The 137,524-nt window shown below is 36.0% G+C and overlaps 4 protein-coding genes and 1 long non-coding RNA gene across 5 annotated transcripts; 1 reads left to right on the top strand and 4 right to left on the bottom strand.

Annotated features, from left to right (window-relative positions):
* Nucleotides 1–4,094: 4,094 nt before the first annotated feature.
* Nucleotides 4,095–75,115, bottom strand: LOC117315406 (titin-like). Its single transcript, XM_033869590.1, has 3 exons — nucleotides 71,875–75,115; nucleotides 18,076–18,334; nucleotides 4,095–11,671 (listed from the first exon to the last, which is right to left on the bottom strand). Exons 1-3 carry the CDS (start codon nucleotides 74,818–74,820, stop codon nucleotides 11,481–11,483), a joined length of 3,396 nt encoding a protein of 1,131 aa, XP_033725481.1. The 5' UTR covers nucleotides 74,821–75,115; the 3' UTR covers nucleotides 4,095–11,480.
* Nucleotides 75,116–75,370: 255 nt separating this feature from the next.
* LOC117315416 (coiled-coil domain-containing protein 105-like) lies at nucleotides 75,371–96,332 on the top strand. Its single transcript, XM_033869602.1, has 6 exons — nucleotides 75,371–75,893; nucleotides 86,262–86,366; nucleotides 86,986–87,369; nucleotides 87,854–87,949; nucleotides 89,403–89,516; nucleotides 94,047–96,332. Exons 1-6 carry the CDS (start codon nucleotides 75,519–75,521, stop codon nucleotides 94,230–94,232), a joined length of 1,260 nt encoding a protein of 419 aa, XP_033725493.1. The 5' UTR covers nucleotides 75,371–75,518; the 3' UTR covers nucleotides 94,233–96,332.
* A 2,645-nt stretch (nucleotides 96,333–98,977) lies between these two features.
* LOC117315425 (ras-related protein Rab-14) lies at nucleotides 98,978–116,856 on the bottom strand. The gene is made up of 9 exons (XM_033869614.1): nucleotides 116,779–116,856; nucleotides 114,865–114,985; nucleotides 114,578–114,623; nucleotides 113,386–113,517; nucleotides 112,803–112,869; nucleotides 107,306–107,393; nucleotides 107,062–107,092; nucleotides 106,000–106,068; nucleotides 98,978–105,304 (listed from the first exon to the last, which is right to left on the bottom strand). The coding sequence occupies exons 2-9, from the start codon at nucleotides 114,968–114,970 to the stop codon at nucleotides 105,199–105,201; spliced, it is 645 nt and encodes a 214-aa protein (XP_033725505.1). The 5' UTR covers nucleotides 114,971–114,985; nucleotides 116,779–116,856; the 3' UTR covers nucleotides 98,978–105,198.
* A 9,144-nt stretch (nucleotides 116,857–126,000) lies between these two features.
* LOC117340795 lies at nucleotides 126,001–132,964 on the bottom strand. Its single transcript, XM_033902568.1, has 6 exons — nucleotides 132,961–132,964; nucleotides 132,626–132,802; nucleotides 131,884–132,015; nucleotides 129,616–129,735; nucleotides 127,871–127,994; nucleotides 126,001–126,249 (listed from the first exon to the last, which is right to left on the bottom strand). The coding sequence occupies exons 1-6, from the start codon at nucleotides 132,962–132,964 to the stop codon at nucleotides 126,024–126,026; spliced, it is 783 nt and encodes a 260-aa protein (XP_033758459.1). The 3' UTR covers nucleotides 126,001–126,023.
* A 62-nt stretch (nucleotides 132,965–133,026) lies between these two features.
* Nucleotides 133,027–134,639, bottom strand: LOC117315435. The gene is made up of 3 exons (XR_004529699.1): nucleotides 134,332–134,639; nucleotides 133,591–133,843; nucleotides 133,027–133,137 (listed from the first exon to the last, which is right to left on the bottom strand). It is a non-coding gene; the product is annotated as an uncharacterized LOC117315435 (long non-coding RNA).
* Nucleotides 134,640–137,524: the final 2,885 nt, after the last annotated feature.

Here is a 137,524-nt window from a genome sequence, read left to right on the forward strand (position 1 = left end):
AATCCCTCCATGATCAGTCATCCCAGCCCTAATGTAATCCCTCCATGATCAGTCATCCCAGCCCTAATGTAATCCCTCCATGATCAGCCATCCCAGCCCTAATGTAATCCCTCCATGATAAGTCATCCCAGCCCTAATGTAATCCCTCCATGATAAGCCATCCCAGCCCTAATGTAATCATCCATGATAAGTCATCACAGCCCTAATGTAATCCCTCCATGATCAGCCATCCCAGCCCTAATGTAATCCTCCATGATCAGCCATCCCAGCCCTAATGTAATCCTCCATGATCAGTCATCCCAGCCCTAATGTAATCCCTCCATGATCAGCCATCCCAGTCCTAATGTAATCCCTCCATGATCAGTCATCCCAGCCCTAATGTAATCCCTCCATGATCAGCCATCCCAGCCCTAATGTAATCCCTCCATGATAAGTCATACCAGCCCTAATGTAATCCCTCCATGATCAGTCATCCCAGCCCTAATGTAATCCCTCCATGATAAGTCATCCCAGCCCTAATGTAATCCCTCCATGATAAGTCATCCCAGCCCTAATGTAATCCCTCCATGATAAGTCATCCCAGCCCTAATGTAATCCTCCATGATCAGCCATCCCAGCCCTAATGTAATCCCTCCATGATCAGCCATCCCAGCCCTTATGTAATCCCTCCATGATAAGTCATCCCAGCCCTAATGTAATCCCTCCATGATAAGTCATCCCAGCCCTAATGTAATCCATCCATGATCAGTCATCTCAGCCCTAATGTAACCCCTCCATGATCAGCCATCCCAGCCCTAATGTAATCCCTCCATGATAAGTTATCCCAGCCCTAATGTAATCCTCCATGATCAGCCATCCCAGCCCTAATGTAATCCCTCCGTGATCAGTCATCCCAGCCCTAATGTAATCCCTCCATGATAAGCCATCCCAGCCCTAATGTAATCCCTCCATGATCAGCCATCCCAGCCCCAATGTAATCCCTCCATGATCAGCAATCCCAGCCCTAATGTAATCCCTCCATGATCAGCCATCCCAGCCCTAATGTAATCCCTCCATGATCAGCCATCCCAGTCCTAATGTAATCCCTCCATGATCAGTCATCCCAGCCCTAATATAATCCCTCCATGATCAGTCATCCCAGCCCTAATATAATCCCTCCATGATCAGTCATCCCAGCCCTAATGTAATCCCTCCATGATCAGCCATCCCAGCCCTAATATAATCCCTCCATGATCAGCCATCCCAGCCCTAATGTAATCCCTCCATGATCAGCCATCCCAGCCCTAATGTAATCCCTCCATGATAAGTCATCCCAGCCCTAATGTAATCCCTCCATGATAAGTCATCCCAGCCCTAATGTATCCCTCCATGATCAGTCATCCCAGCCCTAATGTAATCCCTCCATGATCAGTCATCCCAGCCCTAATGTAATCCCTCCATGATAAGTCATCCCAGTCCTAATGTAATCCCTCCATGATCAGCCATCCTCGCCCTAATGTAATCCCTCCATGATCAGCCATCCCAGCCCTAATGTAATCCCTCCATGATAAGTCATTCCAGCCCTAATGTAGTCCCTCCATGATCAGTCATCCCAGTCCTAATGTAATCCCTCCATGATAAGTCATCCCAGACTTAATGTAATCCCTCTATGATCAGTCATCCTCGCCCTAATGTAATCCCTACATGATCAGCTATCCCAGCCCTAATGTAATCCCTCCATGATAAGTCATCCCAGCCCTAATGTAATCCTCCATGATCAGTCATCACAGCCCTAATGTAATCCATCCATGATAAGTCATCCCAACCCTAATGTAATCCCCAATGATCAGCCTTCCCGGGTCGTATCATTACCAGCCAGGTGTTACGTAATCCTATCATTACCAGCCAGGTGTTATGTAATCCTATCATTACCAGCCAGGTGTTACGTAATCCTATCATTACCAGCCAGGTGTTACGTAATCCTATCATTACCAGCCAGGTGTTACGTAATCCTATCATTACCAGCCAGGTGTTACGTAATCCTATCATTACCAGCCAGGTGTTACGTAATCCTATCATTACCAGCTAGTCATCTCTGTGATTTTCAAACAGAGCAGAAAGTTTTATGTGTTTTCACACAGAGAATATTCATTTTCCGAAATCATTTAAAACAAGAGATCCAAGAGGGATCTTGGCACCCATTAATGAATGATCTGATTACGATGGAGTCTTCATATGAAATCTAAGAGATATCTTAGGAAAGAATTCTCTGTGAATTAGAAATAGTAATGCTAAAATTCTAGCTGTCAGCAATTTTGCTTTTTGGATCAGACTTAAAATCAAAGGTTCAAAACTAGGGACCAAGGAAAACCTTGAGCGTGGAGCACGAGATCTAGGAGATATCACAGATGAACTTGTTGTGATATTTTAATACAAAACTTTAACTTCAGCTAAGGCATTTCTGGTAAGTATTAACAAAAACAAAAAAAAAAAAAAAAATAAAATAGCTCCTGCTCCTATTATATCAACAAGGTGTAACAATCGAAAAGTCGGAAGTTGGGGGAGAGCTTCGATTCACTTTGGATTTAAATTCAATTCGACTAAAACACAAACCTCAGTGTAGTACCTTGGTTTAGAATCCATAAATATCAATGAATGTTAATCTTTTATCATATGAAAACGACTGAAAGAAAATGGATCAAAAGCTGTCATAATGGCCAACGATGCATCGACTGTGGAACGGAAGCAGTTTGTGTATTTTAGAGCGGTATGCAAGGGGCAACCTGATTGGTTGACAGCTCTGTAAACTTTTAACTATAATTGTCGACCAATCCATTGCCTACTTCTGCCCCACAGTCGACACATCGTCTGATCTTCAAGTATTACACCTTGTTGTTATAGTAAGAGTAGGGACTAATATTTTTGTTCTATAAATAATAACCAGAAGCAGACGCCTGTGACTTCAGCTATTTTGTTTTCAGGATCAAGCTCAAAATAAAGCTAGTACACGGAGAGGTCAGCAAGAGCCCAATCATGTGGCAAGTGAGCAAAATATACATCATACACATCCAACTCCATATCTGTTGGGCAAACAGAAATGGAAATACAATAATGTACCTGTATAAAACTCTTTTGTTAGATTTGATTTGTTTCATTTTAATCCTAAATAAGTCTCCCACTAAGAACCAGGTTCATATTCAGAAGTCCACTTTGTACAACATGATCTTTTCCACCAAAGGTCCTTTAATTTTGACCCAGTGACTTTGATCTTTGGACAGTTGATTTCTTGTTCCAACCAACTTGCTGAATAAGGTTTTAACAAAATATTTATAAATAAAAAGATACAAACCTGGACCTTGACCTTTCATCTAGTAACCTTGACCTTTAGTCAGCTGACTCCTTGTTCAATTCTGACTAACTTTGCTTCAAAATGTTATTACAAAATGTACACCAGTAAAAAAATATAGAATGTGACCTTGACTTTTGACCCAATGACATTGACCTTTAGTCAGCTGACTCCTTGATCAATTCTGACTAATTTTGCTTTGTTATGTTGTAACAAAGTGTTCATCAGTCAAAATGTAAGAAATGTGACCTTGACTTTTGACCCAATGACCTTGACCTTTAGTCACAGACTTCTTGTTTAATCCTGAATAACTAGGGAAACCTGCTTGTGGGGTTTGAGAAAAATCCCAGAAAAGATATAGTGATAACAAAACTTGAATTCTCAAAATCCAAGATGGCTGCCTCTCGGAAATTTTGTTTCCAGATCAGACTCAAAATCAAAGGACCAAGGAAAACCTATATGTGAAGTTGAAAAATATCCCTCCAGCAGTTTCCAGGAAACAGCGATAACAAACTTCAATTATCAAAATCCAAGATGGCCACCTAGAAGCCATTTTGTTTTCTGGATCAGGCTCAAAATCAAACGGCACATCTAGGGACAAAAGGGAACCCATTTATTGAATTTGGGGAAAATCCTTCTAAAACTTCTCCAGGAAAAGTGATAACAAGGATTGCTTGGGGAAAATTGACAACTGACTGACCACGGATGAAGGTTGATTTGAACGGCCAACATCCGATGATGGGTGAAAAAAATAAAAATAAAACCAGAATTTGTATGAAGTATATGTGCAATATGCATACCTTTATTAGACAAATGCATGATACAGCCAAAAATGTGAAGAACTTTATCCCATAGAGACTGAACTTCTTACAATATGTTACAATGACAGAGAGAAAACACACAAAAGATAGACCAATCTGAGAATCTCTCACCAGTAGTAAGGGATTGTATGACCGGTTGATGAGCATTTAACCAATCATAACATTTAAATGTCTAGCTGATACACATTGATGATTCAATTAATTGTTAATGTACTCTTACAAACAGTTGCAGACAGTAATTCATAAATGGGAAGTAATTTAATTTATTAGCAAGAAATTCAATTTAATCCTAAAATCCTTGCTAGTCAAATACAAGTATATCAACACCAAAAAAAATTTTTAAAAAAAAGATAACACATCAATTTGGTTTATTTCAACAATAAACTATAATGTAATTAAAAGATATTTTTGGAAAAGAAAAATACAAAAAAATGTGTTAAGGAAAACATCAAAAAGCAATCTTTGGAAAAGCTGACTGTGTTACAATATAAATGAAAGCTCCAGGAATAGCGTCTTAAAACAGTTTTGGAATGTAACAACTAACAATCTTTAACAACGGTAAACAAGGCGGGGCATTACATGCCATTCACTTTGGAATAGGACTTTTTCTCACAATTTGGAATCAAAACATTTTATAAAAAACAACAATTGATTGAGTTTTTTTACTGATGATATTCACATCATTCTAACTTGTGTTATGACAGGGACGACAATTCACTTCAACATGACAAGTCTGCTGACAACAATCTGTTGTAAGGGAAGTAACTCTAACTAAACAAGGGATACATGAGTATGATTTGGTTTTACATTATGCTACAGATATATCATGTTACATAACCTGATCATTTAAACCTTTAGACAATCAAAATTGAAGCCCACTGAAAAATGACAAATGTATAACTCTGGTGTTTTGAATAATCTCCATCCGTTCATGTCAAAAGTGTTAATAATGCAGTTTTGGATGTAGTAAGAACAAGAAGCAAAAGGGCTTTAATTGTCATCTGACTGCTTTGTACTACTGTAGTATACATACTCAGTAGCGAGTATAGTGGTACTGTTGGCTATGGCTGACATGGCTGACATCTTGGATTTGGGACCGACCCGAAAAATAACAACACTTGGCCAGGACCATCTCAGGATTGTTTCAGGTAAGTAAGTGCTGAGTCCCACTAGTGGAACTTGAGAAGAAGTTAAAAATAGGTGTTGTTCAGGAAAACCATGAGTATGCAATGATGTTACAAAATAGCCACCTCGCCTGCCATGTCAAAGTTTTTTCATGATGCTTAAAAATAACAAAGTTTGGTTTGCTCCTTCTCCTGAACATCCCCACCAATTGCCAGTTCTATGATACTGGTGGAACTGGAGAAGAAGTTAAAAATGTGTTTTTTTCAAGATGGAGGCCATCTTGAATCGATCTGGAAAATAACAGGACCATCTCAGGATCATTTCAGGAATGTTAGGGCTCAGTCCCACTAGTCAGTAGATAGAAGTTTGAAATGTGAAAAGATTACCAACAGCACACAGCAGACGACAACAGATGAAGCATGATGACTAAAGAAGGTATATATTACCTTCGGGTGTCACAGAGACTTAAGGGTGTATGTAATCTTACTGTGACACAAAGACTTAAGGCTAATGTTACCTTAAACTGTGACAGCCTTAGGGGTGTATGTTACCTTACCATGACAGCCTTAAGGGAGTAGGTTACCTTACCATGACAGCCTTAGGGGTGTATGTTACCTTACGGTGACATGATTATATAAGTTACACTGTATCATACTGGGACAAAGACACTTAAGTATGTATATCACCTTACTCTGACACTGAGATTTAATCGGAATTTTTCATTAAAATTTCACAAATTTCAAGAACCTTTATCTATGCAATAAATTTCAACCATAAAACAGAACGAATTTTGTCAAGGTTCATCCATCTGTTATATGCAAATACATTTAGCATGATGTCAACGTGCAGTAAAGATCTACTGTAGGCAGATTTGGTATGTATGGCAAAGAATCCCTCTAACCATCATCAAATTGTTTTAAGGGAGGTAATGTTAGTACAAAGATCAATGTGTAAAGTAACATTTCTTATCTCATTTTTGTAGCAACAAATCAACAGGAAATTAACAAATCTTTACCTCTAAAACAATGATGTATATGAGGATTCTGGAGACCAGGACTGTAGAGACACACAAGTAATATAGGATGAGACATCACTTCCAAGGATTTCTATAGAACACTCGGATGTCAGTAAACTTCCCACATTACATCACTCTTTTTCACTTCTTAATTATCTCCGTTAAAATCTCAGGGTTTTCCAAAATATAATACAAAACATTTTACACATTATATATCTATACTAATGAATACATTCATACTTCAAATCAGAGTCATTTATTTCATTTCGTTACCATTAATTAATTTTTTATAATGTTATTGTGAGTAAAATCAAACAGTATCACATTTAATTTGCTTATAAAGTATGTATACATAACTGATTAAATCCTAGTATAGTTATGTAAAAGGCTACTAGATATAGTGAGACAGTAAACAATACATGAATATTCATTAAGTACTTGTAGCAATATGTATAACTGAAGTTATCTCCCTTCTGTAATAAAGTCTTTAGATGCTTTACTAAAACCTTATACTAAGGCTTACAAAATCTCAAAACATTCTACTATGGTCATTTTATTTTTTTCTAAAAATAAACGAAGTATTTTTAACTTTGAATAGAAAAGATCTAGAAATGAAAATGAATTAACTTGTTAACTATGTAAAGAAAAACAATACATACTATCAATGCATTTTAGATGCGATTCCTCTGTGTCCTAGGCTTAGTTATACCCAGCCCAGAACAAGGATGTTATACCCCATCATTCAATCAATCTATGTAATTTCTGTACACTGTTCTCAATGTAAGTTGTATGGACCGCTCTCAATGTAAGTTGAATAGAAGTAATGATTACAAATGAAGAACCAGCCACAGGTCTAGGTAATATTCACTGGGTTGTTAGATTTGTCAAGCAAACACCGTTAGAGGTTATTAAGCATGAATAACTTGCACTGAAACTACTAAATAGAAATGATAGGTAAGATTAGAATCAGTAGAATTGAGGCTACCACAAAACAACTAAAGCAAATCTGAATGAATCACTGGTTAAATATATCAAAACTTGAAAAACCTAATGCAATGGTTTGCTAAATATTGTGTCTGCTGTCAGTTGTATAAATATTTAAAGACTTTGTGAGTGATATTACCACTAGTGCTAGCTGTGGTCTAAATGGAACCAGCCACTTGAGCATAGGAGAGTTTTATCCTAATCAGTCTTGTAACTTCAACAATATATTCTTACTCAACACTTTCCTGTGTGGCATGATGATTTGTTTGTCAACAAGAAAGTGTTCAATATCCTACTCAGTAAAGGTGAGCCGATTCTTATTGATACCGTTTTATTGTATTGACGAGCTGAAAGGCTCATAGCAATAAGGAATGGCCAGAACTCTGTAGTAATTGTAAACCTCAGCAAAAGGAAACAGATATACTACATTCCAAATGGGATATTTTTTATATCAATACCAGCTAAATAATACACCTACAGACATATGATACTGCCTAGATCTATGGATGTTAATGGACTATCTTACACTCCATGAGAAAAAAACATTTAAGTTGAATGTGGGACTGGTGTTGTAATGAGACAAGTTAGTCAGAGCCATACAAATTTGACCACAAGGATAAAAAAAGAGAAAAAAATGCTGCTGGGTGTAACTAAACAGGGAGAGGAACCTGTGAACCAACAATACAATTTCTATTTCCTGATTTGAGTCTAAAGATTTTAATCAAAAAGGAAATAAAACCTAGGAATACAAGGTTAATTTGATATTTGTTTATAAATGATTACTACAGTTTCAACAAATTCCTAGCCAAAGTTATATAAAATATCATAATACCAAGGGAATATATAGGGTATGAGGATGTTTTTATATAATGACCGTTGGACCAGTTAAGAGATATAAATAAACAACACTAAAATACATACTATATCAAACAGTCATCAATCACTCTGCTTTGGGTCTTTATGATCCCCTTTATGACAATAACTCCAACTGATCTAATCATGTACGTGTAATGTGGTGTAGATGTATCGTGGATTTTCTCAGGTTGGCTCCCCTTAATAGTGATATTAGTGATCTAATAGTCATGACAGCAAAGAGAAATCTAACTGCACAAATTCTATTATTTTCATTGTTACAGTTATTTAAACAAACAAATATTATAATATGTTAACAAATTTGGTTAGTCATAAACTGAAATTAAGAAATTAAAAATACCATTTTTATTTTGAAATATGTTTTTCACTTTCTAAGTTTTCTCCTATTTCTGATTATATAGATGATTTATTTCCAAAATCTGAACAATCCATTTTAAAATGAACTATTACAGTTATGCAATGAAGGATGTGAAACAATGTGGAGTTGACATAATCACCTACTATCCCTTTTAGAGATAAAAGTATCAGCAAAAATGTACATATTTAACAAATATACAAAAAATAGCTATGAACAGTAAGCATATATTTACAAAAAATCTTTATAACAGATGTAAATTAAATAAAAAAAATACAACTTCAATTCAGAGGGAATTACATCATTAACAAATATGATGAGAATTTGCTATATTCATTGATGCTATACACATTTACAATCCTGGCAATCATACATAATCATATACATGTGTAATATACACAAATACAAAACAAGAAATAGCATTAATAATCTACCTATACACAAATATATATACAAAGAAAACAATATTTGCACTAAACATATGGTCCCCTTATCCCGGAATCATTAATGTACTCAATCCACATGTGTGATAACACTATTGCATTGATCATCAAAGTCTTGAAAAACATTTTATATGCCTAATTACCATAATTCTTAACTTTGATAGAATATAGAAAGTTTTGAAAACAAATTTTCTTTCTCTTAATTTCTGAAAATTTACAAAACCATTAGGCATTCAAGTTTAAATGATAGTTTTGTATCCAAATACATTTGTTCAGTTATAAATTTTGATGCATTTGCTGATGAATAAGTGATCTTAAAGAATTAGATTTATATCATGATCAGCAGGTATTTCTATCATCACATCAACACTTGGTCAAAAATAAAGCAGACAATAATACCTGTACTTTAAAACAAAAAGGTAAAATCATCTTAACCAGTGAAAATTCGAGCACAAAAATGGTACACAGCTTCCAGCTATCCACACTGAACAGCCACAAACGAACACAGTGTTGGATTTAATTAGTTTAATTATAAAGTAAATCATAGCTGAAACTTGTTTGCTTGCTATCACAAATCAACACCATGAATGTATACTAATTAACAACTATGTACTACATGGATGAATTTCTACTTTCGCTTTCCATATACATATACTAGTAATTGGCACATGACATTCTCACAAAAATGTGAAGCATTTATCATGGACTATGTGAAAGCTAATATGTGATGCTAGTTCAAATGGTGTTGATTCCCTCATACATCAGAGACAGTAATACATTACAGAATGGTAAAATGTCAGTTTATATTGTACAAAATAATGTACTGGATATTTCCATAAAAACAAAAAATATGAGAAATAAATAAGCTACTGGCTTGATTCTATAAGGAACATATATTTCAGGTTGAAAACATATTTACAAACATTACTTCCCAGATCCACATCGATGATTTCCGGAGACCAGCTCCTACTACATATCTAAACAAGACCATTTCAATATAGACATCTAACCTATCTGCCTCTAGGCCTAATGTTAATTAAATGTTTATAGATAGTTACCAAACTGGGTTCATTTACCAATGTTAGCCTCCGTCAAGTCTGTCCTGTCTTCTGAGTATTTGGTCAACAATGGGAAAATTTGCCTCCTTTTATTTAGTATCAATTTTTTCTGGTATTGATTTCTCATCTCAAAAAACATAAATTTGAGTTTAAACTTGAGTTTTTGGGTTTACTTAAAGTTGGAAACATAATTTTGACAGTCTATTTTTCCTTGTTTGAATGCAATTAATAAGAAATCTCAAATTTATAAGAATCTCTTCCCTGCCCCCAGTAGAAACATTATTTATGATTTTCAAATAATATAAATTGGTGAAATGGTAAACATTGTTCAAAAAAATATATTCTCATCTGAAGTTTTATTCAAAGTATCAGATCCTCCTTTTTATTGTGTCAAGGGTCCACTGAACATTTTAACAAACGAGACTGTTAACTTCAAATCCAAAGAGGACATTTTAAGCAACTGACCCCATAGACATCAGGCTAAAACTCCTCGAGACCCCATAGTCATCAGGCTAAAAATCCTCGGTAAGTATATCAAGTGTTACAATGTCATATACTTTTTAATGCTACACATTTATGCACACACTCAAACTTCATACATCTATAATATTGAGGGGAGAATTGTGTTAAGTACAAGACTATTCATCGGCTGTTTAACAAGGAGGATCTCTCCCTCATTGATATCGATGAAATACTGGTACACATAAAATAACCACACTGATTAATCCTCCACAGTAGGTACTATCTTTAAAAAAACATCAATATGAACATGTTCTTCAATTGAAACTAGAGGAAAACACCATTTCAATTTAGTGCTTCAAAAGCACAATGTTACTGCCAAAGTAAGCAATCCGGAATGATTGTTGTGCAGTATAATCTTAGTGTATCATGACATGTCTACGTTTCTGCATTGTATGCTTTCTGAAACATTAAAAATGATAACAAATCTTGGAATGCTACCTGAATGTAACATGTTCCTCTTGTCAATAATTCCTATTGAGGTGTTGATACAGCCCTTCCTTGCTGTGATCTATATCATACATACACAGGCACTGTAGCAAATGATATTGTCACTAATTATATTTTGAGGTGCCCTTGAACTTACGTTTCAATTTGGTGGAAGACAGGTATGGTAATAAACACAGTGTTCTAGAATACACTCTCCAGTACAACATTTAATCTGATCAATAAAATCACAGAACATCCCTCATGATCCATGGTGTCTGAAGTAACCAAATTCCACTGTACAGTCCTGAACAGTCTATATGTTCATAACAGGAACTTGTTATCTTCTGTGTCGCGATGATGCTACTAACTACCAGTAAAACACTTATAGGCGACAGACAAGTACTTCCATTGGATCAGTGACACTAATACAACATCCTAAAATGTAAACCTACAGAAATCTACGGAATGGAGCTTAAACAACAGACTGTCTGAGGTGTATTTGTGATCTGTAGGGGTGTGAGCAGAGAGAGGAACTAGAACAGCAGATCAGCACTGCTATTGTCTGTCCAGTTAAATGTTTCATCCTCAGCAATAGGTAAAACATCCATTTCCTCGGAATTATCTACCGGATCAGGGTCAGGGGAGGCAACTGGAGGCTCTTCACCCATTGACATCCCAAACTCAAAGTCTACAGACATCTTCGACTTGTAGCCACCGAAGCTACCTGTAAAATAAACCATTCCAATATTAGGAAAACCATGCAATAACCTATGGATACATACATATTATAAAGTTAAACTCACATCGTCATCTTACTTAATCGATACACTTATAATATACGTAATTACATTTCCGTTTATAACAAGACTTGATTTTGTGTTCTAACATTTTGTATTGTTTAATTCTTTCAAATTACTAAAAGTCAGTGTCACATACATATGCATACAATGGTTTATTTACAGTACACAAAATATAAGTGAGTGATTGAATAACTTATAGATCATGTGAGTGGATAGCTTATAGATCATGTGATTGAATAACTTATAGATCATGTGAGTAAATAACTTATATATCATGTGAGTGGATAGCTTATAGATCATGTGAGTGGACAGCTTATAGATCATGTGATTGAATAACTTATAGATCATGTGAGTAAATAACTTATATATCATGTGAGAGGATAACTTATATATCATGTGAGTGGATAACTTATAGATCATGTGAGTGGATAACTTATAGATCATGTCAGTGGATAACTTATATATCATGTGAGTGGATAACTTATAGATCATGTGCGTGGATAACTTATATATCATGTGAGTGGATAACTTATAGATCATGTGAGTGGATAACTTATATATCATGTGAGTGGATAACTTATATATCATGTGAGTGGATAACTTATATATCATGTGAGAGGATAACTTATAGATCATGTGAGTAAATAACTTATATATCATGTGAGTGGATAACTTATATATCATGTGGGTGAATAACTTATAGATCATGTGAGTGAATAACTTATAGATCATGTGAGTGGATAACTTATAGATCATGTGGGTGAATAACTTATAGATCATGTGAGTAAATAACTTATATATCATGTGAGTGGATAACTTATAGATCATGTGGGTGCATAACTTATAGATCATGTGAGTGAATAACTTATAGATCATGTGAGTGGATAACTTATAGATCATGTGGGTGAATAACTTATAGATCATGTGAGTAAATAACTTATATATCATGCGAGTGGATAACTTATAGATCATGTGAGTGGATAACTTATAGATCATGTGAGAGGATAACTTATAGATCATGTGAGTGGATAACTTATAGATCATGTGAGTGGATAACTTATAGATCATGTGAGTGGATAACTTATAGATCATGTGAGTGGATAACTTATATATCATGTGAGTGGATAACTTATAGATCATGTGGGTGAATAACTTATAGATCATGTGAGTGGATAACTTATATATCATGTGAGAGGATAACTTATAGATCATGTGGGTGGATAACTTATATATCATGTGGGTGGATAACTTATAGATCATGTCAGTGGATAACTTATAGATCATGTGAGAGGATAACTTATAGATCATGTGAGTGGATAACTTATAGATCATGTGAGTGGATAACTTATAGATCATGTGAGTGGATAACTTATAGATCATGTGATTGAATAACTTATAGATCATGTGAGTCAGTGGATAACTTATATATCATGTGAGTGGATAACTTATATATCATGTGAGAGGATAACTTATAGATCATGTCAGTGGATAACTTATAGATCATGTGAGAGGATAACTTATAGATCATGTGAGTGGATAACTTATAGATCATGTGAGTGGATAACTTATAGATCATGTGAGAGGATAACTTATAGATCATGTGAGTGGATAACTTATAGATCATGTGAGTGGATAACTTATATATCATGTGAGTTGATAACTTATAGATCATGTGAGTGGATAACTTATAGATCATGTGAGTGGATAACTTATACAAATGTAGATCATGATTTGGCTTCAACATATCTAACATTATGAAACAAGGTAATTTTTCAGTGTGATAAAACGATCTGCATGTATTGTAATCTAGAGTACTATGAGAATAAAGTGTATCTCATAAACTGAGATGTTATAATGTATATCTCATAAACTGAGATGGTTATACTGTATAGCTCATAAACTGAGATGTTATACTGTATATCTCATAAACTGAGATGTTATAATGTATATCTCATAAACTGAGATGTTATAATGTATATCTCATAAACTGAGATGTTATACTGTATATCTCATAAACTGAGATGTTATAATGTATATCTCATAAACTGAGATGTTATAATGTATATCTCATAAACTGAGATGTTATAATGTATATCTCATAAACTGAGATGTTATAATGTATATCTCATAAACTGAGATGTTATACTGTATCTCATAAACTGAGATGTTATACTGTATCTCATAAACTGAGATGTTATACTGTATCTCATAAACTGAGATGTTATAATGTATATCTCATAAACTGAGATGTTATACTGTATATCTCATAAACTGAGATGTTATACTGTATCTCATAAACTGAGATGTTATACTGTATATCTCATAAACTGAGATGTTATACTGTATCTCATAAACTGAGATGTTATACTGTATATCTCATAAACTGAGATGTTATACTGTATCTCATAAACTGAGATGTTATACTGTATATCTCATAAACTGAGATGTTATACTGTATCTCATAAACTGAGATGTTATACTGTATCTCATAAACTGAGATGTTATAATGTATATCTCATAAACTGAGATGTTATACTGTATATCTCATAAACTGAGATGTTATACTGTATCTCATAAACTGAGATGTTATACTGTATATCTCATAAACTGAGATGTTATACTGTATCTCATAAACTGAGATGTTATACTGTATCTCATAAACTGAGATGTTATAATGTATATCTCATAAACTGAGATGTTATACTGTATATCTCATAAACTGAGATGTTATACTGTATATCTCATAAACTGAGATGTTATACTGTATATCTCATAAACTGAGATGTTATAATGTATATCTCATAAACTGAGATGTTATAATGTATATCTCATAAACTGAGATGTTATAATGTATATCTCATAAACTGAGATGTTATAATGTATATCTCATAAACTGAGATGTTATAATGTATCTCATAAACTGAGATGTTATACTGTATCTCATAAACTGAGATGTTATACTGTATATCTCATAAACTGAGATGTTATACTGTATATCTCATAAACTGAGATGTTATACTGTATATCTCATAAACTGAGATGTTATACTGTATATCTCATAAACTGAGATGTTATAATGTATATCTCATAAACTGAGATGTTATAATGTATATCTCATAAACTGAGATGTTATAATGTATATCTCATAAACTGAGATGTTATAATGTATATCTCATAAACTGAGATGTTATAATGTGTCTCATAAACTGAGATGTTATAATGTATATCTCATAAACTGAGATGTTATAATGTATATCTCATAAACTGAGATGTTATAATGTATATCTCATAAACTGAGATGTTATAATGTGTCTCATAAACTGAGATGTTATAATCAGTTCTATCCCCGTGTTACAGTGTCTAGACCACCTAAGTCCCTATAACAATGTTGTCTGTTGTTTTGCAGATTTGGTCGATCATCCTCGTGGCTAAACATGACACATCAAGAGGAGTATGACCCCACACAGGCGGACCAGCTCATAATTACACACTTAGCCTTTTCTTTAAATGGATGTTATTTCCTTGTTGTAAAAGTCATTGAAATATGGGGATCTCTTACAGAAAAGACAACCAGTGGCATGATTCATTATCAATTACAGTTAACCGTCTAGTTCAAAGGTTTTCAAAGCTGTCTGGTAGATGTTTGTACAAGGAGATGTTATTTGATAGAATAAGATTCTAAAGTGAAACTCAGGATGTAAAATACTGAAGAATTGCAAATGATAAACCATGGTTTGTTACAGGTAAAATTGATTGGACTCCCTATCATATTAAACATGATGCATATAAAATAGTCTAAAAGTGTTCACTAGTTTTGGTAGCTGATGAGGTAGAAGAGCTAGCGATGAAGTCCCATCAGGCCAATGTCTATTGGAAATCACATGAGTTTGTCAGTTTAAAACTGATCTTAGGAAGTGATTTACACATCAGAAAGCATATAAGCCATTTTGCAGGTGGCTCCTACAGGTTTTCATGATTTTAGATTGTTGAAATGCATTAAAAATTCAGTATGTATAACATGACCATTGGCATTCAACTAAATTGCATTTTGACATTTCATCCCAGGCAGTAGGCTAACCTGGAGCCTTTTGTTTCTTTATGTGGTATAGAATGGGTCTACTTTCAAATCAAGGGTTTAATTTTTCTCCAAGACAATTTACTGGCAGATTTATATTTTCCTGAAGCTCAGGCATGGTTTTCATGGCTGCCTTATGCAGTGGTACCCTGGCTCCCACATTTAATATTACTGGTACCCTGGGTCCCACATTTAATAGTACTGGTACCCTGGGTCCCACATTTAATAGTACTGGTACCCTGGGTTCCACATTTAATATTACTGGTACCCTGGGTCCCACATTTAATAGTACTGGTACCCTGGGTCCCACATTTAATAGTACTGGTACCCTGGGTCCCACATTTAATAGTACTGGTACCCTGGGTTCCACATTTAATAGTATTGGTACCCTGGGGCCACATTTAATAGTACTGGTACCCTGGGTCCCACATTTAATAGTACTGGTATCCTGGTTCCCATATTTAACAGTACCGGTACCCTGGGTCCCACATTTAATAGTACTGGTACCCTGGGTCCCACAATTAACAGTACTGGTACCCTGGGTCCCACATTTAATAGTACTAGTACCCTGGGTCCCACATTTAATAGTACTAGTACCCTGGGTTCCACATTTAATAGTATTGGTACTCTGGGTCCCAGATTTAATAGTACTGGTACCCTGGGTCCCACATTTAATAGTACTGGTACCCTGGGTTCCACATTTAATAGTATTGGTACCCTGGGGCCACATTTAATAGTACTGGTACCCTGGGTCCCACATTTAATAGTACTGGTATCCTGGTTCCCATATTTAACAGTACCGGTACCCTGGGTCCCACATTTAATAGTACTGGTACCCTGGGTCCCACAATTAACAGTACTGGTACCCTGGGTCCCACATTTAATAGTACTAGTACCCTGGGTCCCACATTTAATAGTACTAGTACCCTGGGTTCCACATTTAATAGTATTGGTACTCTGGGTCCCAGATTTAATAGTACTGGTACCCTGGGTCCCACATTTAATAGTACTGGTACGCTGGGTCCCACATTTAATATCATTGGTACCCTGGGTCCCACATTTAATATCATTGGTACCCTGGGTCCCACATTTAATAGTATTGGTACCCTGGGGCCACATTTAATATTACTGGTACCCTGGGTCCCACATTTAATAGTACTGGTACCCTGGGTTCCACATTTAATAGTACTGGTACCCTGGGTCCCACATTTAATAGTACTGGTACCCTGGGTCCCACATTTAATAGTATTGGTACCCTGGGTCCACATTTAATAGTATTGGTACCCTGGGTCCCACATTTAATAGTACTGGTACCCTGGGTCCCACATTTAATAGTACTGGTACCTTGGGTCCCACATTCAATATTACTGGTACCCTGGGTCCCACATTTAATAGTACTGGTACCCTGGGTCCCACATTTAATATCATTGGTAACCTGGGTCCAACATTTAATAGTACTGGTACCCTGGGTCCCACATTTAATAGTACTGGTACCCTGGGTCCCACATTTAATAGTACTGGTACCCTGGGTACCATATTTAATAGTACTGGTACTCTGGGTCATATATTAATTGCAGGTTCTTTGTGATCATGACTATATATATAAACTCTGATTAGCCAAAAGGTGTTCTAACTTTCCTTCCTATATAGTACAACCATGGGAAAATGATTCAATTTAAACACAAATATATAGGCCAATAAGTAGTGGCCTAAGAGAATTAATCAAAGAGACCATATCGACCATACTGTCACATTTACACTGAGGAAAGTATCCGCTCTATAAATCCCAGACATGATTAATTTAAACCCAAACCCCCAGTCTACTCTATCACCCAATCAGTCAACTGGAACCTGATATGTATGGATACTTTCTAGGACACTTGGTGAATAATTGGTGCAACCAGTCTGTAAAGTAAGCATAATCTGGTTAACTGTACATACCGAAGGATGCATGGCGTTACTTATCATGGTACAGTGAACATGATTTCAGAAAATAAAAGCCACAAGTGAAGTTCTTTGATTATTTACTATTCAAATCAGAATGGGGATAATCCTGTAAGATTTCTGTGATTGATATGTCAGGATTATTCCTTCATCTATTTACAGAGGAAAGCAAAATGTAATTCTAAATGAGTTGGGATGGAAGAGGTCATGGGTATTGTTCTAAGACCTTAGTAAATTGCTTGCTTTCCTTTCAGGAGCATGCTACAGTAGTGTGACATAAGAGGAGAGGATATTCAGTACATGTTTTACCTCCCCCTGACAGTGGTGTGTTACTTCGAATAGAACTGTCAGCCATGCCTCCACTACGAGGGGTCTCAGGCACATCATCTGATGACTCATCCGCGTATTCAAAGTCTTCTAGTTTGATGACTGTTTTCTCTTCTTCTTCTGCTTGTTTCTTTACTTCTTCCTCTTCCTTTGGGTGAATGACGAGGTAGTCGTGCAGTGCTGCATTCTCAGACTGGTACTCGTGTGTGGCAGTGGCTTGGTCATTAAATGAAATTTTTAACTGAAATGACAAAACACATGTCAAGGTCAAAAGACGAGAAACTTCATTATTTCATTACAAACAAACGTCTGACACCTGCATTATATTACCCCGTTCTATAATTTCTGATATATTTGGTCCAAATGATTGTATATAGCAGCTTTGTAGTACATTAAGCATGTTTAACGATGACATACACTTTAGGATGATTACACAATGGTTAGCAATGTTACGATGATTCAAAGTCTACATTTTTTGGGTTTGTAATTATGTAGATCAAAATTTCCCAAACAATGTATTATGTACCCTGATGTTTAGTTGTTGTTGTGGACCATTTATATCTGTCGGTGACAGTAGTGTTCAAGTCATTAATTGGCTCTCAATCTTAATATGCTTTGTCAGAGTAACACTTAATTACACATACTTTGAGTAACATCTTCATGTAGAAATTCTTTAAAATAATTAGCTATTTTAATAATCAGCATTGATTTAATTTAAAGTTTGATTTATTTGTGTTAATTATTTTAAATGACTACCCCTAATTGGTGTATAACCTTGGTGGCCACTTCAACCTTCACAATCAGCACCAACATAATCATTGGTGACCTTGAGACCTAAAAATGACCACTGACAAGAATATATTAACATGCAGGAATGATGAGTAGTTGGACCCAACTAGTACTAGCTGAGTTCCCCGAGACATAAAACAGTTGTACCATTGACAGTTTTATAGGCTAGCTGACAGCTGACCCTAATCAGCTGATGTCCATGTGGTCAGTTATCAGGTATAGACACTAGATTCACCTGGCTGTAATGGACTGAGGAGCTGTACATCAGTAATATGTTACGACACCATCTGTTTGTGTTATCAACCGATTACATACGGTTGTACACTACACTATATATATAGGACACACCTACATGAATCATAATGTACACACTCAAACACCAGTAATCATGTACACATTCAAACAACTGTAGCTTAAGGCATTTTTCTTAATTGAATTTGCTTTTATTCACAGGAGAAAAAAAAACTCCTAGCAGTATGATAATAAAGACACATGTACACATGTCTACAAAAATACCTGTAAAATCAGAGGAGGCATGAGTCAAAACAATATTTAAAATGATTGAAAAATCTGTATAAACCCAACCAAATCAAATATTATCAGCATGCACATATATGTTTTAAGTAATTTGTTTAAAAAAAAAATTTCTATCTCAAATATTTTTTCTGTTGATTTAAGACTTTATAATCACTTTCATTTGATTATTTCAAAAGTTTCTGGCAATTATATGACATCACTAAAACTCCATGCCATGTTACTGCAGACAGTTTATAATCAATTGATGATTGGTTCTTTTTCAGCCACCAGGAAATATAATTAATTTGATCTATGATGTAATGCATGTATCAACCCCAGCACAATACATGTACACACACTGCTTGTTTATGGCCTCTATGCACTATTTACAACACCAAAGTGATAATAGTAATTTATGATACACATTTGAATTCTAACATGGTAATACACCCATATTACATAATTTTAAACCCCACCACCACCATTTGTTTCCTCTGTTTATTGATCAAATAAAGGATCTGATGTAATGTCACAAATCCCCTTAAAGTCAGCATTAAACTTCAGTTAAGTAGTAAAATCTGAGGAACCAATAGGTTCATCTCGAACAGACTGCTCCAGTCAGTTTAATCTACAATTAGTACGTTATTTACACATGTAGAAACTAGATATGTATCCCGATAGGAAACACAAAGCACTCTTAAAGTCTGTGATGTAAATTGAGTGTGGTCCCACTGTGTTAATGTCTAAGAATTAAGATAAAAGGAAGAGTTTTACTTATTTCAGGACAAACAAAATGAATAACTTTGGAGACCTTAATAAAGGCACAGCATTGGACAATATTGATAAGGACTTTTCAAAGTAAATTTATAAATCATAAACTATACTATATGTGATCATTACAGGTGATATCATGTATTACAGTTGATATGTATTACAGGTGCTTTATAGGTGTTTATGTATTATAGGTATTTATGCATGATAGGTGATATCATGTATTACAGGTGATATCATGTATTACAGTTGATATGTATTACAGGTGCTTTATAGGTATTTATGTATTATAGGTATTTATGTATTACAGGTGATTTCATGTATTATAGGTGATATCATATATTACATGTGATATCATGTAATACAGGTGATACCATGTAATACAGGTATTTATGTATTACAGGTGAAAACTAGAAAATGTCTGTAAGACATAAATGCCACTTGACACCTCATAACCTCAGCAGTTCCTGTGATTAGCTATAGTTACATTACATCGGGACGGGAAGGGACGCAACGAACGGACACAGGTAACACTATATGCCCCCCTCCCCCCATTTCATGGCGGAGACATACAAATGAAAATGAATATTCTCCTGTATTCTACATGATTGTCAAAGTCGAGATCATTGGCACTCCTTAGAGCTGACGCAGTTTGAACAATGAGAAAGGTAACGCCCCCATCCCTAGCCAAGCTAAGAATTGCATTCGTATGTAAATGTAACACCATCTATTTTGTCACAAGCCATTCAATTTACATTAGAATGTACTGATTAAGAAAAAAACAGAAACAGTACTAGTAGTTTAGCCTACATTTATAATCCACTTCATGAACTCTATGACAAACAATAGCTCATCATATATACATCTTAACATGCACAGAGAGATTTTAGATTACTCATACCTGATTAAAATGTGAATACATTATATTGTTACCTGAGCACTAACGGTTTTTACCTTCTTCTTAAGCTTTCCTGATTCAAATTTACAAATCATAGACTTAACATGATTTCTGCGTGGGACAACTCGTTCATCCACAAAAAGGTGAAGTGTCGAGGGTTGCCCTAAGACCTGTCGGCCTGAGTTAGATTGCCAGATGAGGTGGCACTGTCCTCTTCGCGTAGTACTCATAAACTCCGTCATGATTTTCACATTTACATACATCCATGCTCTCAACGAAACTTCCTGCGGGATCAAACTGTTCATTTGATGACAACACGAGATACCAGAATAACTTTACCTTTGTACCACTAATGCATCTCAGGGCTATTTCTTTTTAAATATCCCAGAAAAGACAGTTACATGACTGTATTGTTTGAATCTTACAAACCACAACATTCAAAGGTTTTTCTTGTTGGTCTAACAGTTACCATGACCTTGCCATTTCTCCTTAAGTACCAAGTCACATGAGATGTATAGTACATATTTCCATGCAATCACAGGAAGAACTCAGAAGGAAATTAAATACACCAAATTAACACCACAGAATCAACACTTATATTCAGCAAATATTCCATCATGTCTGTTATCTTCTTCAAGTAGAAAAATATCCTCAATTTCACGAAACAAGTCACAATAATTTCCTGATAAAATTTGAATCATACCAGGTAATTGTCTTCTTCATGTGTCTTACAATGTATAAACAGTTCTGTAAATGTATCAAGCCCACATCATTTTTGGAATGACAACTGAAGCGTCTGGCTTCCTTGCAGAGTTGGATGACGAATGCAGTTTTTGGGTGCCGAGATGTTTACCCTGGGTCACAGGATCAGCTGACTTCCGTAATGAGTGGGTATCTATGTTCAGTCCCATCACCCCTGGTATGACTGATTATATACTACGGTGACGAAACAGACTGCCTGTCAGTGCTAAAAGGATTCAGGTATAGATAGCTTAAATAATACTTGTGTTTTTACATGTTTCCATGTGAAAAGCAGGAGTGAAAATGATGACATAGCTACAGACATTTTCCTTGTTAAGATACTTTTCAGAAAATCTTCCTAAATGAAACATAAATGAAAATGAAACATAAATGAACTAGAACTGTCGCCAGGATGGCAGACTAATACCCCCGAAATCTGCATGAGTCAATGGACATTACTGAAACTGTTATTTAGAGGCTAACTAACATAACCTGTGCACACCCCTATTTCTGAAATTAAGAATGGCTGGAATATCTTTTGTTCATAATAAAGAGAATTTAGTCACTGACCAGTTACCATGGCAACAAAAATTTGGAATTCAAACAGCTGCATGCACATCTGCACATGTTTCATAGCTAACATTCCCGTAACTGCACATGTCCCCTAACATTCCCGTAACTGCACGTTCCCCAACATTTCCATAAAGTTTTGAGAAAATCGGTTCACAAGTTTAGGAGGAGTTGTCCGGACAAGAAAAACCTATGAATAGGAACCAGTAACCATGGCAACCAAAATTTTGGAATTTTGTGCATGCACATGCACATCTGGACCTGGACATGTTCCCTTCTATTTGTGTGAATTGTCATTGGAGTCGGCCCATTGGTTTATAAGGAGGAGTTGTCCGGACAAGATTTGTCAGACAGACGGACAACCTGATTCCAGTATACCCCCCCCCCCCCCCCCCCCCTCTAACTTCGTTGCGGGGGTATAAATTAAGACATTTTGAAGAGACCTAAAGGATTATAATGAATTAAGATGCAAAGAGCTCCGTGTCCTAAAAATCAATAGGAGTTTAAGTTATGAAAGGCACTTCTTTAGCATAAATTTAAACAACACTATACAAAATACTTGTGTCTAATGTCTGTGATAGTGTGGAGGAAAGATATTTGTTACCACAAATAACACACCTGAAATAATGATTCAAACATATTTCAGTTAATATTGTGACAATTTAGTACTTGAGTGGTGTTAAAAAGAACTTGAAAACCTGATATTTACATGATCTTAATGGAGTATTCCTGATCATTAAATGCTTTCTAACATCTTGGGTAGGGGGTCAGGAGTCAACATCCTGGGGAGGGGGTGGAGTCTAACATCCTGGGTAGGGGGTGGAGTCTAACATCCTGGGTAGGGGGTGGAGTCTAACATCCTGGGTAGGGGGTGGAGTCTAACATCCTGGGTAGGGGGTGGAGTCAACATCCTGGGTAGGGGGTGGAGTCTAACATCCTGGGTAGGGGGTGGAGTCTAACATCCTGGGTAGGGGGTGGAGTCTAACATCCTGGGTAGAGGGTGGAGTCAACATCCTGGGTAGGGGGTGGAGTCTAACATCCTGGGTAGGGGGTGGAGTCTAACATCCTGGGTAGGGGGTGGAGTCTAACATCCTGGGTAGGGGGTGGAGTCTAACATCCTGGGTAGGGGGTGGAGTCTAACATCCTGGGTAGGGGGTGGAGTCTAACATCCTGGGTAGGGGGTGGAGTCAACATCCTGGGTAGGGGGTGGAGTCAACATCCTGGGTAGGGGGTGGAGTCTACATCCTGGGTAGGGGGTGGAGTCTAACATCCCGGGTAGGGGGTGGAGTCTAACATCCTGGGTAGGGGGTGGAGTCTAACATCCTGGGTAGGGGGTGGAGTCTAACATCCTGGGTAGGGGGTGGAGTCTAACATCCTGGGGAGGGGGTGGAGTCTAACATCCTGGGGAGGGGGTGGAGTCAACATCCTGGGTAGGGGGTGGAGTCTAACATCCTGGGTAGGGGTTGGAGTCTAACATTGTGGGTAGGGGGTGGAGTCTAACATCCTGGGTAGGCGGTAGAGTCTAACATCCTGGCTAGGGGGTGGAGTTTAACATCCTGGGTACGGGGTGGAGTCTAACATCCTGGGTAGGGGGTGGAGTCTAACATCCCGGGTAGGGGGTGGAGTCTAACATCCTGGGTAGGGGGTGGAGTCTAACATCCTGGGTAGGGGGGTTGAGTCTAACATCCTGGGTAGGGGGTGGAGTCAACATCCTGGGTAGGGGGTGGAGTCTAACATCCTGGGTAGGGGGTGGAGTCTAACATCCTGGGTAGGGGGTGGAGTCTAACATCCTGGGTAGGGGGTGGAGTCAACATCCTTGGTAGGGGGTGGAGTCTAACATCCCGGGTAGGGGGTGGAGTCTAAGGTAGGTAGGGGGTAGGGAAGTACTATAATGGAGCCTGCTGTATGTAATACCTGATTGTAATTATGTAGCTTTTTTGTTTGTTTCCTATTTACTTACTGAAGGGGCCAGCCCTGTGAACTGGACAAAAAAGTACAATGGAGATCTGCCTACACATGCATATTAAATACAGCACATCAATGCACAGTAGAGCGCTTTTTGTCCAAAGCATACACCACAAATTGCTGGAGACACTTTGGACATAAAGCACCTGTCGTAGGGCCACCTTAGTGACAGCTATATCATGTAGCTGTCATGGAGCTTTACCTGCTGATAAGTGTGGCTCTAAGATCAGGAACATAAATATATCATTAACACCCATCAATACTTCCACCAGCCTTTGTTTATATGTCCTAGAGTCTTGTTGTACAAAGATAGGCAAATTAATAGTCGACACAATACTGTACATTATGAGAGTTTCTATTGTAACACGTTGGGGACACTTCATTAGGTGGTCAATTACAGGCATGGTTTATGTACCGGTGTCATATAAGATAAGTATCCCCCATAGGATTTGTATCCGGATACTAAAACTGGCCATAGGATTTGTATCCCCCCCATAGGAAAAGTATCCCCCCTATTCATATGAAACCTTATCTGTATACGGGTGTTCAATACAATGAATTTATATACTAGAAAGTATTAATGAACTCTTTTTTTTGATAATTGGAGGATTAAAGGAGTTTTTAAGATATTGGGAGAATGGACTGCAGGGGTGTATATATTTTATATACAGACTGTATCTATTTAATCATGAAATGTCAATTCAAGTGACAGCAAATATGATATATACAGTTTGCAGTGGTTCCCTGTTCACTTTTATATATGTGTTCCTCGATCTCTGCATACCTGGTGACTCTTACACCTAGGTTTATATATAATGATTGTCATCAAAGACAATTAGGGAGGGGGTGGTGAGCAGTCATGCATGGGGTCAGGGTGTGATGTACACACAATCAGCAGGATGGCAATGGACTTGACAGGTGTGAATTTAATGTGGATGATGTGTGTTGTGACAAGCATTAATTAAAAAAGGCTTGAAATTATAAATATTAGGATTTTGTTTTGTTTAAAGAAAATACCTCATGAAGTTTTATGCTTATTTTTTTATTTAAACATTACTATTATTAAATTGTCCATATTTCTTTGTATTAATTATTATTATATATAATCTATAAATACAAGTTATTACCTAGTATTGTGTGATATAAATGAATATTTAATAATGGTTTTGATTTATTAACGGTATATACATACCATTTTTTCCAATTTCCAGAAAGACATGGATTTTTACATCAATAATTTTTTTTTAAATTGAGTTTTTGCTGGTTCGTTTAAATATGGTTTTCTCCATTCACAACTTGACAAGATCAATTGGATACATAATACTAACAAAACAAAAATAATCTATCTTTTAACATAACTTCCTTTAACATAAATATGCAGATTTCTATAGCCATAGGATTTGTATCCCCCCCTCCTTTGTTAAATAAGCTAATTTCTATAACCATAGGATTTGTATCTCCCCAACTTTGTTAATTAAGTTAATTTCTATAGCCATAGGATTTGTATCCCCCCCCCCCCCCTCCTTTGTTAATTAAGCTAATTTCTATAACCGTAGAATTTGTATCTCCCCTACTTTTTGTCATTTAAGCTGATTTCTATACCATAGGATTTGTATCCCCCCTACTTTGTCATTTAATCTGATTTCTATAGCCATAGGATTTGTATCCCCCCTACTTTATGTCAGTTAAACTGATTTCTATGGCTGTAGGAATTGTATCCCCTCTACTTTATGTCAGTTAAGCTTATTTCTATAGCCATAGGATTTGTATCCCCCCTTCTTTATGTCAGTTAAGCTTATTTCTATAGCCATAGGAATTGTATCCCCCCTACTTTATGTCAGTTAAGCTTATTTCTATAGCCATATGATTTGTATCTCCCCAACTTTGTTAATTAAGTTAATTTCTATAGCCATAGGATTTGTATCCCCCCCCCCCCCCCCCCCCCCCCCCCTCCTTTGTTAATTAAGCTAATTTCTATAACCGTAGAATTTGTATCTCCCCTACTTTTTGTCATTTAAGCTGATTTCTATACCATAGGATTTGTATCCCCCCTACTTTGTCATTTAATCTGATTTCTATAGCCGTAGGATTTGTATCCCCCTACTTTGTCAGTTAAACTGATTTCTATAGCCATAGGATTTGTATCCCCCCTACTTTATGTCAGTTAATCTGATTTCTATATATAGCTGTAGGAATTGTATCCCCTCTACTTTATGTCAGTTATAAGCTTATTTCTATAGCCATAGGATTTGTATCCCCCCTACTTTATGTCAGTTAATCTGATTTCTATATATAGCTGTAGGAATTGTATCCCCTCTACTTTATGTCAGTTAAGCTTATTTCTATAGCCATAGGAATTGTATCCCCCCTACTTTATGTCAGTTAAGCTTATTTCTATAGCCATATGATTTGTATCCCCCTACTTTATGTCATTTAATCTGATTTCTGAAGCCATATGATTTGTATCCCCCCTACTTTATGTCATTATAATCTGATTTCTATAGCCGTAGGAATTGTATCCCCCCTACTTTATGTAATTTAATCTGATTTCTATAGCCATAGGATTTGTATCCCCCCCCCCCCCCTCCTTTGTTAATTAAGCTAATTTCTATAACCGTAGAATTTGTATCTCCCCTACTTTTTGTCATTTAAGCTGATTTCTATACCATAGGATTTGTATCCCCCCTACTTTGTCATTTAATCTGATTTCTATAGCCGTAGGATTTGTATCCCCCTACTTTGTCAGTTAATCTGATTTCTATAGCCATAGGATTTGTATCCCCCCTACTTTATGTCAGTTAATCTGATTTCTATATATAGCTGTAGGAATTGTATCCCCTCTACTTTATGTCAGTTATAAGCTTATTTCTATAGCCATAGGATTTGTATCCCCCCTACTTTATGTCAGTTAATCTGATTTCTATATATAGCTGTAGGATTTGTATCCCCCCTTCTTTATGTCAGTTAAGCTTATTTCTATAGCCATAGGAATTGTATCCCCCCTACTTTATGTCAGTTAAGCTTATTTCTATAGCCATATGATTTGTATCCCCCTACTTTATGTCATTTAATCTGATTTCTGAAGCCATATGATTTGTATCCCCCCTACTTTATGTCATTATAATCTGATTTCTATAGCCGTAGGAATTGTATCCCCCCTACTTTATGTAATTTAATCTGATTTCTATAGCCATAGGATTTGTATCCCCCCTATTTTATGTCAGTTAAACTGATTTCTATAGCCATAGGATTTGTATCCCCCCCTACTTTATGTCAGTTAAGCTTATTTCTATAGCCATAGGAATTGTATCCCCCCTACTTTATGTCAGTTAAGCTTATTTCTATAGCCATATGATTTGTATCTCCCCAACTTTGTTAATTAAGTTAATTTCTATAGCCATAGGATTTGTATCCCCCCCCCCCCCCCCTCCTTTGTTAATTAAGCTAATTTCTATAACCGTAGAATTTGTATCTCCCCTACTTTTTGTCATTTAAGCTGATTTCTATAGCCATAGGATTTGTATCCCCCCTGCTTTGTCATTTAATCTGATTTCTATAGCCGTAGGATTTGTATCCCCCTACTTTGTCAGTTAAACTGATTTCTATAGCCATAGGATTTGTATCCCCCCCCCCCCCCCCCCCCCCCTCCTTTGTTAATTAAGCTAATTTCTATAACCGTAGAATTTGTATCTCCCCTACTTTTTGTCATTTAAGCTGATTTCTATACCATAGGATTTGTATCCCCCCTACTTTGTCATTTAATCTGATTTCTATAGCCGTAGGATTTGTATCCCCCTACTTTGTCAGTTAAACTGATTTCTATAGCCATAGGATTTGTATCCCCCCTACTTTATGTCAGTTAATCTGATTTCTATATATAGCTGTAGGAATTGTATCCCCTCTACTTTATGTCAGTTATAAGCTTATTTCTATAGCCATAGGATTTGTATCCCCCCTACTTTATGTCAGTTAATCTGATTTCTATATATAGCTGTAGGATTTGTATCCCCCCTTCTTTATGTCAGTTAAGCTTATTTCTATAGCCATAGGAATTGTATCCCCCCTACTTTATGTCAGTTAAGCTTATTTCTATAGCCATATGATTTGTATCCCCCTACTTTATGTCATTTAATCTGATTTCTGAAGCCATATGATTTGTATCCCCCCTACTTTATGTCATTATAATCTGATTTCTATAGCCGTAGGAATTGTATCCCCCCTACTTTATGTAATTTAATCTGATTTCTATAGCCATAGGATTTGTATCCCCCCTACTTTATGTCATTATAATCTGATTTCTATAGCCGTAGGATTTGTATCCCCCCTATTTTATGTCAGTTAAACTGATTTCTATAGCCATAGGATTTGTATCCCCCCCCTACTTTATGTCATTTAATCTGATTTCTGTAGCTGTAGGAATTGTATCCCCCCTACTTTATGTCATTAAATCTGATTTCTATAGCCATAGCATTTGTATCCCCCTATTTTATGTCAGTAAGCTTATTTCTATAGCCGTAAGGATTTGTGTCCCCCCTATTTTATGTCAGTTAAACTTATTTCTACAGCCATAGGATTTGTATCCCTCCTTTTTTATGTCAGTTAATCTGATTTCTTTAGCCATAGCATTTGTATCCCCCCCAACTTTGTCATATAAGTTGATTTCTATAGCCATAGGATTTGTATCCCCCTATTTTATGTCAGTTAAACTGATTTCTATAGCCATAGGATTTGTATCCCCCCTACTTTGTCATTTAATCTGATTTCTATAGCCATAGGATTTGTATCCACAATACTTTGTCATTTAATCTGATTTCTTTAGCCATAGCATTTGTATCCCCCCTACTTTATGTCATTTAATCTGATTTTTAGCTCACCTGGTCCAAAGGACCAAGGTGAGCTTAGGCCATACCGTTGCGTCCGTCCGTCGGTCGTCCGTCCGCCGTCTGTCGTCCGTCGTCCGTCCGTCCGTCAACAATTGACTTCTTCTTCATAACCGACTGATCAGAATTTGACCAAATTTTGTCAGAAGCATCCCTATGGGATGTGGACTCAAAATTGTACAAATGGTGGGGCTGACCCCCCAGGGGTCTGAGGGGCGGGGCCAAAAGGGGTCAATTTGGCTCTATTAATATAAACGACTTCTTCTCTGAAACCATGCAAAGGATATCGCTCCTATTTGCCTGGTAGCATCACTATGGTATGAGGATTCAAAATTGTACAAATGGTGGGGCTGACCCCCTGGGGGCCTGAGGGGCGGGGCCAAAATGGGTCAATATACCTATATTGATATTAACGACTTCTCTGAAACCAAGCAATGGATCTTGCTCATATTTGCCTGGTAGCATCACTATGGGGTGGGGATTCAAAATTGTACAAATGATGGGGCTGACCCCCTGGGGGCCTGAGGGGCGGGGCCAAATGTGTTCAATTGGGCTATATTGATATAAACGACTTCTCTGAAACTGAGCAATGGATATTGCTCATATTTGCCTGATACCATCACTATTGGGTGGGGATTCAAAATTGTACAAATTATTGGACTGACCCCCCAGGGGCCTGATGGGCGGGGCCAAATGTGGTCAATTGGGCTATATTGATATAAACGACTTCTTCTCTGAAACCGAGCAATGGATATTGCTCATATTTGCCTGGAAGCATCACTATTGGGTGGGGATTCAAAATTGTACAAATGGTGAGGCTGACCCCACGGGGGCCTGAGGGGCGGGGCCAAGAGGGGTCAATTTGGCTAAATTGATATGAACAACTTCTCTTCTGAAACCAAGCAATAGATATTGCTCATATTTTACTGAGCATACCTTTGGGGTCAGGATTCAAAATTGTACAAATAGTGGGGCCGACCTCCCTTTGGGCTGAGAGGCGGGGCTGAGAGGCGGGGCCAAAAGGGGTCATTTTGGCAGATTTGACATAAACAACTTTTTCTCTGAAACTAAGCAATGGATATCTCTAATATTTGACTGGTAGCATTCCCTTGGGTTAAGGATTCAAAATTGAACAAATGACGGGGCCAACCCCCTTGGGGCTGAGGGGCGGGGCCAAAAGGGGTCAATTTGGTAAAATTGATATAAACAACTTCTCTGAAACTAATCAATGGATATCACTCACATTTGTATGGTAGCATGGTCATGGGGTGGGGATTCAAAATTGTACAAATTTTAGGGTTAACCCAACCAGGGGGCTGAGGGGTGGGGCCAAAAGGGGTCAATTTGGCTAAATTGATATGAACAACTTCTTCTCTGAAACAGCTCATATTTGACAGGTAGCATTATTTTGGGTAAGGATTCAAAATTTTATAAAGGAAGGAACTGACCCCCCGGGTGCAGAGGGCGGGGTCAAAAGGGGTCAATGGGCTTAAACAACTTCTTTTCTGAAACTAAGCAATGGATATCACTCACATTTGTGTGGTAGCATCCCTAAGGGGTTGCGCCAAAAGTCATTTTTTGGCATAAAAACCTCACGTACCCATATAAAATGCCTATGATATATTGACATAGCAATACCAGTGAACAATATACTTAATCATCATTCTTGTTTCATATATCATAAAATCCAGGTGAGCGATACAGGCCCTCTGGGCCTCTTGTTATAGCCATAGGATTTGTGTCATCCCATACTTTATGTTGGACAAGAGGCCCAAGGGGCCTAAACAGTCAACTGAGTTTTGAAGTAATCAAGTAATCTAATTGACAATTTGTGGCCCCACCCATCAGGCCAGGGGGTCAGTAAGGGTCAACATGTGCATACTATCGAGCTGTCATCCTACGCTGAAAATTTGAACAAAGTTAGAATGAATTCCAATAGAAATCAAACAAATAAAAGTAAAATTTGTGATTTCCTTATACAAGAGGCCCAATGGGCCTGTTTCACTCATCTGGCTCTACAGCAAGTTTGTTGAGGTCCATTTCTACAGATACTATACTGATAACCAATTTATTCAAATATCAGAGTAAGGTAGGTTTATTCATTTCAATAAATTTCTAGTCCTTCATTCTAGCATACTATTGGCCTAATATCGGGTCTTGGTGACTCTTGGCTATAGCAGGATTTGAAAATATTTCACCCCTGTGACCTTGAATGTAGGTCAATGTAATTTATTTGAATAAACTTGGTAACCCTTCACAACAGCATGCTACAGGCCCAATATCAAGTCCTGGGCCTCTTGGTTATTGAGAAGAAGTCGTTTGAAGATTATAGCCTATTTGACCAATGTGACCTTGAATAAAGGTCAAGGTAATTTATTTGAACAAACTTGGTAGCCCTTCACCCCAGCATGCTACAGGCCCAATATATCAAGTCCCTGGGCCTCTTGGTTATTGAGAAGAAGTTGTTTGAAGATTATAGCCTATTTGACCCATGTGACCTTGAATGGAACTGTTTATCAGAGGCTAACTAAGATAACCCAGTAATATAGTGACCAGTTGCCATAGCAACCATAATTTTGAGGAAAAGAACGTGAGATGCACATCTACACATGGTCCTCTATATTTGTGTGAAATTTCATTGAAATCTGCCCTTCGGTTTAGGAGTTGTCCGGACAAACTTAAAGTTATGGTTTTTATCGGAAAACCTGTTTATAGTGATCAGTTGCCATAGCAACCATAATTTTGAGAAAAGGAAATTGGCATGTACATCAACACATGATCATTAATATTTGTGTGAAGTTTCATTGGAATCGGCCCATCGTTTTAGGAGGAGTTGTCCGGACAAAATGTAAATGTGTCTACAGACAGACGGACAACCTGATTCCAGTATACCCCCTAACTTTGTTGCGGGGGTGTAATGTAATTAGGTGATTTCAGTATAGAATTATACATAGAATATTGGCAATATGAGCACTGTAAATCACTTACATTTCGCGTGGGATTAATTTTCGCGTTTATTCGCGAGGAGAGTCAAACGCAAATTCAAATCCCTCGCAGATATTTATATAAGAATGGCAAGAATAAGTGGTGACCATTTTGAATCTACCGTAGTCTTTAGTTGGTGAGCAGACATCGCCATTAAAGTATATATATATTAAAAAACACCAAAATTTCACACACAAAAAACCTGCTGATTTAGTTAATCTAAGCGCAGCGGGTCCGGTCCCGGAGTAAATCAGATTTAATGACATAAAGTAGGGGGGATACAATTCCTATGGCTATAGAAATCAACTTATATGACAGAAAGTAGGGGGATACAATTCCTATGGCTATAGAAATCAACTTATATAACAGAAAGTAGGGGGATACAATTCCTATGGCTATAGAAATCAGCCTAAATGACATAAAGTAGGGGGGATACAATTCCTACGGCCATAGAAATCAACTTAAATGACATAAATTAGGGGGGATACAAATCCTATGGCTATAGAAATCAACTTATATGACAAAGTTGGGGGGATACAATTCCTATGGCTATAGAAATCAGCCTAAATGACATAAAGTAGGGGGGATACAATTCCTACGGCCATAGAAATCAACTTAAATGACATAAATTAGGGGGGATACAAATCCTATGGCTATAGAAATTAACTTATATGACAAAGTTGGGGGGATACAATTCCTATGGCTACAGAAATCAGCTTAACTGACATAAAGTAGGGGGGATACAAATCCTACGGCTATAGAAATAAGCTTAACTGACATAAATTAGGGGGGATACAAATCATATGGCTATAGAAATCAACTTATATGACATAAAGTTGGGGGGGATACAATTCCTACGGCTATATATATACAGAAATCAGCTGATATGACATGAAATATGGGGGGGGATACAAATCCTACGGCTATAGAAATCAGTCTAAATGACATAAAGTAGGGGGGATACAAATCCTACGGCTATAGAAATAAGCTTAACTGACATAAAGTAGGGGGGGGGATACAATTCCTATGGCTATAGAAATAAGCTTAACTGACATAAAGTAGGGGGGATACAATTCCTACGGCCATAGAAATCAACTTAAATGACATAAATTAGGGGGGATACAAATCCTGTGGCTATAGAAATCAACTTATATGACAAAGTTGGGGGGATACAATTCCTATGGCTACAGAAATCAGCTTAACTGACATAAAGTTGGGGGGGATACAATTCCTATGGCTATAGAAATCAGTTTAACTGACATAAAGTAGGGGGGATACAAATCCTACGGCTATAGAAATAAGCTTAACTGACATAAAGTAGGGGGGATACAATTCCTATGGCTATAGAAATAAGCTTAACTGACATAAAGTTGGGGTGATACAAATCCTAATAAAATATTGATTAGGTTGAATATTAACTGTATGTATTCAGACACACTTATTCATTCACATACATGTTTATAAAATCTTTGTTCTAATTAACTGATGATTGTCTGATTGAAAAGAATAAATCATTCCTGTTGAAGAAGACAGAAATCAGCTGTTAATGCAGTTTTTGATGATTTCTGTTCCTATCACCGACTTTTCAAGTATTTTTTTCTAGATAAATTCAACAGTCAGCACAATTTAACAAATAATATGGCTATAGAAATCAGCCAAAATGACATAAAGTATGGGGGATACAAATCCTACGGCTATAGAAATCAACTTATATGACATAAAGTAGGGGGGGTACAATTCCTATGGCTATAGAAATCAGATTAAATGACATAAAGTTTGGGGGATACAATTCCTATGGGTATAATATATAGAAATCAACTTATATGACATAAAGTAGGGGGATACAAATCCTATGGGTATAGAATGAATAAAGTGTGCAATGTATGTTTAACTTTGATTCATTATTACATATGATGAAATTGGTGAGTGTGATCCTAACGAACGAAGTAATACTTAAAGAAAAAGAAAAACTTGATAACAGGTCTTTATCACTTTCATTGCATCTTAAAGTAATGATCACTTTAGTGATTTAAAATCACACATCTTTATACAGCACATAGATCATAATTCATTTCCTCTTTTCAGTGGGACCCAGAAGAAAATCTGTGATTTAGTTGATGAATTCTAAGTTGATGTTGGTTGTTTCAGATTCTTTTTAAGGATGACTTAATGATATATTCTTTTACCCCACTCCAACATCTACATAGGTGAACAGGTGATAGGTAATACTGATTAAAACAACACTCTGTCAACTATGACATATATTCCCTGGGGCCATCTAACAGGTTTACCTTTCCCCAGGTGACACGTACAGGGCAGACTTTATAATCAGTAAGTTTCAATTATTACTGCTTCAGTGACTATATCAGGGTTGATCAACAATTCAAATGATTTTTAACAGTTTTGAAATAATTCATCAATTTTATTGAATATAGTTAAAGAGAAAAAAAATTATGAAATTATATGACAATACTTTATTTTTCAACCTTTTAAAGCAGTTAAACGGTAAAAAAAAAACATTTTCAAAATTCTTACATTGTTACCTTATGATAAATTTTAGGGGGGGATACAATTCCTATGGGGGGGATACTTATCCTATGGCCATTTATTGTATCCGGATACTTATCCTATGGCCATATATTGTACCCGGATACTAATCCTATGGCCTGTTTTAGTATCCGGGTACTTATCCTATGGGGGATACAAATCCCACATGACACCGGTAACTTTCACTGAGAAAAATGTACAGGTAACTTTCAATGAGAGAAATGTACTGAAACTTTCAATGAGAGAAATGTACAGGTAACTTTCAATGAGAGAAATGTAACGGTAACTTTCACTGAGATAAATGTACAGGTAACTTTCAATGAGAGAAATGTACCATAACTTTCTGATCAAAATGTTGTCAAAGAAATCTTAACATAAAGGAAGATCTCAGGACCAGAGTAAAATACTGAAATAAATAGAGAACAGCAACTTTCAGAATTTCAAATTAAAATACTGTTCAGGAAAATAAAAAAAATTACAATCCCATGGTTTATAAATAAATTTCACTTCTTCATTAACAGGGAGAGCTTTGAAGTTTCTTTATTCCATTTCTTAGAAAGAGCTTTGAAAATTTCTAAATTATACTTCTTCAATAAAAGGAAGAGCTTTGAAAATTTCTAAATTATACTTCTTCAATAAAAGGAAGAGCTTTGAAAGTTTCTTAATTCTATTCCTTAAATAACAGAAAGAGTTTTGAAGTTTCTTCATTCTACTCCTTCAATAACAGGAATAAACTTCGTTGAAGGTTCCCTCAATAACATGAAGAGATTTGGACTTGAGTGTGCTGCTATATACTAGATCACCAGCAAGACTTTCCAGTGTGTCTTCTATCTTGTCATGTTTGTGGTGTGTAAGAAAAAAAATCAATTTTTGTCCTGATGATACAGACAAGTAGGATGTACCACCACTTTGATAAAAGCATACAGTAGTAGTGCAGTGCCTAAAACATCAACAAGGAAGTAAACTGCCTACAGTTTTCGGTCACTATGTACAGTCCACAATGAATTTTTGTATAAGCAATCTATAAAATAATTCACTAATCTCTATAATAGAATTCTTTGGAATTCATGTTTAGTTCATGAACTTTAAACATAACATTTCTTTTTACATTCATGAATTGTTCAGAAAAAATGTATCATGAAGAGTTCATGATCACTCTGAACAGCTTATATCACTGAATCAATACAGAAGATAAATCCTTGAACATAAACAGAACCGCCCTGTTCACTGACACACACGTACAGATCACACTTTAGGAGCATTGGGGAATTGGTGAGCCTTGTATGTTTATAAGGCTACCTAGTCATTTAAATTTCTCAATGTAAAATCCGTGGCTTTCTTTTCACATATTCTCAAATATCTAGAACTACTTTTCCTTTTCTAAAAATTTATAATATTTTGTAAACAAAACTATTTTGTAAAAAAAAACCCCATAAAATATCTTAAAAAACAAATATTACTGTGATTGTAATTTCAGTTACACTGAACATTCACTCAAATCAGTATTCCAATAACTGAACTTTAATTTGTATATTACAGAACAAGTAAGTTTTATTGATATTTACAGCTTCTAAAGGACATATTATATCCTGGAGTCTATAACACTTCCTCCATGAGCTATCACCAGGCTCAGCAAGTTAATTAATTCATTTTTGACAGACAGAAAGGACATGTGACTATCAGAACACTTCCTCCGTAGGTGTGAGCTATCAATACTGACAGAAAGGACATGTGACTATCAGAACACTTCCTCCATAGGTGTGAGCTATCAATAGAGACAGAAAGGACATGTGACTATCAGAACACTTCCTCCGTAGGTGTGAGCTATCAATACAGACAGAAAGGACATGTGACTATCAGAACACTTCCTCCATAAGTGTGAGCTATCAATAGAGACAGAAAGGACATGTGACTATCAGAACACTTCCTCCGTAGGTGTGAGCTATCAATAGAGACAGAAAGGACATGTGACTATCAGAACACTTCCTCCGTAGGTGTGAGCTCTCAATAGAGACAAAAAGGACATGTGACTATCAGAACACTTCCTCCGTAGGTGTGAGCTATCAATACAGACAGAAAGGACATGTGACTATCAGAACACTTCCTCCGTAGGTGTGAGCTATCAATAGAGACAGAAAGGACATGTGACTATCAGAACACTTCCTCCGTAGGTGTGAGCTATCAATAGAGACAGAAAGGACATGTGACTATCAGAACACTTCCTCCGTAGGTGTGAGCTCTCAATAGAGACAAAAAGGACATGTGACTATCAGAACACTTCCTCCATAAGTGTGAGCTCTCAATAGAGACAGAAAGGACATGTGACTATCAGAACACTTCCTCCATAAGTGTGAGCTATCAATAGAGTCAGAAAGGACATGTGACTATCAGAACACTTCCTCCGTAGGTGTGAGCTATCAATAGAGTCAGAAAGGACATGTGACTATCAGAACACTTCCTCCGTAGGTGTGAGCTATCAATAGAGACAGAAAGGACATGTGACTATCAGAACACTTCCTCCGTAGGTGTGAGCTCTCAATAGAGACAAAAAGGACATGTGACTATCAGAACACTTCCTCCATAAGTGTGAGCTATCAATAGAGTCAGAAAGGACATGTGACTATCAGAACACTTCCTCCGTAGGTGTGAGCTATCAATAGAGTCAGAAAGGACATGTGACAATCAGAACACTTCCTCCGTAGGTGTGAGCTCTCAATAGAGACAGAAAGGACATGTGACTATCAGAACACTTCCTCCGTAGGTGTGAGCTATCAATAGAGACAGAAAGGACATGTGACTATCAGAACACTTCCTCCGTAGGTGTGAGCTATCAATAGAGACAAAAAGGACATGTGACTATCAGAACACTTCCTCCATAAGTGTGAGCTATCAATAGAGACAGAAAGGACATGTGACAATCAGAACACTTCCTCCATAAGTGTGAGCTCTCAATAGAGACAGAAAGGACATGTGACAATCAGAACACTTCCTCCATAAGTGTGAGCTATCAATAGAGTCAGAAAGGACATGTGACTATCAGAACACTTCCTCCATAAGTGTGAGCTATCAATAGAGACAGAAAGGACATGTGACTATCAGAACACTTCCTCCATAGGTGTGAGCTATCAATAGAGACAGAAAGGACATGTGACTATCAGAACACTTCCTCCGTAGGTGTGAGCTCTCAATAGAGTCAGAAAGGACATGTGACTATCAGAACACTTCCTCCGTAGGTGTGAGCTCTCAATAGAGACAGAAAGGACATGTGACTATAGCCATCAGAACACTTCCTCCATAAGTGTGAGCTATCAATAGAGACAGAAAGGACATGTGACTATCAGAACACTTCCTCCATAGGTGTGAGCTATCAATAGAGACAGAAAGGACATGTGACTATCAGAACACTTCCTCCGTAGGTGTGAGCTATCAATACAGACAGAAAGGACATGTGACTATCAGAACACTTCCTCCGTAGGTGTGAGCTATCAATAGAGACAGAAAGGACATGTGACTATCAGAACACTTCCTCCGTAGGTGTGAGCTATCAATACAGACAGAAAGGACATGTGACTATCAGAACACTTCCTCCGTGAGCTATCAACTGGCTCAGCAAGTTAATTCATTTTTGAAATTAACACTATCTGCGTTTTTTTCCCTTAAAAATGTCTAAGATAAGTAAAAGCCTACATTATTGTTTAAATTCTATTGAATATGTTAGTTCAAAGAGTGCTTTTCTAGAAGTAGCGATAACCATCTTCAAATCTCAAAATTCAAGATGGCCACCTTTCGTTGATTTTGTTTTTCTGATCAAAAATCTAAATTGAATTGGCACAACTAGGGACCAAGGGAAATCTACACATTAAGCTTGAGGAATATCCCTCCAGTACTTAGAAAAAAAAAAAAAAAAAAAAATAGCCATAGCAAGAATTGGTTACGGATGGACAGATGACGGATGCAGTGTGACCATCTGATGAGGGTGGGCTAAAAAGTGAAGGGACAAGCATCCAATTGTCAGAAATTATAATATGTAAATTATGATATGTTAATTATGATATGTAAATTATGATATGTAAATTATGATATGTTAATTACAATATGTAAATTATGATATGTTAATTATGATATGTAAATTATGATATGTAAATTTCTTTGCAGCTATTATGAAGTAATTAGAAGACTTCAAATTAAATGTAAGTGCTATTTATGACTGCTGTAAAGGGAGGTAATCATTGCATTGTCTACAATATGGACAGTACAGATTTTAAAACAACACAGGAATAACGGAAATATCTTAAATCTGAAGATAGAGAACAAACACATGTGGTACAGATTACTTAAACATGAATTAAAGTGAGGATTTGTAAGTAGTATAAAATCACCAGCATGATTGTCCTTAAATGGTTCAGATCGAGGTACCAGATGTACAGCACTACACCTTTACGGTGTTATGTTGGGGCTGTGGTCTGGTTGAGAACAAGATAACTGGGGTATTTATTATAAGCAGGGTAAACAGTAGTATATTTACACTATACTTGCCTAATCCCTATACTAACTATACAAGGCTCAGGTAGGGAATACATACATCATTCATAGAAACACTGACTTCATACATTTATATGTACAATGAATGCTGTACGTATGTCCTAGTGTCTCTGAATAGCCATTTAAAGATACACTAACCTCATTTTCGTCTTCCATTCGTTACCCATATAATCACTACTGTATTTGTGGGTACTGGCCAGATATCAAATCACTACTGTATTTGTGGGTGCCAGATATCAAATCACTACTGTATTTGTGGGTACAGGCCAGATATCAAATCACTACTGTATTTGTGGGTGCCAGATATCAAATCACTACTGTATTTGTGGGTACAGGCCAGATATCAAATCACTACTGTATTTGTGGGTACTGGCCAGATATCAAATCACTACTGTATTTGTGGGTACAGGCCAGATATCAAATCACTACTGTATTTGTGGGTACAGGCCAGATATCAAATCACTACTGTATTTGTGGGTACAGGCCAGATATCAAATCACTACTGTATTTGTGGGTACAGGCCAGATATCAAATCACTACTGTATTTGTGGGTACAGGCCAGATATCAAATCATACAACACTAAGTGCTGCCTTAACCAGAAGAGAAACCATGTTTGATTATTGGAAAATAACATTTAATGAGCGATAAACAATTATAATAAAAATATCCATGCTTAATAAAAAGTCTATGAAATTTATGTAATGTGGATATATAATGTTACATTTTTTTTATAATATTTCATAATAATACTACATACTATGCAACACGCAATATAATGTTAAATATTATATAGCATTTAATATAATATTACATATCATATAACATTTTATGCCTTAGGCCCTTATTTAGATAACTTTTAAATATATAACGAATTATTTCTGATCAATAAGCTGGTTCTTCGCTTTTGAAGTGTTTACTTTTAGTTCAAATACTTCGTTATTCTAACATGCTTTATTGCTATTATGCTCATTTGTAAGGCACCATATAGCTTCAAGCTCATAATTCATCTCAACATGAATTACACTGAAAATATTTTCTGATCATAATGTATCATGACCAGCCAAGCCATTGTGATTCTGATCATAATGTATCATGACCAGCCAAGCCATTGTGATTCTGATCATAATGTATCATGACCAGCCAAGACATTGTGATTCTGATCATAATGTATCATGACCAGCCAAGACATTGTGATTCTGATCATAATGTATCATGACCAGCCAAGCCATTGTGATTCTGATCATAATGTATCATGACCAGCCAAGCCATTGTGATTCTGATCATAATGTATCATGACCAGCCAAGACATTGTGATTCTGATCATAATGTATCATGACCAGCCAAGACATTGTGATTCTGATCATAATGTATCATGACCAGCCAAGACATTGTGATTCTGATCATAATGTATCATGACCAGCCAAGCCATTGTGATTCTGATCATAATGTATCATGACCAGCCAAGCCATTGTGATTCTGATCATAATGTATCATGACCAGCCAAGACATTGTGATTCTGATCATAATGTTTCATGACCAGCCAAGCCATTGTGATTCTGATCATAATGTATCATGACCAGCCAAGCCATTGTGATTCTGATCATAATGTATCATGACCAGCCAAGACATTGTGATTCTGATCATAATGTTTCATGACCAGCCAAGCCATTGTGATTCTTGCATGCCATATTTGTACGATGACGATGACACGATTTAAACATTGAAGTGAATGTCAGCATGTATCTTTATGTCTAATTGTTTTACAATTTACCCCAGAATACCTAGTTTTAGATTACTATCTATATCCAATGTATTACACTAGAGTGAGGTCTCATTCAACATAGAAATCATCATATACTGGTACCTGGCCAATATACCTGGGATATACAGCCATACCTGGTTACAATGTCACATTCCATCTACTTGTTATCAACAAGAATGTATACAGGTGTGTACATATACATTATGTATACAGGTTTCGATTAACAACAGTATGTTGTCAATATATAATTCCATACCATTTTTAACTCTAATTTTCAGCTGAAAGTTGATTAATTTTTTATAATAAGCAATTGTTATCCTCAATGATTCCACCTAATAAAGTAAAAACATCATCAATAAAGATATGATATTCTTTTTCTCGTGACATCACAGTTATATCCAGATTGCACATTTTCCTTCCTTAATACCTTTTTGTCAATAAGTCGAGATAAATCAATATTCAATATGACTAATAAATCTCGTGGGCTTAAACCATATTTATCCTGATAAATGTCCTCCTTGATCACGATAGTTTACACAAATAACAATTTTGATATGATATACATGTAATACATTAGTTAAAATTACTACTATTTCCAATTATGATAGAATGTTTTCGTCTGGCCATATTGGGAATTGTCTGCATCACTGATGTTATACTGAGTAAACAAACTGTATTTGTTCTGATCTAACAGAGAGACACATAAAGTCAATGTCCATACAACAACAGGTGTTATTACCACTGTATATTACCATGACAATGGCAGATATAACCCTGTTTTATTCTCCCGGTCCATTGTACTCCCGGACCAAGTATCCCACCTATGTATTCACACAAGTCATCCACCACAACAAAATTATTCATGCAAAAAAGATGCGACATCTTGTAAAATTGTACAAAATGATTGAAAATCTCAGCAGCTTTGTATGTACGTCACAGAAGTAATTCAATGAATCAGTCTGATGTCTGTAGCTTAATTTTTCATTTCAAAATATTTTATTCAATAAATCATTTGAATTAATTTAAATACAATATTTCATAATAGAGATATATATACAAATTGGATTGGACAACAGGCTTAGCCTATACAGGTCCTTTCCATACTTCCGTTAACATAAATATTATTAATAATTTTAGTGGTATAGTTGTAAATATAATTATGTAGAGACAAAGTAAAATGGAATGCTTATTATCAATTTATGGAAAAGAAAGATCACAACTGAAGCTTAATTTGCTCTGACAAAAAGTAATTCAGTGTTTTGTTGTTTTTGTAACCAAAAAACAAAACAAAAATTACAGATAATTTTAAAGATAATTTCTGGGCATATTAGAATGTACAGTATTAACTAAACAGGCTCTGGGAATGTTGATGTGCACAAGGATATAGTGATTAGTTATAGTTATAAGTAGTCTGAACATTACCTGCATGTATCTATAAGTACCGTAATTATCATACAAAATATGTCCAGGGGTCAACACAGCAACTTTGACTCGAGCTAGCTATAGGGGTAGGTCGATGATAAAGCTATAGGGGTAGGCCGATGATAAAGCTATGGGGTAGGCCGATGATAAAGTTATAGGGGTAGGCCGATGATAAAGCTATGGGGTAGGCCGAGGATAAAGCTATAGGGGTAGGCTGATGATAAAGCTATAGGGGTAGGCCGATGATAAAGCTATAGGGGTAGGCCGATGATAAAGCTATAGGTGTAGGCCGATGATAAAGCTATAGGGGTAGGCCGATGATAAAGTTATAGGGGTAGGCCGATGATAAAGCTATAGGGGTAGGCCGATGATAAAGCTATAGGGGTAGGCCGATGATTAAGCTATTGGGGTAGGCCGATGATTAAACTATAGGGGTAGGCCGATGATAAAGCTATAAGGGTAGGCCGATGATAAAGCTATAGGGGTAGGCCGATGATAAAGCTATAGGGGTAGCTAGGCCGATGATAAAGCGATAGGTGAAGGCCATTACTAAGTTTTAGGGTAGGCCGATGATAAAGTTATAGGGGTAGGCCGAGGATAAAGCTATAGGGGTAGGCCGATGATAAAGCTATAGGGGTAGGCCCATGATAAAGCTATAGGGGTAGGCCGATGATAAAGCTATAGGTGAAGGCCATTACTAAGTTATAGGGTAGGCCGATGATAAAGCTATGGGGTAGGCCGAGGATAAAGCTATAGGGGTAGGCTGATGATAAAGCTATAGGGGTAGGCCAATGATAAAGCTATAGGGGTAGGCCGATGATAAAGTTATAGGGGTAGGCCGAGGATAAAGTTATAGGGGTAGGCCGATGATAAAGCTATAGGGGTAGGCCGAGGATAAAGTTATAGGGGTAGGCCGAGGATAAAGTTATAGGGGTAGGCCGATGATAAAGTTATAGGGGTAGGCCGATGATCAAGCTATAGGGGTAGGCCCATTACGAAACTAGGGTTAGGCCAACATCACAAAACTAAGGGTAGGACCATTTCAAAACTAGGGTTAGGCCAACATCACAAAACTAAGGGTAGGCCCATTTCAAAACTAGGGTAAGGCCAACATCACAAAACTAAGGGTAGGCCCATTACGAAACTAGGGTTAGGCCAACATCACAAAACTAAGGGTAGGCCCATTACGAAACTAGGGTTAGGCCAACATCACAAAACTAAGGGTAGGCCCATTACGAAACTAGGGTTAGGCCAACATCACAAAACTAAGGGTAGGCCCATTACGAAACTAGGGTTAGGCCAACATCACAAAACTAAGGGTAGGCCCATTACGAAACTAGGGTTAGGGCCATATCACAAAACTAAGGGTAGGCCCATTACGAAACTAGGGTTAGGCCAACATCACAAAACTAGGGTTAGGCCAACATCACAAAACTAGGGTAAGGCCAACATCACAAAACTAAGGGTAGGCCCATTACAAAACTAGGGTTAGGCCAACATCACAAAACTAAGGGTAGGTCCATTTCAAAACTAAAAAAAAATGCATTTGTTTGCATTATTATTATTACTGAGCTTTCCACTGAATACATACCAGGTATATTCTTAATTATTACCCGACATGGGCATTACTACTGGTGCATGTATACAAGTTATCATAGTAATTATTGTGCAAGTTACAATTGATTGCTTAGAATCTGTCATAATTCAAACAATCCTTTTCCTCACAATGGCTGCATTGACTTGTTTATAATCTTTATTTTAAATCATTGATTTTTTTTTCAGAAAGAAGAAACTCAATAGTTTCCTTTACTTTATCAATTGTCTGTAAATTCTTATACACAGATGTACTATAATGTCTCATAACAGGCTTTTATGTGAAATTCAATTAAAATGTCCACCAGTACAACATTCTCACAATAAATAATACATATTTATAACATGTTTGTCGATGAAAAACTGTTTTACATAGTTAAAATGAGACATTTTCTTACTGTGACATCACAATACAGTACTTTTTGTAAAGTGATGGATTACCTGTGGAAGTTTGTGGTTTTTTGATGCATGATATCTGTTATTTACCCAAGAGTTGAAAATATTTCATTCGTGCTAATTAAGTGCACACGAAAAATATCAAAATATAATGACAGCATATTATTACAGTGAATGTGCTCTATTAATTGTTCAAATATTTTCAAAATTAGTATAGCTGTATACAGTTAAGACAGAACAATACATTATCATTTAGTGTCAATGCGTATTTATATAGCATTCCATGCCTACAGATCATGTCAGAAACAACTTCAACTGATAAGAGGATTATATTCCTAATGTAATTTGTGCACGTGCATCACAGATTAAAAATCTGTTTACTGGTCATATTTAGAGTAAACAACAAGCATCTAGTACTTCAAAAAGCATTGTATTATTTCACAGGAAGTGAGCTGGTTAAGGATATGACTGTATCACAAGGAACAAATTTAGTGAAAGTGATTTCCGGCATGAAAATTGTCAATCACTGTGTATATGTAAATGTATATACAATGATATTTTTTGGGAAACTTGGAGCAAAATACAAAACTTTCAAATCCAGAGTCCCAATGGCATCCCTGAATTCTGAATAATATTCCATAAATGAAAGGTGTGTTGAGATGTCCACTTTAGCAAGGCCGTAAATAAATAAATAAGATGTCCACTATGTAATCTATACTACATTTGGAGAGACCAAGTTTGGTTAAAGTTGAACTCATACACTTTGAGCAATGGATCTACCAAATACCAAGTAATATGTGGCACCGAAAAATATATAATTATAGGACCCAACCACCTAGGTTGAGTCTATCCCAGTCTGTCCGACTTAATCTTGTTATCATGACAATGACAATGGTAATCAATACCCATTATACATTGTATATATATGTGCTTAAAAGAAAAGTATGCAATTTTTTAAAACCACCAGTCCCCATCATATCTTACTAATGTAACACAAAAAATCATGACCATGACACCTTCGGGTTGAAATTTCTATAAGGTAAAAAAAATTATAATTGTCAAATGTGAAATTGCTTAACTAAGAGTTAAACTTGTATCTCAAGGCATTTATGAATGGTTTGTTTCATTTTTCTTCAGTTTTTCTTGGAAGCTCCTCCTTTTGACCTAATATAGCGGCTAACAGCTGGCTGGCCTGGTAGATCTAGATTAGGTAGGTGTAGTGCTATCTTTACTGGAGTGTCCAGACAACAACTTATTAGGTACTTTATCATCACATTATCTTTTCTTGTTTCGTTTGTGAGATAAAATGTTAGTATGTTTATCAAACTGTCTTATTTTGAACCAGACAAGTTTACACCTTGTTTTAACATACACTAACATAAGGTACATATCCTGAACATTGATTCCTCTCAAAGTGATGGTAATCAGATCAATAAACCACCTACATTATAACCAAATCTAAAGTTAACTACAGTGATATCAATAAACCACCTACATTATAACCAAATCTAAAGTTAACTACAGTGAAATAAATAAACCACCTACATTATAACCAAATCTAAAGTTAACTACAGTGTAATGAATAAAACACCTACATTATAACCAAATCTAAAGTTAACTACAGTGATATCAATAAACCACCTACATTATAACCAAATCTAAAGTTAACTACAGTGATATCAATAAACCACCTACATTATAACCAAATCTAAAGTTAACTACAGTGATATCAATAAACCACCAACATTATAACCAAATCTAAAGTTAATTAACTACAGTGATATCAATAAACCACCTACATTATAACCAAATCTAAAGTTAATTAACTACAGTGATATCAATAAACCACATATTATAACCAAATCTAAAGTTAACTACAGTGATATCAATAAACCACCTACATTATAACCAAATCTAAAGTTAACTACAGTGATATCAATAAACCACCTACATTATAACCAAATCTAAAGTTAATTAACTACAGTGATATCAATAAACCACCTACATTATAACCAAATCTAAAGTTAACTACAGTGATATCAATAAACCACCTACATTATAACCAAATCTAAAGTTAACTACAGTGATATCAATAAACCACATATTATAACCAAATCTAAAGTTAACTACAGTGATATCAATAAACCACCTACATTATAACCAAATCTAAAGTTAACTACAGTGATATCAATAAACCACCTACATTATAACCAAATCTAAAGCTAACTACAGTGATATCAATAAACCACCTACATTATAACCAAATCTAAAGTTAACCTCAGTGTAATAAATAAAAACAAGAGGCCCATGGGGCCTGTATCGCTCACCTGGTTGGATTTGACCAAATGTCAAAATAATGTTCATGTTCAATTTGTTAATACATATACAAAAATGTACTCTCTGAAAGACCATATGGATTATTTTTACACCATAATGGTGTTTAAAGAAACTAAGTCCCTTAGGGTGGGGAAAACCCTTTGGCCTATTTTTACATAAGAATTGTGTTTATCCCTTAATGCCCAGCCATACTATACATAGTTATTGGATTGAGGGTCACAGTAACCATTTATGCAAAATCTGTTCCCCCATCACCATGGATGTTTCTGACCAAATTGGGTTCAAATCCATTTAAAACTCAAATCTCTATTTCCCCTATTTGGCCCCTCCCTTCAGGCCCCTTGGGGGTCAGAGTCAATATTTATATAAACTCTCTTTTCCCCTTCCCCTAAGGATATTCCAGACCAAATTTGGTTCAAATCCATTCATAACTTTATGAAAAATAGCGATTTAAAGGATATATATATAAACCCCTATTTCCCTATTTGGCCCCGCCCCTCAGGCCCCTGAGGGTACAGAGTAAAAATTTATCCAAACTCGGTTCCCCTTCTCCCAAGGATGTTCTTGACAAAATTTGGTTAAAATCCATTTAAAACTTTATGGCAAATTGCAATTTAAAGACTAATCTCTATTTCCCCTATTTGGCCCCGCCCCTCAGGCCCCTCAATATTTATACAAACTCTTTCCCCCCTTCCTCTCTGGATGTTCCTGACCAAATTTAGTTAAAATCCATTCGTAACTTAATAATTAATAGCGATTTAAAGGATTAACCCCTATTTTCCCTATCGGACCCCACTCCTCAGTCCCCTGGGGATTCAGAGTAAAAATTTATACCAACTCGGTTTCCCTTCTCCAATGAATATTCCTGACCATATTTGGTTAAAATCCATTTAAAACTTTATGACTAGTAGCAATTAAAAGACTAATCTCTATTTCCCCTACTTGGCCCCGCCCCTTAGGCCCCTAGGGGTACAGAGTAAAAATTCATATAAACTCTGTTCCCCCTCCCCTCAAGGATGTTCCTGACCAAATTTGGTGAAAAGCTATTCAATACTTTAGGACTAGTAGCGATTTAAAGGAGTAACCCTATTTCCCCTATTTGGCCCCGCCCCTCAGGCCCCTGGGGGTTGAGAATAAAGATTTAAACAAACTCTGTTCCTCTTCCCCCAAGGATGTTCCTGACCAAATTTGGTTCAAATTCATTAACAACTTTATGACTAGTAGCGATTTAAAGGAGTAACCCTGTTTCCCCTATTTGGCCCCGCCCCTCAGGCCCCTGGGGGTTCAGAGTAAAAATGTAAACAAACTCTGTTTCCTTTCTGCCAAGAATGTTACTGACCAAATTTGGTTCAAATTCATTCATAACTTTATGACTAGTAGCGATTTAAAGGAGTAACCCTATTTCCCCTATTTGGCCCCGCCCCTCAGGCCCCTGGGGGTTCAGAGTAAAAATTTATACAAACCCTGTTCACCTTCTGCCAAGGATGTTCCTGACCAAATTTGGTTCAAATTCATTCATAACTTTATGACTAGTAGCGATTTAAAGGAGTAACCCTATTTCCCCTATTTGGCCCTGCCCCTCAGGCCCCTGGGGGTTCAGAGTAAAAATTTATACAAACTCTGTTCCCCTTCTGCCAAGAATGTTCCTGACCAAATTTGGTTCAAATTCATTCATAACTTTATGACTAGTAGCGATTTAAAGGATTAACCCTATTTCCCCTATTTGGCCCCCGCCCCTCAGGCCCCTGGGGGTTCAGAGTAAAAATTTATACAAACTCTGTTCACCTTCTGCCAAGGATGTTCCTGACCAAATTTGGTTCAAATTCATTCATAACTTTATGACTAGTAGCGATTTAAAGGAGTAACCCTATTTCCCCTATTTGGCCCCGCCCCTCAGGTCCCTGGGGGTTCAGAGTAAACATTTAAACAAACTCTGTTCCCCTTCTGCCAAGGATGTTCCTGACCAAATTTGGTTCAAATTCATTCATAACTTTATGACTAGTAGCGATTTAAAGGAGTAACCCTATTTCCCCTATTTGGCCCCACCCCTCAGGCCCCTGGGGGTTCAGAGTAAAAATGTATACAAACTCTGTTCCCTTTCTGCCAAGGATGTTACTGACCAAATTTGGTTCAAATTCTTTCATAACTTTATGACTAGTAGCGATTTAAAGGAGTAACCCTATTTCCCCTATTTGGCCCCGCCCCTCATGTCCCTGGGGGTTCAGAGTAAAAATTTATACAAACTCTGTTCACCTTCTGCCAAGGATGTTACTGACCAAATTTGGTTCAAATTCATTCATAACTTTATGACTAGTAGCGATTTAAAGGATTAACCCTATTTCCCCTATTTGGCCCCGCCCCTCAGGTCCCTGGGGGTTCAGAGTAAAAATTTATACAAACTCTGTTCACCTTCTGCCAAGGATGTTCCTGACCAAATTTGGTTCAAATTCATTCATAACTTTATGACTAGTAGCGATTTAAAGGATTAACCCTATTTCCCCTATTTGGCCCCGCCCCTCAGGCCCCTGGGGGTTCAGAGTAAAAATGTATACAAACTCTGTTCCCCTTCCCCCAAGGATGTTACTGACCAAATTTGGTTCAAATTCTTTCATAACTTTATGACTAGTAGCGATTTAAAGGAGTAACCCTATTTCCCCTATTTGGCCCCGCCCCTCAGGTCCCTGGGGGTTCAGAGTAAAAATTTATACAAACTCTGTTCACCTTCTGCCAAGGATGTTACTGACCAAATTTGGTTCAAATTCATTCATAACTTTATGACTAGTAGCGATTTAAAGGATTAACCCTATTTCCCCTATTTGGCCCCGCCCCTCAGGTCCCTGGGGGTTCAGAGTAAAAATGTATACAAACTCTGTTCACCTTCTGCCAAGGATGTTCCTGACCAAATTTGGTTCAAATTCATTCATAACTTTATGACTAGTAGCGATTTAAAGGATTAACCCTATTTCCCCTATTTGGCCCCGCCCCTCAGGCCCCTGGGGGTTCAGAGTAAAAATGTATACAAACTCTGTTCCCCTTCCCCCAAGGATGTTCCTGACCAAATTTTGTGAAAATCCCTTCAATACTTTAGGACTAGTAGCAATTTAAAGAAAAGTTGACGGACGACGGACGACGGACGCTGCACCATGGCATAAGCTCACCGGCCCTTCGGGCCAGGTGAGCTAAAAAATACTTTGGTTGAAGTGAGGATGTTAAACTCTAAACAAACTTCAAAATAGTAATCATTATAATGATGTTCTCTGGCTATCAGGTATCAATAAAAATATTGACAATCAATGCAAGCCACAAATAATCCCCCTCAATATATTGATAATAAAACAATTTGAACTTTAAAATGATTCTGCTACAACTAACAATGCCTTAAAGATGCCTTTGAACGTTTAATTCACAGCTGATTTATAAAAATGTTAATACCACTACCAGATGTTACGTAGATTATCATCACATAGCAGATACACTGGGTAATTGGAATTCTGACACTGATAAAGCTGGAATGTACATATTTGGACTGTGGGGTGTTACTCGGATAGAATGGGCCACTATATAGTTAGACAATGAAGACACTTACTGACAAAGGCAGACTCCCTGTCAACATCTACAATGTCATGCTTATAAAACCTAGTTCAAGGACATTTATATATTGTCTGATGACATTTCAACAAAACTAAATACTTATTTTATATATGTCAATAGAATATGTCATACTTAAAGATTTAATATGGATCAAAATTAGATTTCCTTTGTCAGGTCTATATATGTTCATTTCATTTAAATTTCATCAATAATATGTTGAAACTGAAAGTAGAAGGTATAAATATGATTTTCAAAAGAACTTCCTTGAAAGAAATCTCCAGTAAAGAAATTAAGAAAAAAAAAAAAACCTCTGAAAGAAGGCATGGGTATATATTGTGATTATGTATAAACTTTTTGAACTGATCTATAGCCTATATCTGTACAGACCACTACAGGCATACTGATTGATTAGGTAAAACATATTGACTTTTACCATCAACACACCACAAGCACACATATAGCATATGGAGTACTATCTCACACGTAGTTGTTAAAATATGCATGTCAATGTCCAGGTACCAGTCTTTAATTCACTCAGGTACGTTCAATTAGCTATGTACCAACTGTATTGAAAATAAAAAGAACCAAGACTTGCATTCACTCACACTTTCATTAACATTAGTGATCTCGGATTTTTATGCCTGGCTGTGAGACAAAGTCGGCTGTTTGATATTCTTTACCAGAGACTCGGTTTCCCTTTTCCTGTTACAAAGCATTTTGGTCACTTACTAACTTCGAATATGTTATATACAGTACTTCATCGTAATCTAAATACACAACTTACAAGAGGCTCAAAGGGCCTGCATCGCTCACCTGGATATTTCAGTGCTCCATTGTAATTTAGATGAAAAAATCTTGAGGTACATCTAAGAAGTAACATACATATACTTAAACACCTATAATCCAGTAATAACCAACAAGACATATTATCATGTCAAATGATGTGTAAATATTTATTGAAATTAGCACATCAATAGTATTTTGCAATAACAAACTTAAAGAGATTTCAGACTGACAGTAGTACACAGGGTCTATGTATGTATTGAATTGAGGTGCATTTCTATGTGAACAGAACACATATTAAATAGCTCCTACTGAGCTTGACTTAAGGGATGTGTACTGGCATAGATAGACATAAATGACACCAGATATTTGTGAATCATTTAAGGAAATGTTGCCAAGATTGGCCAGGTAAGGATTAAACACTTGTCAGTGTGTCCCTATATCTGTCTACTTATCAAGCTTACTTTGTGAAATGTATTGAAATACTGCCTCAACACCGTGACAAATATTTACCTCCCTGTCCTACATACTTCTGTCACCCCATGGTCACTGCCAGTACACCATCTAATAGTCTTAATAGGTCCACACAATCTAACACAACACCCACATCAACCTGTCTGTAATAGTCCCCCTGGTAGTAATAGGTCCACACAACACCCACATCAACCTGTCTGTAATAGTCCCATGGTAGTAATAGGTCCACACAACACCTACATCAACCTGTCTGTAATAGTCCCCTGGTAGTAATAGGTCCACACAATCTAACACAACACCCACATCAACCTGTCTGTAATAGTCCCCCTGGTAGTAATAGGTCCACACAACACCCACATCAACCTGTCTGTAATAGTCCCATGGTAGTAATAGGTCCACACAACACCCACATCAACCTGTCTGTAATAGTCCCCCTGGTAGTAATAGGTCCACACAATCTAACACAACACCCACATCAACCTGTCTGTGTTAGTCCCCCTGGTAGTAATAGGTCCACACAATCTAACACAACACCCACATCAACCTGTCTGTAATAGTCCCCCGGTAGTAATAGGTCCACACAATCTAACACAACACCCACATCAACCTGTCTGTAATAGTCCCCCGGTAGTAATAGGTCCACACAATCTAACACAACACCCACATCAACCTGTCTGTAATAGTCCCCCGGTAGTAATAGGTCCACACAATCTAACACAACACCCACATCAACCTGTCTGTAATAGTCCCCCGGTAGTAATAGGTCCACACAACACCCACACCAACCTGTCTGTAATAGTCCCCCGGTAGTTAAATAGGTCCACACAATCTAACACAACACCCACATCAACCTGTCTGTAATAGTCCCCCTGGTAGTAATAGGTCCACACAATCTAACACAACACCTACATCAACCTGTCTGTAATAGTCCCCTGGTAGTAATAGGTCCACACAACACCCACACCAACCTGTCTGTAATAGTCCCCCTGGTAGTAATAGGTCCACACAACACCCACATCAACCTGTCTGTAATAGTCCCCCTGGTAGTAATAGGTCCACACAACACCCACATCAACCTGTCTGTAATAGTCCCCTGGTAGTAATAGGTCCACACACACTAACACAACACCCACATCAACCTGTCTGTAATAGTCCCCCGGTAGTAATAGGTCCACACAACACCCACATCAACCTGTCTGTAATAGTCCCCCGGTAGTAATAGGTCCACACAACACCCACATCAACCTGTCTGTAATAGTCCCCCTGGTAGTAATAGGTCCACACAATCTAACACAACACCCACATCAACCTGTCTGTAATAGTCCCCCGGTAGTAATAGGTCCACACAACACCCACATCAACCTGTCTGTAATAGTCCCCCTGGTAGTAATAGGTCCACACAATCTAACACAACACCCACATCAACCTGTCTGTAATAGTCCCCCGGTAGTAATAGGTCCACACAACACCCACATCAACCTGTCTGTAATAGTCCCCCTGGTAGTTAAAATAGGTCCACACAACACCCTCATCAACCTGCCTGTAATAGTCCCCCTGGTAGTAATAGGTCCACACAACACCCACATCAACCTGTCTGTAATAGTCCCCCGGTAGTAATAGGTCCACACACACTAACACAACACCCACATCAACCTGTCTGTAATAGTCCCCCGGTAGTAATAGGTCCACACAATCTAACACAACACCCACATCAACCTGTCTGTAATAGTCCCCCCCGGTAGTAATAGGTCCACACAACACCCACATCAACCTGTCTGTAATAGTCCCCCTGGTAGTAATAGGTCCACACAACTCCCACATCAACCTGTCTGTAATAGTCCCCGTTGGTAGTAATAGGTCCACACAATCTAACACAACACCCACATCAACCTGTCTGTAATAGTCCCCTTGGTAGTAATAGGTCCACACAATCTAACACAACACCCACATCAACCTGTCTGTAATAGTCCCCCTGGTAGTAATAGGTCCACACAATCTAACACAACACCCACATCAACCTGTCTGTAATAGTCCCCCGGTAGTAATAGGTCCACACAACACCCACATCAACCTGTCTGTAATAGTCCCCCTGGTAGTAATAGGTCCACACAACACCCACATCAACCTGTCTGTAATAGTCCCCCCGGTAGTAATAGGTCCACACAATCTAACACAACACCCACATCAACCTGTCTGTAATAGTCCCCCCGGTAGTAATAGGTCCACACAACACCCACATCAACCTGTCTGTAATAGTCCCCCTGGTAGTAATAGGTCCACACAACACCCACATCAACCTGTCTGTAATAGTCCCCCGGTAGTAATAGGTCCACACAACACCCACATCAACCTGTCTGTAATAGTCCCCCCGGTAGTAATAGGTCCACACAACACCCACATCAACCTGTCTGTAATAGTCCCCTTGGTAGTAATAGGTCCACACAACACCCACATCAACCTGTCTGTAATAGTCCCCTTGGTAGTAATAGGTCCACACAACACCCACATCAACCTGTCTGTAATAGTCCCCCGGTAGTAATAGGTCCACACAACACCCACATCAACCTGTCTGTAATAGTCCCCTTGGTAGTAATAGGTCCACACACACTAACACAACACCCACATCAACCTGTCTGTAATAGTCCCCCCCGGTAGTAATAGGTCCACACAACACCCACATCAACCTGTCTGTAATAGTCCCCTGGTAGTAATAGGTCCACACAACACCCACATCAACCTGTCTGTAATAGTCCCCCTGGTAGTAATAGGTCCACACAACACCCACATCAACCTGTCTGTAATAGTCCCCTGGTAGTAATAGGTCCACACAACACCCACATCAACCTGTCTGTAATAGTCCCCCTGGTAGTAATAGGTCCACACAACACCTACATCAACCTGTCTGTAATAGTCCCCCTGGTAGTAATAGGTCCACACAACACCCACATCAACCTGTCTGTAATAGTCCCCCGGTAGTAATAGGTCCACACAATCTAACACAACACCCACATCAACCTGTCTGTAATAGTCCCCTTGGTAGTAATAGGTCCACACACACTAACACAACTCCCACATCAACCTGTCTGTAATAGTCCCCTTGGTAGTAATAGGTCCACACACACTAACACAACACCCACATCAACCTGTCTGTAATAGTCCCCCGGTAGTAATAGGTCCACACACACTAACACAACTCCCACATCAACCTGTCTGTAATAGTCCCCTTGGTAGTAATAGGTCCACACAACACCCACATCAACCTGTCTGTAATAGTCCCCCTGGTAGTAATAGGTCCACACAACACCCACATCAACCTGTCTGTAATAGTCCCCTGGTAGTATAATAGGTCCACACAACACCTACATCAACCTGTCTGTAATAGTCCCCCTGGTAGTAATAGGTCCACACAACACCCACATCAACCTGTCTGTAATAGTCCCCCGGTAGTAATAGGTCCACACAATCTAACACAACACCCACATCAACCTGTCTGTAATAGTCCCCTTGGTAGTAATAGGTCCACACACACTAACACAACTCCCACATCAACCTGTCTGTAATAGTCCCCTTGGTAGTAATAGGTCCACACACACTAACACAACACCCACATCAACCTGTCTGTAATAGTCCCCTTGGTAGTAATAGGTCCACACACACTAACACAACACCTACATCAACCTGTCTGTAATAGTCCCCCCGGTAGTAATAGGTCCACACAACACCCACATCAACCTGTCTGTAATAGTCCCCTTGGTAGTAATAGGTCCACACAACACCCACATCAACCTGTCTGTAATAGTCCCCTTGGTAGTAATAGGTCCACACAACACCCACATCAACCTGTCTGTAATAGTCCCCCGGTAGTAATAGGTCCACACAACACCCACATCAACCTGTCTGTAATAGTCCCCTTGGTAGTAATAGGTCCACACACACTAACACAACACCCACATCAACCTGTCTGTAATAGTCCCCCCCGGTAGTAATAGGTCCACACAACACCCACATCAACCTGTCTGTAATAGTCCCCTGGTAGTAATAGGTCCACACAACACCCACATCAACCTGTCTGTAATAGTCCCCCTGGTAGTAATAGGTCCACACAACACCCACATCAACCTGTCTGTAATAGTCCCCCGGTAGTAATAGGTCCACACAACACCCACATCAACCTGTCTGTAATAGTCCCCCTGGTAGTAATAGGTCCACACAACACCTACATCAACCTGTCTGTAATAGTCCCCCTGGTAGTAATAGGTCCACACAACACCCACATCAACCTGTCTGTAATAGTCCCCCAGTAGTAATAGGTCCACACAATCTAACACAACACCCACATCAACCTGTCTGTAATAGTCCCCTTGGTAGTAATAGGTCCACACACACTAACACAACTCCCACATCAACCTGTCTGTAATAGTCCCCTTGGTAGTAATAGGTCCACACACACTAACACAACACCCACATCAACCTATCTGTAATAGTCCCCCGGTAGTAATAGGTCCACACACACTAACACAACTCCCACATCAACCTGTCTGTAATAGTCCCCTTGGTAGTAATAGGTCCACACAACACCCACATCAACCTGTCTGTAATAGTCCCCCGGTAGTAATAGGTCCACACAATCTAACACAACACCCACATCAACCTGTCTGTAATAGTCCCCTTGGTAGTAATAGGTCCACACACACTAACACAACTCCCACAACAACCTGTCTGTAATAGTCCCCTTGGTAGTAATAGGTCCACACACACTAACACAACACCCACATCAACCTGTCTGTAATAGTCCCCCGGTAGTAATAGGTCCACACACACTAACACAACTCCCACATCAACCTGTCTGTAATAGTCCCCTTGGTAGTAATAGGTCCACACACACTCACACAACACCCACATCAAGAAGACCGAGTATCTTTTTAACTGCAGTGACTTGGTGCCACCTTTCCTCCTGTTATGTGTAAATGAGGTACCTTTATCTGGCATCTGGTACATAATAAAGGGATTTAATATTAAAAACATAGTATATTTGATATTCATGTAAAAAATATATGTCCAGTTCTCCTACTCAAAACTAAGTTGAAATTAATTTTAAAAATATCACATTTTGTTTTTGTTTTCAGTGTCATAATCATAATTTAGGGGATATTGACCGTTACTTTCTACACAATTCAATGATTCAACTTACAATAATGCCTAACCGATTTTCAACATACTAAAAAATTACTTTTTTTGGTACATTATTCAGTGTAAAATAAAGTTTTTCATTACACATGTTATATCTCAGCACAGTAGTAACAGTTATTTTGTATCATACTATAAAATGTACCTTTTTTTACCAAACATTTCATGAATACATTTGGAAATAGCTTTTAAGGACTGACACTGGGCTTTAGAGTATCATATATGAATTAGTACATGTATTTAATCTACACTACATGTTTGAGTGATGACAAATCTGAAATATCATATTACATTTTTACAATAGATTCATATGGATACAAAACTTTAAAACAGAGAATTCTATATCTTGACTTTGTTATAACTGAAGCTACAAATATGATCCAACTACAAATCAAACTTGGTTGCTGCATGCATAACACATTTTTAAGAAAATGAACTAATTGAATGCAACTAATGCAACTTGTTAATGTTGATAGTGGATACAGATGTAAAAGCAACACTTCAGTCTCTCTACCGTTCCTTTGTTGTAGTGAGAAAGTCTCAAGTGATTTTAATACTTCTTATGAAAAGGAGGCCTTACCATAATCTTCATAAGCCGTACACAAGTTATAGATATAATTATGATGTATACAAATTCTAGGTAAACTTGTGATGTATACAAATTCTAGGTATAATTGTGATGTATACAAGTTATAGGTATAATTGTGATGTAGACAAACTATATGTTTACTTGTGATGTACACAAGTTATAGATACAATTGTGATGTACACAAACTATAGGTACACTTGTGATGTACAAAAGTTATAGGTATAATTGTGATGTATACAGGTTATAGATATAATTGTTATGTACACAGGTTATAGGTATAATTGTCATGTATACAAATTCTAGGTGTAATTGTGATGTACACAAGTTATAGATATATGATGTACACAAATTATAGGTATATGATGTACACAGGTTATAGGTAAATAATGTACACAAGTTCTAGGTACAATGTATAATTGTGATGTACACAAGTTGTATATATATATGTATAATTGTGACTTACACAATTAAGGTATAATTGTGAATTTGATTATATAGTAGGCTCCAATTGACCACAGTGGATTGTACCACAGATGTAGAGCTATATCCTTACCCTGTTCATGTAACACTACAAGCTGTCACTATATTTATATAATATCAACTTAGCCTTCTTTTGTTTGCAGACTTCAGAAATGATGATTGGACATCAGACCACTGAGGCGAAAAATTGAGCTAAACAGCTGTAAACATACTGTTATACATTCAAAACATTCTGCAATATAACCTTCAGCTATTCCAAGTGCAGTGACTTTTACAAGTTTAACATTACAAATTTATTGTGATTACTGCAATAATTGCTACAAACAACAGTATTTCATTGTATTTGACTATGTAGTATAACAATACACTTTCCTGTACTGCATTCTCTATCTAATGTCCCAATTTCCGATAATTAAGATTACCTCCCTTGACATAACAGACATAACATTCCTTTCTTTGTGCTGTTACATGAAACTTGACAGTCACCAAAAAATCAATAAGTTTACCACTAAAAATAGATTATACAGTATACAGAGCAGGCTACAAAAATGGGCCCATGTTTGGCTAGACCTGAAGCAGCTCAAAAGCTACTAAGAACATATTCTCATTGACGATTATTTAATAATCTTTCGGTTGATCAGTTCCTCAGTAGCATTTGACTGTCTTCACATGTACACGCAGCTGTTGAATGACATCACTGCTATATAGTGCGGTGAAATAATTCTGGTGGGTTTCTCTTACAAAGTAGTTATTTACACACGGAAAGCTTTCATATTTATCATCAAAATTGCATGCTAGCATGCGCTTTCCGTAAATATAAAGGAAATAATTGGTATGAAATATGCAACCGATCTGAATTAGTTCGTATACATATAGCCATGAAATCTTAGGCCATTTCTTTTTTGAGGAAAATCATAAAATATTCAAAGCTCGCCTAACTCTGCTGAGCTTTCCTTGGTGGCGTTCTATAGCGAGTTGTACAGTCGGCCTACATTACCAGCTTCGACAGAAAGGCGTACAACATCACACATCCAACAGGCTGAAAGGATCACTCCTTTCTCTGTGAGAGCTTGAGACAAGCTGAATGTACAAAAAGGTGCACTATTAGAAATGAATTATGCATGAACTTTAATTCCTCAAATCAATGTGCATGGTTATTCTAAGGGACAAATACAGGGCTTATTGTCATCTCATTCTGATCCCACATCAGTCAGTATACTCATGGCTCTGGCATACAAAGCGAGACTCAAACCCTCCATTTCAAATCATCAGATCCACAGTGTATGATGAGCAAGAAAAACTCTGATGAATTAATCTATTCTTCTGTAATAGTACAGGTTGTATCCAAAGTAAAATATACATGTAGAAATTGCAATACAATCTATCTTTTGGAAATGAAAATGATCTTTTAGAGCAAATTATGACACACCAGACCAAAAATTAAAAGGTACCTCATTGCTGTTGTACAATAGTATACAAAATTTCCTTTGAACTTCAATGTGGCGAAAGTACTTTTCTATTTCCAAAGAATTATACTTCAATGTGAGCTTAACCTTCAGCATACAGCCTCAATGTGACCTTGAACTCAATGCGTTGACCATGACCTTATAAGGACAAGCAACTCAGACGAACAACTGTTCAGGTAGAAATTAATGTATGCTACACTGACTTTTTCTGAGAAAAAAAAGGTCATGAGGGGAATAAAAGTTTGGGGCAAATACATATTATATCACCTAAAGTCACAGATCACATTGTTAGTTAATTTTTGTTAACATGGTACAGTTTTATAGCTTCGGCCAAGATTATAAGCACCTCTTGAATTCACCATTTATACATGGATATATATGCATCACATTTCTTATCTCAACCCTAAGCTCCAGTGTGCTAATAAAACAGAATCTGATGGATCCAATTTCTTCGAAGTTATATTTTCATTTGTACACTGCATCAAATTGTTTTCATAATTCTTCACAAACAAAAATATAAAAACTTCACTGTACTGATTAAAGACCGAACTGGGAAGGTGCTTTACCTCAGACTAGAATGACAAGATAATTACAGTGGTCTGTTCATTGTAGGTTACAGACTGTAATGATGGCCTCAATAACATGTGACCATGCAGTGTCCAGAACCAGCCACTCTCCTCCTGGTCAGCTTCACTGATCCTGTGTACCGCCCCAAACAGCATGCTAACCAGACTTTCCAGAGTTCCACCCTGTCTAGTATTACTGGGTCCTCCTGCTGTGAGGGCTATACAGAACAAGTACCCATTACTGCCCTGTTTGGGGACATGTTGGCCAGGTTTATATATGTCCAAATATGTTGAGCACTACACTAGAAAATTTTCTCTGTAAACAATTCAAGGACACAGACTCATTTAAATACCCAATCCAGATCAGAATTGGGTAGTAATGCCTCATCTTTTAACTGAAATTTGACATGGTACATAAACATGGATGCTTTTTACATGTTTGATGAAGCACCATCGCAGGATCAATACTTATGACACAACATACCTTTGAATTGTTCTTTGTTAACCCTCGATAGGATGTAGGTTATTATATCACTTTAAAATGTATATATTTCTGTATATCTACACACATTAATTATTGATATAGATTAGATGTATTTTCCAGGGATTTTGTTCGATAAGTAATTGATCCTATTTCTGCCAACCCCTTCCCAAATTTATATAATATAGCAGCTGTCATAGGAAGCAGAGAATCAAGATACCGTATTTGACCTAATAAGGGCGCCCCTACCTTTTTTTCAAGGAAATAAATCTTTGACTGAGTGTCAAAATGGTGTTCAAACGTAATAATTCATGTGAAATATTTTGCTACTTTATGTGTTCAATTTTCTTCAGCAAATTAAGTAACTGGAACACATGTTTTCACCACATTTTGTGTATTCCTACAGGCTACAGATGACATGTCAGTGCAAAGAGCACACAAAACTAAACACACATACAAATAATAACTTACCATCTTTATTTGAAGATAAAGTAAAGACTTCATTCTTGTTGATAAATAACTTTTGTTCAGAACAGAAAGCTAGTAAAAGACATTGTAAATCAATTATTAGGTCAAAGAAAACGATGTCTGATATGATCTGGGAAATCACCTGTTTCTATAAATAGAACACAAAAGAGTTCCATTTGAACATAAATGGTGGAACACACGTTCTCTGGTCTAAAGATCAGCTGGCATGATTTACAAGTTTACATGAGTACTCAAGTGATGTTTAAGCTTAATATATGATAATGAATAGATATCTTCATCTGGAATATTTTTATGACTGAATATTTTACCGTTTCCACAACCTTGGGTATTCTGCTATAAGGTATAGTCTGTTTCATAAAACTTCAGAATAACTAATCTTAATAAGGGCGCCCCCACTGTCAATTACCCGCGCCCTGCGCCCTTATTAGGTCAAATACGGTACATGTATATTTCTAAAGTCTGGAGAGCAGACTCAAAATACATGTATCTCTCTTGACAGGAAAGCCGACAATCTCTCAGAGTCCACATGGTATCAAATACAACTAAGGCCTGGAGTATTCTGGTTATTTATGTATTTTCCAGGCCTGGTCACATCAGTTTTATTTGCCTTATCCACACCTATGATATAGGTGATGGTAATTAACACCTGAGCTATCTCTGGACATACAGTCTTGTGAGTGACACTTCCAAGTCATCACATCATTATTTAGTGATCTGTCCCAGCCATAAAACCTCAATGATGTTGTACTTACAGTTGACCAGGGACAATCAATATGTTTTAGTGTTGTTGTACTTACAGTTGTCCAGGGACTATCAATATGGTTTAGTGTTGTACTAACAGTTGTCCAGGGACTATCAATATGTTTTAGTGTTGTACTACAGTTGTCCAGGGACTATCAATATGTTTTAGTGTTGTACTACAGTTGTCCAGGGACTATCAATATGTTTTAGTGTTGTACTTACAGTTGTCCAGGGACTATCAATATGTTTTAGTGTTGTGCTTACAGTTGTCCAGGGACTATCAATATGTTTTAGTGTTGTTGTACTACAGTTGTCCAGGGACTATCAATATGTTTAAGTGTTGTAGTTACAGTAGTACAAGATTAGGACGATCAATATGTTTAACCCTTTGCCACATGTAAGCGCCTCTGGACGCCTTTACCCCTTGCCACATGTAAGCGCTTCCTGACGCCTTTGCATTATCTCCATGTAAGCGCTTCTCGACGCCTCTACGTTATCTCAATGTAAGCGCCTTTCGACGCCATGCCGGTTCGGTAAACTTAGACATGGAAAATCCCGTGATTGAGAGCGACACCTATCTGGAAATCCCTGATACTATTTTAAGAAGATATCAATGCATCGACCAATCAGATTTGTACACGTCATTCATACGAAAGTTTTTGAATAAATTAACCTAGAAAGTGTGAGTCATGAGTGTAGAAAAGTGTGACAACAACGAGGCGTGATGGCGGCTGTGGCTACAATTTTGCGCGACGTTTTTGACGACGATGATGATAATTTAGAGTTCGATGGCTTTGGACCTGAATACATTGAGTCAGATATTGACCTTAACGATGTTCTAAATGAACTGTCAACAGATAACGAGTCCGAAAATGAGGACGAACGGCGACTAGTTGTACTGCCGCCATTAGGTAATGTTGACCGAGATTTTTCGCCGATCACAGTAAATGATTTTGTTAGGGAAACGGGGCCAGTACTTCCAGAAACTTTTGATGTTGATACTGCAAGTCCCATTGATTATTTCTACCTTTTCTTCAATGAGAATCAGTTTTCCACCATAGCTCGACACACTATAATAACTACGCTCGCTGGCATTTGAAAAACGAAGGTAGATTTGACCCAAAATGGTCGGATACACATTCCTTCGTCGCGACATCGGATATAAAATATTCTAGGCTTAAGCCTGAACTGTTGAAATACTCTTGTGAAAACTTTGCAAATTCAGTTTGTTTCATTTGGGAGTTAATGTTGAATCATTTCATGTACAGGAATTCAATGAATTATAAATTACATTGTCAAAATATTTTGAAATTTTTCTGTTCTGTTTGTATACAGCTGATTTCGTGGTTATGTGTTGTTGGTTTTATAAAGAAAATAACACAGAATTAAAATTTAAGAAATTCTGAACATAATTGTAACTTACTAAAAATGTCTAAAACAACTATTTCACTTTCAAAATTAGGTTTAGAAAAATTAATCAAAACAAAGCTTAATTTCTCAAAAACTGCCATTGAGATGGTGTATGTATATTTCAGTCAGCGCAATAATGTTGCATTGCAACAATGTATCTTTGCACTATTGGCACAGAGTGCTGAAGTGTTATAACCTGCATGTGGCAAAGGGTTAAGTGTTGCTGTGCTTAAAGATTTAATTTAACTTGAACAAAATAATTCAATGGAATTAGTTTTGATATTGTTAATTTCAAAAGTTGAATAAATCATATGGGAATAAAAACTTGCATTTCACTACCTCGACAATTACAAGATATTGTATCACTACCTTGACAATTAAAAGATATTGTATCACTACCTCGACAATTACAAGATATTGTATCACTACCTTGACAATTACAAGATATTGTATCACTACCTCGACAATTACAAGATATTGTATCACTACCTTGACAATTAAAAGATATTGTATCCCACGTATCTCAATAGGAAATGACAGTTGCACTTTGTTTTGTCTTATAGGTGGACACTAGCATGCATCAGTGATATGAAACATCAGTTTAATGGTTTTGATAATGAAAATTCATCTTATTACCCTGAAGTCTTTCGTTCAGTGACCTTTGGTAAATCATGTGATAATCTGAAATGCTCTCCTGTCTGAAAACCCCACAAAAAAATGAAAAGCTTTATTGATATAATCTATTAATATCCTTTAATCTTAGAAGTCTATAATGATTACATTAAGTAATAAATATACCTAGCGTCCCCCTGATAGACAGTTCATGATCTGTTGTTTACAATTATAAAAGTGTTGTTGATTTACTTTGAATAAATTCAGAGACACAATACGGAGTAAGCTTCATCACATAAAGTCTTAGTAAAAATATGCTTTAAATTCCTTAACTTACAATGTAGACACAATGTAACGTCTACATTGTATAGTATAAGTTGGACAACAAACACAGCTAACAGTCTTTTAAACACATCTATTTTGTATCTAAAACAGAATTAAAGTCCACTCACTGGTTAGTTCAGGAGGACTTGGTGCAACTAGCCCATGGGGATCAGTTTTAATAGCAATATAGAGCAAGAAACAACTTGTGAATATGTCAGTGTATAAATAAATATATATACACACTCAATACTATCCAGCTAGCTGTGGTATTGCTGGAAAGGGTAACGGGAAATAGACACTTGCTAAGTTGGATGTTAGGGTAACGGGAAATAGACACTTGCTAAGTTGGATGTTAGGGTAACGGGAAATAGACACTTGCTAAGTTGGATGTTAGGGTAACGGGGAAATAGACACTTGCTAAGTTGGATGTTAGGGTAACGGGAAATAGACACTTGCTAAGTTGGATGTTAGGGTAACGGGAAATAGACACTTGCTAAGTTGGATGTTAGGGTAACGGGGAAATAGACACTTGCTAAGTTGGATGTTAGGGTAGCGGGAAATAGACACTTGCTAAGTTGGATGTTAGGGTAACGGGAAATAGACACTTGCTAAGTTGGATGTTAGGGTAACGGGGAAATAGACACTTGCTAAGTTGGATGTTAGGGTAACGGGGAAATAGACACTTGCTAAGTTGGATGTTAGGGTAACGGGAAATAGACACTTGCTAAGTTGGATATTAGGGTAACGGGAAATAGACACTTGCTAAGTTGGATATTATGGGTAACGGGAAATAGACACTTGCTAAGTTGGATGTTAGGGTAACGGGGAAATAGACACTTGCTAAGTTGGATGTTAGGGTAACGGGAAATAGACACTTGCTAAGTTGGATGTTAGGGTAACGGGAAATAGACACTTGCTAAGTTGGATATTATGGGTAACGGGAAATAGACACTTGCTAAGTTGGATGTTAGGGTAACGGGAAATAGACACTTGCTAAGTTGGATGTTAGGGTAACGGGAAATAGACACTTGCTAAGTTGGATGTTAGGGTAACGGGAAATAGACACTTGGTAAGTTGGATGTTAGGGTAACGGGAAATAGACACTTGCTAAGTTGGATGTTAGGGTAACGGGAAATAGACACTTGCTAAGTTGGATGTTAGGGTAACGGGAAATAGACACTTGCTAAGTTGGATGTTAGGGTAACGGGAAATAGACACTTGGTAAGTTGGATGTTAGGGTAACGGGAAATAGACACTTGCTAAGTTGCTGAACATCCATTTTGGGGCAGCAGTCAGAGACTCTAAAAGTTTACCACGATTTTAGACAAACAATAAAGCTTCTTAAATATTCAAAAGTTACAGATTTCTTTATTCCACCACGACACTTTCTGGTGATGTCGACAACACTTACGACACTACCACACCCAGACACTTTCTGGTGATGTCGACAACACTTACGACACTACCACACCCAGACACTTTCTGGTGATGTCGACAACACTTACGACACTACCACACCCAGACACTTTCTGGTGATGTCGACAACACTTACGACACTACCACACCCAGACACTTTCTGATGATGTCGACAACACTTACGACACTACCACACCCAGACACTTTCTGATGATGTAGACAACACTTACGACACTACCACACCCAGACACTTTCTGGTGATGTAGACAACACTTACGACACTACCACACCCAGACACTTTCTGGTGATGTCGACAACACTTACGGCACTACCACACCCAGACACTTTCTGGTGATGTCGACAACACTTACGACACTACCACACCCAGACACTTTCTGATGATGTAGACAACACTTACGACACTACCACACCCAGACACTTTCTGGTGATGTCGACAACACTTACGACACTACCACACCCAGACACTTTCTGATGATGTCGACAACACTTACGACACTACCACACCCAGACACTTTCTGGTGATGTCGACAACACTTATGACACTACCACACCCAGACACTTTCTGGTGATGTAGACAACACTTACGACACTACCACACCCAGACACTTTCTGGTGATGTAGACAACACTTACGACACTACCACACCCAGACACTTTCTGGTGATGTCGACAACACTTACGACACTACCACACCCAGACACTTTCTGGTGATGTCGACAACACTTACGACACTACCACACCCAGACACTTTCTGGTGATGTAGACAACACTTACGACACTACCACACCCAGACACTTTCTGGTGATGTCGACAACACTTACGACACTACCACACCCAGACACTTTCTGGTGATGTAGACAACACTTACGACACTACCACACCCAGACACTTTCTGGTGATGTCGACAACACTTACGACACTACCACACCCAGACACTTTCTGGTGATGTCGACAACACTTACGACACTACCACACCCAGACACTTTCTGGTGATGTAGACAACCTTGTAGACAATGCGACCCCTTGGGGATCAAAGTCACTGTTTATGCAAAATTATTCCCTTACCCAAAAGATGTTTCTGACCAAATTGGGTTCAAATCTATTAATAACTTCATGACTAGTAGCGATTTAAAGGAATTACCTCTTTTTCCTCTATCGGGACCTGCCCCTCTGGCCCCATTGGGGTCAGAGTCACCAAAATCTGTTCTTCTTTTTCCAAGGATGTTTCTGACTGAATTTGGATCAAATCCATTCATAACTTTATGACTAGTAGCGATTCAAAAGAATTACCTCTATTTCCCCTATCGGGCTCTCTAGATCTGTCCCCTTGGGGGTGAGAATCACCTTTTATGCAAAATCTGTTCCTCTTCCTCCCGGATGTTTCTGGCCAAATCTGGTTAAAATTCTTCAATTATTTAATGACTAGTAGCAATTTAAAGAAATTACCTCTATTTCCCCTAATAGGGCCCCACCCCTCTTGCCCCTTGGGGATCAGAATCGTCATTAATGCAAAATCTGTTCCCCTAATCCCTCAAGGATCTTTCTGACCAAATTTGGTTAAAATCCATTCAGTATTTTATGACTAGAGATTTGAAGCAAATGTTGACGGACGCATATATATGGCATATATTCGGTCCAGGTGAGCTAATAAAATGTTAAAATTCACACTTCGTAATTTTTACTCTAATACAATTTTATGTTCACATGCAATAAATATCTGAGATCAAAAGTGAATTAGTGTTATGACAGAGTAGTGTGCAATTTTATAAGGATGTAGTAAGCTCATGTTTTATTTCACTAGCCTAATATATTTACAGAAAATCATGAAATCTGTCATGAGTTCTGACATAACATCCTCTATCTGTGTTCAATTGGTTATCAGTTTATTTCAAACTTATAGAATTATACTGTAGCTAAAGTATGGTTTAAAGAAAACCCAAGAAGGCTGGATACATGATCACCACAAATCACCCAGCACAATTGTACAGTGACTAATGGGTTTCACAATACTCAGGAGTGGGTCAGAGTATCATAAATCCATACACATCATAACAAAACGTGACTCCTCCACCACAAGTACTCTGCTAGCAACTACATCCTGGACCCAAGAACATTACATTACACTAGTTAACATCAGACAGTATCAAATATTTGATCAAAACTGGGCTTTTTCTGTGGACTTTTTTGGGGCCGTTAATGGGCCCCATTCCCAATTGAAATTATTTCATACTTAAGCCAAATTCCCACAATTTGTTGTTTATTCCTGAAAAAAACTTTCCCAATACATGTACACAAATGTACATCAATTTTCTTCCCAAAATGAGACAAAAAGGCCCCTTCTCAAACCAGTAAGAAAAAAGCCCTGCAAAATATGCGTTAAATATTTTTTGTAATTTACAGAACATGGACCAGAACTATCATGGGTATACCATTAATTCATAACAACATTTGGGATTGATATAAAAATTATTGATAAAGCAAATCTTATGAGCTACTTGTTTCCTAAAATGTGACACCCTTTATTTTCAGATTATCATAGTCACATATGACAAAATTAGATTATTTAAATCAAAATATTTTCATCTTTATAAATGTGTAAGCATATATCCCAATCCATACAGATGAAAAGTTGATTGGAGCCTCCAAACTTTACGTTCACTGTATAAGATTTGAAATTGAAATCTGTTGTGATTTGCCAGCTAACAGTATATTATCAGGTCATCCTGTATGAGATATGAAAGTTCAGAGAAGCTGCAGGTGATAATACATCCAGGAAGTCCAATATGTTTTAAGGCACATCTAATCGTATCTAATTTTCCATAATGAAAAACAGGGAGATCATGTGATGTTAGCAAATATGTGGTCAAAATGCATAGTACACGATGTCAGCAATTATGTGTGCACTTTGCTTGTCATGTACATATACACACGTCAGATACATGTACACCCCAACTCGTCCATATGTAATATATTTATTACATGATTAAACCAATATTTTTAAGTACTTTTATCATATAATCAATTGTTTTGTTTAATGCTGGAATATTAAAATGTGCATGTGTGTTGGAATGGGGAAGACTTTCGATTTAATGTCGAAAGACAGCGGGGAAAAAAATCTGGGGATCTGATGTGGTGGAATAATGATGGTTATAAATAGTGATAGGTAAATCAAGTTGTTATACTTATAGGAATAGGTTAATCAGGTTATGTGATAACCATCGAAGGTTATAGGAATAGGTCAATCAGGTTGAGGGATTACGAAGGTTATAGGAATAGGTCAATCAGGTCGCGGGATTACGAAGGTTATAGGAATAGGTCAATCAGGTTCAGGGATTATGAAGGTTATAGGAATAGGTCAATCAGGTCGTGGGATTACGAAGGTTATAGGAATAGGTCAATCAGGTTCAGGGATTATGAAGGTTATAGGAATAGGTCAATCAGGTCGCTGGATTACGAAGGTTATAGGAATAGGTCAATCAGGTTGCGGGATTACGAAGGTTATAGGAATAGGTCAATCAGGTCGTGGGATTATGAAGGTTATAGGAATAGGTCAATCAGGTCGTGGGATAATGAAGGTTATAGGAATAGGTCAATCAGGTCGTGGGATTACGAAGGTTATAGGAATAGGTCAATCAGGTCGCTGGATTACGAAGGTTATAGGAATAGGTCAATCAGGTTGAGGGATTACGAAGGTTATAGGAATAGGTCAATCAGGTTGAGGGATTACGAAGGTTATAGGAATAGGTCAATCAGGTCGTGGGATAATGAAGGTTATAGGAATAGGTCAATCAGGTCGCTGGATTACGAAGGTTATAGGAATAGGTCAATCAGGTCGTGGGATTACGAAGGTTATAGGAATAGGTCAATCAGGTTGCGGGATTACGAAGGTTATAGGAATAGGTCAATCAGGTCGTGGGATTATGAAGGTTATAGGAATAGGTCAATCAGGTCGCGGGATTACGAAGGTTATAGGAATAGGTCAATCAGGTCGCGGGATTACGAAGGTTATAGGAATAGGTCAATCAGGTCGCTGGATTACGAAGGTTATAGGAATAGGTCAATCGGGTCGCGGGATTACGAAGGTTATAGGAATAGGTCAATCAGGTTGAGGGATTACGAAGGTTATAAGAATAGGTCAATCAGGTTGTTATAGGAATAGGTCAATCAGGTCGAGGGATTACGAAGGTTATAGGAATAGGTCAATCAGGTCGAGGGATTACGAAGGTTATAGGAATAGGTCAATCAGGTCGTGAGATTACGAAGATTAAATTAAGGAATAGGTAAATTAGTTGTGGTATTATCATAGGAATAGTTTTTTCAGAAGACCTTTTGGTGTGTTATGAATGAACCATAATCCATTATAACCATGCCTCATCATATCACATCCTGCCTTTCAGAAAAATTGCTGCCAAACAATGAAGTAATTTTAAGTGTTGCTATCATGAACAACGAAGTGGGAACGAACTGCAATCAAAGGTTTAACAAATAGAGGAAATTAGAGTCAATGACAGGTCATGAGACAGAGTTGATTAATTATGGCATGCACACAGTATTAATGTGTAAACTGTGTGACTGTAAGATATATCAGTTCATAGGTATATATAGTGACACAATGTTATATAAGTACACATAAACATCAAATAAGAAAATATGCACAGGAAATCAAGTGACTCATTCTGCTTACAGCTATACCTTAAATGGTCAGGCAACTAGCAATTTGTATCAACACAAGTCTATATTTTTTTCAGCTAGGTAATATAAATTCTAAAAAAAAAATGTAATATATAGTGTTCTTGATTAACTTATACATTAAAACGTATTTTGTATTATACTTTAACAGGAGGTAAATTTACAATCTAAAATAACAAGGCCTAGGTAGGTTGAAATTTAAACTGCACCAAGTAGATCTATAGTCTATACACTATAAAATACCATTTTTTTAATTATTCATCCACTGTCCCGCGTGTGTGCACCGTCTATATATATTAAGTACTTAAATTGACTATGATAATTAAGCTTGTATGTACATTTATTTTTAATGATCTACATATATGTACATTTAGTAGTTAATACTTGAATGAAATTTATGTTAAAAGAGAAGACACTGAGCAGATAGGTCCAGACAAATTATACCTGTATGTGTTTTGTGGGATTAAACACTTGTGTTAGGAATAACTATAAATTTCATGATCGACCATCACCATTTCTTAAAACAATTGATGATTGATTATTGATTGATCATGAAAAGAAAGGGAAATATCTATATAAACATTAATTAAGATGTTCTGGATATGTTTTATGATATATAACTATATCTTAAAATGTTGTTTTAATGCATTTTTATTTCTATTTACCAGTGATATTGGTCATTTGGTAATTGTTAATTAAAGCTGGCTGTAAATCTTAAAAAGTTCTGTTATAGTCAAACCATGATCTCTCACAAAAATTTGTGATTGATTAGTAATAGAGTTAAAATGACTAATTATTGGTTAAATCCATTAATCAGAACAACACTATTAAACAACATTTACTTTCCCTTCCTAACTTTGGTGATAGATTATATTTCATGAGCTGGAAACACCCTAATTTCACAGGGTTTTTTACCTTACTTTTTCTGATTAGGTTCACAGGTATAAAACCCTGCTGATAATTATATATTGTATTATATAATGTCCCTTTATGACAGATGAATAATATGTAACTGCATGGACTAATCTTAGTATTTTAATTATAAATATATATGTAACAGAAATTTTGATATTTTCATGAGCTGAAGGAGCTCGAGGCCCAGAATGAATTACAATTGTACATATATTGTGGATCACCTATTGTCCTCGTTCACATTGTCTTATACACAAAGATATTGGTCTCCTTGCTTGCCAACACAATGACGTATGATAATTGCACTATGTACATTTCGTATTACCCTAAAATTATACCTAGACATAAATTTTACTTTTGTTGACTGAATATAGAAGGATAGATGTATAAATATATCTACATAAAAATCTTACTTTTGTTGACTGTATTAGAAGGATATAGATTGCACTTAAAACCCTAACATATTTATAGATTATTTATGCATGCAAATCAACACACTATCCATATTCACCATAATCATTTATCCAATTTATCCCACCGAACAATTCCAATACTCTAGACAGCTATTAGTTGTCCTTGACCTTGCACCAAATACTATACCACATGTATCTAAACACACCCATCCCATTTAATACCATGTAGGGAACATGAAGATTTTTTTTAAAGTATTGAAGTGTTTGGGGTTCAACCCCCCCCCCCCCCCAAAAATGAATGAAATAACAAGAATATTATCTTCCTGAATTAAAAAAAAAAAAATCACTGGTATATTTTCCCAGTTTACCTGCTAAGTAGTTTGTAGCAATCTTTGGATCATGTGGAATAACACTGACACCTACCTTAACCTTCCGAGTCTTGGCCAACGGTTGTGTGGGCCCCTTAACACCAGCACCAACAAATTTGATCTTGCAAGGCTCAATCTTTGTTGGTATATAGCCCTCTTGGTAAGGATGATTCTTCTTCTCTTCTATTATCGAAAGGTCGAGAGGAGGAACTCCATTACTGGCAGCACTTGTAGTAGACGCCGGCTTTGTTGCCGGTATCATGTTAGAATTGAACACGGCAGAGGGACTATTTCTTTTCCCTCGTATAAGGTCATCTATGCTTGATGACCCAGTGTTGTTCTTTTTGGCAATAACATTTTTACGAGTTTTATCTAATGCAGTTTCTTCATTAGATTGTCCTCTTTTCTTTGGCACTGGGGATGATATAGCTCCATTCATGAGTCCTTTTGCCCTAAATTGACTGGGTTTTACTAAAGTGTGACTTGTTTCATCATCACTATCGTCTTTGTCATTGTTTTTGCTCTCTTGAGACACATCTTTTCTGTCTTTCAAGAATCTATTAGCAATAATTGTAGGGATTCCCCTGGTTGGTCTCCCACTAGCACTGTTGAGCTCTTCATTCTTTTGGTTCAACACACCGACCGGTTCAAAGTTACTTGTTTTGGTGGCTGGAGTAGAACCAGCATTGGATGTCATTGAAGACTTCTTGCTTTCATCTTGTTCCCGAGATTTGAGCTTATTGTTATCATTATTCTGACTTGATTGTACTACTGGAGTAAACCGATTTGTTGTAGGTTTTGGAGGTGGTTCAGCTTGCACCATTTGCTTTACCTCCACATCAGCTTTAATTGCTGATGTAGTTAATGATCTCCCTTTTGGAACTGAAGCTTCTGCTTCAACTTTCTCTTCTTTTTCTGAAGCTTTAGTGTGATCCTCTTCAACTGAATTTGAATGGCTTAGTTTTCGTGCCATTGCTTTTGGCCGAGGTGGAGCACGCTTCTTTTCTGTTTGATTTGGAACTTTTTGGTCAACTGTTGAAACAGGTACTATTGATGATGAATCAAATATCTGTTTTTGTTCATCTGGAATTTTCGGCTTCTGATGCATTTCTGTTTGAGGGGGAATTGGAGCAACGCTTTTCTTTTTAGGAAGTTCTGGGTTAGATTTTGTTTCCATGTTTTCCATCCTGCTTTCAGACACTTCAGAATATTTAACAGACGTTTCCTTTGATCTTGAGGTATCTGTATCTTTTTCATTTTTAACTGTTACACGTGAAATGTTCCGTGGAACAGTCTTTCTTGGTTTCTGAACAGGAATTGGCTTAGGTCCTGTAGCTATAATGGCATTGGAATCAAATATGGATTTCATTTCACCAATATTTTTCTTCTTTGTCATAGGAGAATCAAAAGCTTTTGGTGGCCTGCCAGGTATGCTGCTTACATTCTCAATATTATCTGTAGATTGTTTGTCCTTAGAAACTGATGTTGACTTATCCTTTACAATATTTTCAGTAGATCTGACAGGCATTGACACAACAGTAGCACTTTGACTGAGTGAATCATTGGTTTCAGATGATACTGTTACCTTGGTAATTGGTTCTGATGTTGAACCTGGTTGTGAAAGAGATGATACACTTGGTGTTGGATGAAGAACAGAAGTCTTAACATCATCTGAATCCTGTGAGCTTGACATCTCTGCTGTACTTAATGACTTATCTATAGCTGGTGGCTTCTCTGTCTGTGGAACCTGTGGTTTTGACCTTGACACTGGTGGTTTTGGAACTGATGCAGAAATGAACTTTGGTGACCTTGGTGCATCAGGAAGAATTTTTCTCCTATTGACCTTTGTGTTAGCTTCAAATAATGTCCTAAATGTTGAAACTGTATTAGGTTTCGGAAGTTCACATTCCTCATTTTCACTTTTTAAATTTTTCACATCCTGTTCATCACCACTTTTTGGACTAGCAGGAGGTTTGGGAGGTTGTTCAATGATTATGATGTCATCTGAAGAAATTTGCATCTCTGGAACTCGTGGTTTGGGCGATTTTTGTTCTTCCACACTTGAGCTTGAATCTTTCCTGACCACTTGTGTTTTGTTGGTGATGATTTTAGGTGGCTTTTGCAGTGCTGGCTTTACTGTACTTGTCACATCGCTGTCATCTCGGAGGCTTTTACTGTCAAAACTATTTCTTTTACCATCAGTACTGCTCCGCGAACTTTTAGAAGCATCAGTTTGACTGTTATTTCTCAGATAACTTTTCTGATAGGGTGATTTTACTGGTTCTGTTTTTTCTGGTTGTAAAGATCCCCTTCCCAGCAGATTATCCAGGCTTCCATATCGTTTAAGCCTAGATGCAGCACCTTGAAGAGTGTTTTCATGACTTGAAAGTGAAGTAAACTTTTTACGTAATTTCTCCACTATACCAGAGTGTGGACTATAGTCGTTTAGTTCTTCCTCTGTTGTACAAGTACTGACACTGTCGCTGCGTGATAACTGGGGACTTTCAGGAAGTGAATCACTTATTAACTTACCATGCGGATGTGTGACCCCGCCAAGCTCCACGAAAAACGGGTTGCTCTGTACATGTTTTAAATGTGTATTGTCAATAGCCACTTTACCATTCAAACTGGCCTTATTCGCCGAGGTAGATGTCTCCCTATCTTCCATCATATCACTTACTTCCGTAGTGTCGCCCCCTAAACTAAACTTCACTTTACCTCCATTTCCCTCGGTAGCTGTCTGGGGGAAGTTATTGTTTACATGACTAGACCTACTATTATCTACCGAGGAACTACTACTGGATCGTACATGATCTCGAGGTTTACTGTTATTACTGTTCGGGTTCACAAAACTTCGTTTCCATGTTGGAATGTCATTTATGTTGTTATACTTATCGTTGGAATGTCCTCCCGGTTCACCTGAATCATCAAACACACGTCCATTTTCCATAATGTTCAGCTTCCACGGTGGAATGGAAGCCACTTCTACCATGCCAGTCATCAATACGAATGTTCTGACACCAAATTCATAAAGGAAACAATAAGATATCCCCGATGAGTTCTCTCGCTCTTTTCACAGACAGCTCATTTTATCCCATGACGTCACATCTGTTAGGTGCGAACCCAACATTCCTAAAGGTGAAGGTCGTAATACATTAATTCTAATCAAGTGTCATGTCGTTTTATTTTCCCGAATAAATGAACATTCATCTTTGCATGTCAAAAAAAGTTATTAAAGCTCTAGTGTTGGTGGGATGATAGGTCAGCCTGGCTCAAGTCTAAGATTACAAATGACTCGCATTCCAGGGTTGACCTTGTTTCGTTTTACCTGACCCTTTGATCAATCGATAATATTACAGGTATATTTAAAAATTCTAGCTTGAACAACAAAATTGAGGATTTGATAAATACTTTTGATATTTTTGATATCGTCACATGGTGACTTTTTCAGATTTTAAACAGAGACAACAAAACATGATTATTACCAATGGAAAAGAAAAACTTCAACCGGAAACAAACGGACGACGGAAGTAGTCTGCGAAGCCCCGTTTCCATTAGCAACGTCACACAGAGAACGACGCCAGTCTGGTGGTTTGTAGAAATTGTCAATAATTTACCAGCACGTATCGGGATACAGAGACCAGTTGGGCTTTGACAGCCATTGTTTGTGTACGGAGGCGAGGTGTTTAAGCCACAAACATGCTGGGAACTAAAGCAGCTACCACCATAGGACCTGAATCGTGGAGAAACAATACATTGAAAGGGATAAAAATATCTCAAACAATTGTTCAAAAGAGTGACAAAAGTTGTGATGTTGGACGGGCATTAGACCCTCTACCTCATCTTCGAGATACAGTAGCCCAATTGAGCAACGATGAAATTCACAGATATACGAGAGAAGTTAGAATTGTGGTAGCCAGACTTAGGGAGAGTCTTTTGGACACAAATGAAGAAATTAAAGCCCTCTCCAGGGGGAAAGAAGCACTTGAAAAATCATTGGAGCACACCAGAAAAGACATCAGGTTGAATAAAGACAGTCAAGATATACGAGTATCCAGGCCTTCAAAAGAAAGGGTAGGTTGATGTGATGAATGACATTTAAATTGAACTTTCAATATTTTAAATGTGCTCTTTATTATCTTTTGAGGTCGACTATTCTGACCCCATAGGAAACATGTTCATAGATGATAATAATGACAATGGGACTGATATATGATAACCTTTGACTTCATTCTTTATCATAGTGTACATGATTTAAAAACAACTACATTGGGCACTTAAGAGGTGCAGCATATATATAGGGCACAAAATCAACAAAAGAAATTTTAAGGAGCTCCATGTGGAGATACAAAATAAAGGAGATCCAGAAGCATACTGCTTAATGTTGTTTTGCCTTGTCTGGCTCTGTCTGTTTTCTGGAGTTTGGTTCTGAGTTCAAATTCTTGTCTGACCTGTCATTTTATTTTTATATTTTTTATAATGAATTAATACTTTATCAGCATAATCTCTAAGGAAATGGTTTACACTTCCCTGGATAAGGAGGGTCATTGGCACCCAATAGGTAAGAAGTGATGAATGAAGATTGCTTTTCAATTATTACAGCAGTTACAGAACCCATATAATTAGAAAATTGTGACATCACATCATTAAACTGAGTGGCAAACCCCATATCTCTGACTGTCAATGGAAGTTTGACATTTAGTACAATCATCCTTCAGAACATAGTCAGTCTTTGTCAGATGTTGCTCGGAGCTGGTCAATTTTTCTTGGCTAAAAGTAGTTGAAATAATATATAAAAAACAAAATGCTTAATAAAACCTGTTTACAAACAAGTGTGAAATTAAAAGCATCTGGAGTATGATTTAGAACTGTTCATTGAAGACCACAATGTTGCCATTACATGTATGAATGATCATACATTTTTTGTTTTCTTAAATTTTAGCATTACTAGTCTATGTTTAATTTGTAAGACAACATAAGAGTTTTCTTTTGATCACTGGAGCAGGACATGTTGCTGGAATCCACCACTTCATAGGTAGAAAAATATTAATTGGTTGAAGTTTTGCTACAGGTTGAGATTAAAAGTTGTAGACAATAATTTGTACAAATTGACATTGCTGGTACATGTAAATGATCTTAATTAGAGAAGCAGCATCAATGAAGTAAGGCCAAAATAAAAATGTAGTTGGTTTGACGTAACCCGCCCGACCCAGAAAAAATGCACCGACTCAAATTTTTTTATTGTGAATAATAAAATATTGTCTCTGTTTTTTAACGATGTGACCGTTCCGGATATTTATGTCTGGAAGTTGCTGTGGAGGTTTGAAACTACTACATCTCCCAAACCCAAATAAAGTTTGTGTGTGTTTCTTTTGTTTAAGAACACAAAATAAATAATATTGATTTCCATATTCTGGTTTGTTTTCCTATCAAAGGTTGAAAATCTGTTTTCAGAACTGAATAAAACAAAATTCAGCCCTACCTACCCATATGTAAGACCCCCTGGCCGGGTTACAGCAAACCAGGATGTTTTTAAAGAAGGCCTAAACCATTATTTTGTTTGTTTTTTTATTAATCTGGAGCAAGACTCTCAGGGATCACCCTTACATTATTCTTAACCCTGATGTGGGTATGCTTTCAACAGTAATTCTATTGATCCAGCAGTGAAGCATTTTCATGTAGAGGCCTACAATGTATGTGTGTATAACAAAAGCCTTTATTATTGGATGCCAGCCATACAGGACTTTCAATGCGTTTATTCAGGTATTGTATTTACCTTTTAAAAGAATGGTATTATATAGCTAGTATGGCTTTTAACTGTACAATTACAGTCGTCCAATTGTTATTTTGTCACCTTTTGTAACGCAGACTATTTAATAGTAACACAATTCAATACCATAGAAACTTTTATTGTAAATGTTTTTCATCTTTGTGAAAATCTATTACATCTTCAATTGTATTATTCTTTGGGTAAATTATTTGCACTTATTTTGATCATTGTATACGTATACCTGGTAAATGGGAAAATATAAACTTAATCCTGGCTTAAAGGTATTTTTCAAAATACATTGTAGTTCAAGATATATTCTGTATATATAATCTATAATGTAGGATTCAAATTCATGCTTTTTATAAAGTTTGCACAAAATCATTAACCTACATTCTAATGGAAATTGTATAACTCAATTAATTACCATTTCGAAAGGAAACATCATTATGATATTCAATTGGTGGAATTTTTTTTTTATAGATGATTGATCTAGCTAGATTGAATTAAAAACTGTGTTAGCCGCACAGTATGAAATATTTTGTATACATGTAATATAGATATATGAAAATCGTCAGAAAATATTACCTTTGAAAGCAATGAAATTGTGATCCCAGCATGGTTTGAAGGTTTTTAACTAGTTTCCTAAATATGCTAGGACTTTTGGTCAGAATGTCAAAAGTACAGTATAAATCAATACAGGTAAAACAAACCTGTAAATGATTAAAACTGAATTAGGCTGACTGATATAGATCTGTCAAGTACAGCCTGTTATACGGGCTGTATGTTGCTAATAGCACTCTGTGGCCACTTTACAATAGTTGTATTGACTGTCATTCTGAGTAGATTTGCTGGTAAATTATTCAAAACCAAAATGTATCCGGCATTAATTCATTTGTAAGTAGTGCATGCCCTCATTATATGAAAAGGCAGTCAGATGTTTCCATAGGTAGCTGGGACATATACTATCTTTGCCTTAAATTTCATGAAAGTGTGAAAAACGTATGTCTAAAAAATTGAAGAGAGAGATAATGAATGCAGTGACCAGACCAAACACTCTGTAGATGATTGCGCTGATAAATGAGCTACATATACTAGCTGTTTAATGTTCTCAGTTGGTAAATCCAATGTAGTTTTGCTACAGTTTCTTCTCTCCTTCAGCAAAGTCAATCAAAAATGGCCAGATTGGGACAGAGATTTCAATATTAACCTCGGTTATACGTATACACTAACCGATTGATGTTTTGGCCACTGGTGATCAGTCTGTTATATCCCTTATTTTCTTAGTCAGCTCTCAAAGTCCATACTTAGTGACTGACCAAGTTGTCTTTATAATTGCGGTTTACATGCACTCGCACATAACATTAAAATAAACAGCAATGTAACAGACTGGAACCTCTCTGAATTCTCTATCAAGATGGTGTATAACTTTTGTTCAGAACTGAACTGGAATCATCCATCTACTGTAGTAAAATTAAGGCAGTGAAATGGAGTTTGGGTATTCAGACTTTTAAAGATTACGTGAACAAATTATCACACAGGCCAGGAATTTGTACTTTAGGAATATTATCAAAGGGAGATAATCTTATTTGGGTTGATGCTGTGTTAGCGTGTATAATAAATACATGTACATGTACTTTTTTCTGTCAATTGTTTTACCATTTTATTTTGAGTACTTGATCTTGAGAATGATAAGTACATAAAAAATAGAACCTTTTTATATAATTCCTTAGAATTCATTGATGTTAAAACAATTATATTATTTAGTACCAGGTAATTATAGTGGTAATATGGCATAGTTTAAATGTCATGAGTGAACATGTATGATTTATGTGTATCTTTATATGCAAATGATGAAATATTGTATTTGTTTCACTTCATATCTCAATCATATCCAATAATATTGAGTAAAAAATATAGACCTGGTTACCTCGATTGTATGGCCAATGGGCTGTTAATTATCACAATATAAGTACCGTTAATCAAAATACAGATAGCAGAAATTTAGAGAGAAAACAGATTCATGTTTTATATGTAACATGTAGCAAATTTTTGTCAATTATCAAATGGTTATTTAACTTTTTTTTACAGCTCTTTGTAAAAGCCAACCAACTTCGCCTTTGATAAATGTACAAAGAACCTTGTAATGACCAATTAATATCAGGTTAATTAAATGTAATTTATGTATTACAAGTTACAACAATTATGAAACCAGCCTTGGTCCTATGAAAGTAAGCAGGCTCCAATTGGAAATACATTAAAAATCACCCAGATTATAATTATAAATCAGCGACAAACTGTAAATAATATAGTGTCTGTATAGGGACAGACATAACACTTAAAATGGTATCAATGTAATATATTGAACCAGATGCATGATGCTAAATGAGGACAGATAAGAAAAACCAGCAGAAAATATCAAGTATTTAAATGATAAATAAAACAACAGATAAGATTATAAAATAACAGCAGAAAAGATAAAGTATCTATAAATGATAACAAGCGGCCCAACAGGCCTTAACTGTCATCTGACTACCTTGAGTACATCATACTACTATAGCAAGTAAATAAAGAAACATTTCTTGGTGCGAGATCGGAAAGATGCAATATGAGGCACAATGGACCTGTATCACTCACCTGACTCTACAGCAACTTTGAAGTTTATCTAGGTCATTTCTACAAATACTTTGCTGATTACCACTTTATTCAAATATCAGAGTAGGCTAGGTTTATTCATGTCAATAGATTTTCTAGTCCTTCATTCCAGCATACTTATAATGGCCAAATATCACATAACGGAATCTCTTTGCTATCGAGAAATCATTGTTAAATGATTTAAGCCTATTTGACCCATATGTGACCTTTAATGTATACGTAGGTGTAGGTCATTCATTTGAACCAAACTTTGTAGCTCTTTGCCTGAGCATGCTTCAGGCCTAATATCAAGTCCCTGGGCCTCTTGATTATTGAGAAGAAGTTGTTTAAATATTTTAGCCTATTCGACCTCTGTGACCTTAAATGTAGGTCAAGGTCATTTATTTGAACAAACTTGGTAGCCCTTAATTCAAGGAAGCTACACGCAAAATATCAGTACCCTCCTCACTCTTTAACTCTGGTTATCAAGAAGAAGTCATTTAAATTAAAAGTTTACAGACAGCGGACGATGACTACAGTTTCTCTTTGTTGCAATGAAATCGGCATGGTTGGCAATGGTTTCACTGCGTAGTACCGCTGTAATCTTAGACGATCTGATATTACTTTTATTAGGCTCACCTGTACTCCTTAACTACCAGTACCACCAGCTGTGTCAAGGTTGGGACTGTAATTTGTACCTGTTGGTACATGTATCAAAGTAGATGTACTAGGTACCTGTAATTATATACGACATTTAATGTAGTTAATGGACACTTCCATTACAAATATTGAGTATAATTGTAAGGATCACTCAAATGTTTCTTTTTAAATGTGCCAACCTCTAAAAAATAACAGCTAAGATTATAAAACAACAGCAGAAAAGATAAAGTATTTAAATGATAAATAAAACAACATATGAGATTATAAAACAAAAACAGAAAAGATGAAGTATTTAAATAATAAATAAAACAACATATGAGATTGTAAAATAACAGCAGAAGAGATAAATCAACAACAAAAAATAAAGGAAGTAGTTTGATAACGCTCCTAAAAGTGCTACAAAAAGATGGCAATAAAATAGCATCCAGATACACAGTTATCAGTAATGAGGTAACGACTGACTGGTCGTAACCAACATAAACAAAATCATTGTCTGGTTACCACGCCTATAGCTAATGAGGTGATCTAATTAATTATTAAAAACAATTTCCCCACACTCCAATTATTTCCTGTCCCAAGTGAATTAGCTAGAGCCATACACCATACCAATGGTCTGTACAAGGGCCCAAGGAGACATAACTTGACCAAAACATATATTTCTAGCTGATATAGATTAGTTAGCCATCACAGACTGAGAGGAAGTGTTAGTTAGCCATCACAGACTGAGAGGAAGTGTTAGTTAGCCATCACAGACTGAGAGGAAGTGTAATAAGTCTGCCCGGTTGTTAAGACTGTATCATATAATGATACCAACACCATTTCTAGTGACATTTTTTTACCATTGATATTTCAAACATCCTAAACCTGACATTCAAAACTTTAACAACTCAGATTCAGGAACAGCAAACATGAAGGGTGGAATACATTTATGGACACAATGCTGTTGGTACTTGTATGTATATTGAACTGATAGTCAATTAACAAAATCTTTTAAGAAACATCTACAGTGTGTGGAGTAATAATATCTAGTGTACAGACATCATATATAGTTTCTCTTTGTTACAATGAAATCTGCATGGTTGGCACTTGGCAATGGTTTCACTGTGTAGTACCGCTGTAATCTCTGACGATCTGATATTACTTTTGTTAGGCTCACCTGTACTCCTTAACTACCAGTACCACCAGCTGTGTCAAGGTTGGGACTGTAATTTGTACCTGTTGGTACATGTATCTAAGTAGATGTACCTGTAATTATATATACAACATTTAATGTAGTTAATGGACAATATCTTCCATTACAAATATTGAGTATAATTGTAAGGATCACTCAAATGTTTCTTTTTAAATCTGCCATCTCTTTAAGCATCATAATTTTAAGAAATTTATCAGTATACTTCTTAAAATGGGATTAAAATGAGCTATCCCAAATAAGTGAGAAAACTATTGCATGATTAAACAAGTGGTAGTCTCTATAACCAAATCTAGATAGAGGTACAATACAATATACTGATACTGGTAAAAAACCTTACTCTATAGTCTCTATAACTAATCTAGATAGAGGTACAATACAATATACTGATACTGGTAAAAAACCTTACTCTATAGTCTCTATAACCAAATCTAGATAGAGGTACAATACAATATACTGATACTGGTAAAAAACCTTACTCTAGTCTCTATAACAAATCTATCTAGATAGAGGTACAATACCATATACTGATACTGGTAAAAAACCTTACTCTATAGTCTCTATAACCAAATCTAGATAGAGGTACAATACAATATACTGATACTGGTAAAAAACCTTACTCTATAGTCTCTATAACAAATCTAGATAGACTCTATAACTAATCTAGATAGAGGTACAATACAATATACTGATACTGGTAAAAAACCTTACTCTAGTCTCTATAACTAATCTATCTAGATAAAGGTACAATACAATATACTGATACTGGTAAAAAACCTTACTCTATAGTCTCTATAACTAATCTATCTAGATAAAGGTACAATACCATATACTGATACTGGTAAAAAACCTTACTCTATAGTCTCTATAACCAAATCTAGATAGAGGTACAATACAATATACTGATACTGGTAAAAAACCTTACTCTATAGTCTCTATAACCAAATCTATCTAGATAGAGGTACAATACCATATACTGATACTGGTAAAAAACCTTACTCTAGTCTCTATAACTAATCTATCTAGATAGAGGTACAATACAATATACTGATACTGGTAAAAAACCTAACTCTAGTCTATATTACTAATCTATCTAGATAGAGGTACAATACCATATACTGATACTGGTACAAAACCTTACTCTATAGTCTCTATAACAAATCTAGATAGAGGACTACAATACAATATACTGATACTGGTACAAAACCTTACTCTATAGTCTCTATAACTAATCTATCTAGATAGAGGTACAATACAATATACTGATACTGGTAAAAAACCTTACTCTAGTCTCTATAACTAATCTATCTAGATAGAGGTACAATACAATATACTGATACTGGTACAAAACCTTACTCTATAGTCTCTATAACTAATCTATCTAGATAGAGGTACAATACCATATACTGATACTGGTAAAAAACCTTACTCTAGTCTCTATAACTAATCTATCTAGATAGAGGTACAATACAATATACTGATACTGGTAAAAAACCTTACTCTAGTCTCTATAACAAATCTAGATAGAGGTACAATACCATATACTGATACTGGTAAAAAACCTTACTCTATAGTCTCTATAACAAATCTAGATAGAGGTACAATACAATATACTGATACTGGTAAAAAACCTTACTCTATAGTCTCTATAACTAATCTATCTAGATAGAGGTACAATACCATATACTGATACTGGTAAAAAACCTTACTCTAGTCTCTATAACTAAATCTATCTAGATAGAGGTACAATACCATATACTGATACTGGTAAAAAACCTTACTCTAGTCTCTATAACTAAATCTAGATAGAGGTACAATACCATATACTGATACTGGTAAAAAAACCTTACTCTATAGTCTCTATAACTAAATCTATCTAGATAGAGGTACAATACCATATACTGATACTGGTAAAAAACCTTACTCTAGTCTCTATAACAAATCTAGATAGAGGTACAATACCATATACTGATACTGGTAAAAAACCTTACTCTATAGTCTCTATAACTAAATCTATCTAGATAGAGGTACAATACAATATACTGATACTGGTAAAAAACCTTACTCTAGTCTCTATAACAAATCTAGATAGAGGACTACAATACAATATACTGATACTGGTAAAAAACCTAACTCTAGTCTCTATAACTAATCTATCTAGATAGAGGTACAATACAATATACTGATACTGGTAAAAAACCTTACTCTAGTCTCTATAACAAATCTAGATAGAGGACTACAATACAATATACTGATACTGGTAAAAAACCTAACTCTAGTCTCTATAACTAATCTATCTAGATAGAGGTACAATACAATATACTGATACTGGTAAAAAACCTTACTCTAGTCTCTATAACTAAATCTATCTAGATAGAGGTACAATACAATATACTGATACTGGTAAAAAAACCTTACTCTAGTCTCTATAACTAATCTATCTAGATAGAGGTACAATACAATATACTGATACTGGTAAAAAAACCTTACTCTAGTCTCTATAACTAATCTATCTAGATAGAGGTACAATACAATATACTGATACTGGTAAAAAACCTTACTCTAGTCTCTATAACAAATCTAGATAGAGGACTACAATACAATATACTGATACTGGTAAAAAAACCTTACTCTAGTCTCTATAACTAATCTATCTAGATAGAGGTACAATACAATATACTGATACTGGTAAAAAACCTTACTCTATAGTCTCTATAACTAATCTATCTAGATAGAGGTACAATACAATATACTGATACTGGTGAAAAAACTCTTTACTCTTCACTTCTATTAGGATATCATGACATTGTATATATATTGGTATGCAACATTTTTTTTCTCCATTTCATTTCAGTAATATTAATTGAATATATTCAGTACATCATGTTTTTATAAAAATGAAATTTATTTCATCCCATGCTTATATGGTTTATTAGTTTGATTGGAAGGTGACTGGCTCTGTTGTTGAGTAAAGCTGTCAGTCTAATGTGTGTCTGGAGTACCTAGTTATAATACAAATACTTCACTAACAATAGCAACCATTCATGGTTACACACCTACAAACACCTAGGTCAAAAGTATGTGTTATTCAGATCGAACCCATGTATGGATTAAGGTTTTTAATGACTAAAGCTATTCTATAGCACCAATTGTTAATCTCTCAATGGAAGTCTGGCAAACAGAGGAGTTGTTCACTTTTATATGGAACCATATCCTAATAATGACAAATTGGTTGTATATGATTACTATCACAGTCAATGAGTGACATACAATGTCAATTATTATGTCAAATTATCAAAACAACGTGTTATGGATCTAATTTGTTCTGGGGTCTCTGTAAAGAAAGACTTCCATTTTCACTCTCCTGGCCTCCCAAAAATATTCACGTCAAAAAATTTGATGGGGACTGCAGTATGTCTATATAGCATGCTGTGGTACAAGATACAAGAAACTTTATTTATTGTCGAGTATTTAGAACATTTTAGAACATATAAGCTTCAAGAACTTGTATTTCGACAAACAAAGGAGTAAAATTGAACAATCAAACACAACATTTTACTGTATATATATTCTATAGGGTACAAAGCCAGTTCTCTGTATAGCATACTGTGGTATATAAGATCTGTACTATAGGGTACAAAGCCAGGTATCTGTATAGCATGCTGTGGTATATAAGATCTGTACTATAGGGTACAAAGCCAGGTATCTGTATAGCATACTGTGGTATATAAGATCTGTACTATAGGGTACAAAGCCAGGTATCTGTATAGCATACTGTGGTATATAAGATCTGTACTATAGGGTACAAAGCCAGGTATCTGTATAGCATGCTGTGGTATATAAGATCTGTACTGTAGGGTACAAAGCCAGGTATCTGTATAGCATGCTGTGGTATATAAGATATGTACTATAGGGTGTAAGGTCATTTCTCTATATATGCTATAGGTAGGAAGCTACAATAGTACAGTAGATGACCTACCCCGGTAGCTATAATGTTGTGTAAGATGAGAAGAGTGTATCAATACGTGAAGGTTGGATATAAGCCAGATTTACCACTATAACAGTTATATATACAATAGTATTACACATTATATCCATATGTTGTAAGATTCATATGTTTATTATACATGTTTATATGCTATTTTAAAACATTTAGTGTTCCATGTTAATAATGCTTCAACTTTTTTATCAGGAACATGACGGGGCTGATGATTTACTCAATGCTGAGCGAGCTCATCTGTTAAACTGTAAAAAGGCATTGGAGGCACAGCTTAAGTCCGTCCAACAACAGCTCCAGGTGAGGCCCCCCTACCGGCTCAAACATAACAATGTCCAGTGTACATTTTGTTGTGTTATGCTTTTAGTTAGTTATTTTATTTCTGGAGAAGTTGGATATTGATGACCTGATATTTATGTAGAGGAATAAGTCTTTTACCAGTTTTGTTTTAAAGACAATTATAATTTATAAACAACATGCCTCCAGTCCTGGTTATAATTTACATGTATTCCATTTTATACCTGTCTACGATAGACTGTATCGTACTCTACAGAAATGACTAAAGGTGTAACATTTGACCTCGAGTTGTCTCTATAGTGATAAACAAGGTATATAGTTAGTGAACTACATCATACTAGCATTGTTATATTTTCTGTTATGGTGGACCCAATGAATGGATTTGGGTTTGAGTTTTAATGATAACATATTATGAATCATGCTACATTTCATTTTAGCTGAAACTGATCATTCAAATGCAGTAATAATTTGGATTGGTATATAGTTTTGTGTATGTAAGATATGTCATCTGTATTGTGTACATGTATAATTCTTAATTTTGTGAACTGGGCATTGTCTAAGTTGTATGTTAACTAACTGTAATGTGGTATATACTCACAATGAACATTTTTTTTGTTGGTAGGTACTTGATGCTGCCCGGCGCCGTCTCTTTGCCACCCTACAGGAAAGGTCACGTGTGCTTGACCTACTGAACCATGCCCTTTCCTCCATCAGCAACACCTCAGGCTGTATGTCAGGTCCAGGTGGACTGCATCGCAGTAAAACCTCCCTGGATGGTCGCTTCTCTCGTCTGGCTCTGGCCACCACACAGGCTGACCCTCTTGGGCCGTTCACACCCGAGGCTGACCAAGCTCTACTGGATGCCGAGGAAGCCAGGTCCAGGAGCGGCTACCTTAGGAAGGAGCTGAAGGACGCCATCGAAAGAACAGAAAAGCTAAAGGAGGCTGCTCACAAGTCAGTCAATGATGGAATCACACAGAAACTCTCGGAGACCATCACATTAAAAGTAGGTGTTTCTTTGGCTATATGTCACTGTAAAATAATGCTACAACCTTTAATTATTACATAATTGCAAAAGGGAAATTCAAATTGGATGGGATCTTTCAAATATAAAAAATTGCCTATGTTTTCAGAAATAAAAGTTAAGTGCGGCAGGATCCATTAAAGAACTTTGCTAGAAGCAGAGCTAACTTACACTTAACATGATTTTGACTATCCCTGCAGTAATCCATTTAATACATGTATAATTGAACATAAATTCTGTTGACAAATCATAGCCCCTTTCACTTTTAATTTACTGGGAGCAATGGGTGTCCACACCAAATGAACAGCTAGATATTATCATAATGTACCATTACTTATAATTACATTGTGGCCATCTCAAGTTTTTTGACCACTCAACCTTGATAAATGGATTGTACATTTTATAATATTATAACCACGTGGAAGTGTATAAAATGTTGACTCTTTGTGTGTGTTATTCCTCATAGCAACATCTGGGGGTCACACTTGGAGAAAACCGACATGGAATCCACAGGGCTCAGCGTTGGTATGATGCCACAGAGAAGGCTAGAGGCTACACCCTAGTAAGTATATATCATTGAAACATATGCAGTATGTTATATATATAAGACACAGAATACTGTGACATCATGGCAGATAAGTTTTAAATAAATCAAATTTATGAATTTTAAATGTCAAATTCATCAAATGTTTTCTCAGTGTTAAGGGTGTTTATCCTATTTTACCAGCAGGGTTATATATATAGTGACAGTACCAACAATGTCCATCTATCTATAGACAGTACCACCTATGACAATGTCCATCTATCTATAGACAGTACCACCTATGACAATGTCCATCTATCTATAGACAGTACCACCTATAACAATGTCCATCTATCCATGGACAGTACCACCTATAACAATGTCCATCTATCTATGGACAGTACCACCTATGACAATGTCCATCTATCTGTGGACAGTACCACCTATAACAATGTCCATCTATCTATGGACAGTACCACCTATAACAATGTCCATCTATCTGTGGACAGTACCACCTATGACAATGTCCATCTATCTATAGACAGTAACACCTATAACAATGTCCATCTGTCTATAGACAGTACCACCTATGACAATGTCCATCTGTCTATAGACAGTACCACCTATAACAATGTCCATCTGTCTATAGACAGTACCACCTATGACAATGTCCATCTATCTATGGACAGTACCACCTATAACAATGTCCATCTATCTATGGACAGTACCACCTATGACAATGTCCATCTATCTATGGACAGTACCACCTATAACAATGTCCATCTATCTACGGACAGTACCACCTATGACAATGTCCATCTATCTATAGACAGTACCACCTATAACAATGTCCATCTATCTATGGACAGTACCACCTATGACAATGTCCATCTATCTATGGACAGTACCACCTATAACAATGTCCATCTATCTATAGACAGTACCACCTATAACAATGTCCATCTATCTATGGACAGTACCACCTATGACAATGTCCATCTATCTGTGGACAGTACCACCTATAACAATGTCCATCTATCCATGGACAGTACCACCTATAACAATGTCCATCTATCTATAGACAGTACCACCTATAACAATGTCCATCTATCTATGGACAGTAACACCTATAACAATGTCCATCTATCTATGGACAGTACCACCTATAACAATGTCCATCTATCTGTGGACAGTACCACCTATAACAATGTCCATCTATCTATAGACAGTACCACCTATAACAATGTCCATCTATCTATGGATAGTACCACCTATAACAATGTCCATCTATCTATGGACAGTACCACCTATAACAATGTCCATCTATCTGTGGATGGGAACTGATGCCCTTGTTTGCCATTCATTATTTAGTTAGTAATTATTCTGGGCTAATCAACAGTTTCATTTGTCTTATAGTTGCAGTTAATACTCAATAGTTATCAATTTTCATATGAATGATGTCACATTTTACCATCAATAATTGCATTTTCAGGGACCAGTGACGAGTGCAGATCTGACCACCAGAGAGAGGCTTGACCGACCCCTAGTAAGGGTGTTCCAGCGACATCCTGGCACGCAGCTACCAGAGGCCCAGGAGGTCATCAAGGTAGGTGTCTCATACTTGTCCACAAACATCTGATACATCTACTTTAGGATAGGGATACAGACTGATGTACTTTAGGATAGTGATACAGACTGATGTACTTTAGGATAGTGATACAGACTAATGTACTTTAGGATAGTGATACAGACTGATGTACTTTAGTATAGTGATACAGACCTCTGATGTACTTTAGGATAGTGATACAGACTGATGTACTTTAGGATACTGATACTGACCTCTGATGTACTTTAGGATAGTGATACAGACCTCTGATGTACTTTAGGATAGTGATACAGACTGATGTACTTTAGGATAGTGATACAGACCTCTGATGTACTTTAGGATAGTGATACAGACTGATGTACTTTAGGATACTGATACTGACCTCTGATGTACTTTAGGATAGTGATACAGACCTCTGATGTACTTTAGGATAGTGATACAGACTGATGTACTTTAGGATAGTGATACAGACTGATGTACTTTAGGATAGTGATACAGACTGATGTACTTTAGGATACTGATACTGACCTCTGATGTACTTTAGGATACTGATACTGACCTCTGATGTACTTTAGGATAGTGATACAGACCTCTGATGTACTTTAGGATAGTGATACAGACCTCTGATATACTTTAGGATAGTGATACAGACTGATGTACTTTAGTATAGTGATACAGACTGATGTACTTTAGCAGGGCCCAGGAAAAACTTTCACAAGCACTCGTCCATCGGACTAGTGGCCTGGTTTAAAATACTCGTCCGACCATGAATTCACTAGTCCGGAAAAACAATCCAATTTTCGTTGAGCCATTTTTATTCAGACATCCTCGGACAACACCCATTATACTTACATGTCACCCGGAACACTCGGAGGTTATCGGTTATCGTACATGGACTTCCGATCTACAGATGAAGAAAGGCCTACTTACCTGCTTTCATGCAGAAATTTTACTATTTTTCGTAATAATCGCACAAAAAAAGAATACATAACTAACAATGCATCGATTGTTAAGCAATTTTATTAATGAATACTGAAATAACATAGAAAAATTCTACTCGTCCGACGGACTAGTTGACAATCAAAGTCACTCGTCCGTCGGCAAAATCTACTCGTCAGGACGAGCGGACGAGTGCTTTTGCCGGGCCCTGTTTAGGATAGTGATACAGACTGATGTACTTTAGGATAGTGATACAGACTGATGTACTTTAGGATAGTGATACAGACCTCTGATGTACTTTAGGATACTGATACTGACCTCTGATGTACTTTAGGATATGTACTTTAGGATACTGATACTGACCTCTGATGTACTTTAGGATAGTGATACAGACCTCTGATGTACTTTAGGATAGTGATACAGACCTCTGATGTACTTTAGGATAGTGATACATACTGATGTACTTAAGGACAGTGATACAGACCTCTGATGTACTTAAGGATAGTGATACAGACCTCTGATGTACTTTAGGATAGTGATACAGACTGATGTACTTTAGGATAGTGATACATACTGATGTACTTTAGGATACTGATACTGACCTCTGATGTACTTTAGGATACTGATACTGACCTCTGATGTACTTTAGGATAGTGATACAGACTGATGTACTTTAGTATAGTGATACAGACCTCTGATGTACTTTAGGATAGTGATACATACTGATGTACTTTAGGATAGTGATACAGACCTCTGATGTACTTTAGGATAGTGATACAGACTGATGTACTTAAGGATAGTGATACTGACCTCTGATGTACTTTAGGATAGTGATACAGACTGATGTACTTTAGGATAGTGATACAGACCTCTGATGTACTTTAGGATAGTGATACGGACTGATGTACTATAGGATAGTGATACAGACTGATGTACTTTAGGATAGTGATACAGACCTCTGATGTACTTTAGAATAGTGATACAGACCTCTGATGTACTTTAGGATAGTGATACAGACTGATGTACTTTAGGATAGTGATACATACTGATGTACTTAAGGATAGTGATACAGACCTCTGATGTACTTTAGGATAGTGATACACACCTCTGATGTACTTTAGGATAGTGATACAGACCTCTGATGTACTTTAGAATAGTGATACAGACTGATGTACTTTAGGATAGTGATACAGACCTCTGATGTACTTTAGGATAGTGATACAGACTGATGTACATTAGGATAGTGATACAGACCTCTGATGTACTTAAGGATAGTGATATGGACTGATGTACTTTAGGATAGTGATACAGACCTCTGATGTACTTTAGGATAGTGATACAGACCTCTGATGTACTTTAGGATAGTGATACAGACTGATGTACTTTAGGATAGTGATACAGACCTCTGATGTACTTTAGGATAGTGATACAGACTGATGTACTTTAGGATAGTGATACAGACCTCTGATGTACTTTAGGATAGTGATTCAGACTGATGTACTTTAGGATAGTGATACAGACCTCTGATGTACTTTAGAATAGTGATACAGACCTCTGATTTACTTTAGGATAGTGATACAGACCTCTGATGTACTTTAGAATAGTGATACAGACCTCTGATGTACTTTAGGATAGTGATACAGACTTCTGATGTACTTTAGGATAGTGATACAGACTGATGTACTTTAGTATAGTGATACAGACCTCTGATGTACTTTAGGATAGTGATACATACTGATGTACTTTAGGATAGTGATACAGACCTCTGATGTACTTTAGGATAGTGATACAGACCTCTGATGTACTTTAGGATAGTGATACAGACCTCTGATGTACTTTAGGATAGTGATACAGACTGATGTACTTTAGGATAGTGATACAGACCTCTGATGTACTTTAGGATAGTGATACAGACTGATGTACATTAGGATAGTGATACAGACCTCTGATGTACTTAAGGATAGTGATATGGACTGATGTACTTTAGGATAGTGATACAGACCTCTGATGTACTTTAGGATAGTGATACAGACCTCTGATGTACTTTAGGATAGTGATACAGACTGATGTACTTTAGGATAGTGATACAGACCTCTGATGTACTTTAGGATAGTGATTCAGACTGATGTACTTTAGGATAGTGATACGGACTGATGTACTTTAGGATAGTGATACAGACTGATGTACATTAGGATAGTGATACAGACCTCTGATGTACTTAAGGATAGTGATATGGACTGATGTACTTTAGGATAGTGATACAGACCTCTGATGTACTTTAGGATAGTGATACAGACCTCTGATGTACTTTAGGATAGTGATACAGACTGATGTACTTTAGGATAGTGATACAGACCTCTGATGTACTTTAGGATAGTGATACAGACTGATGTACTTTAGGATAGTGATACAGACCTCTGATGTACTTTAGGATAGTGATTCAGACTGATGTACTTTAGGATAGTGATACAGACCTCTGATGTACTTTAGAATAGTGATACAGACCTCTGATTTACTTTAGGATAGTGATACAGACCTCTGATGTACTTTAGAATAGTGATACAGACCTCTGATGTACTTTAGGATAGTGATACAGACTTCTGATGTACTTTAGGATAGTGATACAGACTGATGTACTTTAGTATAGTGATACAGACCTCTGATGTACTTTAGGATAGTGATACATACTGATGTACTTTAGGATAGTGATACAGACCTCTGATGTACTTTAGGATAGTGATACAGACCTCTGATGTACTTTAGGATAGTGATACAGACCTCTGATGTACTTTAGGATAGTGATACAGACTGATGTACTTTAGGATAGTGATACAGACCTCTGATGTACTTTAGGATAGTGATACAGACTGATGTACATTAGGATAGTGATACAGACCTCTGATGTACTTAAGGATAGTGATATGGACTGATGTACTTTAGGATAGTGATACAGACCTCTGATGTACTTTAGGATAGTGATACAGACCTCTGATGTACTTTAGGATAGTGATACAGACTGATGTACTTTAGGATAGTGATACAGACCTCTGATGTACTTTAGGATAGTGATTCAGACTGATGTACTTTAGGATAGTGATACGGACTGATGTACTTTAGGATAGTGATACGGACTGATGTACTTTAGGATAGTGATACAGACTGATGTACTTTAGGATAGTGATACAGACTGATGTACTTTAGGATAGTGATACAGACTGATGTACTTTAGGATACTGATACTGACCTCTGATGTACTTTAGGATAGTGATATGGACTGATGTACTTTAGGATAGTGATACAGACCTCTGATGTACTTTAGGATAATGATACAGACTGATATACTTTAGGATAGTGATACAGACCTCTGATGTACTTTAGGATAGTGATACAGACTGATGTACTTTAGGATAGTGATACAGACTGTTGTACTTTAGGATAGTGATACGGACTGATGTACTTTAGGATACTGATACTGACCTCTGATGTACTTTAGGATACTGATACTGACCTCTGATGTACTTTAGGATAGTGATACAGACTGATGTACTTTAGGATAGTGATACATACTGATGTCCTCTTTATGTTGTATAGAATGGTGGAGGTTTACTGCAGTCACTGACAGCTACCAGTAGGAACATTGGGCTGCTCAATCTGGCTAACATCAAACTCCGGGAGGACATCAAGAGCAAGGGTGCTGCTTCATCTGTTGATGCCAGCATCATTCGTCTTCGCAGGAGGAGAGGAGATCACAGATGGACCTTAGGAGCTGCTTTCTAGTTCTATCTACTGCATGTTTGCTGTGAACATTGAATATAAAATAGGTGCAAGGCATCCACAGAAGGGAGCATGTCCTGAGGATAGCTACCACACAACAAAAGTTTATCTAGTCTGTTACCAACAGGTTAAAACAAATACAATACCTTGCTTTTTATTATAATTGCCAAGAAAATTCTACAGCTTTGTTTTACTTCAGTTGTGTTTTGTGTTCAAAACCTTTCTCCGGGGACGTTCTGCATGGTGGTGAGAGTGAGGGAGAGAAAATGAGATTTATGAATCTGGTTTTAGAAAGTATCAAAACTTGTAGAATTTTTTTGGCTATTGATAAGAACTGGATTGATCGATTGACAATTTTGTTTGATAATTTAATGGATGATCACAAACCTTGACCTAATGTTATAAAGTATTATAACTATATATTGTTGGTGTTTTGTTATCAGTATGCCAGTAGACTTGGTATACATTTTATTCTCAGTTAAGATCTTTTAATATTATCAGATTTTAAAACCTCATGCAAGGCTGTAAAGTGTATTTTTATGATATTGTCCTTCAATGTACTTCCATTTATTTTGACACTTTCATTTTTACACACTTATTATTTTATACTTTTTTTAAAACAGAAATGGTGATTATTGCAACCATAAGAAAATTAGAATTCCTTGCATGTCTTTAAGGACCCTGTATATGAGTTACATCAATGACTTACAGTATCATGTTGTATATTCATGGGGAAAAAACTGTATTCTGTAACACAATATTTTTACATCTTATATGTCCATATTATTTCTTTAAAAAGTTAATTAGTAACTTTCTTTTGAAATTCAAAAAAAAGTGTATTTGTTTGTGTAGTATGGGTATATATCAAGCTTTAGTGCTGCACTTTATAGTTCTGTGTCAAATAAAAGCTGTCATCATTTGTTGCTGCCAATTCTGATTGAGTTCAGTATTACAGTGGCTATTATGAGTATTTATTGTTACATGTTATCAGTATTATACATGTTGCAGTACTTAAGCTGCCATGACTGTGTGAGGAATCAGATCTAATTTAACAGTATTTCACTGCTGAACCAGTGCATAGTATTATTATTGTTATTAAGCAGTATTGGAAAATAAAGGAAAATGCCATGGATTGGTTTTTCAATCTTTATATAATTTACTATTTAAGCAGGAATAAGGTGACAAATTTACAAGAACATTCCAGATATTGCTCAAACAACTATTAATTGTTTTTGGTCTTAGATCAAAACATTTACATATTATTGGTATTTTTTCATTTATTCCATTGTTTGCAAACTATATTATATACAATACAAAGTATTTGTTAATTGCTTGTTGTTACTGTAAAAAAACAAATATTATATATTGTTCTGTTCACCATGTAAATACTATATTTATACATGATTATCATTTACATGTGTATATTGATGACCTGCTGTCGAGCTGTGATAACGTTAGTGACATGTTTTTTGTTGTTGAGTTGTTATGCTAAGAATCCTACGTATTCGTATTTTCTTCCCTTTATTTTCTTTCTTTAAATGATTTCAAAAGAATGTGATAGCTTTCTTTATAAAACATTCTTTTGGCACCCATAAAACTACTCAAATTGTAGACTGTGATATAAAAAAATGACCAATTTGCTGTCAAGAATACTGGCCTAGATGAGAAAATATTGCCTTGTGATAAATGTTCATCAGTATTTTGTTTTATTTCAATATTTACAATGAAAATCCTGTTATGTGAACGTTTTATAATTATAATACACAAACTCCATGTCAATATTAGATTAAAAAAATCTATCCTTATTAAATTTTCCAAAGTTTTACTCTCATTTGGTATTTTCTTAATCATTTGAAACTGGCCAACTTTTAACTAAGTAACTGCTCCTTTTGAACAAACATGTAAGAGACAGCATGAGTGTGCAGTTAAAGAGTTTAGAGTTTGATAGTCAGTAGTAATATGGTTGACTCTAGGCCTTCCAACCCTTAATTCACTTCTCTCCCAAGTTTATCTGCACTATATCATTGCACTGCAAACGAACTGTTTTTTTGTTGCACACCTTATCAGACTATTGAGAGTGCTAAATAAAATGCTTGATAGGCATTGCTGGTGTCGTGTTTTCATTGGTTCTTGCATTCAGACATATAGTAAATGTATTTGTCTATGATGATGTGTTCATAGAATCAACAAGATACTTACAGACTCTGCCATTGTGTTGAACTAAGTCACTGCAACACATAATAACCAGTCATTCCTATGCTCCACTTAAAACCTAGCATGTATAGTGAAGATGATGAAAATATTGACTGTACCATGAATTTGTTGTAGGAGTAAATGTTGGATAAAATTTATTTGAAAAGACTATAGTGTCATTTATACACCTAAAACTGGTTCTCATGCAAAAGAAAACATGATCGAGTATTGCGGAGTGGAACAATATAAGCCTGTTGAATGCCATATAGTGTTATATAAACATGTACTATCTTGCATTGAAATGAGATTAGCATCATCTTACGAGTTGTTATAGGTGGCATGCTTTAAACCTCATCCTTTCCTTTCACTACAAAGTCGATGTTTAATTTTCTAACGGTTAGAAGGATACCAGTAATTAGGAGTTAGTAGTCTCCAACTTATTAATCACAACTTGATATCATGATATACACCATGGTTATAAAGCCTACATAGTTTCAAAGAAATCAGTTTAGGAGATCAGACAAAAATCAAATACCAAAACAAACAAAGGGCAAATAATTGTGCAAAAATAGTTGAATCTAATGCTGTTCATGGTTATAAACCCTATAAAGTTTTAAAGATTTAATCAGTTAAAAAATGTAGGTGATCGGACAAAAATCAAATACCAAAATGAACATAGGAAAATTACTTTGTATATCAGAAAGATCCTTAGGGAAACAACTATATACCATGGTTATAATATATGCCATGCTTCAAAGAGAAAGGTCAATTAATGGAGATCGGACGAACAGAAGTTCACATAGGACGGACGATAGCATAAACCAGTTCTCCCGTAAAATTTGACCGGTGTATAAAAAATCAAATGGAGACCTAAACATTTCAAGATCAATACCAGGTATTCATTGGTACCAATGATCAAATTTCATATGACCATGTAAGTCTGATTCGTATGTAACAAATGTGTTGATTACTATAGTAGTAGAATTTATTGTACTGATGAAATCCACCTTAAACATAGTTCTTTATTGTAAGGAATGGTCAGACAAGAGGAAGAGGCTGGGTGTCCAAATATATAACTGTGTTCCAGCTAGGTCAGGTTAGCAGGGCACCGGTTAGCAGGGCACCGCCCTGCCCCTAATTCTAAATCAGAAATGTGCCCCACCCTGTAGTACTGCCCTTTTTTCTTAGTGTACTCCAGTTCCGATTTAATGAAGCCATGCAATATACAGTCAGTGACTAATTGGCTACTTACCTGTATGTACTGTACTGATGGACACTGCCCGGGGCAGAGATCGGTCAGCTGGGGATCGAGCTGGTGTTTATTTAGATTCATTTAACTGTGATGAGTCGATAGGATCTGCTGGTAATCCAATCATGAAGGCTTCTCCAAGAAGGACAAAGAAATATTGGGTGGAAATATTGTTTTACTAATGTGAACAACTGTTGACAGACTGAAAAGAGCCGCCCGATTGTCCTAACGTTACCCCATGGCCACGTTTGGCGCATTGGCGATTGTTCACACATTTCTTCGAAATTTTCGTCATGTGACGACACGAAATCCTGGTGTAAACCAAGCAACTATTAAATATATAATAACACGTTCCTCAAAACTGTTATTAGGATGAAGTAAGAAAATAGCTTTTTCTGATATAACTGAGAATTGAATACTTTAAACCATACTTACCCAAAATTCCTTTATCCAGTATAAAAGTTACTCACAGGTGTTTGTAATGTAAATCAACACCAACTTATTGCTAGGCACATTTTATAGAATAAATGTCTCTTTGTTATGGCCAGGAGTACTTCTGCAGCTGTCAAATGTAAATTCAGGAAGACTTCCACATCACAGCTGTTCTTTTGACTTCAATCCTCTCCATTGACTTGGTTTATTTTGTTAACGTCCTATTAAAACAGCCAGGGTCATTAAAGGACGTGCCAGGTTTGGAGGTGGAGGAAAAGCGGCATACCCGGAGAAAAACCACCAACCTATAGTCAGTACTAGGCAACTGCCCCATGTGGGATTCGAACTTGCGACCCAGAGGTGGAAAGCTAATGATAAAGTGTTGGGACATGTTAACCACTTAGCCACCGCAGCTGTTCTTTCCATTGTATTTCTTAGATATCATCATGGGATATATAGTTGTAATTGATATATTCTGCTTAAACTTATTAGTTTTTCAATTTCGTTTTGATCTTTCAGATTCAACTACAATAGAATTATTCTATATAAAATGACTACAGTAAAAATGATATTTTACATTCAGCCTGACAGTACCACCTTAACTCATACAATAACTAGAGGGGTTGATTAACCTACTCGTCTTTGTGCTCCAATACCTAGGACACATCGTGGTAAGCATATTGTTTAAGCTACTGTTAAAACACCAGATTCAAAGAAAGTTAAATAATAAATTGTATTGCCATGGTTTTTGTAGATCTTATTTTCATCAATCACACAGAAGTGGACACTGTCAGGTAACATACCAGTATATTTCCAGTGATATTGTACTACAGTTAAAAAAAAAACAAATTATCAATAACAAGCAAGAAAAAAATCCTTTCCTCTCATTTATTACTTTATTTACATACTGATATCACAATGTGTTCAAAATGAGTGATGGATTGTTTACAGAGTATGTAGCACTTAAAATTTGATACTGATTATTGTCAAATACAGACTTCCAAAGATTTGAGTATAGCTGTTTACAGGTTACACTTGTAATACACACGTCGAGAGAGCACACTCGGCAGGTTTCTTTCTCAACTACTGTTATTTTAAAGTTATCTTAAAATTGGTAAATGAATCCTTCTTCATTTTAATGTTTAAGTGAAATATAAGTCAATAAACATATTATCAATTATCATGCTGATCTAGATTTATAAACAAAGTTAATAATATGCGATGTCATTATGCCTAAATCACAGCATACTTGCAAATAATTTATTTTCCCAATTTGGTCAAACGTCTCACAATTTCCCAATGTAAGAGCTATCAATTTTACAGTCATGAAAAAACATGTATACAATTCACAACAAACAAAATGAGCATATATTTTCATTTCACTAGCCATGTCAAGGGAATATTTACCTTTCAGCATATCTATAATCTATACCCTGGTATGTTCTCTTTAATTAATCATCCTTAATATTACATAGGATTTTCAACTTGGATTATTTTACCTACATTTAATAAAAACTTTTCTACTTGGTGATATCCATTTCTACATAAGTTACATCACAAGAAACACCTAGTTATGAGATGAGTATGTTTCCTCCCGCTCTAAATTTTCTATTTTGGTCATTTAGCATTAAAACACACCATTTTGAGGAAACTACAACAAAATGTAATTACTCCATCAACCACTTACATGGTGTTTTTTTTATACTATTCCTTTCATGCTTCTGGACTCGGCCAGAAAGAAAACCTGTTGGAAAACTGGAACTCCACTCCCTGAAATGACTACCAAGGGGACTGATGAAAAGTGAGAACTGTTCATCAATAGCAGAAAGGACATTGGTAACTTGATATGAATTATACATATCAACAAGATGTCTATCTACTATTGTATTCTATGTTTTAGTTTTGAAAATGACTTTACTTAATCCCATTACAAAGTGTATGGATGAAACAGATCTTTACATATAATTATCACAACATTTTCATCAATTAATCGTGACATACATCACATCAAAACATGTGGTAAAGATGTGCAGTATAAAATGAAAATGTTAGTGGCTATATCTGGAATATCTGGACACATACACCCAACAAGTCATCAGTCAAACAGTTCATTCTCATTCATAATGGACATCACACATCAACAAAGTAGAGTTTACTTCAAGCATTAATAAAAAAAACTTATTAACTACTGTACAATGTTTTAAATTCACTTCACTGCAGAAAAAAATGGAGTTCTGGTAGGTACCAATTACATTTGTTCTATGTGTCATAGTTTCCAAGGCTTCTGATTTTGATGCAGATTTGATTTGAAGCAGATCTAAATGCCTTAAGGGAGACAACTAAAATAAATCAAAATTTCAATTAAACTTAAATACCAGAATGATTTGAGAAAATGTTAAGATAATGACAAGTACTTAATCTTCTCAAGTCTAGTAATATTATGCTCTTTGAATTGCTTACAGTTATTTTTTTTTCATGACACAACATTGGGATTCATCAACTTAAGACAAGGGACACCTTTTTGGATAACAATCTGTCGGAGAACAACCTCAAGGATGGTTACATTTAAAACTTCTAGTAAAACATTACATTTACCACTGTATGATAATGTTACTATATAACCATACCAATTTGGATGACAACTCATATCTCTTGTTTGTACTCAATGGTGAATTTGATAAATTAATGCAATAATTCACGAGAATAAAACATTTTGAACACTTAAAAAAAAGTTTGACATATAAAGAACTGCTGTCATTTGGCATTCCCAATTCCATATGATTGAATGCATTTGCCTTTCCCCAATTTCATTCATATGTATATCAATGCCAACTGAAAGCAGTTCAATTTTGAGATATTCATGTTGACTGATACACTAACAATAATTCCATTCTGTACTCATATATGGGTTGATGAGCATCTAAACCTAAAAGTATTTCAATTTGGTAATACATTAATGTATTAAGAACTGCAGGTGTACCTTTTGTCAACACAGGGTTTCAATGACTGATACTATCCATGATATTGTGTGTGAACTCATCTGTGTGAAATGTACTGATGCATCGAAGAAGATATTACTTTAATTTCAAGACATTTACAGTATTTGTGTACATGAAATGAAAATTTAACAATTATGAGGCAGTACACTACAAAAAAAATAATCATTTTAAAAAATCAACAAAAGAAGTTGATTTTCTTTTTATTATCAATAGCATGAAACATAATTTGTATAATCATATAAATAATGCATTACAAAGATATATATATATATATATATAGGGTAATATATAATTTGCACGAGATACTTTCACACAAAAACAAGACATTTCTTCATTAACACAATACACATTGTATATATATTTATATATTTACAAACTTTTCAGTTTTTAGCTCATCTTCCTTTATCTAAAAAATTGATGAGAAAATCAAGTTTACCTGTGCCAAATTTTCAACAAAAAACTGAAGTGAAAAGAAATGCGTCTTCAGCAAGGTTTTTTCATGCCACAAAGTATAACTTTTCATGATAAAAATTTCATGTCAAATTCATGTCAAGAAAGTGACATGAATTCGACAGGAAATTTTGGTCATGCCAAAACCGACCTGAATTCTTTCTAACCTGATGCATTACCACAAGCAGTTATGTGTGACTACTGCAGATGTTTTATATAATAGTAAAGACAGATAATTCCAGTGAAATAATGTTCATAATCAGAAATGATTTGCCTTTTATTCTGTTATTTTACCAGTAATATTTTGTTCCTGATTTAAATATTGCATATGTTGTTCTATTTTAGTTAATAGTGCTGCTATTACTGGAAATAAAGAACAGCTAATTTAAGGTATCGTTTGTTTGTTTTTAAATAGATAATATTACAGCTTTCTGCATTATTTAATTAGGTAGTGAAATTGCAAACATAAGTTAAAGATACTATCATGGTATAAAACTAATATGATCAAGCCTCTTTCTTCTTGAGAACATATATTTTGTGTTTAATTACCAAAGGTTTTTATTCTATGTTTTTTTACATGTGTACATAATTCCAGTGGAACCTTGAACTAAAATACAGAAGAATCAAACTGACAAAAGATCAAATGTACAAAAAACTGTAACACTATGTATCTATAAAGGTTGGTTCTTTTGTTTCACAGCTTCAATATCTAAATAATTTTGTTTAATTCAAAGCTTTAATTCACATGAATCCTGCATTTATAAAAGTGTTGTTTTTTTTTCTTCAAATGGAGTGATTTGGTTGAAGTTGACCAACATTTTGAGCAACAGATCTAAAATGCAAAACTTTAAACAGGAAATGTTCCATGACTTTTCATCACAGGTGAGATAAAAATTGATCCAGGTGTCACTGTGCCTCCAATATTTATGACTACCAGGTAGGTAAGTGGATCTTGGTCCATGAAAATGGAACTTAACTTGAGACAAGTACTGGGTGCTACAGTAAAAACAACTCTAATATAAATAATGATGTCAATCATTGTTAGTTTATCTGTGATCACTTTCTGATTAATGAAACCCTATATTTTTGCTAAAGAGAATTTCAATTTACCAAATCCATCCATCTAGTAAAGATAAATTACCCTATATATCTACATCACAACTAAAACAACAACTATACAAATTAATGTAAATGAAGACTTGCTACGCAAGGATGAAGTCTTGTACAGGGATTTAAAAATATTATAGATAAGTCCTGTTTTTATGTCAGAAAATTTTCATCAATTTTTAGTGCAAGATAAAATGTGTGAAATTACATCTTTACATTGCTTCTCTTATCTAAAATTGAAAAAGACTAGGTAAACAGTGAAATCAACCATCACAGTCGATTGATACAATCAATTTGTAGTGTCCTCTGTACACAACATTATTAATCACTTTTAGTAACTAACAGTTGTTAAGACTATATACACCAAGTTAAATCACAATAACAAAGCATCACACACATTTCACGTGTATACACAAAACTATTTTAATAAGATTTTATTTTGTATAAATAATCTCCATGAAATATTTTGGTTTCTGTCCATATTCCATCTTTCACCAGTTAAGACATAATGTATACCTCTTTTATAAAAGTATGTTTCTTCATTAAAATTTCACTGTTAGTAGCATTATTTAATTTACAGACAGATAACCCCAAAAATAAAGGAATCTATAGCTGTTTAGAATGATATTTAGTTTAGCCGACAACACAGCTGTGGGCCTGATCAGTACAGGTGAAATGTTGATAAGTTATATACAGGTCAAAATTATTTCACAGGTAATCGAAGAAGGTGGACACACATGCACATTAATTTTACAAAAATGGTGGTGTGTTCTTAAACTATAAACTATCACTTTTAACATGAATTAAAAATGTCACCTCTGGAAAATGGCCTCCTCCCACATGATGAGTATTGAAAAGTCATTATAGAAATTATACAAATTTGTTGATTTTAAAAGGCTCATCAAATATTTAGTGCTGTAAACTGCAAATTTTAAATTACTTGTGTAGTACTGTTTAGCCAAAGGCCAATAAACATGTATTGCATGAGGTAAGTTAAAACAACACAAAAGTGTTGTGTTGTAAACTTCTATGGTTATACATGTATTAGAATTCACCAATCAAAACTGTCAGCCGTACCACTGATGTCACAATTAACATGGATGGCTATTCCAATAGAAGATGTACACATATCCTGATTTTACATTAACCTGTCAACAATTCGTTTAACGAAAAACTTTCAAATCTGCACAGTAAACTCATGACACTGTTCATGTATATATTGCTTTTAAATAAGATGACTTGGCAGGCAACTGTAACCTTACACAATATGATCAACTGTAACTTTGATTTACATTCTAAAATTGGTTTTGTATTACAACAGGGTGGCTAAGTGTGTGCTTATGGAAACGCTCATTTATAAATGGCCAACAACAGCCTTGTAAACAGTGCATGATCCTAAATGAGAATCTTGGGTGCAGCATATCTAACACCACATTCCTCTATGTGTATACCATAATGTCTATCAATAAAATGTTGATAGACATGAATTTTACAAGTTCATTGACAAAGCCCAGCAACAAAGTTGAGTGATTATCAGCAACCAATCTAATGGATGCATTCTGATGGACAAGGAATATAAGTACTTTTATTATAAACGGTTGTGAAAAGACAATAAATATTACAAAGGTCATATGACCATTTTCAAGATTGAAGAATGTCATCACACATTTCAAATTACAAGTAGTTGACATTTTTTTAAGAGTAAGAAAAACAGTTGTGCTTGAATGAACTAGCCTATCCCAGACCAGCGGCTGGGAACTGTGAACAAAGTTTGGTTCATCTTTATAGGTATTTTGTACAATTTTGTACAATGCCATTCAATAATTGCACATGCAAAAATGATGTGTATGTTTCATAAGTAGTACAGAAAAAGTTTGAAGAATGTTTTATCGCTTAGGATATACATGTATCATGTGGACAAAATATCACATATGTAACAGCTTCATTCACACATCACAAAGCTCATCTTTCAGTCTCATCACACGTATGTCCACCACTGCCAAATACACAAGTCATGCTGACTAATAAACACAGCATCCTATTTCACATCCACGTGCCTTTTCAGGCAGCTCAATCCTCGTTGTTCTTTGGGGCCATAAAATGCTTTTTTATCCAATGAATAAAAACCAGATTTTATGTTAAGACTGAAAAAGTAAAAGGTATCACCGAAGTAACACTTAAGAACAATGACACTCATTCATTCTGTTCAATTTTGACAAAGTTTGATGAGATATTTTATCAGCTTTTGGACTGAATTTTGACATTAATACTTAATCTTCAACAAGATGTTTTACTAAAGTTACTGTATTGAACAAATGCATACAATCATGTTTTACTTTTTCCCACTAGGTAACTCAATCTCAATTTAAATTAATAAATAACAACGATGGAAAATGACCCAAAAATACTCGTGTGTGAAAGAGTAATCTCCCTTCTTTTCACTCTCCTTCCTGCATGTGTCCATGGAATGGATAGTTTGTAATTATAGACTTGTACAGTGTGTACAGCTCTCATCATACGTCACACAGCATCCATGCTACTAACAGGCGCAGCCCTCCTTGTTGGGTGCTTGGTCGTTATTTATCGCATTCCTTGGTGTTGCTGGTTTGTGCTGTACCCCCGACTCCGCTGCATTGAGGTCCAAACTGGAAAAGTCAAAATAATGTGATTTGAAATGTCTTATTGAATTTTTTTCCCCCAGTTAACATAAATATTGCCTCTCAGTAACTTTTCCTCTTGTTTTATTAAGACCTAGCACACAATATCCAATGGTAAAAGACTTTGAAATCAACCTTGATAACCACTGGAAGGACTAAAATACAACCATTTGGCGGGTTATAACACAAATACCTGGAAGAGACACCAACATTTTAATTCAATAATTGAGATATGGATATAGAGGCATATTTCCTGCATTCCTTATTTATCATATCATATCATATCAATTGTGAAAGAACAACATAACATTTTAAGGCCTTTAACAAACCCATTGTTTAAATAGTAAAAGGCACCACAAGGGATACAACTCCCCTCACAGGTACCCTCTGAATTATCCTACAATTAATAAGATCTGATGCCAAATCATTCAAACCATTGTCATACTTGACCATTGTATATGAAGCATGATCAAAATCTTTCAAAAAATGAAGTTGCTAGAAAGTCATAGATATTCTATGAATATTGATAGCGACCTTATCTTCGATTTTAGCAGCTTGAAACACAAACTAATGTATGAAGTCTGATTGAAATCGGTTAAATATGAAGTTGTGAGGGGTTAAAAGGAAACAAGGTGGAACATCAAGCACTGTCACCAGTAAACCCTTGTTCATCAGATACTCACCTTCCATCTTGTATATTTTGATAGATTTTCTTTGCTGTATCTAAGAAAGCATCTTCTACATTATCACCACTGAAAAAATCAACATTAGAAAGCATGTGTCACTGTAGATACTGAAAATATGGTATGCCTTACAAAATGTGTATTTTTATCACACATTTTTATGGTTAACTTTCTGTCTTTGAAATCAAAATTACTGTAATTGATCCTGTTCAAACTTAACATTATTATTGTCTACAGGAGGAGATATGATGGTAAAGTTCCACTGTTTAGGGACACATGTTAAACCCCCAAGTACAGTGCAACATGTGCCTTTTTGGTACTATCCTGATTAAACTGACATTAAAGGCTGACTTTCTCTCTTTCTACTGCTATATGGCTCTGAACAGCTAAATTTTAACTATAGAATCTGCTAAAGGTCACGAAGGATATTCAGATAAGCAGCAAATTGTAAGTGTTGTTTACACAGCTTACCAAAGATAACATGTAGCAACATGGTGGGGAACGTTAAAGATGGCAAATAACAAATGATGGATAAAAAACTGGAGGGTGGTTACCTCCAAAGCAAATTTTTTTTATATTTTCATCATTAAATTGAATTATGATTGTGATTATGATTGTCTACATTCCTAATTAAATTTCATGTAATGCTGGTTTCTAAAAAATCAGAAATCATATCAATTTAGATGTAAATCCCTGATTGATCTAAACTGTCAGGTCGATGAGATAACATGCAAAGAAGGCTCCCATATATAAAGAAATCAAACTTCCTGTAAAACACTAAATTAAACATTTGATCTTCATGGAAAAGCCAGTGTTGAGATTCAATATAGCTCATAGTACAGGTACTGTATACTGGCTGTGAACCAGTGTACACACACGTTCACCAATGTTACATAGTGGTGTTATGTTGCATCCCTTTGTTTCTATTCTGGGCTATAACAGGAAAGTATTTTCACATTCAAGCAGGACACAAGTCTCTCCGAAAAAGTAAGTGAAAACAGGAGTGGACATCTAGGGGCAAAATCTTACTAAGTATTTCAATTTAAGGTATTGCATACTCACGTTTTGGCACTGCACTCCAAAAACATCAAACCTGGAGGTTGTGAAATAAGGATTTTTAAATCAGTATTACTTTCACTTCATAATATATCATCAATTAACATTCACACCTGGAAAACCATTATTGTCATTTAACTTTAACCATATAGTGACATGTTATTTCTTAAGTCAATCAGGCTGATCTTATATGGTTCTATGCAAGTTTTTTTTCTACTTTATTTTCTCTTGATTGTCTGTTGTATGTTACCATTTTCATCTGCAAACTGCTTAGCCTCTTCATACGTTACATCACGCTGTGCTTCTAAATCAGACTTGTTTCCAATCAAAAATATTACCTGAAAAAAGAGGTAAGAAAATTGAAATTAACCAACAACACAAATCTAATTGGTTAGGTACATGTAATTAAAATAAAAGTTGACTGTATTAAGGAAACTATTAACAAAAAGTTTTGCAAGAGTCACTTTTGCAATCAGCAAACCAAATTAAGGTCTTGAACTACAAGACTTGTTGGAAAATTATTGTTATTACACATAATTTTTAATACACCCAGGTGCGAATAAGTTGCGTACCCTTCAAGTGTCACCACATGACTCTGAAGTTAGCTCATACAAAGGGACATGCAGAGATTTTTTTTTGCTACGAGTAGTACCATTTGATTAACAAGAGGAAATGGGCTAATAGCCTAAAAAATCATTTTGAGTAAAACAATGACTCTGCCTGGTTGAGTCATATCTATAACCAAAGAATTAACATTTTTATAACAGATGGTTGTTTGCACAATTTCCCATAGTTATCAATAATCTTAAATTCATAACTATTAAGCAGGCATTATATTGTACAAAGGCTACTTTGTGCCATTTCTTGGATCTGATTTGTGAAATTTTCTTTGAGGCCTTTTTCTGATTTTATTTGGAATATTTTTTTTTGTATTTGAATGTAATTTCTCGTGGGGTTTGCACAATAATTAAATATAAGAGTCGATGACCTTAACGGCCATGAACGGATGAAATGATATAACTTTACTGCTTGTCAAATAGGCAATCTTATATAGATCCTTTACTGCTTGTCAAATAGGCAATCTTATATAGATCCTTTATGTGTTTTGAAATTTAAAGCCAGTTTTTTTTAAACAGGTTTTACGTCTGCTATTACAGCTTTGGGACCCCCACTACTCGGGGCCCCAGGAGTCAAACCAGCCTCATTTAATATTATATATATATATAATATGATTGCCCTCCCTCAATGATGTTTCACTTTAAATTTGGTTGAAATCCAACCAAGGGTAAGGAGGGGAAGAGTTTTAAAGCAAAATTTCTCCAAAGTTCTCCTTTTGAGGCCTTGCCCCTCTGGCCCCAGGGTTCACACTAGCCTCATTCATATAGAGTATGACTAACCTCCACCAAAAATGTTTCACACCAAATTCAGTTGTAATCCACCCAAGTGTTAAGGAGGATTAGAGTGTTAAAGCAAACTTTCAGCAAAGTCCCCTTTTTAGGCCCCGTCCCCAGGAGGTCAGACAAGCCTCATTTATATACAAGAGGCCCAGGGGCCTAAACGGTCATCTGACTCTAAATTAAAACCCTTATATTATTGTAGTATGCATTCTCTGTAGCAAGTATATAGTGGCACTGTTAGCCATGGTGGCCATCTTGGATTTCTGACCGACCCAATTAATAACAACACTTGGTCTGGACCATCTAAGGATAATTTCTGGTAAGTTAGAGCTGAATCCCACCGGTGGAATTTGAGAAGAAGTTTGAAATAGGTGTTGTTCAGGAAAACCATGATTGCGCAATCATGTTACAAAATGGCCGCCATTGCTGCTATGTCAAACTTTTTACGAGGCTTGTTGGCCCTCCTTTCTTAACATCCTCACCAATTTCCAGCTCAATGGCACCAGTGGAACTGGAGAAGAAGTTTAAAATGTGTTTTTTAAGATGGCGGATATGGCGGCCATCTTGGATTTCAGACCAATCTAAAAAATAACAACACTTGGTCGGGATCATCACAGGCAAGTTTCAGCCCAACAGCACTGGTGGAACTTGAGAAGAAGTTTAAGATGTGTTTTTGAAGATGGTGGTTATGGTGGCCATCTTGGATTTCGGACCGACCCAATAAATAACAACACTTGGTCTGGACCATCTAAGGATAATTTCTGGTAAGTTAGAGCTGAATCCCACCGGTGGAACTTGAGAATTTTTAAATGTATTTTTCAAGATGGCGGCTATGGCGGCCATCTTGGATTTCGGACCGACCAGGAAAATAACAACACTTGGTCGGGATTATATCAGGATCGTTTCAGGCAAGTTTCAGCTCAATAGCACTGGTGGAACTTGAGAAGAAGTTTAAAATGTGTTTTTCAAAATGGCGGCTATGGCCGCCATCTTGGATTACGGACCGACCCCAAAAATAACTACACTTGGTCGGGATCATATCAGGATCATTTCAGGCAAGTTTCAGCTCAATAGCACTGGTGAAACTTGAGAAGTTTTAAATGTGTTTTTCAAGATGGCGGCTATGGCGGCCATCTTGGATTTCGGACCGATCCGAAAAGTAACAACACTTGGTCGGGATCATATCAGGATCATTTCAGGCAAATTTCAGCTCAATAGCACTGGTGGAACTTGAGAAGAAGTTTAAAATGTGTTTTTCAAGATGGCGGCTATGGCGGCCATCTTGGATTACGGACCGACCCCAAAAATAACTACACTTAGTCGGGATCATATCAGGATCATTTCAGGCAAGTTTCAGCTCAATAGCACTGGTGAAACTTGAGAAGAAGTTTACAATTTGTTTTTCAAGATGGCGGCTATGGCGGCCATCTTGGATTTCGGACCGACCCGAAAAATAACAACACTTGGTCGCGATTGTATCAGGATCATTTCAGGCAAGTTTCAGCTCAATAGCACTGGTGGAACTTTAGAAGAAGTTTAAAATGTGTTTTTCAAGATGGCGGCTATGGCGGCCATCTTGGATTTCGGACCGACCCGAAAAATAACAACACTTGGTCGGGATCATCTCATGATCATTTCAGGCAAGTTTCAGCCCAACAGCACTGGTGGAACTTGAGAAGAAGTTTAAAATGTGTTTTTCAAGATGGCGGCTATGGCGGCCATCTTGGATTTCAGACCAATCTAATAAATAACAACACTTGGTCGGGATCATCTCAGGATCATTTCTGGCAAGTTTCAGCCCAACAGCACTGGTGGAACTTGAGAAGAAGTTTAAAATGTGTTTTCAAAATGGCGGCTATGGCGGCCATCTTGGATTTTGGACTGACCCGAAAAATAACAACACTTGGTCAGGACCATCTCAGGATCATTTCAGGCAGGTTTCAGCTTAATCCCACTGGTGGAACTTGAGAAGAAGATTGAAATGTGAAAAGTTTACGCACGGCGCACGACGACGGACGAAGCATGATGACTATAGGTCATCCTGACCCTTCGGGTCAGATGACCTAAAAATATGATTACCCTCCCTAATGATGTTGCACACTAACCCTTCGGGCCAGATGACCTAAAAATCAATGTACATTATCTTCATTTCAATGGCACTTTAATTCTTTTTATCCATGTACGTGTCTCCAAGCAGAGTACTACCTAAACTGTTGGCAGTTCCTTAGATACGATGACCATAACATACTGTAATCATAAGGGGATATCTCGGAAACAATTTCTGAATACTGAAACTGTGTATATTTTTTTCAATCTCATGATCAAATGGAACCTTTTTAACTTGCACTGTCAGCTTTAAGAATGATACAAACATAACATACCTTACCTGTGCTCAGGGTGAGTTTTAAATAGGGCAAAAAAGTACCTTATAGTTAGAGAGCAAACACTTCCCAGTCCATGCCTCAAAAGGCTATAATATGATCAATGTGTTGCATATGAATTATGTTTTGAAATGTGTCATCCTGCTATCCTTTTCAGAGTTGTCTGATGATAATCAAGAGTATATTGAAATTTGTACACAATTTTAATTATCAAATTAATTATAAAATATCAATTATCGTAATCAAGGAACACATACTGCATATATAGCTGAATCTACAATAATATGTAAGTCTGGAGCTGTGGTGACAACTATACCTGTATCTACAGTAATATGTAAGTCTGGAGCTGTGGTGACAACTATACCTGTATCTACAGTAATATGTAAGTCTGGAGCTGTGGTGACGACTATACCTGTATCCACAGTAATATGTAAGTCTGGAGCTGTGGTGACAACTATACCTGTATCTACAGTAATATATAAGTCTGGAGCTGTGGTGACAACTATACCTGTATCTACAGTAATATGTAAGTCTGGAGCTGTGGTGACAACTATACCTGTATCTACAGTAATATGTAAGTCTGGAGCTGTGGTGACAACTATACCTGAATCTACAGTAATATGTAAATCTGGAGCTGTGGTGACAACTATACCTGTATCCACAGTAATATGTAAATCTGGAGCTGTGGTGACAACTATACCTGTATCTACAGTAATATGTAAGCCTGGAGCTGTGGTGACAACTATACCTGTATCTACAGTAATATGTAAGTCTGGAGTTGTGGTGACAACTATACCTGTATCCACAGTAATATGTAAGTCTGGAGCTGTGGTGACAACTATACCTGTATCTACAGTAATATGTAAGTCTGGAGCTGTGGTGACAACTATACCTGTATCTACAGTAATATGTAAGTCTGGAGCTGTGGTGACAACTATACCTGTATCCACAGTAATATGTAAGTCTGGAGCTGTGGTGACAACTATACCTGTATCTACAGTAATATGTAAGTCTGGAGCTGTGGTGACAACTATACCTGTATCTACAGTAATATGTAAGTCGGGAGCTGTGGTGACAACTATACCTGTATCTACAGTAATACGTAAGTCTGGAGCTGTGGTGACAACTATACCTGTATCTACAGTAATATGTAAGTCTGGAGCTGTGGTGACAACTATACCTGTATCTACAGTAATACATAAGTCTGGAGCTGTGGTGACAACTATACCTGTATCTACAGTAATATGTAAGTCTGGAGCTGTGGTGACAACTAAACCTGAATCTACAGTAATACGTAAGTGTAGAGCTGTGGTGACAAACAGTAATACGTAAGTGTAGAGCTGTGGTGACAACTATACCTGTATCTACTGTACAGTAATACGTAAGTCTGGAGCTGTGGTGACAACTATACCTGTATCTACAGTAATATGTAAGTCTGGAGCTGTGGTGACAACTATACCTGTATCTACAGTAATATGTAAGTCTGGAGCTGTGGTGACAACGTTAACTATACCTGTATCAACAGTAATATGTAAGTCTGGAGCTGTGGTGACAACTATACCTGTATCTACAGTAATATGTAAGTCTGGAGATGTGGTGACAACTATACCTGTATCAACAGTAATATGTAAGTCTGGAGCTGTGGTGACAACTATACCTGTATCTACAGTAATATGTAAGTCTGGAGATGTGGTGACAACTATACCTGTATCTACAGTAATATGTAAGTCTGGAGCTGTGGTGACAACTATACCTGTATCCACAGTAATATGTAAGTCTGGAGCTGTGGTGACAACTATACCTGTATCTATAGTAATATGTAAGTCTGGAGCTGTGGTGACAACTATACCTGAATCTACAGTAATATACTTATGCCTGGATCTGCCTTAATACATATACATGGAGCTGCAGTAATACCTAGTCCAGGGCCTGCAGTAATACCTATTCCTTTAACTGCACTGATACCTACTGTATTAGGGTTTGTGAGGTTCCGTGCATCTGTTAACCAGCTGCTAAGATGATTATATGTACTCCTCCTGTAATAAATAAAAATATGGTTAAGGAAAAACAGCAGCTCACACAATAATTCCCCCAATTCTTCATTATGACATACTGATAGGACTAGTACTCACCACAAAGTGTAATTATGATCGACTGAAAACAAGCTTACTAGACTGCTGTAGATTTTTATGATATTTATTCATGTTTGAGCTTCTATTTATATCTTCTAAAACCAAACTGAATAAATAACTGTATCCTGCAGAAATTCTTACATTCTAAACCTCTGCATTAGATGAGTAAATTTCTTCTAAGCAAGTTATTTGAAGGATGGATATACAACATTCAATTCCCTAAGATGCTGTGCAGTTGCAATAATCTTTGCAGGATTAGTTAGGCGAGTCTAGAACACCATAATTTTTCATTAGCTCCAATTCTTTAAGAGATTATGAGTACTTGAAATCTATGTCCCAGAGAAAGCACACAACGAGTCCAAGATTAAAATATCTGAGTCCTTTAAATGACTGTCTATCTTATCATTCGGAATTACCCACCTTGTAATATCATAGACCATGAGAGCCCCTGCAGCTCCTCTGTAGTAACTCCTGGTTACTGCCCGGAACCGTTCCTGGCCAGCTGTGTCCCATATCTGTAGCTTAATCTTTTGACCCGATACCTCTATAATTCTGGAATTAACATTTCAAAGGTGACGTCACGATTGTTTTTAAATGATCAAAACTTTGTATCAAGATGATTTTATTGATTTGCCATTAATTGATGATATATATGCAAGTAAGCAAACTTTGTCGGATTTCTCATTTTCTTCAATATATCAATGCAATATGAATTCATACACCAGATATACACTCATGAAAAATTTCTATTTGTTGCAAAATTATCCAGCAAGTCATACAGTTAAAATATGCCAAATCAAATAGTAAAAATATGCCAAAATCAGTATTACGTCCAAATGCTGACACTGATGCTGTAAAATATCAGCATCTTTTATAACTCTCATTGTGAATGCATCTTAAAACTTATTGAACAATTTTGTGGCAAATGAATGAAGAGCAACATTTGATACCTTCAACCTGGCACTATGTAATAGAGGCATAAAAATATACATTTTATTATTTTCATAATGACTTTTAGTAAGATTTTGAATATCCATTGTGTGTACAGAGTACACCATGAACATCTCGCAAGTTGAGTGATGCATGGGTTAATTGCTCCTTTTGTGACATCATGAGCAAAATGTTTATGTGGTGCTGCCACATTTTTTTTGCCCACGACAAAAAGTGCCCCTTTCTCCTTTTTTCACAATGCATTCTTGCCCTTTGGGAAACACTATAGCTATTACACTGCACTGTTAAATTATTGTAATACAAAGTAAACACATCATGTTCAAACAAAACAGGCATGATTTTCCAGATATCCCAGCTTGTAAGATAGGCATCATTTGTCATTTAGGTACCAGCATCTGGCTGCACTGAATTAATAACTCAAATACATTAATATTTAATCCTTGGTCAATATAATTATAAGTCACCAGATTTTAAATGTTCTGAGATAGGTCACCAACACAGATAACTTGGGAACCGTATCAGGTCAAATGCAAATCTTAACTGGCAAGCTTAATGTGTATTTTGTCGAACAAATTAAAATAAATTTATATTGAAATATAATGCTCTCTTCAGTATAATTCTGAGTTTGAGTTATAAGTTAGTGTTATTCACAGCTACTTACCTGGTGCCAAACTCAACACCTATTGTATGTGGACAATCCGCCATAACTGAAAAAAAGTGAAAACATTATAATTCTAAATCTATTGGAAAAAATTTCATTGTCAGCAGTAAAATAAGATGTGCAGATATTAAAACATCTTTACATATTTCATTTGCTTTATATAGAAATATATCAGATAGAATGGATTAACATCCTTAGAAGCGCTAGCCAGTACTTCAGTACATTTGAACTTACTAGTGTTGATATAAACATTGATTATAATACTGGAAATAAATGTATAAACTTACATTTTTTTTCTGTAAACTGGTGTAAGAGACATGATTTTCCTACACCCATGTCTCCTATAATGATATATTTAAATATATAGGAGTAGTTGTAAGGGCCCGCCGCCATCACTGTAAAATTTTCCTGTGGATAAATAAGTAATTTTTTTTTAATTGTATAATATAACAAGCCTTAGCGATACAAGCCAAATATAAAACCTATATTTGGCTGGATATTTTGTTAATCCAAATAATACAAAAGCAGAATCCACTATGTTGTGAAAATGGACTAGATCCAATGATGACGTAAAATCTCAACTGCCACCAAGCCGTACAACTATATGGCCTAAATGGAACAAGTAAAGCCAGGCATACATGTCTACCGTATCCTTCATCGCAAAGTTTTTAAACCTAAAGACATGTACAGCCACAACCTAATCTAGGTTTTTAGCTCCAAAAATCCTCTAAGTCTCTTGAAGCCTAGGTCAATATCAAACCTGTTCTAGCTTATAGTGTAAAAGAGAAGGGGAGAATATATTGCTGCTAAAGTGTCCCTCCAGGATTAATCAAACCTTTGTCTCTGGTTTGAAAATTGACAGCCTTACCAACTGAGACAAAGAAGCACACTAGTACTGTTTTCTTCAGATTTTCCAAATCTCAATACCACCAATGTGTAATATAGTTGACAGCCAATGTAACCGAATAGGTAAAAACATATTCGTGTCAAGTGCTTCTGTCTAGGAATCAAACCGAAATCTCACTGTGCAAAAGAAGCAGCTATAGGCTCCATCAGCTAATTATATAAGAGACAGTCAGAGTGTGAGACCATGCATATTTAACATTACGTACAAGCCACAACAATATGTTTCTTTTACACTAGGCCTATTTGAGTAAAAGGCCACTAGCATACAGGCATCCAGTTGACCCTGGACTTTTAGCAATTTCAGAAGTCTAATAACCTTTTCTCAGAAATCTGAAGGGTCAAAACATATGTCAAATAGACATGTCCCTTCAAACCCAAGAGTCAGAAACATACTCTCAAGGGTCTACTGGATGCCCTGTATACTTTTTACCAACAAATATGTCTTACATGCTGTGTCTACAGAAATTTTCAGGGTAATATTACTTATTTCATTGACACATCACAACTATCTGAAAGCTTACAATTGGGTATAATATTATAACTAGTACTATTACAAATTTCCTAGTAAAGTAAAGGAAATGACATTATATTGATTCACATGTCTAATATTGTGGCTAACTTTATCATGTGATATTTGTGGATTGAAGTGTTAAGTGCGTATGATCATTCCATTCCAATTTTACTTTGTGTCAATTGCAACAGAAACAAGACGTGGGAATTACTGTTAACAACCATCCCGTAAGTTTAGTAGATTCACAACCATCGCGATATGCTAAAGTTCCCGTAGCCAACCAATACGTATATATAATGCGAATGATGGCTGTGAAATGGGCATTATTGTACCTATTAATTACTGAAAGAGTCGCTACTTAATTTGAGAGACCCATTCTAATTCATCAGTCTCTACTGTAATACAGACATTGACAGAGGGGTTGATCCACAAACTACTGTACTGTAGGTCTAATAATCATGGAGGAAATCTCAAATAAAATGTGATCTCACATTTTCTATCAACACATAACACACTTTAAGTAATTAAATTTACAGACGCTGGTTACAGTATTAACATGTTTCAACGCATAGCTGTTAACAAAAAATGTCAACAAACACAAAATGGGGAAGTGCCTGGGAAGTCAGGTGATGATCTGTCTCGATCGCTTTGAAGGACATCTACTTTAGCTATCGTGATTATAATCACAATCTGCTTGTATTGAGTACAGTTGCATGATTCCATGTTACAAAATAAGTGCAAAACTGAATCTATAGACACAAGAGTATCGCGATTAAATACCTACTTTGAATCGTATCAGCGATTATGTTCTGAATCAGCAACAAGATGGCGGATAATGACGTCGATCACAGCGCCATCTTATGTGTAATCGATAGGGGGGACTACTCTAGTGAAAAAATATCAAGTGAGCAGGGGAAATGTGGGAAATTTGGTAATGGCATGAAACAACGAAAATACACATGCTTTATATTATAAAGCAATGATTTAACTATATCAGAGTAGGAAAGTGAATGACAATTTTGTTTGTGTCTTTTGCAACCAATTGATATACTGTAAGCCCATTCAGTTTATGGTCTGACTTTGGCATCAAAAGCAACAACATTTGATCAGCTCTTATCAGTTCAGACAAAAACAAAGTATTATAAATAATCTTTCTTGCCGTCAGCTGTAAAATTATGGAACTCGGAACCTCCAGAAATTAGAAATAATCCTTCAATGAAAATCTTAAAAAAAATCCTTAATAGAAATCTTACACGTCCTCCTTCATACAGAAACTATGGAACTATGGTATATAAAAAGAACACTTGTTCAATAAAAACTTAATTGGCAGCACGTTTTGTACCAATCTAGTTAAAATTAGACTTGTAATTTCCGTTCCTCTACGATACACTGCAATACATAATATCGTAGAGGAACGGAAATTACAAGTCTAATTTTAATTAGATTGGTTTTGTACGTGTGGATATATTGAAGACAACTTTCATTTCCATTGCATGTGTGAAAAATATCAAAATCAAAGAGAACAGTTCATTTTTACCCTTAATGGACTTAAACATCGATATATACTGTTAGCAGGACACAGACTTAATCTGACGAAGAAAATGAAACAATTGTTGCTGCGGTGCATAATTTTATTCTTTATTCTAAAAGGTTTGACTAAAAGGAATCTGAATAGATATCATAGTTAACCCCCAGTAACAAACCAAATTGAAGCTATGAATGTGATAGTTATGTATCAATGTAAACTATTCAAATAACCCTCGACAAATGTTCGTTATATATGTCCCACCAATGTTCTTTAACTGAAATTTCATTCCTTGAATGTACATCTTATGTTTTAATACATTATCATTTATATAACTATCTATATGAATTGTAAAAACATTAAGCAGTGTTGTGACTTGACCACTATGCTACATACAATTTTGCTGACCTATTGAGAGAGATGGATTGATATAAGCTTTAAGCTTGTTTCCAGATCCTTTTGCAAATTATGAACTGTTATTTTGTATATTTGTATGCAATGTCTATGGATTGAATAAAATACTGTTTAAACTAACATCGGTGCCGTTTCCTCTGGACCCAACTTCAAAAGTCCTACGGGATAGCCTGATCCTCAAGAAAAAGGAACATAGAGGATTTAGACAGACACGGATAGCCGTGTATGCATCTAATCTCCTGTGCACCCGTCGTAGAGCTGATTTAGAATATTCCGGGTGGGTGAGGTAATTTGGACAGAGATCCAGTTTCCAAGGAAGAAATACCTACTATGCTCTTTGTATAGACCTCCAAACACAGAAAACTCCTTCTGAAATCATTTTTACCTTTCTTTAGAAAATGCCTTCCGTGAAACTCCTTACGTCATAATTGTAGGTGATATAAATGTTGACCTTCTAACCGTAGACAACACGCATTCTATTCACAACTTAATCCAATCCTTTCACCTGACGAACGTAATAGACAAACCGACTCGAATCGGACACACGAGTGCTACACTACTCGACCCAGCTTTTCTGTCTGACACGTGCACCTTTACATTGTCTGACGTTATTGACACTGACACTGAACTTTCCGACCACAAAGCGACTACCGTAGAATTGACCGTTGAGACTGCTTTAACTAGGACATATAAACGAAAAATAACATGTTATAATGAGGCTAATTACGAACTTTTTAAAGACAGACTGGATAATATTGACTGGCTAGAATTTTTTTCGACGACTCACTCCCCGGATGAGATGTGCGAGAAATTTACAGACAAATATTTAGACATAGCCGGGGAGTGTATACCGACAAAGACTGTAACTATTCGACCTAATGACAAGCCTTGGTTTAATTCGGACTTACGATGTGAGATAAGGAAAAGACACCGACTATTAAAACAACTGAAAAAAAAATCGTACACCAAGCAATTTAACAAATTTTAGGAAACAACATAAATGGAATTTTAGATCATTACTCTGATTCGGATCCTAGAAATTTTTGGAAGATTGTCCATAGATTGTTAAAATCAGCTGATATTTCAAACCCTATACCACCTCTAATTAATGATTATACTGGAATTCTTGAATTTACCGATGAATGTAAAGCCAACATCCTAAATGATTACTTTGTTTCTATTTCTACAATTGATGACACTGACATTGACGTACCTGAAGTTGAATTACGTACGGACGCTACTTTATCAGACATACCCTTTAGATTAAATGAAATTACTGACATTCTCAAATCCTTACAAACAAATAAAGCAGTTGGCAATGACAAAATCAGTCATCATATGTTAAAAAACACCGCTGAATCTATAACCTTCCCCCTGTATTTAATATATAGGTCTTCCTTGGAAACTGGTATCTTCCGAAACTTTGGAAGTTAGCTTTGGTAATGCCGTTATTAAAAAAGGTGATAAGAAAATGTCTTCTAACTATAGACCGATATCGTTACTTAGTACTATTGGAAAAGTTTTTGAGAGGTTAATTGTTAAACATCTACATAACTATTTACTTGAAAATTCGTTGTAATATAAATACCAATCTGGCTTTCAGCCTGGTCACTCTACTGTCCACCAAATAATTGAAATCTATCATACTTTATGTGAGAATCTAGAAAAATGAGGCCAACATGCTTAGTGTTCTGTGATATTTCCAAAGCGTTCGATAGAGTGTGGCACAGGGGACTAAATGTAAAATTAGCTAATTATGGTATAAGTGGGAAACATTTTATCCTGGTTAAGTAACTAAGTAATAGAAACCAGCAAGTTTTCGTTGGGAATAGTAAATCTACTGTTAAATATATAAATGCTGGTGTTCCACAAGGCACTGTATTAGGTCCCTTACTCTTTATTATATACATCAATGATATAACTGATAACCTTGAAAGTCTTTCTAAACTATTTGCAGACGACACCTCCTTATTATGTTCTGATAATTCTCCTTTGGCTGTCGAAACAAAAATTAATAATGACCTTGCAAAAATTCAAAGTTGGGCAGAAAAATGGCTTGTTAAATTTAATCCTTTAAAAACGGAAGCTCTACTCATTTCCAACACTGAACACGATTATGCTATAGATATTAATTTTAATGATGTAAGTGTTGATTTTGTAGATCATCATAAGCACCTAGGAGTAACGTTAGACGAAAATTGTAAATGGAGTAAACATATCGATACTATAGGTAAAAGCGTTGCAAAACAGATAAGTGTACTTCGTAAATTAAGATATGGATTAAACAAGCAAACTTTATTAAAGATTTACAAAGCTTATTGTCTACCACTATTTGAATATTGTTGTGAAGTTTGGGATGGGTGTTCTCTCAGTGATGCAGACACACTCGAAAAGCTACAGTTAGAAGCTGCCAGAATTATAACTGGGTTACCATCGTATGCCAGCAGAGAATCCCTCTATTCAGAAAGTGGATTGGAACCATTGTATAACAGACGTTCCAGAAGAAAAAATCAATTATTTTATAAAATTAAAAATCACCTGGTTCCAAAGTACTTATCGTCACTATTACCTCCTCCTGTTTCAGAAAACTCTCAATACAATCTGCGTGATTCACACAACTTTTCTCTACCAAACTTCTGTCTACAATTAACTAACTCCTCTTTCTTTCCATCCTCCATTCGACAGTGGAACCAACTTGATCTTGAAATCAGAAATAGTGTGTCTTATCCATCCTTTAAAAAATCTCTCAAAATCAGTTTTGTAGTTCCAAATTATTATTATTTCGGTGATAGAAAATTAAATATATTGCATGCTAGACTAAGAAACAAATCCAGCACACTTAACAATGACCTATATAGAGTACATTTGATTAATTACCGTCAGTGCCAATGTGGACATCCAATTGAAGATGCATATCACTTTTTCTTTGTTTGTAACAACTATGTGAACCAGAGAATAGCATTGTTTCGTGATCTGAATGAGTATATTCCACTAGATCTGCAGTTACTTTTACACGGAAGAAATGATTTATTGCAAGATGAAAATTTAAGAATTTGTCAAGTCACTCAGATATACATCGCTAACTCAAATAGATTCGGATTTCTCTCCTACACCCATTATAGATTTATATTTTATGTATATATTTATATATGGTGTGTTATGTTTTTGTGTATGTATACATAAGTATGTGTGTATATATGTGTGTACATGTATATATAAAGTATCAATTGATTATACTTAATCTTTTCCGTTGCCGACAACAAAAGAGAAACTGATATTCAAGGAAGTAAGGAGTGAAAGGAGACGAAACATTGGCATGGGAAGTGATGAACATAAGTACCAGCAGCAAGCTTTGGAAAGTGCTTTGTGTATACTTCTGTTGTCGGCATCGGTGAAGATTGGCTCTTATATAAATGCTTGGGTGGATATATATGAATTATATATAGATATGTAACTCTCTCTCTCTCTCTCTCTCTCTCTCTCTCTCTCTCTCTCTCTCAATTTAAATATGTAAATATGCCATCTTGTTGTAATGATTTTGTATACTTATATATCGGGAAAGGGCTTTATATGCCCAATCCCTTTGTAAAGTTTAGTTACAAATAAAAATATGTTTAAATCTAAAAAAAAAAATAAAATAGAGATACTATCACGGATCCTCTGCCATTTACGAGCCGAAATACTATCCGTTAGTGGCAATGTGTAAAAGTGACCACAGTGTCGCTAATCCTTAGAAACATTAGGAGACCAATGCCATACATGATTTCCACACACCGCAATAACAGGGGGAGGGGTAGAACAATACAAAACAACATATGCTACAGGGATATGTAACTCTGCAAGTAGCTTTTAACTATGGTGGCTGATTTGTGTCATTTCGTTATTTCGTCTTTTCGCCCCGAAAAGACGAAATTTAACAAACCTTAATTCTCGTCTTTTCGACCAATTTATCTTTTCGTGTTTTCGGGGCGAAAAGACGAAAATCAAGGTTTGTTAAATTTTTAAACCCGAAAAGACGAGAATTAAGGCCGCTAATTAGCGTGCATGAATTTCGTCTTTTCGTGTATGACTTGTCGTCTTTTCGGGGCGAAAAGACAAAAATTAAAGTTTGTTAATGTTTGTCTTTTCGGGGCGAAAAGACGAAATAACGAAATGACACAAATTAGCCACCGTATTTAACACCTTTTTATATAGCTACTCACCTTTTAGTACCTTTTATCATTCGGTCAGCACAGAGCTTTTAGCATCCGCCCATAGCAGTTTTTATCCAATAGTATTTTAAAACCCGGTCTCTTATCAATCTTTTATTGACTGACTAGCGGCCATTCTTTAACACTAGCTGCAAATATCTAAGTTTTAGGCTGTGTATATAGCTGTGAAAATTCTTGGTTGATGACGATTTGTTGTGATTTTTAATTCATTTTCCAAATACGGGAATAATGATCTACCAAAATGGCTTTTAAGCAACCTACAGATTCTCCAGGGATTCGTCTGGACAGCTCATGAAAGGGAAAAAAAGACACTAAAGATAAGACAAGATTATTGGCTATAATTACAATAGACAGGTTTGATAGTGAAATTCTTCCTTATTTTTCTACCAAATTTAGTGTTATGTACCAAATTAAAGATTGAATAATTTTCTTTCTCGTGGTACCTTTCATTTTCCACTGATATCATGCTATCAATAGTTATCGGTTCATCTGTAATTTTTTCACTATTTAACCCTACTTGAGACCACTCGTGGGCATGGCCAAATATATTGCTCTGACCAGTGTGACGTCAGTTTGAATGACTCTATGTGACACATTATAGGCACCTCCGTGAAGTTGATTCCTCATTACATATTCGTTACTTATTCTTTATTACATTACTTATTCGATTCCATCATTACATATTCGTTTCTCTTAACTACATGTAATTAACACTTTAAATGGTTCAAAACTTATTATTAAACATTTCCATCATCCAGTCCACCACTTCATTCCTTATCCATACCTTATTACTGATTCAATTCCTTTATTACTTATTCGATTCTCTCATTACGTATTCGATTTCATTATTACATATTCGTTTTCCCTTTACTAATCAGCTCTTCAAATGGTTCAAAACTTATACAAGATGTAATTAAACGTTCCCATTACCTATTAAAGGTAATTACAGATGGGTTCAATTAAATTAGAGATAGGTTCAAATTAGAGATACATTTAGGTTTAATTCAATTGAAGATAGGTTCAATTTGATTATAGATAGGTTCAATTCAATTGTATTTATCTTTAAATTATTAAAGATAGGTACACATGATTGGAACTATCTCTAATCTTCAATCTTCAATTGAATTGAACCTATCTTCGAATACGAGAATTAAGGCCGCTAATTAGCGTGCATTAATTTCGTCTCTTCGTGTATGACTTGTCGTCTTTTCGGGGCGAAAAGACAAAAATTAAAGTTTGTTAATGTTTGTCTTTTCGGGGCGAAAAGACGAAATAACGAAATGACACTAATCAGCCACCGTATTTAACACCTTTTTATATAGCTACTCACCTTTTAGTTACCTTTTATCATTCGGTCAGCACAGAGTTTTTAGCATCCGCCCATAGCAGTTTTTATCCAATAGTATTTTAAAACCCGGTCTCTTATCAATCTTTTATTGACTGACTAGCGGCCATTCTTTAACACTAGCTGCAAATATCTAAGTTTTAGGCTGTGTATATAGCTGTGAAAATTCTTGGTTGATGACGATTTGTTGTGATTTTTAATTCATTTTCCAAATACGGGAATAATTATATACCAAAATGGCTTTTAAGCAACCTATAGATTCTCCAGGGATTCGTCTGGACAGCTCATGAAAGGAAAAAAAAAGACACTTAAGATAAGACAAGATCATTGGCTATATGTACAATAGACAGGTTTGATAGTGAAATTCTTCCTTATTTTTCTACCAAATTTAGTGTCATGTACCAAATTAAAGATTGAAAATTTTTCTTTCTCGTGGTACCTTTCATTTTCCACTGATATCATGCTATCAATAGTTATCGGTTCATCTGTAATTTTTTCACTATTTAACCCTACTTGAGACCACTCGTGGGCATGGCCAAATATATTGCTCTGACCAGTGTGACGTCAGTTTGAATGACTCTATGTGACACATTATAGGCACCTCCGTGAAGTTGATTCCTCATTACATATTCGTTACTTATTCTTTATTCCATTACTTATTCGATTCCATCATTACATATTCGTTTCTCTTAACTACATGTAATTAACACTTTAAATGGTTCAAAACTTATTATTAAACATTTCCATCATCCAGTCCACCACTTCATTCCTTATCCATACCTTATTACTGATTCAATTCCTTTATTACTTATTCGATTCTCTCATTACTTATTCGATTTCATTATTACATATTCGTTTTCCCTTTACTAATCAGCTCTTCAAATGGTTCAAAACTTATACAAGATGTAATTAAACGTTCCCATTACCTATTAAATGTAATTACAGATGGGTTCAATTAAATTAGAGATAGGTTCAAATTAGAGATACATTTAGGTTTAATTCAATTGAAGATAGGTTCAATTTGATTATAGATAGGTTCAATTCAATTGTATTTATCTTTAAATTATTAAATATAGGTACACATGATTGGAACTATCTCTAATCTTCAATCTTCAATTGAATTGAACCTATCTTCGAATAATAGGTTCAATTAATTGAATACATTTTAATTTGGCGTTCCATAAAGATGACCATCGACTTGATACTGATACCTGTCGACTTGACACCGATACCTGTCGACTTGACACTGATACCTGTCGACTTGACACAGATACCTGTCGACTTGACCAACTGACTGGACACTGATACCTGTCGATGTCGACTTGACACAGATACCTGTCGACTTGACACTGATACCTGTCGATGTCGACTTGACACTGATACCTGTCGACTTGACACTGATACCTGTCGATGTCGACTTGACACAGATACCTGTCGACTTGACACTGATACCTGTCGATGTCGACTTGACACTGATACCTGTCGACTTGACACTGATACCTGTCGACTTGACACTGATACCTGTCGACTTGACACTGATACCTGTCGACTTGACACTGATACCTGTCGATGTCGACTTGACACTGATACCTGTCGATGTCGACTTGACACTGATACCTGTCGACTTGACACTGATACCTGTCGATGTCGACTTGACACTGATAACTGTCGATGCAGAAACAAACCATTGGGAGCACGAGAGGAGAAATGGAGTGAAGCGTTAGACAAGTAAATAAGTAAATACTTATAATTATATAAAATGTCATGATTTTTCCATGTTTCATCAAATCTATTTTTGAAAGTGTTTATGTTTTTAGCCCGGAAGACTGTTCCATATTTTTACAGTTCTTAATGAGAAAGTTGTGCTTCTCAGCGTTGTCCTGGATTGTTACAGAAATAACATCTTTGAGTTTCCTCGGCCGCTGTGCCGTTTTCCGACGTCTTTCCATAGTTTTATGAAACTGCAGGATTATTTGTCATCAATGCAGCTTAACATTTTCTAGAGTTCGATCAGATCTCCTCTAATCCGTCTATACGATGTTGTTGGAATTTCAATTTCCTAAGCCTTTCTGTATACCATAGGTCGTTCTTTCCTGGTAAATATCTTTTGCCTTCAACTGAGCCCGAACCAAGTCGGCGTAACCCAGCTGTGATCATAACGAACTTGTGTAAAGTAAAAGGATAATTTATTATCCGGGAAACATGTAGTTCTTAGAATTGAAGAAAAAAAAAATGGTTAGCCTTATTAGCTTTCTCACGAATGTAGTTTTCAACGGTAAGTTTTGTATCTACCGTTACGCAAATATCCTTGTCTGTTTTTTCCAGGTTGTTTCTTAGCAATTTGTATATGTATGTCCCTTCCATATTTTATTGTGTGCGTCTTTTTTCAACAGATACAAACAACAAAGTTCTAAATAACCGTCTTTATAAAGACAACAACAACAACAACAACAACAACGACAACGACAACGACAACACCAACACATTGTGATGAATGAACGTCAGCCCGTCATTCCGTCAATCATCAACCCCGGCTAATAGTAGTAACAATGGTAGATATGCCAGGTTGGTGGGCCGTCGACGTATGGAACACTGCCTTCGGACTTGTCTATGTTTCCGTTAGGCTCGCTGTCAAAGAAGGTGTATCCCGGCTCTACCGTCATACCAGTGATTAACTGACAGCTAGCCATCGTGTATCGGAACAGGACGAATGGTGTCGACACCGGAAACGTGGCTTCAATGGCTACCGACCCATCCTTCCTATTAACAATGAATTTGAAATATTGAGTTACTGACAAAACACTACAAGGAACATATTCTACACTCTGTCATTCCTATACGATATCTGATATATGCTAGTTGAGTTCACACCCATTGTATATTTCTCCACGAGATAAATATAAACACTGAACCTTTATGTAAAATGATAGGATTACCATAAAAGGATAAGCCTATTTCCCATTTCAAAAACATATGTATGCCAAGAAACTTGAAAATCAACCATAGTTAACATTCATATGTAAAGAAAGTCTAAATTTAACGTTACGATAAAAATTGAAGTTAAGAAATTCGTTATATATACAGTAACAAATCAAAGGATAGTCTAATGCCAATAACAGTTAATCCTCTTTCTGACGTCAACAAATGGTCAATAACAGTAGGGAATCCGATTATATCTTCTGTGTCTTTTGTTCAATTCTTTTAACAGGATTATTGTTATTCTATTTCTCGAATATAGTTAAAACGAAGATCATATTGACATAAAAAAAATACCGACATTTAAGGATTAAACTGTCTTTTTTGGTGTCTGTGGTCGATATAGATGCAAGAGCTTTGGCATCTATATCGACCATAGACACCAATAAAGACAGTTTAATGCTTATATCTATGTTCTCGACATATTTTTTCTTGTTATTTATGAAAATTAAAATTGAGTTAGCATAAAAAAGATGCCAATATTCAGCGATTTCGTCAATGGGGTTCGACAAATGAAAATTCATTTGTCAGGTGCAGATTGGCAAACAAAAAAGTGCATTGAAATAATTCGACACAAAACACAGTCTGTTCAATTCTTTTTATTTTTTTGTGTAACAATATTGTATAAAAATGTTTTTGATACTTTTTAATTAACAGTAAAAAACGACGTAGTCCTAGGCTTTTCCCCCCCAGAGAGCCATATATATATGGCTCTATATATATATTATTGTTTATGTTAGTTACAAGTAGTTCCGGTGAGTGAATATTATATTCATGCACGGCATCGATTGATGTCACGTTTTGGGTGTCAATTATGCTTACATAGACTGCAAATCTTTTAACTTAATTTCTATCGTGGCTTTGCCACCAAAATGTAAATATTTAAACAACGGCATAATTCTAAGTCAAAGTTGATAAAACCGAGGGGAGTAAATAAAGAAAAGAGAGAACCTTGGACAAGTACAAAGCTTCATCGACGAAACCAACAATGAAATCCTCATTATTAAGTATGTAATGTTCGCAACGAAAATAACGATAAAGGTATCAGGCATTTGTTACAGATTATACTCCGATTCATCTACCAAACACACAATAGCTTAAAATACCATATTGAATCGATATATTGAAATATAATATAAGTATTTCAATCTTGAGAATTCAGAAACACGTATGCAAAAAGGAACTTTACATGCAATCAGTTTCTGGTGTCTTTGTAAATCTCCCAGATAACATCAGCGGATATGTTGGTAGAACTGACATGAATCGCCCGACCTAACCTGACTTTGCTAGGTCGGCCGACCTAACCTGACTTTGCTAGGCCGACCGACCTAACCTGACGTTGCTAGGTCGGCCGACCTAACCTGACTTTGCTAGGCCGGCCGGCCGACCTAACCTGACTACATACTTGCAGCAGAAATACAAGTCGGTGTTGGCGGCGTATACTCCGTCCGGTAGAGTTCCTGTCCCCTGAGACCTATCGCTCGGCGCGCTGTCTTCCTCGTCAAAGGTAATAAGACCGATGTTAAAACCTGAAATAGACGTAATAAGGAACATCATATATTGTAATAAGGAACATCACATATTGTAATAAGGAACATCACAAAGTGTTTTAAGGAACATCACATAGTGTAATAAGGAACATCACATAGTGTAATAAGGAACATCACAAAGTGTAATAAGGAACATCACAAAGTGTTTTAAGGAACATCATATATTGTAATAAGGAACATCACATATTGTAATAAGGAACATCACATAGTGTAATAAGGAACATCACAAAGTGTTTTAAGGAACATCACATAGTGTAATAAGGAACATCACATAGTGTAATAAGGAACATCATATATTGTAATAAGGAACATCACATATTGTAATAAGGAACATCACATAGTGTAATAAGGAACATCACAAAGTGTTTTAAGGAACATCACAAAGTGTTATAAGGAACATCACAAAGTGTTATAAGGAACATCACAAAGTGTAATAAGGAACATCACATAGTGTTATAAGGAACATCACAAAGTGTAATAAGGAACGTCACAAAATGTAATAAGGAACATCACATATTGTTATAAGAAACATCACAAAGTGTAATGAGGAACATCACATAGTGTAATAAGGAACATCACAAAGTGTTTTAAGGAACATCACAAAGTGTTTTAAGGAACATCACATAGTGTAATAAGAAACATCACAAAGTGTTATAAGGAACATCACAAAGTGTAATAAGGAACATCACAAAGTGTTTTAAGGAACATCACAAAGTGTTTTAAGGAACATCACATAGTGTAATAAGAAACATCACAAAGTGTAATAAGGAACATCACAAAGTGTTATAAGGATCATCACATAGTGTAATGAGGAACATGACATAGTGTAATATGGAACATCACATATTGTAATAAGGAACATCACATATTGTTATAAGAAACATCACATATTGTTATAAGAAACATCACATAGTGTAATAAGGAACATCACATATTGTAATAAGGAACATCACATATTGTTATAAGAAACATCACAAAGTGTAATGAGGAACATCACATAGTGTAATAAGGAACATCACAAAGTGTTTTAAGGAACATCACAAAGTGTTATAAGGAACATCACATAGTGTAATATGGAACATCACAAAGTGTAATAAGGATAATCACATATTGTAATAAGGAACATCACATATTGTTATAAGGAACATCACATATTGTAATAAGGAACATAACATATTATGGTATTATCTACTGACAATAATGGTTTTTGGTTTAGCTGGGATTATCTACTGACAATAATGGTTTTTGGTTTAGCTGGGATTATCTACTGACAATAATGGTTTTTGGTTTAGCTGGGATTATCTACTGACAATAATGGTTTTTGGTTTAGCTGGGATTATCTACTGACAATAATGGTTTTTGGTTTAGCTGGGATTATCTACTGACAATAATGGTTTTTGGTTTAGCTGGGATTATCTACTGACAATAATGGTTTTTGGTTTACCTGGGATTATCTACTGACAATAATGGTTTTTGGTTTAGCTGGGATTATCTACTGACAATAATGGTTTTTGGTTTACCTGGGATTATCTACTGACAATAATGGTTTGTGTTGTACCTGATATTATCTACTGACAATGATGGCCATTGTAGTACCTACCAGCCGGACACGATCCTCCTTTTCTCAAGATGCAGTAGTCTCCCGCTGGCCATGATTCTGAGTCTCCACTACCAGTCTTGGTACAGAAATGCCACTCAATCTGGGTCTGATTAGCATAACCTGAAGATTAAGTGGACATCTTTGGAACATGCCTATCTTAAGTGTAACGGTGAAACATTAAAACTTACATATATTTTCAATGTTGAAAATAAAGCGAAATAACTACCTTGTACATTTTCAATGTATAATGTAAACAACAAGACTTGTCCAGTTTTCGGAGGTATTATTGTCTAAAATCAAGCCAGTGGTGAAATCTAGGATCAACCTATTAATTGAAGACAACATTGAACTTCATATATATTATTGAAAGTAATACCTCTGATAAGAAGTTCCTGTTATCCGTGATTCATAGACCACCTTAAACAGGACAAACTGGTCGTTATACTTTATAATCAAACACTTATCTCAATATTATCAATACTTGTGATACAATACAGATTTACTTAATATGGGGCCTATTTCTCATCTATCAAGACTTATGACAAAATATCAGTTACACGATCTGATACAAGCACCTACGCGCATTACTTATACTACAGTCACCATGGCTGATGTGTTCATTTTAACCATGTTAATATTTTTAATTCTACTGAAGTATTATCACCTCTTTGTAATGACTTTTGTCCTATTTCATCCAATATTGTTTTCAAAACCTTAATAATAAATCCTTTATAACGACTACTTACAAGTGCCGAGACGCTAATTTGAATGATATGACAACTGCCCTACAAAATACTAAACAATATGAGCTACCATGTTTATATGAAATATGAATGAAATCTTCAGCAAAATTTATAGTTATCACCATTACTAACTCTCCGTAAAAAATGTTACTATACAACTTAAGGACAAACCAGACCAGTGAATTAAGAATAAGATTAAAGGAGAATTCACAAAAAGATTTTAGGAATATGAAGGTATATCCGATCGAATGGTGACTAATTTTTGCTATTTAAATTTAACACATCGTGGATATACGGATAAGTGACATTGAACGACATTGCAATGGCTCTGTTACCTTGTCAATATAATCAGACTCGCACGAAAAAAATGTCCTTGTCGAGAACTAAGGTGAATAAACCTTTTAATTTGTATAAAATTTGGTTTATACCCCGAGATGGAATCAGTCTAACGTAGAACCCTATAAACGTTGGGCATCGACATAAGATCTTGACTCTATTGAATCATGTAATACGTTTTTATGAAATGTTATTTGAAAGTTAGATCCGACAGCAGCGGACCTCACAGTCTATACAGGTTTCATATGCTGCTTACGGTAATCATGTCTTACAATATATAATATAAGATTTTCAATGAAATCATTCCAAGAAAATGAAGACAGTTTATCTCACTGAACATGGTATAGCTGTTTTGGGTTCCATGGCGTCACTGTCTTCATAATATACTTGGGACCTTCAGCATTGGCAATAACCCTAATTACAGTTTAATTTATCAGGTACATTCATTACTGTAGTATCCGTCAAAACAGGTTGCCATTGAATAACTCTCCTTTGCTCCAGAGGAGGTCACGATCCTTATCGAATCCAAGCGGTCAATGCAAAGAAATCTGATAGAATGTTACTGTCGCTGTCCTCAATGTGGGGCTATTGTTATAACGGTAAACTTTCTCGAGAATCGGACGCTCATAGACAGTGTTGAAACAAACACTGATTTCCTCAACGGTTCACTGCAGAACAATGATCATCCATACGTAATCGTAATTGAAATATTTTAAAAACTTTTGCTTAGTTAGACTTTGCACGAGTACTTGTCTCGGTCAGAGTGTACTCATAATTAAATGATTTTGTAACCGAAAAACTCATTTTTTGTGATTGTCTTGATCCGCCACCTTAAAAAGACTGTTCCCTAACGACAATGAGTACACTAGCAGGAAAAAACCCCTGTGTTTGTGTCTATGACCTTGCTATTTCTTTTATCCATCTTCAGTAGTTGAATTTGATTATCTACTTGCTTGTTATTAAGTATTGATCTGACTGGTATTAAGATGTTTGGCTCGACTTGCACTCGGTGACATCACTCTTCTGAAGGGATGGGTGACATACTCAACAGTTAACCGATTGTTTGGGTCTAATGTAAGAAGGGACGGGTATTGTAACAACTGTGATGTATAATTAGGATTGACAACAGTATTACTCTTATACATTAAATCCATTGAAGGTTTTACTTTTACTATTTTGATGTATATACCTTGTAGGTTATTGTTGGTGGAGAAGGTGCTGTACCCGGTTTTCTCAGGACGCCATATCCTTTGTCCAGTAGAGAACTGAGCAGGGCATCCATTGAACGGCTGCAGTAGTGTGTATGTGCCATTTGGCCATTCTGTAAAAGCCGGTCCGTACAGTCAATTAACCTTTGTAGCGAAGTGTATCCAATAACATTTTCTTAATATGTCTATTGTGTTACACAAATGGACTTTAAGGCCTGTATCTGTTGGGGGAATAAATTCAATTTGACCAAATAGATGCACTCAGCAATCAAAAAATAACATCCAAAATCATTTTAGAGTTTCACCTCATTTTTGTATAATAAACCTTTGTCTTCACATTGAGGAGTTGCCTCCCCTTTTGTTGCACCATTGTTAATCTTAATTCATGTGTGTATATATGTTTATGTTTGTTTGCCACCTATTATATAAGTAGAGGACTAATATAGGCAATGCCTGATGTCTAATCCTATTGACAAAATTACATCTTATGTCAATAAAATATGTTGAAATTGAAATTAATATGCTTATAGATTACATAAGCTACAAATAACAGTCTGACAATGAAAACAATTTGAACTTATCTACGATATAATAGTTATTTAAACAAAATGAGTACTCGGTAATGTATCATAGTGTTACCTATATTGGGGATTTAATTGGGATATTTCGTTCTAATATTCCAGTCTGAGATTTGTTTTAATACAATGTATGTAGCATGCTCACCCTCCCCGTCACACTGATAAGCCGGAGATGACCATTGTCCATCAGCCAAACATGTGCTGGTTCCTTTGCCTACACCATGGTAGCCTGCCTCGCATGTTATGTTGACGGACACTCCCACATCTATTTTGTCTGTAGAGGCGACGGCATTCGGTGGCGTAGGGAAGGTACCAATACAGGCTGTAAATCGAGATTAATATACTTTGTATTGGTCAAACTGTAAATACATATTGTTTTATTTTTTTGTAATTTTTAAAAAGATAAAGTGTGTCAGAGATATAAAGCAGAACGACGCGCACCTGGTATCTTAATAACTTGAATTTAACTAAAACGTATACACATATTATTTAAAGAGTGTATACAATCAATTAATCGGCTATATACTGATTAAGTCATATGTGAGGCAAAATAATAAACAAAAAATACATGCCATTTTTGATAAGTACAGTGGTTTTGTTGGACAGTGGTACACACAATAACGATCTGGACACTGTTACCAAACCACACAACTTCTTCTGAAAATATGGAATGCAGAGAGTAACAAAACTGGGAAATATTCAAGTTATTATGAAACGTGATTAAGGGAGACACTGTGACCTACTATTGATCTAAATCGTGAACCTTTTGACATGTAACCCGTGGTAACGACACTATTATGTGTAAAGCAAGTGTGACACAACGGAGATATCCGGATTAAAAAGGTCGAATTTCGATTTTCATTATCATTCAATAGTATTACCGTAGAGAATGTTATTTAAGTCCGAGAGAGGTTAGCATGCAGTATCTTATTGATTTTCCAAAATATGTAACTAAGGGTCGTACTGCATAGATCAAGCTTATAAAGCCAGCTATAAAGATAGCATAAAATTAAAGATACATGTAGTAGATGTACCGCAATGACACAACAAGAATGTGTAAAAGGACGGCCAGGAGTCATACAACAAAGAACAGCTCTCATCATCACTTACAGGAATAAAACCGAATTCTGATGTGTGTTTCCACCCGGAGGTCTGAGGAACTGCCACAGCAGTATTCTCCACCAATTCACACACGAGATTATTTCTGTTGTAGTTGATTGCGTCACACCGTCCGTTTTGGACACACATAATGCCACATTGTATCTCGCCAACATCGGACAGCGCAAAAAAAGATTCCTTTCTCGTATCGCTCTGGAAGATCCCGAGTGCCATATAAAGGAACGGTGCCATAGCGACCAGAAACCTACGACAGCAACGTTAAATGTCCCATGATGCTTTCAGGTTATGTGCAATTGTAAAGTGGTTGATGTGTAATGACCAGAAAGTAGGAAAACATAATGAATTTATTCATGAATCGCATATCAACCATGCTTTTACTTGATCAATATTTTACGTCTTGGAAACTACTTGAAATATCAATATACTATCAATATTGAAAATATACTATCAATATTGAAAATATACTATCAATATTGAAACATTTTGCAAGATATCGGAACGGAAATTAGTTTTGATGAAAATACTTTCTGCAGACTCCCAGTTTAACATTTAGACTGATTTACATATAGCACAACCAGTTAGATGTTAGAAATGATAACAGATACAAACGTGATAAAAAAGGATGACGTTAAAAGTCAATTTACGTATAAAAAGAACGATATGTAGTTAAAACGAGTGGAGGTTGTTAGATGTGAATAGATGTCAGTTCCTATTGGGGATGATGTATAGTACCTTGGTGGTCATTCTCAGAGGCTGGTGTGTATATATGTTATCAGAGGCTGGGTTAGGTCCAGTATGGGGGGTGGTCAGTCTTCAGGACTGGTATATGCATAGCCGCCTGGTCAGTCTGGTCAGTCTCGGGGACTGATTTATAAATAGGTATGCGATCATCCAGGGGGCTGCATTGAAATAGATTCTCAGCTCTGGTATAAATAGGTATGTGGTCATTGGGTGGACTGCCTTAAAATAGCTTCTCAGGCTGTGGTATAAATAGGTATGAGGTAATGTTTATAGTTGGTTTCTAGATGATTTATATATAGAACTTGACCATGATGTCATTCTATGATTAGACTGTGTCGGTGGTTAAGTTTAGCATCTATAGTGTAGGTAGTGGGGTTTAGTAAGTGATGTCACTGGTCAAGAATAGTTTGCTGGCCACATATAAAGGCCTGTTAACTTAGAGTAGGGGCTGCTTGTTGAGACTGATTTTGTTAGAAGAGTTTTCAGAGTGAGTCTTTGGAATAAGGGGTTAGTTTTAGATAGTTTTTAGGGTTAGTGTTTGGAGCTGGTCTTATTAACAGAGATACTTTGGATTTTATTATCTTAGTTTAGATAGAGAGTATAGAAATGTGTAGAGTAGTTTAGTTTATGGTTTTGAGTTGTAGTTTAGTAAAGTCATAAGGAACAGTAAGAAACTTGTATTGTGCAGTTATTTTCTTCCAGTTGGTTACTTCTAAAAAGAATTGGAGTGGATTCTATTGGATACTGCTGGAATTGATCTGACTTCATTTCTTATTTATTTTGTGAATTATTTGTGAATTTATACGTTCTACTCCTAGAGTATATATTGGATTTGAATTTGATATATCTTGATTGGCAAGTAGTACTTTGAATGAAACTTATATTTTAATAAAACTGAAGGAATTTGTATACCCGTGTATGTTTTTAATTTCATCGATTAACGTATGTGGTGTCAGAAGAAATAAAGGGTTAGCAGAAACGTAACACATATGTGGATTCTAAAACGTACATGTGGTATATATAAGTGGATACCAAATGTACATGTGGTATACATATGTGGATTCTAAAACGTACATGTGTAGTACATAAGTGGATAATAAAACGTACATTGTTATGCATAAGTGGATACTATAAAACGTACATATGCTAATACTTAAAGGATACTAAAAGGTACATGTGTCATATTTAAGTGGATACTAAATGTACATGTGTTAGATATAAGTGGATACTAAATGTACATATGTTATACATTGGTGGATACTAAAACGTACATGTGTTACACATAAGTGTATATTAAAACGTACATATGTTAATACAAAAAAGAGATACTTAACGTACATTTGTTATACATAAGTTGATGCTATTTGTACATGTGTTAGATATAAGTGGACATGCACACATGTTATACATAGATGGAAACTAAAACGTACAAGTGTTATACGTAAGTGTATATCAAAACGTGCATACTGTAAAAGTGGAAATATTCGCGGTGTGGAAATTTTCGCTTATTCCGCTATCAGTAAACTTCCGCGAAAATTTCCACACGCGAATATATTAACACATAAAAATACTTAATATAATCGATACAAGTTAGCGCAAAAATATCTTGACGGCGCGAAAATATCCACACCGCGAACACTTTGGAAGCTGGCTTAGCGAAACATTCCACACGCAATAATATCCACTTTTACAGTATGTTAATACATAAATGAATACTAAATCGTACATGTGTTATATATAAGTGGATACTAAAACGTACATGTGTTATACATAATTGAATACTAAAACGTACATGTGTTATACATAGTTGAATACTAAAACGTACATGTGTAATACATAAGTTGAATACTAAAACGTACATGTGTTATACATAATTAACAAGGCTAATTAACCAAGGACACCCATGCTTTTCACTCATTTATGTTAAATGGTTCTTTACAAAATGTCGATACTGAACTATGGTACACACACACAAAAAGTTTGTAGCAATTTCAAAATATAATTGTTAACTTTATATTGTTATGTAAATAAGGCATGAAAGAAAACCAGAAATGAAGAATAATTTGGGTACTGCGTAATAGAAAACAGTACAAAATGGATAACTGTTAGAATGCATCATATTATTATATCTAGTGTCTTTAGTAAAATAAATGGGATAAATCTTACCAGTGTTCAATGCTTTGACAAAAATAGCTAATTAAGTGCTTGAATATCAAAATGTTACCTTGGACTCCAACAAGCCATTCTTATGCTCGATCTTGATGACCATCAGTATGTGTCTGAACTAGTTCTTCCTTCATCACAATATAATGATAAGCCGCTTGTGACGTCATGCGTAAGGAAATGAGTTGAATGCAGAGTGGTCAATCAATGAACATATATTTACACGGATTTTACCTCATCACTACACAGGATATGTTTAACCGGAATAGCTTGCATGAAAGGATGGTTTCAAAACAAACAAATGTATTCAGAGATTCATAAAGGGCATCATTAGGTGAACAAGACTTCATTTTTTTCTACAGAACCATATCTTCATCAATATCACGAATCCTTTAAATGACATTTTGAGTAGGTAAACGTTAGTTATTTGACTATGTCACGATGTCCTCATGATGTACGGGGTTACCGAAATGTATGGTAACGGTTAAGTAGTCTACAACATTAGTATAACATCAAATGTATACATAACGGAGGTTAATCTCCAATGTTTTGTGTGTGAACAGATGATAAGTATCTATTTTATAAGGACTCCTCAGGTGCATTTTTGTTATGATGAAATTTCATTTTGTCTAGACGTATTGGCCCCAACAGAATGCTGCATTTGTATGATAAATCGTCTATATATTCTAGAAAAATATTTATTATTGTGCAGGATGTTTACCTTTCCATTTATAGCTAAATATTGGATAAGAGTTTCGTTGTCCAAAAAAAAAAGAAAGAAGAAATAATAGAAAAAAAAATTGTTAGTCAATGATAAATTTAAGGACGACTTCGGCATCTTCTCTTTTGTGAAGCTGAAAGGAAATATCAATTCTACAATTAAGTTTATCAAAACATTTCTAGATCGTCTGGCTGACAAAATCTGTGTCGATGAGTGGCAGGATTTGTCGACAGACTTTTGGCTCATTGATCATGTGTACCTCACTTCATTGACCTGTTTTTATTTTTATAAGAGGCTTAT

This window comes from Pecten maximus, chromosome 2 (assembly GCF_902652985.1).
Source record: "Pecten maximus chromosome 2, xPecMax1.1, whole genome shotgun sequence".
Classification (NCBI taxonomy): domain Eukaryota; kingdom Metazoa; phylum Mollusca; class Bivalvia; order Pectinida; family Pectinidae; genus Pecten; species Pecten maximus.

Excerpts from the sequence above, each read along its gene's own strand:
- LOC117315425 (XM_033869614.1), bottom strand. The coding sequence starts at position 114,970 with ATGGCGGCGGGCCCTTACAACTACTCCTATATATTTAAATATATCATT. Across the intron at positions 114,624-114,864 it reads CCAGTTTACAGAAAAAAAAT|TTATGGCGGATTGTCCACAT; the intron begins GTAAGTTTATAC and ends ACTTTTTTTCAG. Across the intron at positions 112,870-113,385 it reads ATGGTCTATGATATTACAAG|GAGGAGTACATATAATCATC; the intron begins GTGGGTAATTCC and ends TATTTATTACAG.
- LOC117315416 (XM_033869602.1), top strand. The coding sequence starts at position 75,519 with ATGCTGGGAACTAAAGCAGCTACCACCATAGGACCTGAATCGTGGAGA. Across the intron at positions 75,894-86,261 it reads CCAGGCCTTCAAAAGAAAGG|GAACATGACGGGGCTGATGA; the intron begins GTAGGTTGATGT and ends CTTTTTTATCAG. Across the intron at positions 87,370-87,853 it reads CGGAGACCATCACATTAAAA|CAACATCTGGGGGTCACACT; the intron begins GTAGGTGTTTCT and ends TATTCCTCATAG.
- LOC117315406 (XM_033869590.1), bottom strand. The coding sequence starts at position 74,820 with ATGACTGGCATGGTAGAAGTGGCTTCCATTCCACCGTGGAAGCTGAAC. Across the intron at positions 18,335-71,874 it reads CCAAGACTCGGAAGGTTAAG|TTAAAAATTTCATTTAATGA; the intron begins GTAGGTGTCAGT and ends TTGTCATTTCAG. Across the intron at positions 11,672-18,075 it reads CACACCACTGTCAGGGGGAG|GTAGCTTCGGTGGCTACAAG; the intron begins GTAAAACATGTA and ends TTTATTTTACAG.
- LOC117340795 (XM_033902568.1), bottom strand. Across the intron at positions 132,016-132,625 it reads TTATCAGTGTGACGGGGAGG|AATGGCCAAATGGCACATAC; the intron begins GTGAGCATGCTA and ends CGGCTTTTACAG. Across the intron at positions 129,736-131,883 it reads CACCAACAATAACCTACAAG|GTTATGCTAATCAGACCCAG; the intron begins GTATATACATCA and ends CTTAATCTTCAG.